A 144,179-nucleotide genomic window follows, 5' to 3' on the forward strand; every position below is an offset into this window, starting at 1 on the left:
GTTAGGATACAAAACAATAGTAAAAATACTTTCATACTCAATGAAACTTAAATGCACATACAGATATTTGTGGTTAAATTTCCTAGAACACATAATGCTCAATTATACAACTAAAACTTCTGTTTTGGTCTTTCTGGCACCTAGATATATTTCAGAGAAATGTTTAGTTTTGCACACAGATATTAATGACGATTACTAGAGGGCCTAAAAATTCAGATTATTTTGTTAATTTAAATTTGGCTTTCTTTAAATTCTATAATTCTATTTTATGATCCAGATAAATATGACTTTGAAAGGGAAAATGTGTATCTTAAAATAAAATATAACACCCATAAGTTCTTGGGTTTTGTTTTTTCATCTGCAGTCCTGCAAAACACATTCCATTTCCATCCACAAGTTAATTTTTTAAAGTTATCTTAAGAATTTTATCTGCATGAAATTTTCAGTAACTACAAAGTAACTGGAAATTTCTCTGAAGATATTATGATTAAATTACCAGCAAAAATCTTACATGCTTGGAGTTTCAAAATTATTTGGACAAGCAGCCAAAATATTCTTTGTCATCAAATCTGTGTTTACAAAGTACAGCTAGACACATTACTTTTCTTTTCTGTGCTTTACATTTCTTACTTTGAACAGAAAAATCAAGTGTACCTGTATCTATATGCATAGCTAATGAGGCCATATTGACTGGATTGACCCAGCATGGGAAGGAATAATATTCATCAAGAAAAATAGTTTCCTTTTTTCCCAGAATTTTGCTATTGTCTGCTAATTTTATCAAAATGTTCAAGCAATGTATATGCCAACGAAACCTGAGTTCTTAGAGTGGCTCAGGGTTTTTTTTCTACTTCTTTTTAAGATTTATTATTATCTTTTAGAGCAGTTTTAGGTTCATAGCAAAATTGAGCAAAAGATACAGAAATTTCCCATCTTACCTCCTGCTCACACATGCATAGCCTCCCCCATTATGAATATCTCTTACCAGAAGAAACATTTGTTACTATTGATGAATCTACATTGATACACCATAAACAAGTTGTTCCCTTTTTATGCATTAAGTTTTGATGACCTACTGTGTGCCTCATATTTAAATGGAATCTTGAAATTTTATGAAAACTACATTTGAGGGGCTCCTGGGTGGCTCAGTCTGTTAAACGTCCCACTCTGGATCTCAGCTCAGGTCTTGATCTCAGGGTCATGAATTCAAGATCCACATTGAGTTCCACACTGGGCATGGAGCCTACTTAAAATAACAACAACAACAAAAATAAAAAACAAAACAAAACCAAATACATGTGATAATTAAAAATATTTTTGATGCACAATTGGGTGAATAACATACTGAACATGCTTTCCTTTGGCTTTAACGTTAAATCATCATACAACTTCTGAGACACTATGTAGGCTTATTCGGTTTAAATTTATCAAAAATAATCTCTTTGGACAATATAGGCCTATTCTTTTGAGTTATTTCTGTTATTCATAAGGAGGGTTGTAGACTCATAGCTTCAATTGCCATCTTAACAGGAAATCTCCATCAGGTGTGCTAAACATTTATAATATTTTAAGGGAGTGTGAACACATTTGAAAATGTATGCAGAGCAACCAAGAGGTTGAGGAGTTTAGAGATTAGATTATATCTAATGATCAAAGGAACTGGGCATATTTCTTGTTGATAAAACTGCTTGCGAAGAAGGCATGCCTTGAAATAGCTGGAGGGCTGCCGTTTAAAGTGAAGATTAGACTTACTGTTTACAGCTCTAAAAGGCTGAATAAAGGGAATACACTGAGAAACAGATTTTGGTTTAAAACAATAACATTTGTAAAATTAGGATGATCCAAAAATTGGAAAAAATACTTTGTGAGATTGGTATGTATTTCCCTTTGTGGTATGAGAACATAATTGGCAAAATTTCTATTTTTAAAAAAAATATGTTAAGGTGTGTTTTATGGCCCAGAATGTGGTCTTTCTTGGTGACAGTTCCATGTGAGCTTGAGAAAAATTTATATTCTGGGTGGGTGCTGAGTGGCTCAGTTGGTTAAGCATCTGACTCTTGACTTTGGCTCAGTTCATGATCTCAGCGTTGTGAGATCAAGCGATGTTACCTGCTCCATGTTGGGCGTGGAGCCTGCTTAAGATTCTCCCTCTTCCTCTGGCCCTCTTTACCCCCCCTTTTCTCTCTCTCCCCCTCTAAGAGAGAGAGAGAGTGAAGAAGTTATATTCTTCCATTAATGGCTGGACTTGAGCAATTAGACCAAGTTGATTGATAGTGATGTTCAGATCATCTACATCTTTACTGATTTCCTGACTGCTTTATCTATCAACTACTAACAGAAGGATGTTGAAGCCTTCAACTGTAATAGTGGATTTGTCTATTGCTAATTTTAGTGCTATAAGTTTTTGAGTCATGTACTTTAATATTCAGTTATTAGATGCATGCATGTGTAAGACTGTTATGTCTTCTTGATGAGTCTTTGTCCTCTTTGTCATTATGTCATCCCTGTCTTTATCTTCCTTGTGTTGAAGTCAACTTTGTCTGAAATTAAAATGGTTACTCCAACTTTCTTTTGACTAGTGTTATCATGCGATATTTTTCTCCATCTGTTTACTTTTAACCTATTTAAAGTCAGTTTCTTGTAAGCAAGATACAGTTAAGTCTTAGTAATTAGACATAATGGTGATCATTTTTCAGTGTATACCAGTAGTGAATCATTATGTTTTACATCTGAAACTAACATAATGTTATATGTCAATAATATCTCAATTAAAAAAAGAAATATAAAAATAACCCACATGTAGTTGAGTATTGCCTTTTAATCCACTCTGACAATCTGTGTCTTTTAATTGGTATATATAGATCATTCACTTTTTCCAGTTTTATTGAGATATAATTGACATACATCATAATGTAAGTTTAAGATGTATAGCATGAGAGGTTTACATATATGGTGGAATTATTACAAGTTTAATTAACATCTATTATCTCATATAGATACAATAAAAAGAAAAGAAAAAAATTTCTCCTTGTGATGAGAACTCTTAGGATATTCTCTCTTAATAACTTTCCTGTGTATTACACAACAGTATTAACTATAGTCATAATCTAGTACATTATATCCTTAGTACTTATTTATTTTATAACTGAAAGTTTATATCTTTTGACCACCTTCCTCCAATTCCTTCTCCCCCAGCCTTCCACCTCCAGTTACTACAAATCTGATCTTTTTTTCTATGAGTTCAGTGTGTTTTGGTTTTATTTTGTTTCAGATTTCACATATACGTGAGATCATACAGTATTTGTCCTCTGTCTGACTTATTTCACTTAGCATAATGCCTTTAAGGTCCATTCATGTTGTTGCAAATGATAGGGTATTTTGTGTGTGTGTGTGTGTGTGTGTGTGCCTAAATGATATTCCATTATATACCACATCTTCTTTATCCATTCATCCATCTATGGGCACTTAGGTTGTTTCAATGTCTTGGCTATTGTAAGACAATAGAGGTGCTGGTATCTTTTTGAGTTAGTGTTTTTGTTTCCTTTGGATTTATTTCCAGAAGTGGAATTGATGGAATATATATTTAATTTTCTGGAGGTCATCCATAACTGTTCTCAATAAGTGGCTGGACCAGTTTACAGTCCTACCAACAGTGCACAAGAGTTCCCTTTTCTCCACATCTATGCCAGCTTTTGTTAGCACTTGTCTTTTTGATGATGGCCATTCTAACAGGTGTGAGGTGACATCTCATTGTAGTCTTAATTTGCATTTCCCTAATGTTAGTGATACTGAGTATCTTTCCACGTACTTTTTGGCCATTTGTATATCTTCTTTGGAAAAAAAATGTCTGTTCAGATTCTTTGCCTAGTTTTTAGTTGGATTACTTCTTCTTTTTTTTTTTTTTGGCTATTGGGTTGTATAAGTTCTTTGTATATTTTGGATATTAACCCTTGTCAGGCATATGGTTTGCAATTTTTTCCCCCATTTTGTAGGTTGTCTTTTCATTTTGTTGATGTTTCTGTTGCTGTGTAGAAGCTTTTTAGTTCAATGGAAGCCCAGATGTTTATTTTTTATTTTGTTGCTTATGCCAGACCATTCCCATTAAAATGATTATTGATATATTTGGATTAATATCTACCATGTTTGTAACTGTTTTTTCTTCATTGCTTTTTTCCCTTCATTTTACCCCTCTTCACTATTTTCCTGCTTTTTTAATTGAGCATTTTATATAATTCCATTTCATTTTATGATTTTTCATAGCATATAAATTATATCTCTTTTTACAGAATTCTTAATGGTGACCCTAGACTTTAATATATACATTTTAAAGTACTCTAGGTCAACTTTCAGACAATCCTTTACCACTTTTAGGTATTGCAGATTCCTTATGAAAATGAGTTTTCCTATTTCTTGTCTCCTATCCTTTGTGACATTTCTGTTCTTCATTTTATTTATCCATCTAATACATTGTTACCATTTTTATTTCAAACAATTATGCTTTTGATCAGTTAAGAATAAAAAATGAAAGATTTTATATTACCATCATTTATTCTTCTCTACTGTTCTTAATTTCTTTATGTAGTTCTAAGTTTCTATATCATATTCATTCTCCCTGAAGAATCTTTTAAAGCATTTCTTGCAAGACAATTCTGCTGGTTATGAATTCCTTCAGTTTTTCTTTGTAGGGAAAATGTTTTTTTTTTTTTTTTTCTTCTTCTGTTTTGAAGGATAATCCTGCTGGATATAGAATTTTAGGTTGATGGCTTATTTTCTTTCAACACTTTAAATATTTTGTTTTACTCTCTTCCTGTTTCTGTGGTTATGAGAATACCACTCTAATTCCTATCCTTCTTCCTCCATAGGTATGTTTTTTTTCTCCCATTGGCTTTTTTCAGGATTTTCTTTTTGTCTTTCTTAAATCTGAATATGATATGCTTAGGTGTGGCTTTTTAGGTATATATACCACTAGGTATTCTTTAGGCTTCCTGGACTTTTTATTTGGTGTTTGTCATTAACTTTGGAAAATTCTCAGTTTTTATTACTTGTTGTGACCAATTTTCAATGATAGCATTGGAGCCAAATTGGACATGGATTGTGATCTTGGTCATGGACTGTGATCCTGATTATCACACATATACACACACACATACACAGACACCCAAGAGGATATGAAAAACTTATTAGGCCCATAATGAGGCTTTCTGGAAAGAGCAGGGAATCTCCCAAGGATATGCTAAAATGCCCTTGAGAGAGTAGGCAGAGTTTGCCTTGAAGTTTTTATGGTGGTTAGGAGATAGGTCCAGGGTAAGAGTTCCTGTGCATGGTTTGAACTTCCTACCAGCTCCAAAAGAAGGAGCACCTAGGCTTGTCCAGATGTAGGAAAGAAGGGACAGACAGAGGAGTGAAGCTTAAAAGATGGCAGAAATCAAACATACAAAACTGAATTAGACTCTTCATTATAGTACTTTCAATATTTTTTTGTTCCATTATTTTTCAAGTATTGTGTATGTTCCATCTTTTGAAATTATCTAATTTGGATATTCTGTTCTGTTTTTTTCTCCCCATTCTTTTCTTCTCTTTGTATTTTAATTTCTACTGACCTGTCTTCAAGCTACTGACTCTTCAGACATATCAAGTCTGCTGCTGAGCCTATCAAAAGAATTCTTCATTTCTGTTACAGTGTTTTTGATTTCTAGCAATTATAAATTATTTGAATTTCCACCTCTCTGCTTATATTACCTTAGGTTCTTTCATGTTGTCTTCTTTTTTGGTTGGGACTCTTAACATATTAATCATGGTAATTCTAAATTCTTTGATAATTCCAACATCTGCATCATTCCCAGAATCTATTTCTGGTGATTGCTTTGTCTCTTAAGACTGTATTTTAACTTTTTTTTTTTGTCATTTCTTACAATTTTTTGTTGAAAGCCAGACATATTTAACTGGATGATAGGAACTGAGGTAAATAGACCTTTCATGTGGGGATTTATGTTACTCTGACTGGAATTAGACTGTTTAATATTTGCTGCAGTTACATGTGCTAGAGGTGTTGGATGTCTCAAGTATCTTTGTTTTTATCTCCTCTTTTAACCTTGGGCTTCCCTAAGCATTCTTCATCATGTGATTGAAGTTCCCTCATCTCTAATCCACTCTAATCCAGGATCCCTGAGAGTGTGATGGAAAGGTTTGGGGGAACAGGAACATTCTATAATCTTCAAATTATATTTCAGTGTTTTAGTATACCTGTATCTCAGGACTGTGCCTTTGACAAGTGTTTCTTTAGTGGTGTAGGATCTTTCACTGACCCCCACACACCCTTCCCTCACTTTAGCATTTCAAATTCATTTCTTTGAAGCCTCAGCCTCTGTTAACTATTTTTTCTTTTTCTTTCTCCCTTAGGTGAGACAAAAATACTAGAGGGGTAAGAGTGGGAGAATGCCTTTTTTTTTTTTTTTCACTTGGGAGAAGGCTCCAGCCAAGTCTTTTTCTTTGGAGAGTAGGCATTTATGATGAAGAAAATTTTGAGAATTTCACAATCATCATTCCTATTTTGTCATTACCAGAGCCACAGAGTCTTTCTCAAATATTCACCCTGTTGGGGTTCCTGGAGGTAAAACCAATGAAATTGTGGGATCTTTCCTAAGCCTATGGTTCCTAGGAGTTTTTCACTCTCAAGCTAGTCCACACTTGGCCTCCAGAAATTCATCAAAATTGTCAGTTAAGTGTTCTACTGGTTCATGGTTCTAGTGGTTTCTACTTGAGATGAGTCTATCTTGGCTGTGTCTCTCTGGATAAGCCTGTCTCTCCAGGTTCCAGGGTGACAGTTTGCCCTAAAACCTCATTTCTTGACAAGTCCAAGAAAAATCACTAATTTTTAGTTTGTCTAGCTTTTTTATTGTTGTTGCACAAACAGGAGTGATGACTCCCATGCTCTTTACAAATTGGAGCTAAAACCTGCTTCCTTTTTTTTTTAAACAATTGGGAAAATTTAAGGGACTTTTCAAAGTTTATATGTTCATGAATAGTATAGAGATGTCTTCTCATCTCAGAATATTTGTATCTGGTTTCTCTTTTGTCCCTAATTCCCTTCACCATTCCCTTCTTATTCTTAGGTCTCCTCTTAAAAGTTACCTCTTTAGTGATGCAGAGGAGATATGAGATGCTTTGAGCATAGACTCTGTAGTCAACCTGCATGCGTTTGAAAACTAGTTCCCTTACCTACTAGAGACTAACCTTTAGCAAGTCACTTATCCAGTCTCTGCCTTAGTTCCCTCTTGTGAAATGGAGATAAAAGTATACTCCTATCATGTTAATAAAGTGATTATTAGTAAGTTCTTAGAATAGTGTGTGGCACATAGTTAAGTGCTCTATAGGTGTTATGTATAATATTAAATAAGTGGTCTACAATGAGGATAACTTATTATATGTTTCTTTCAGTTACTCTATTTCAAATCTTCACTTTGAATAATTGGTGAATGATATCTTGATTTTGTAAATTCTCTAACAGTCTATAGAACCATTATATTGATGTCTAAAGCTACTTTTTATTCTGATCTTCACAATCCTCTGAGATAGATTGGGTAGACATTACCTTTCTCATTTTACAGGGACTTCATTGCTAAAATCCCACCAGTAAGTAAGTTGTGTTAGAACTTGAGCCTAAGCCTTCTGATTCTAAGTGTAATGTTTGTTCCATATCATGTACTATCTCAGTAGATTTTAATGAACTTTTAACCATAGTCAAGTTGTAGTATAATCAGTGTCCCATTTTCTTTGAGAAAAGATAGCAAAAATGAGCATTAAAAAATCTTTTCCTTTTCACCTGCAAATATTATATGCTCTATGCAAAACCATGGTTTAATGGTACTTTTGTTTTTCTTATTGCAATGCACCTTAAAAATCTCAATATTCGTAAAAATGATGGTAATTATACAGAGAATGTAATTATAACCAGTATTTCTGTTCATAATACCAATGAAAATCAGGTGAATATTCTGAAGGAAACTGAGTTACTATATGCTTGTCTCAATTCTCACTTCATTTTAAATTTGTAATGTTACATAGTCTCACTGAAGATTTTATAAGTTATTACATTAGAGTTAATGCATAGCTGTAGTGCACTGTAATTGCTTATTTTCCAGATCTATGTAATTATCAACAGTTTATAATATTCTACATTTTATATCTACTTTTGTTACCAAATGCTTTTCTCTGTATATTGTCATCATTCTACAAGTTAGCATCCAGCTATGGTAGATTTTCACTTTGATGAAGGAAGTAATTATTACATGGGATGAAGAACTTGTAAAATGACATAAGGAGCTATGAACCATTTATTTTACTTTATTTTTATAAACTTTTTAGTAAGTCTTTAATAAGTCTGTTTTTTTTTTTTTTTTTTTTTTTTTTTTACAATTTAAGCTGCTTTATATGTTTTAAGAGTAGTATACTGTGCTACTATTTAAATCGTTAATTGACTCTGGATAAGTCATTCATCCAGTGATTAGGCATTCTGAAATCCACTGTAATATTTCTGGCTTTTCCTAAATACAAGGCTGGGAAAAGAGGAAGTTTAACAGGGAAAATGCTCAGTTGTACCACCAGCTCTTCTGAAGAATACACACTGTTTTCTGGCAATATCTAATACATACATTTTACTTTACTGTACACAAATAGGAATTCTTCATAGCTTTGTAAACAGACAAACTGTTGTTCAGGTTTGCTGAACACAGTCCATGTTATTGGCCACATTTTTTTTTTTTATTTCCACTGACAAAACACTTACACATATTTTCATTTACAGTGCAGTTTTTTTTTTTTAACAGAAAATAACAACATAAAATCTCCCTATAAGATCTAGTGATTTTTTTTCAATTAATTGTTGAGAATAGTTATTGATTCTCTAAAGGGTGGCTGCATTCTCATACTTCATGAAATAGTGGATTCCAGAATGATTTCCCAGGGTTCTAAGACTGTTAGGAAGTATGTCAGGGCTATTGCAGGGGGCAAGGAGAGAACTGGAAGGGGGAGGTAACACATGGTGATTAGTTTTCTGCTCTCACCTCAACCTACATAGAGGTTATTTGTAATATTTTATTTCATCATTAGGGAAAAAGGATTCTTCTGCTAAAATAACACAGATTTGAAGGCCCCTACTTCTTTACAGGTGGTATTTTATACAACTATGTTTTTAAAGGATTGATGTTGGGGTATAACATGTCAGGAAACAACATTAAAAATAAATATGATGACTTAACTATAGAGTTTCAGAATTTTTAAAAGGGAATAAAATTTTGAGGAAAATGATAAGGCTGAGAATTCACGAAAGGAACAGATTATTTCATATATTTTATGTATGTGAGGATATAAGGACATTGGAATTTCTTTTTTTTTTTTAGATTTTATTTATTTATTTGAGAGAGAGAGAGAATGAGAGAGAGAGAACACATGAGAGGGGATAGGGTCAGAGGACGAAGCACACTCCCTGCCGAGCAGGGAGCCCGATGCGGGACTCGATCCCGGGACTCCAGGATCATGACCTGAGCCGAAGGCAGTCGCTTAACCAACTGAGCCACCCAGGCGCCCCAGGACATTGGAATTTCTATTCTGCAAAGCAGCCTGTGAACATCCAGTTAGTCACTCTTTTTTTTTTATTATGTTATGTTAATCACCATACATTACATCATTTGTTTTTGATGTAGTGTTCCATGATTTATTGTTTGCATATAACACCCAGTGCTCCATTCAGTACGTGCCCTCTTTAATACCCATCACCAGGCTAACCCATTCCCCCACCCCCCTCCCCTCTAAAACTCTCACTTTGTTTCTCAGAGTCCATAGTCTCTTGTGGTTCGACTCCCCTTCTGATTTCCCCCCCTTCATTCTTCCCCTCCTGTTATCTTCTTTTTTTTTTTTAACATATAATGTATTATTTGTTTCAGAGGTACAGATCTGTGATTCAACAGCCTTACACAATTCATAACACTCACCATAGCACATACCCTCCCCAATGTCTATCACCCAGCCACCCCATCCCTCCCACCCCCCACCACTCCAGCAACCCTCTGTTTGTTTCCTGAGATTAAGAATTCCTCATATCAGTGAGATCATTCTTTTTAAGAACTGTTGTTCAAGAGATACAGACACCTAGACAGCCATAAGTGTCCCCTCGATAGCTGAAAGACTGTTCGCTTCCAAATACTCACAAGAAAATACCAGATTTTCATCTTAAATTACTAAAACTTGGGGCAATCATTGAATTACAATAAGGTAAAGTAGAGAAATTCCAAAAAATAATTTTAGTTCAGTATTTGTACAGTCGTATAAAAAATGTTACTTGCCAGCAGATGAATTGTATTGCAGAAGTACAGCTAAGACATCCATACAAATCCAATGTAGATATTCTTTTTTTTTGCTTTCCCTTTTGCCCCAAAAATCCTTTTGTCATATTTCAACCTTTAACCTTAAACTTCATTTGACTGTGAGGCCTGCCAAATTTTCATCAAGACAGCAGCATATGGATACAAAGGGAAGTATAAATTATTATCATTAATAATCCATCCTGTTCTTCCCCCACCTCATTTAAACTAATGGACCATATGTTGCCATTTTCTTTTAACTGTATCCAAGAACATTTCAGAACAGAAGGGGAGAAGAGGTTGTAAAATATATGACCACAACCTCACATTTATTTTCCAATTAAGACAAGAAAAGTAATGATAACGGTGATACTTTTTTTATCTGTCTCCATGGAAATATTTCTTGACTAAAAATAGAGTAATCAAATTTTTGTTAGTTAAGGTTACAATGGAGAAAAATATTTTTGAAAATGTTTCAAGGATTTCTAAAATTTTAAAATGTTTCAAGGATGTTATAATGGATAAACATCAACAAAATTGTTAGTGTATTCTTCATAGCATACCTAAGGCTGATTTCTTTTTCTTTTACTACTCAAATTAATTGGCCATGTTTTCATTTGTTGGTGAAAAACTCAACATTTTTATATCCAATCAAAGGCATTATAGCACTGGATGAGAAGAAAATGCTGTCCAAAGAGTAGAGAAAATAAGAGTAAAGCAGTCATAGTAGTTGGATGTAAATTATTTTCAGGATGAAACAAGTAGTAGAAAGAAACTGAGATGTAGCTTACATAAAGTAGAATGGAGCTTGACATAGGGATTTTGAATATTATAAATCAGGCATGACTGGAGGATTGGGGGAAAACCCTATTGCAAAAGAATTTAGCAAATATAATAGGGAAGATGGTTGAAGCATAAAAACTAGGTTTAAGAAAACTACACAAGGGTAAGCAGGAAAAAGTGGTTCTTGGTATGGTGTAGTAGTGACCCAGTCTATCCATGAATTCAAGTCTTGCTCCTGGGCTAGGAGTTTGACATAACAGCTCTTTCTCAAAAGATGTTAAGAGCACAATTGGTGTTACTGTCATTGGAAAGGGGAAATCCCCAGACTTCAGCAATGCTATAAGATGATGCTGAAGCATAGTCATCAGATCTCTCAGCCTTAGGCTTTGAAGGGTTATTATGTGAGCTGGACTATCTGCAGAGTGATTAGGGGTGAGGCTAAAGAAAAGCTTTTTTCAATTGTTATTATGACCCAGGGTAAGTCAGGGTAGAAAGCATTTACATATTTTTCCTCATTGTATTTCTAATAAAAAGTATATGGAGAAAGCATGATGAACTCTAAAATTGCAGAAAATTGTATATTTGACTTAACTCATGCTTGATGACTCATTCAACTTGACTTCATAGTTTAAAAATTATCCAGTCCACATCAATTATATGCCAGGTACCAAGCCAGGCCACAACCATAAAGAAATAAAAAAGTGAGGTCCCTGTCCTCCAAAGTTTTTGTTACTGTTTGATAGGATTTTTTTGAGACTTTTCTTTTACTTTGGTCTCTAAAAAAGATGGACAGGACAAAAGAAAACCAAAAGGACAGGAGGGCAGAAGGAAAGAAGGAAAAAGTGTGGATTCCGTAACTTGCCATCTGGTCTCCCTATTTCTCCTTTTGCTACCCTTCTAATATTCTCCACAGAGAAGGGTCTTTGTGAAGTGTAGATTGTGTCACCTTGCCCCCCAAAAAACATTCAGATGACTTCTCATATGGCTTAAAGAATAAAAGCCTAGCTTCAGAGTTTGAACACTTTATCTCATGAATGTACATTCTAAACTTCAAATATGTTGATCTCTTTCTTCCCCTTTACCCTTCTTGCCTAGCACCTTTGCACTAGCTCTTGAGGTCTGGCACGTCTCCAGAGAGTGTTCTTATGACTTTCAAATATAAAGCAGCCCCTCAGTCACTTTCTAGAGGACTGCCATACATTATTGTCTTCATGTGAATTCTTACTACCAGTAGTCAGTTGCTCTACTTATTATTATGTTTCACTCATTCAAATGTAAGTTTTAAAGATTTATTTATTTATTTATTTATTTGACAGAGAGAGACACGGCGAGAGAGGGAACACAAGCAGGGGGAGAGGGAGAGGGAGAAGCAGACTCCCCGCTGAGCAGGGAGTCTGCTTCTCCCTCTACCTCTCCCTCTGCTCCTCCCCTCTGCTCATTCTCTTTCTCTCTCTCAAGTAAATAAATAAAAAGTTAAAAAAAACCTCATGAAAATCTACAAATAAAAGAGAACAAGCTCAGGTAAGAAATGCCAGAAAAAAACAACAATAACAACAACAACATCCAGTAGCATTCTTGAAAAGATTGTCCAAATACACATTCCAAGTCTCTGGAAAATAAATTAAAAAATAATTTTTTTAAAAAAAGAGTATAATGTGACCACAAAGAACTACATTAAATACTGAATCCATTAAGGGTAAAAAAAAAAAGTTAGGTAAATTTATTGGTTCATGTAAGTGAAAATTCCAGTGATAAGACAAACTTCAGACATGGTTGAATCTAGGTACACTAAGAATATTTTGAAAATTCTGTCACCCTATAGTTAGGTCCCCAGTCTGCTTCTGTTATATTGGTTTGATTCTCAGACAGGCTTTCTCCATGTGGTTGGCTACCATCACCTGAAGGCTTATCATCCTATAAGGCAGTAACCTTAGCAGAAAAAGTTTTTTCCCTAAAAATTCCAGGAAAAAAGTTCTTGAATTAGCTATTATTAAACTGTCTTGGGCCATGTGCTCATTCTTGACTTAAGTACTGTGGCATACTTTGACCAAACCCTTAGAGCTACATAAATGGGTGAGAACAATATCTAGAACAATATGCAATGAGAGTAGGAGAGGTTGCTCTTCAAAGAGAGCAGGAGATTGTCATCTGAGGAAAAAGATGGATTATAAGCTGGTGGAAAACCAAAAATATTCACAGCAAAATAAAAAAATGTTTTTGAATATACTCATTATACAAAAACAATACAATTATAATATTTGACTATACAAATAGGAAGCAGGAAGTGGAGAGGAAGGACAAAACCACCACACTTTATTTCAAAGAAAACACAATTTTTATCATTAATGTTAATCAGATTGATAGGAATTCAGAAATTGAAAAATTTTAAGTCATTGACAAATGCATTTATAAAATTAATGGCTATTTTCAAGCTAATGGTACATGATCTACATGGTATGTTAGATTCTACTAATTCTTAGCTGGTTGATGTTGATTTGATGATGCAGTACTTTTGTTTTATGTTGCTGTAATATTGGCATGAAAACAATATATCACCAAGCAATATAGGCAAGGAGGAATTTTTAATAATGCGATGGGGTATACAGATTCCATGACTTCTTTTCAGTAATGGAGTCTGATGCAGGTCATACTCAATATGAACACTTCAACCTCTGAAACACCATCTACTTCCCCAGAGTGCAGCTCAGAAAGAAATAACAGAGTATACCTAGAGGTGGGAAGATCTGCTAAACTTTCCCATTTTTGGAAAGCAGCTGTGGTGTGGGTTTCAGAGAGAGCTCAACATGGGAGAAGAGCAGGGATGGAACTCTATTAAAAAAAAATAAAAAAAATAATAATGTTACCAGAAAACTTTGTACTTGTAATAAGCAAAATAATTGTGAGCATTAGCATGAGCATTTTTATTTTTTTGCATTAGCATTAAATACCTTCTCATACAAAAGTTTTCTTTCAAGTATTAGATGACCTGCTAAATGCCATGGATTGAATTGTATATCCTCAAAGTGTATATGTTGAAGTCCTAATCCCTAGTACCTCAGGATATGACCTTATTTGAAAAAAAAGCCTCCTTAAAAAAACAAAACAAAACAAACAAAAAAGCAAAACAAAAAAAAGAAAAAGAAAAAATGCTCCTTAAAGAGGTAATCAAGTGAAAATGTCAGTAGGGTGAGCCCTAATCCAGTATGATTGGTATCCTCTTAAAAGGAAGAATTCTGGTGCACCTGGGTGGCTCAGTTGTTAAGCATCTGCCTTTGGCTCACCCAGGGGTCGAGCCCCTCATCGGACTCCCTGCTCAGTGGGAAGCCTGCTTCTCCCTCTTCCACTCCCCCTGCTTGTGTTCCTGCTCTCACTATCTCTCTCCCTGTCAAATAAATAAATAAAATCTTTAAAAAAAAATAAAAGGAGGAATTCTGTCAGAGAGATACTCATAGAGTGAAGAGTATGTGAAGAGACACAGAAAAGACAGTGTCTACAAGCCACTGAGCGGTCTGGAGCAGATCCTTTCCTCACAGCTCTCAGAAGGAACCAACCCTGGTAACATCTTGATTTGGGACTTCTAACCTCTAGAACTGTGAGACAATTAGCTTCTTTTGTATAAGCCGTCCAGTCTGTAGTACTTTGTTTTGGCAGCCCCAACAAACTAATACAGTCTGCGAATAGAGTAGAAAATGGAATAGCATAGACAAGAGAGAACAAATGAAGACAATGAAAGAAGGAAGTCTAGGTCAGAAGAGAAACATTTCCCTCAGTCACACCAGTTTTTTTTTCTTAAAAACAAAGTAGAAGTTGATATTGTATCTACATTATGAACTCTTGCATACAATCTGCAGTTTGTTGTGTTTGGTAATAGTCTAGAAAATCACACATAATTCACATTATGGAGGCTGAGTATTCAAAATAATCCATTTTATGATCTTTATAAATGTTGAGTTAAATCAGCATCTTTAATATGGATGAGTTGAAAATATATGTTCCTTGAGAAATAGGTCCCTAGCATTCTGTTCTGTTTGGGGGATACAAAGACAAATGCAGTCTGTGATATAATTTTGATGTTGCTACTAACATATATATATATATATATATATATGCCTAAATGAGCAAACTAGATTGATACCACTCTTTAAGGAACAGTGCATTGAAAGAGCTCACTTTTTACCAAGTGTACCCCACTTGTATATTTCCACTTTATGTCCTCTTTGAGTAACGGGCTAAGACTTAATCATGTGCACAAAAGGCAAATGTAAATGAACAGTTTTGCTTTTAGTCACAGCCTCTGCAACTTACAACATTTAATGTAAAAATGTATATAAAACAGAGATTCTAATTTATCAGTTTGAGTTTACTAGATAATTACCAATTCTTTTTTTTTTTTTGATAATTACCAATTCTTAATCAACAGCCTAAGGGTATAATTTAGTCAACAGCAATTGACTTTTACAGAGGGAGAACTACCATCAGAGTGTTTTTATTCTTTCATATATATGCTTTTTTTAGTGTAATAAGATAAGCAAACTTTTCCTAAAGGAAAAGTGATTTATTTTCTGAAACATTTCAATACTTTCTGTGATTCTCATTAATTTTACAGGGTTTGGTTTGGGTTTAAACATGGCATGCTGATTTGGATAAATATAAAAATCTCTATATCATTTATCTTTTGTTGTTGCATTTTTTTTGCTAAAAATTAATATTTTTTAGCCTCTAATTCTCAGGAGCTCGTTATTTCATCAAAATATCCGTTGTGCCAAATTAATTTTCATGTAATTTATTAGAGTAAGTACCTAACCAACCTGAAAAACTGTCAGTACATATGGTTATTCTTTATTTTACTAGGGAATAAATTCAAACCATCTTCTATATTTAGAAATTCTGAAAGAGGCAGCAAGCCATATTTATTTTACTTTCATCAGTTTATGAATTTGCAAATAGGTAAGAAACATGCTGATTATTTGAAAAAGTTCTTAACTGTACTATATATATCATGAAAAGCCAGGGTAAAATGTGTAAAACATTAACCAAGTTTTTAGGATTATCTGTTAATGAGGCCTCGTTAAGGAGTCTTCTTTCCTAAGATGTTTACATTTGTAAGTCATTATTTTTTTAATTAAACTAATTCAGGCACATCTGTGTCCAGCATGTGACCAAAAAATCCCTATTTGATACCTCAGCCATTGTACTGCTAATACTAAGGGAAAAATGTACATAGCACAATTTTTCCTCCCTGAAACAAAATATCAATTAGATAATCTGGAAAGTGTTACTGATGAGCTGGAGTCTGGCTTCTATACTTAGATTTGACATAAAGCATGCTTTGCCCTTTCACAGTGTTTTAATTTGAAAACTGTCAGGGAGTGTTTAACGGAACAAAAATCATTGTGTGAATGCTTAATTCTTTATCAAATTCAACTCACCTGCACCTACATCATTAGCATTGTTCTGCCACCATTTGGTTGGTTCATTACAGTTTGAAAGAGAATTCTAAAGTGTTCAGCTTATGGGAATAGGCTGCCATGTAAGTCAGGTTTATTTGAGAAAGGTTTTTCAGTACAGAAAAATAAGTGCAGAAAAATACATGAATTTTACCATCTAAGGTAAACAGGAATATAATGCTGCTTAATAGGTTGAAGTCTCAAATCATTTTTGTCATTTTTACTTTCAATTTTTCTTTTTCTGGTTTTGTTTCCATTTAAGGTGCATGTATGAGACATCAGAAGAAATCGTTGAAAGATTTATGAAATTTTGTATTATTCATTACATTCCATTATTTTATATTCAATTATATTATTTTTAATAATAATAAATAGCTTGAAAGATTATGCAGAGTTTTGTTGACTGTTTTTCTCTGCAATTCATTGATTTTTCACTGACTGAAATATTAGGTGGTATTTGGCAACATTTATAAATAGTTCTTTTCAATTGGCTTTTTTTCTAAGAAGCAATTTCTTCCATGTATTGTTGTTCTTCTTAATTCAGCTCTCATGGAATTGGAGGATAACTTGGGTTTTTAACATATCTTCATTATTATGTCTTTTTTTCCATATTAAAAAAGAAGTTTTTATTTATTTTTTCAATGTTTTTTTTAAATTTGATTTTAATTCCAGTTAGTTAACATACAGTGTTATATCAGTTTCAAATGTACAATATAGTGATTCAACACTTCCATGCAACACCCGGTGCTCATCTTGACAAGTGTACTCCTCAATCCCCATCACCTGTTTCATCTATCCTCCCCTCCCCTTCCCTCTGGTAACCATCAGTTTGTTCTCTATAGTTAAGAGTCTGTTGACTTGTCTGTCTCTCTCTCTCTTATTTTTTCCCTTTGCTTGTTTGTCTTTATTTTCCTTCTACAGAATTAAAAGCTAGAAATTGTGCTTTCAATTATTTATTTACTTTTTCAGTACATTATTTAAAAAATAAAACTGGCAAATATTTTGTTGCATTAATTTACGAAGTTTATACAAGACAGGTGCTGAATTTGGTATCTCCAGATTCCTTAATGATTAAGTATTTATTGGACCAAAATCATAAAATCAGACAAAATTGTTCTAGAGCCTTTCTATTGCTAAGTGTGTTCATAGAGTCATACTTTGAAGAATATTTGATCTTGTCATAAGTTTACATACATCTTGAAATAGAGTTGAAAGCAAAAGTTGTAAGGTTAGACTGCCTGGGTTCAAATCCAGACGCTAAAAATTACTAGCTCTGGAAACATGGGTAAAATTCCTAACCTTTATAATTCTCAGCTTTCTTACATGGAATATGGGGAAAAATAATAGTGTCAAACTCATAGTTCATTATGAGGAGAAATTTTGATCTATGCAAAATGACCAACAAGGTACCTAACAATTTGTGAACACTCAATAAATGTTGGGTATTTTTATACTTAAATTTCTTCAATGCTTTCTTTAAATTATGATTAAATTCATACCATCTTTTCCGATTGATTTAAAAGACATCATTTGTTGAGTTTCAAGAATTCACTGGTACTAAATATTTGTTACCTCCGACTCCCATTGCTGCATGCATTATTTTACCTAACAGAAGCAAGACATAGAGATGCTTTTCCATTCATAAGATGGTCATGCTGGGACTTTTTCTTTTTCCTTTTTTTAATTTTTGGGTAGCCTACAAGTTTTCTCAGTACATTTTGGAGGCTTTATTGGATGCATAGCCATACCATCATGAAAATACCAAATTAACCTTCGATAGAAATGAGAATTTTGGAAGAAAAATTCTATTGTAGAATATTTATTTAGTACAATAGCATTCTTTGTTAAAGGTTAGAGTATATGAATTGCTTTTTTTTCCAAGTTAAATATATGAAATTTTAGAGCTATAATTTTACTTTTCATTCGCATTTCCTTTCATGATGGTTTCATTATATTCATTCTCATGTTAAATACAAAAGTGTATTCAATTAGCAAGTACATTTGCATTATTATTTTTGTCATAGTGATTTTGGGTGTTCCACATTGGATGATATAAATTAAGGAATAAAGAAAACATTTTTTAAATTTTAAATTCAAGCAATCATTTCATTTTGTAAGGCATGTTTTACAAATTTTCTTCTATTATATTTCAGAAAAGAATGAGTTATAAGATCTGAACAATTTTATGCCATCTTTAAAAGAAATTTTAAATGTTAGAGAAATTAAATAGAACATAGGGGTACAAAGGATTCATGATATGACTACTTTTTGTTATCTAGGTGTTAAACATTCTTTGAAAATAATTATATTTATATATTTTGCTGGGGGAAAAGTTGTATATTTTGGCATATTTCCTTGAAATTTATAGGGAAGTCCTTTTCAAGGGGCTTGTGTACATCAACTGTCTCTCATTACTGTCCCAATTCAGTAATGACTTCAGTCTTAATGTCTGCTTCTGCTCTATTTAATACCTCAGTTTCTAACTAATCTTGAATGAGTGAGAGTTAAGCAAAATTGAAGGCAATTAGCTTTAATTGAGACAGATGGGTAATTTTATTTTGATAAAATTTATAATCCCTAATGTAGATATGTCCTTTATAAACATTTATAACATGTGCTACGCTGCCTCAAAAATACATATGTAAAATTGTTAGAAATCAAAAGGAAACTAATATTAAGCAAGTGCTGAAAATTTTTACATACCTTGATCCTTTGACAGTGCTCAACAGATCAAATATATAAGTACATGGAGAAAATTTGAATGTTATACTTAACAAGACTTAATTCATACATTAATAAGGTTGATTTTCTGTTCATCTCTCTTTTCTATGTAAGACCAAACTTTCTGGTACTGGTAATGGCAAGGAGAATAACTTTGGCAATATTTTATCTGGTTTGCTCAACTCCAGGCCAACTTATGTGGAAGATCAGAATAGTGAACTTTTGTCATTTTCAGTTTATAGTTTCTTCTCAGTAGTGATGTCAGTAAGTATAGCAGACAAGAATATGTAACTACATTTCTACCTGTAAAGATTTTACCAGAGTTACAGGAACTTATATCCATATATATATATATTTATGTTTATATATTTGTATATATGTGGGTATGTGTGACACTATATATGTAACATTGTATACATATGTTCATATGTTATGCATAAACATGTTATATATAATATAAAATCTTTAAAATATATAATATATATAACATATATGGCATATATAAACCATCTTGATTCATTTATAACATCCTGTATCTCATTTTTAAAAACAAGAATAAAAGAATAGTTCTTCAGTCAAACAATCTGTCTTAATCCAAAAGCCTACATCCCACTTAAGGTCACAGTAAAACATTGGAAGGACTTTCTTGACGAGACAGACAAACGTGCCGGCTATCACCATAGCAATTTAGCTGTGGCCTGCAAGTTATATGACATACAACGTGCATTTTATTCTTCAGCACATCATATAATCTGTTCTGACATAAGTCAAAAGGAGCCTTTTTTTTAAAGTAAACTGTATATCCAGGTAAAATATGCAGAAAATGCACAAATCCAGGTGTCCAGAATGCAATTTTCTTAGAGTATACTTGTGATGTCAGCACTTTGTTCAAGAAAAAAAAAATTCCCTAGTGCTCAGAAGTTTCCCTGGTTTTCCCTACTCACCCCAAAGTTTACACACTATCTTGACTTTTAATGCCAGATGTTATTTTGCCAAAAGCAGCTATTGATGAACTACACTTACTTATTAGATAAGGAGACTTAAGCTTTAGTCACAAAGCTGTTTCTTCATCAATTAAAGCCAATAAATTCTGCAAGCAGGAACTAGGTTTTAAAAGTTGAAAGCAATATTAAATATGCTAAATATTCTTGTGTAGTATTACTGAAAGTACTGACAATTCCTCAGAGGCCTCCTTTCCGATAAAAATCTCAGACCTGGGAATCTGGCCTCTGTGCCCTGTTGGAAACTTTATCCTCAACCTATTTTGACATTGGCCATTGGGAGCCTGAAATAAGGAACTCAGATGCTTAGCTCCAGATAGAGAAGATAGTTTTAAGGGGAACTGTGGGATCTGAATTGTAGCAGTGATTGTTGAAATCCTTTTTTTGTCTGGCTTTAGCCTTTCTAAACACAATAGTCACCTTCACTTTCTCCCAAGGAACATGAATAGCCCTGGATAGGAATTGGTAAATGAGCCATGGAGAATGAGGATGGAATCAAATTGAGTGAAATAATTTCAGCTGCTGGGAACTCTTAACAGGCATGTAAACAAGAAGGGGTTTGTTGTGTGAACGCTCTCACAGAGGTGCATGAACTCTTATCTCTTCACGCTGGCTGCATTTGGAGCGGTTCGTGTTTAACTTGAAACAGTCTCCCGATGGTTCAGTTCAATTTGAAACTGTGCTCAGCCCATTATTTTATTATTTTTAGCTCAGAACAAAAGAAAACATTTGAAATAACAGTCCTTTCAAGTGGTGGGTTGCATAGGACACTTCGTATCATTTTTCAAAGTATGTCTAAAGTATTTGGATATGTGGCTAAAGGGTTAGAGGGATTGAATGTGATGCATTTTATTTGAGTGTCAGCGGTAAAAAAAAAACAAGCAAAAAGTAAAGGAATCATGCCTAAAAATAATGCATGTGGCTCTTTCGTTAACAGTTCTGGATCTTCCCTTTGTTTTCTCTATCCCTGATCCCATATAATGGCATTGTCAGTGTATCCTTGCTTTGTGTTTGTTAGAAAAATACATGAAAATAGACCTTTGATCTTTGCCTTCCAAGTCTCACTTCCTAGGGTTATTTTTCATTCATCGCTATCATTTTCTAGACTTTTCAGTGCTTGTACCAAAGGACTGTTTCCCATTTTGAGAACCTGTGATGCTTAGGGCACTACTGTTTTATATATAGTTAACAGAAAAGCATTTTAGTTATGCCAACTATTGTAAGAGTAACAGCTTTAGAATAAATAAAAGACATAGAGAAGTCAGCTGTGTCTGTGATTAAAATGTTTGCAAATACATGTTAACAAGTTTGTATCAGTCAACATATGTATTGGAAAAAAAAAATTTCTGAAAGAAGTTCCTTTTTTTTTCTACAATTAACTAAACACATAAGGAATCATAAGAGAGTACTAATTTTAATACCCTGTCAACCAGAAGTTATATATTCCTTCAGAACCAATATACTATATTTAGTGATTTTTTTTTAAATTTTTTTATTCTTATGTTAATCCCCTTACATTACAACATTAGTTTTAGATGAAGTGTTCCATGATTCATTGTTTGTGCACAACACCCAGTGCTCCATGCAGAATGTGCCCTCCTAAATACCCACCACCAGGCTAACCCATCCTCCCACCCCCCTCCCCTCTAGAACCCTGTTTGTTTTTCAGAGTCCATCGTCTCTCATGGTTCGTCTACCCCTCCGATTTCCCCCGCTTCATTCTTCCCCTCCCGCTACCTTCTTCTTCTTCTTCTTCTTTTTTTTTTTTCTTAACATATATTGCATTATTTGTTTCAGAGGTACAGATCTGAGATTCAACAGTCTTGCACAATTCACAGCGCTTACCAGAGCACACACACTCCCCAGTGTCTATCACCCAGTCCCCCCATCCCTCCCACCCCACCCCCCACTCCAACAACACTCAGTTTGATTCCTGCGATTAAGAATTCTTCATATCAGTGAGATCATATGATACATGTCTTTCTCTGTTTGACTTATTTCACTCAACATAATACCCTCCAGTTCCATCCACGTCGTTGCAAATGGCAAGATCTCATTCCTTTTGATGGCTGCATAATATTCCATTGTATATATATACCACATCTTCTTTATCCATTCATCTGTCGATGGACATCTTGGCTCTTTCCACAGTTTGGCTATTGTGGACATTGCTGCTATAAACATCGGGGTGCACGTACCCCTTCGGATCCCTACTTTTGTATCTTTGGGGTAAATACCCAGTAGTGCAATTGCTGGATCATATGGTAGCTCTATTTTCAACTTTTTGAGGAACCTCCATACAGTTTTCCAGAGTGGCTGCACCAGTTTGCATTCCCACCAACAGTGTAGGAGGGTTCCCCTTTCTCCGCATCCCCGCCAACATCTGTCGTTTTCTGACTTGTTAATTTTAGCCATTCTGACTGGTGTGAGGTGATATCTCATTGAGGTTTTGATTTGGATTTCCCTGATGCCGAGCGATATTGAGCACTTTTTCATGTGTCTGTTGGCCATTTGGATGTCTTCTTTGGAAAAATGTCTGTTCATGTCTTCTGCCCATTTCTTAATTGGATTCTTTGTTCTTTGGGTGTTGAGTTTGATGAGTTCTTTATAGATTTTGGATACTAGCCCTTTATCTGATATGTCATTTGCAAATATCTTCTCCCATTCTGTCGGTTGTCTTTTGGTTTTGTTAACTGTTTCCTTTGCTTTGCAAAAGCTTTTTATCTTGATGAAGTCCCAATAGTTCATTTTTGCCCTTGCTTCCCTTGCCTTTGGCGATGTTTCTAGGAAGAAGTTGCTTCGGCTGAGGTCAAAGAGGTTGTTGCCTGTGTTCTCCTTTAGGATTTTGATGGACTCCTGTCTCACATTGAGGTCTTTCAACCATTTGGAGTCTATTTTTGTGTGTGGTGTAAGGAAATGGTCCAGTTTCATTCTTCTGCATGTGGCTATCCAATTTTCCCAACACCATTTGTTGAAGAGACTGTCTTTGTTCCATTGGACATTCTTTCCTGCTTTGTCGAAGATTAGTTGACCATAGAGTTGAGGGTCCATTTCTGGGCTCTCTATTCTGTTCCATTGATCTATGTGTCTGTTTTTGTGCCAGTACCATGCTGTCTTGATGATGACAGCTTTGTAATAGAGCTTGAAGTCCGGAATTGTGATGCCACCGGCTTTGCTTTTCTTTTTCAATATTCCTCTGGCTATGCGGGGTCTTTTCTGGTTCCATACAAATTTTAGGATTATTTGTTCCATTTCTTTGAAAAAAGTGGATGGTATTTTGATGGGGATTGCATTGAATGTGTAGATTGCTCTAGGTAGCATTGACATCTTCACAATATTTGTTCTTCCAATCCATGAGCATGGAACGTTTTTCCATTTCTTTGTGTCTTCCTCAATTTCTTTCATGAGTATTTTATAGTTTTCTGAGTACAGATCCTTTGTCTCTTTGGTTAGATTTATTCCTAGGTATCTTATGGTTTTGGGTGCAATTGTAAATGGGATCGACTCCTTAATTTCTCTTTCTTCTGTCTTGTTGTTGGTGTATAGGAATGCCACTGACTTCTGTGCATTGATTTTATATCCTGCCACTTTACTGAATTCCTGTATGAGTTCTAGCAGTTTTGGGGTGGAGTCTTTTGGGTTTTCCACATAAAGTATCATATCATCTGCAAAGAGTGAGAGTTTGACTTCTTCTTTGCCAATTTGGATGCCTTTGATTTCTTTTTGTTGTCTGATTGCTGTGGCTAGGACTTCCAATACTATGTTGACTAGCAGTGGTGATAGTGGACATCCCTGCCGCGTTCCTGACCTTAGGGGGAAAGCTCTCAGTTTTTCCCCATTGAGAATAATATTTGCTGTAGGTTTTTTATAGATGGCTTTTATGATATTGAGGTATGTACCCTCTATCCCTATACTCTGAAGAGTTTTGATCAAGAATATATTTAGTGATTTTTAAACATGATGGAATTTAGCCCCAGTTTTTCTTTGTTCTAGATGCAGACTTACTTTACTGTTGCAAACATCTGACAAAATTAAGTTTAATGATATCTTCAGTTTTCATTATCTCCACTCTGCCTAGGATTTTGCTAAATAAAGAAAGGAATAGGAAAAAAAAAAAAAAACAAATAGCCTTCGTCAAAGATATAAAACCAAGAAATACCATATGTCAATAAATTAATATAAACTGATAATAATATAAGTGAAGTGATCCTATTCTAGATTATTAATTTTGATTTTGAATATCATCCAGTTAGGGTTCATAACCAACAAGAGTATTCAAGGAGAAGTAGCCTGGGAACCACAGAGGATTCTAACTTTGAATGAAAGCATGGCTTTGGGTCTGTTTTTTTTGTGTGTAATTTTATCCTGCAATAGATGTCAAATAGTCATAATGAATCATTGTCACAACACCTCAGGAAGAAATATAAAAGGCAACTTTTTATCTACAGCTTCTAGGTGGGGAAAAAAAAAAAAAACTCAGTGAAATTTAGTAATTTATTTCTGGCCAGAAAAGGGAGCAAAACCATCTCTAAGCTTTCCATGTTCTTCTTTTTTTTTTTTTTTTTTATCAAAAACCATTCTCCCCTCCTCTCCAGACTGATTATGATAGAAACATGAATTACAAAGCCTGCACTGTTGCTATATGGTGAAGATGTATCAACTGGATAGTCTTTCCAAAAATAAAGAAAAAAGATAAGTCAATTAGTACAGATAAAATTAGGAACTAGTGGAAATGTTCCCTATTAGCTCCTATTTTAGAAGAGGGATGGGCCAACTACAGTCCTAGAGCCAAACCTCGTCTGCTGGCTGTTTTTGTAAATAAAGTTTTGTTGGAACACAGCCACCCATATTCATTTACGTATTTACTGAGGCTGCTTTCATGCTTCCACTGTAGCAGAGTTAAGGAGTTGCAATAAAGACCAGATGGCCTACAAAGCTTAAAATTATCTGGTGCTTTAGAGAAAAAGTTTCCAAACCCCTGTTTTAGAAAATAAATATCACACCACATCTTTGATTACATGAATCATGCTTAATCACTGTGACTGATTAATTCTATTTTTATTTCTTTTTTCAGTACCTAAATCATGTAAACTTTTAATAATAATGGGAATGATGTCTAGATTTATTCATCACCTAATATGTCCCAGATAATATACTAAAATGGGTATTGTTTTAAGCTGTTAAGTTTGTGGTAATTTGCTCCACAGCAATACAAAACTGATAGAACTGGCATTCCTATTTTGTTGATAAAGAACCTGAGGCACCAAGAGATTAACTAATTTTCCCAATGTGTCATAAGCTAGGAAGCAATAGATTCTGTGCTATAAATACTTTCTACTAGATCTACCTTACTCTAAACTATTGGAAGCTTTTTGGTGTCTCTTGGGAAAATCTCTTCCAGGGTTATTTCCTGTCCCATATGGCGGATCCATATTTCTAAGAGGCTATTCTTATTCTCACTCGCTGGACAGGATTATTAAAACAAGTAAAATGGAAAGGGAAATGTTGGAATGGATCAAAATATCATTATATTTTATGTTAGAAGAAACAAACATTGTTTTTAAAATATTGCACGTGGTCTGCCTTATTATAAGATCATTTCTTTGGAGCAGTTGGTTGAGCACATCATCGTTTTAAAGTGAGACATGTTATGCACAAAGCAAGCCAATCTTATCATTTTCTTATCATTAAGAAAGCAGAGAAATGTAGACCTGTGTTATTATGAATTTTCAAATATAGGAACAAAATAGAAAAATCAGAAATATAAAATATGACCATATAATAATCAGGAACAGCTTACCAGGATCCTGATTTTTTCTTTATGGAATTTATTAATATTAAGAATAAAATTAAGGTAAAGTGCATTATAAAGTTCAATCAGTTCTTGGGGTTGCCAATTTTCACTGCATTAGGAATGATGAAAATGTTTATATTTACTCTAGAGGTAACGGAGTTACTCAACAATTAATGGAGGAAAAACTATATATTTAAGATGTGACATGTCATGCCTGTCTAGTTATAACTGCTCTGTTATTCACCAAGGAAGTGTGTAAAGGAAGTTGGAGATTTTATCTAGGCAACATCTGATTACTGTAGGCTAATCAAAAGTTGATAGAACATTCTGGAGCATCTTCCTCAGTGTACTACACCTGTGTTTATAGAGAGCCACAAGACTATTCTTTCTATGGTGTATCAGAAGCAACACTTGGATGTTGTTCTTTTATGTTGTGAACGGGACTTTACTCAAAATTTCCTAAGCCTGAGAAATTGTAAACCAACTAATCATAGTGTGTGTTCAATATTTAAGGTTAATTCAAAATCTAAATTATGAGTTTGTAATTAGAGCCAAATGGTGACAATGCATCAAAAACCTAAAATAAAACTTTCCACCAACAGCTAGTTCTTTAAAGAATTATTATGCTTCCTCTGTGTGTGTGTGTATGTGTATACACATGATAGTATGACAGACTTTGAGTTTTTATTTAGAAACATTTTACTGAAATGGACAGAAGAATTTAGATTAAAGAGAAAAACTCAGACCAGATGACTTGGTTTGTTTTTCTGATCTAATTAATAATAAATTATATTTTTATTATAATAAATTCAGGTCCAGATTATGGGAAAGTATAAGATACTAGAAACTTAATGAATTTTGAAAGAACAATATTACAAAATATTTCATAAATCTTAACTATGTTTCAGGATACAATTAACATCTTCATTTTGACAGCTTTGAAAAACTAGTATTCGATATTTGGAGAAACTAATCATGAATGTCATAAAACAATATATTTATTGTGGAAGAAGTCCTTTATATAAAATAAATAGTATAGAGATGTTTTAAAGATACTACCAGGGTGTGATGGGTATTAAGGAGGGCACGTTCTGCATGGAGCACTGGGTGTTATGCACAAACAATGAATCATGGAACACTGCATCAAAAAACTAATGATGTAATGTATGGTGATTAACATAACAAGAAAAAAAAAAAGATACTACCAGGGTGGTTGAGTCAATTAGTTGGTTAAGTGTTGGACTCTTGATTTCAGCTCAGGTCATTATCTCAGGGTTGTGAGATTGAGCCCTAAGTCTGGCTCCACACTAGTGTAGAACCTTTAAGATTCTCTCTCTCCCTCCCCCTCTGCCCCCCCCCCCCCCCCCCCCCCCCTGCTAGCCCCAGGCTCTCCCTCTCTCTAAAAAAAAAGATAATTTTACTCCCTATTAGTTCTAATTATTGACCAGTGGCTGCATAAACTATTATGGAGTTGAGATTAGAGACTATAAGCCTATGTGGAGAAACTTAAAGAGTTATTTAGACAAAGACTTGTTTTTTTTTTATAAGAAATTTTCATTTAATTACTAAAAGTAAATAAAGACTATGTGAATAAGCTGAAAATGATTAATCATTTTTCTCTAGTCAGGAAGTTCCTAAATCAAAATATGTAATCTCTCTACAAGATACTGGATGTCTAGTTTATCTTTCTAGAATATTACTGAACACTATCCTAAACTGAATCAAAGTGCATACAGCAGAACTTCATGTGACTGAAATTATAAGCTTCCCTTAATTTATTTTTAGTTACTATTTTTATTATTGTACATTTTGCAGAAACTCATAAGTACCACTATAGATAGTGTTCATCTAATGTTCTTTATTTCACTAGAGAGATAAAGAGTGAGAAAGATATGGGATTTGGAATTAAACATGTCTAAATTTGATTCCTGTTATCACTTCATACTTGAGTGAATTACATAATCTTTACTTGGTTACTCATATTCAAAATAGGATTAATTGGGGGCACCTGACTGGCTCGGTCAGTGGAGCATGTGACTCTTGATCTTGGCGTTGTGAGTTCGAGCCTCATGTTGGGTGCAGATTACTTAAACAAATAACATCTTTTAAAAATGGGATTAATTGTAGCTAGTCCTCAGGACTGTTGGAAGGATTAGGGATGGTACCAGGAGTGAGTGGAGTGCCCAGAACTAGAAGAATTTCCACATATGGATGCTATGATTCACATTCTTGTGACATCATAACTCTTGATGATGAAATTCATCATTTTCTCACAGACTGAGAGATGTTTTCTAGGTTGTAGCATTTTTGTTTTTCCTAACATAATGTAAAAGTCCACCCTAGCTGTAATTTCTTTAGTCAAAAAATATCACTATTTGGGTATAATTTGGTACATCAGTGGTCATATGTTGAACTTGCCCAAAATGCTGCTACTCATTATTTTGATCATTCAGGCATTTTGAAACCTGTAGGCATTATTAAAATTATTAAATCCTCCATAAGGGGTGCCTGGGTAGCTCAGTTGGTTGAGCATCTGACCTTGGTTTCGGCTCAGGTCATGATCTCAGGGTCATGGGATTGGCCTCGAGTCAGGCTGCATGCTCATGGGGGAGTCTGCTTGGGTTCTCTCTCTCCTTCTCCCTCTGCCCCACCCCCCCCAAAAAATAAATCTTCAAAAAATTATTAAATCCTCCATGAAAATATTAGGTGGCCTTGTAATTAAACGTAAGTTTAGGAGTATTTTAAGATTAAAAGGTATTAAAACATTGAAATTTAAATTACTTCTTTTATATTTGACTCTGTTTTGCTTTGTAACAAAAATAACAAAGAAATATACGGTGTAGGGTAATAGGAACAGAGAGTACCACAACAATCTGGAAGAAATTTAATGCCGTAAAATAATATGTGAAATAGAATGTCAAATTTAACTGGTGTACAACAGTGAGCAAAACCAAAACCCTGCCTTCAGAATTAATATTCTAGTGCATATAATAAATCCTGCTTGGAATTCCTTAATCTATTTTTCAATGGAGGAATCATATTAGGGATTTGGAATTAATGACCGTGAACTTTGGTATTTTCTCAGTGGAGGCACCTGGGTGGCTCAGTCAGTTAAGCATCTGCCTTCTGCTCAGGTCATGATCCTGGAGTCCTGGGATTTAGTCCTACATCGGGCTCCCTGCTCAGTGGGGAGTCTGCTCATCCCTCTGCCCCTCACCCCACTCTCATGCTTTCTCTCACTCTCTCATAAATAAAATCTTTAAAAAAGCAAACAGCAAATTATAATATCATTTTTAGGATGATTAAATTTTAAAGCTTCCCCACCAGCAATGTGGCACTTTTATTCAAACTTTAGTCTTCTACTTTAAAACTACTTTGTTTCGTTGAAACTTTTAAATCTCTCCTTAATATCTCAGCACACACACACACACACACACCCTTATATAGACGTGCATATAAATATACATAAATATTACATGTTTTTATGTATAAATATATTTTAAAATACTTGTATATTCTTAGAAACTTTCAGATATACTCTATTTATTATTAGATTCGTATAATTACTGAAGAGGCTAAGTAAGACCAGATCTCCCATAAGCCTTTTGGCTCTCTCTACAATCTCCCCTAGCCAAGCCTGTTACACTGCTATTTATCATACTTTTGTTTATATTTATTTTTCCAATTCTTCAATCCTTTTGATAGGTTCCATAATTAAGCAATGCAAATTCATTTAGGTAAAAATAAATAAACAAGTTCTTATTCTGAGTTATAAACTTTCATTATACTGAGCTAAATTCAGTCACTAGAGTAATTTTTCAGAAAACTAGTAATGTGGTCTGACTTTCTATGCTCCTTTGTCTCTCATTTTAAAACTCATTTGCTTATTCATAAAATTTTCGTATTAAAGTTAGATTCTAATGATACAAGCCTAGTGGCCTGTTATGATTGTAGGATTTAGAAAATAACAACAATAAACTTCTTTCTTTAATCTTCAAGAACAGTTTTGTGTGACTCAAAACATTCAAATAGAGTTCTCCTTAGAATACCTGAAAATCGATTTCAAATTACTCAGCTACTTTTCTGTCATTAAGGCAGCTCTCTGAAAGAATGTGCTAATACAATTTAAAGTTGATTAAGTTAATTTTATAAGGATTAAGAAGAGGAAATGTTAGACTCTCAGGTTTGTTTTTCTGAAGACTTGATCTTGTTTCCAAAATCATATGTAGTAATTTGAATCTATTTTTGAATCTTCTTTTCTTCCTGTCATAAGTTATATACGTCCATTACAATAACAAAAGAATACCATAAAAAGCTTAAAAATGCACATACCTAAATAGAAAATAAAAGTCATCCTAAAACTAAGATCTAGAGATAAGTACTTTTGACTTTGTGATGTACATATTTTGAGTGTTTTTGTATTATTATAAAGCACATATTTTAAAAATTGGATTATATTTTAAAAACTTAATATAATATTTTAAAATACAAAAATGTACAATGAATGTAATTTCCTTTAGTGTAGTTGGTAATGGTTGCATGGTGTTTCACTACATGGATGTTTAGTAATGACTTTGCCTTCATGATGGAACATTGGGTTGCTTACAAGTTTTTGGTAATATAAACAATCCTGGGGAAAACATCACTGTAACTGTGTCTTTCTACAAACCATGATAATTTACTTAGGATAAATTCTAAGAAATGGAATTACTGAATCAAAGTTATACACATTTTTGAGGTCCCTATATGAATTGCTTGGGAATTTTTACCAATTTAGAATTCTGCCTAATATTTAACGTCCTGTTAGCATGAACCCTCATTAACATTGACTAGCTTTTAATTTTTATTATTTTGTTTTAGTATTTGTTAAGATGGAAATGACACATTATAACTCATTTTTAATTGTATTCCTTTGATTTTTTAGTAAGTTTAAACTTTCCCCCTACTTATTTCAGTCATTTTTATTTATTTTATGTAAAGTTCCTTTCATCTCCTTTGCTATTTTCCTTCTGTGGCATTAATAGTATTTTCTTAATTTGCAAAATCTCTTTGAAGAGTAAGGAAATAAATATATTATCTGTCATGATTTTTATATGTTTTTCCTTAAATTATGTCCATAATATACTTAAATTTATAAATAAAGTATATCATTTTTCATGTATAGTTTCTGCATTTCATGTTACCAACTTCCTCACAAGAAACCCATACAACAAAAATGATCCTGGTGTCTGGCAGATAGTAAAGCCTATTTAAGTATTAGCTCTTACAATGGTTCTCATTGTAATGATGGAGGAAATTGTGGCAGATTGGAATGAACTCAAGGTCACACATCTGAAACTGTGTACCTAAGTACAAACTCAAGCTGATAGCTTATTAATTATTAAGACTTACTTACAGTCTTACTTAAAACTCTTTATTCAAAGAATCCTAGTTCCCTTTAGTGGGAAATGGTACTTAAAAATCAAGATCCCCGTTCAAGAGGTCCATACTGTTAATGTTGTGTCATGGCTTTGAGGCTCTTCCAGGATCTTCCAGCTCTTTCTAAAGAGCTAGGACACACACACATTTTCTTCCTCATTTTCACATTGGTTGTCTGTATCTTCTTTCTTCCACAATGAGTCTTCTGGTTCCTGAGAATATCAATATGTTTACATATGTGCTCTACTCTGCATCACACACAAGGACGTTTTAGATTTAACTACATCCATACCACAACAATAAGCCAACTAAATACAGTTGACCCTTGAACAACACAGTTTGAAGTGTGTGGATCCACTCATACACAGGATTTTTTTTCAATATAGTTATAGTACTGTAAATGTATTTTCTCTTCCTAATGATTTTCCTAATAATATTTTCTTTCCTCTAGCTTACTTTATTGTCAGAGTATAGCATATAATACATGTAACCTACAAAGTATATGTTAATTGACTGTTGATGTTATTGGTAAGGCTTCCAGTTAACAGTAGGCCATTAGTAGTTAAGTGTTTGGGGGAGTCAGCAGTTACATGATTTTTGACTGTGCAGAGGACCAGTGTCCCAACCCCTCATGTTATTCAAGGGTCATGTGTAATTCCTTTGTGCTTATTTTTATCCTTAGACTATCTACCACTAAGTGTGTTCTGTCAGAGGACCGTGTCCAAGAGTTACTTGAGTTTATTCTATTTCTTATGTATGTTATTAATTTGAAGTGAAGATTGGTTTATTTGTTTTTGTTTGGATGCAACTGGAGTGACTATTTTATCCTTTATAATTTTATTTTTGAATATGTGAAATGCTAATATGGTTCAAAAGTCAAACCATATAAAAAGTTAAACTCAGTGAATTCTCACTCCCAGCACTATCCCATTATGACTTCCCACTCTCTCTGAGTAATGATTTTTTTATTATCTTAATTTAGTTTTCATAGTCTTCTTTCCACAAAAATAGCAAGTGCATACATTGCCTTCTGATCTCTTTTTCTTTCTTACAAAACAGTGAAGTATGAAGCATTATTTGCACTTTATATTTTTCACCTAGTATGTCTCAGAAACCATTCCATAGTGGTTTATAGAGATTCCACACATGTTTGTTTATGCTTCCATAGAAATACATTATGTTAGGTTGTTTTCAATATTTTGTTACATGAATAATAACTCAGTGAATAAGTTTGTTAGGTGATAATTTATATCTGTTGTCATATCTTCAGTTACACGCTGAAAGTGGGATTGTGCCACTTGGCCCTCTCACTAGCAATGTATGAGAAGGTCTCTCTCCCCACAGTTTTGCCAGCAGAGTGTGGCAACAGGCTTTTGAATTTTTATGCACTTCATAGGTAAAAAATGGTATCCTGTGGTAGTTTTAACTTGCATTTCTCTTAATAAGCGTGAAAATGAGCGTATTTTTACATGTTTAAAAATGTTTTGCATATCATTTTTTTCCATAACCTGATCATTAATTTGCCCTTTTTTTACTGAAGTATAATTGACATACAATATCATATTCATTTCAGGTGTACATCATAGTGATTTGATATTTTTGTACATTCCAAAAGGATCCCCATGTTAAGTCTAGTTACCCCGTCACCATCCAAAACTATTACAATGTAATTACTATATTCCCTATGTTGCACATTATGTCTTCATGAACTGTGTATTTTATAACTGGAAGTTTGTACTTTTTAGTTCTCTTCACCTATTTTGCCTGCTCTCTGACCAACAGTTTGTTTCCTGTATCTAGGAGTCTGTTTCTATTTTGGTTTGGTTTGGTTTTAGATTCCACATATAAGTGAAATAAAACAGTATTTGTCCTTCTCTGACTTATTTCACTTAGCATAATGCCCTCTAAGTCCATCCATATCTCTTCATGCTGTCACAAATGGCAAGATTTCTTTCTTTTTTGTGACTGAGTAATATCACATCTTCTTTACCCATTCATCTATCCATGGATACGTAGGTGATGCTTTCATATCTTGGCTATTGTAAACAATTCTGCAGTAAACATAGGGGTGCATATATCTCTTTGAATTGGTGTTTCATTTTCTTTGGATAAATATCTGTAGTGGAATTGGTCATTCTATTTTTAATTTTTTGAGGATCCTCCATACTGTTTTCCCAAGTGGCTGCACCAATTTACATTCCCATCAACAATGTTTGAGGGTCCCCTTCCCCACATTCTCACCAACACTTGTTATTTCTTGTTTTTGATAATAACCCTTCTTGCAGGTGTGAGGTTGTGTTTTTGATTTGCATTTCCCTGGTGATTAGTGATGTTGAACATCTTTTCATGTGTCTGTTGGCCATCCATAGGTCTTCTTTGGAAAAGTGTCTATTTAAGTCCTCTGCAAATTTTTTAATTGTTTTTTATATTAATTTGTGTAAGTTTTTTATATATTTTAGATTTTAAACACTTATCAGATGCATGATTTGCAAATATCTTCTTCCATTCAGTAGGTTATCTTTTTGTTTCATTGATGATTTCCTTCATGTGCAGAAGTTTAGTTTGATATAATCCCTTTTATTTATTTTAGCTTTTGTTGCTCTTGCCTGAGGAGACTGGTTGAAAAAAAAAATATTGTTAAGACTGATGTCAAAGAATTTACTGCCTGTGTTTTCTTCTGGGAGTTTTATGGCTTTAGTCTTACATTCAACTCTTTAATACATTTTGAATTTATTTTTATATATGGTATAAGACAGTGGCCTAGTTTCATTCTTTTACATGTAGCTGTCCAGTTTTTCCAGCACCATTTATTGAAGAGACTGTCTTTTCCCTATTGTATATTCTTATCTCCTTTGTCATAGAGTAATTGACCATATACATTTGGGTTTATTTCTGGACTCTCTATTCTCTATGTGTCTGTTTTCAGGCTTATAACATACTGTTTTGGTTATTATGGCTTTATAGTATAGTTTGAAGTCAGGGATACAATAGTTCCAACTTTGCTCTTTCTCAAGATTGCTTTAGCTATTTAGGTTTCTTGTTTTGTTTTGTTTGTTTGTGTGTGTGTGTGTGGTTCCATACAAATTTTATGATTCTGTGTTGTAGTTCTGTGGAAAATGCCATTGATATTTTGATGGAAGGTGGATTTAATCTGTAGATTACTTTGGGGAGTATGAACATTTTAATGATATCAATTCTTCCATTCCATGAGCATGGTATAGCTTTACAGTTTTTGTGTTGTCTTCAATTTCTTTCATTAATGTCTTATAGTTTTTAGTGTATGGGTCTTTCATCTCTTTTGTTATAGTCCTAACTATTTTATTCTTTTGATGCTACTGTAAATGGGATTGTTTCCTTGATTTCTCTTTCTGATAGTTCTTTATTAGTGTATAGAAATGCAACCAATTTCTGTATGTTAATTTTGTATCCTGCAACTTTACTGAGTTTATTTATTAGTTTTTTTTTTTAAGATTTTATTTACTTATTTGAAAGAGAGAGACACAGCAAGAGAGGGAACACAAGCAGGGGGAGAGGGAGAAGCAGGCTTCCTGTGGAGCAGGGGTCCCGATGCAGGGCTGGATCCCAGGACCTTGGGATCATGACCTGAGCTGAAGGCAGACACTTAATGACTGAGCCACCCAGGTGCTCATATTTATTAAATAGTTTCTAGTGGAGATTTTATGATTTTATATATATTATCATGTCATCTGTAAGTAGTGATAGTTTTATTTCTTTTTTTCTGATTAGGATGCCTTTTATTTCTTTTTCTTTTCTAATTGCTGTGGCTAGGAATTCCAATACTATGTTGAATAAAAGTGGCAAGGATGCACATCTTTGTTTTGTTCTAATCTTAGAGGAAAAGCTTTCAGTTTTTTACCTTTGAGTATAATGCAAGCTGTGGGTTTGTCACATATGGCCTTTATTATGTTGAGATATGTTCCTTCTATATCCACTTTGTTGAGAAATTTTATCATACATGCATGTTCAATTTTGTTAAATGCCCTTTCTTAATCTATTGAAATAATTGTATTATTTTTATCCTTTGTGCTGTTAATGTACATTGATTGATTTATGGATGTTGAACCATCCTTACATCCCTGGAATAAATCCCATGTGATTATGATGTATGATTCTCTTACTGTATTTCTGAATTTGATTTGATAATATTTTATTGAGGATTTTTGCATCTATGTTCATCAGGGATGTTGGCCTTTTTGTTGTTGTTATTTTGTTGTTTTTTGTTTTGTTTGGTGTCTTTGTCTGGTTTTGGTATTAGGGTAATGTTGGCCTTGTAAGATGAGTTTGGAAGTGTCCCTTCTTCCTCAATATTTTGAAATGATTTGAGAAGGATAGGTACCAACTCTTCTTTAAATGTTTTGTAAAATTCACCTATTAAGCTGTCTGGTTCTGGATTGTTTTTTGGGAAGTTTTTAAATTACCAATTCAATTTCATTACTTAATGATCAGTCTATTCAGATTTTCTATTTCTTTGTGATTCAGTCTTAGAAGGTCTTATTTTTCTAGCAATTTATCCATTTCTTCTGTTTTCCAATTTGTTGGCATAGTAGTAGTCCTCTCTTTTGATCCCTTGTATTTCTGTGGTGTCAGTTGTAACTACTTCTTTTTCATGTCTGATGTTATTTATTGGAGTCCTCTTTTGTTCTTGATGAGTCTCACTAGTTTTGTTGAACATTACTTTGTCCTCATAAATTGAGGATTTGGCCTTTTTATTTTCCAGCTTTTAAGAGTCCGTTATATATTAGTCCTTTATCTGTGATATATGTTACAAATACTTTTTTCTGTTTTTCAGTTTTCTTTTGACTTTGTTCATGGTATTTTTCCATATGATAGCTTTTCTTTTTCAATATAATTGAGTTTACCAATATTTTCTCTTATGGCATCTGGGTTTTGAGTCATAATTAGAAAGATTTTCCCAAAATAAGTTTATTAAAAAATGTGTTTTCTTCTAATAATTATATTAACAATGCTCCTTTAAAAGTGGAGCAAGCCCTATTAATAATACAGTTGACATTTCAAAGGTAACTCAGGACTGTCCCAGGAAAACAGGGACATATAGTTACTTGTTTATAGGTATTATCTCATTTTAAACTATAGAGCTAACACGTATATGATTTACCTTATTTTCTGACTTAACTTCAGGTTAAAGCTATAGCTGTTCTGCTTTCTCAATCTAAAATAGTTTATCATTTCCTTATAAAAGACAGTACTACACTAGTAGGCAAAAATTTGCTGTATTTTCAGATATTATTATACTGTAGGACAAATATGTATTAAGCATATTCTGCCCCTTAAAGCTTCACCGATTAAAGAAGAGGTGCAGCATGCATTTATTCTGCCTAAGGTTGACCTCTAGATCTTTATTTTTACTTAATCACTAACGATTATACTCTGTAAAAAGAAATGATTAATCATTTTTAAATTTCTAGATGGCAGAAATTCTATATCATTCTTGAAATTCTTCTATAATTGTTGTCATTGGTTAAAAAGAAGTAAACACAACCATCCATGTTAGAGCCAAATAAATTTCAGTGGGGGGAAGGAAATTAATCCCTACTGTAAGTTTAATTTGTACTGATGATTTTACCTATGTTATTTCGATTAATTCTTCAGAAAGCTTCATATAGTTTACATTACCATCCTCATTTAAGAAGGGCAGAAACAGGGGCCCAAAAGTTAACCAATCTACCTAAAGGCAGAAAGAAATAAAGTGAGTATATAAACTCAAGAATGCATCACTCCAAAGACCCTACTTTTCCACAATACTTTGTGGTTTCAAATGAGAAACAAATTGCTAAGTTTTCTTGGAATTTCTCAGAGTACAGTATTTTTACTTGTTTGACTATCATATGTTAACAATGTAGCTAGCTGTAAGCTCCCGTGACGCCCAAATTATCACTCTACTTCACACACAATTTAAAGATGAACCCCATGTTCCAGGGAAATGAAGCACAACAAATCACAGAAAATAAATTCCTATGCAGTCATGCTGATAATCCTCCCAGATCAGCTCTCAAGTGGGTGTTGGCTATCCCTGTGTGCAAGGATATATGCCTCCTTCATTTAGATTTTCCCCCCATTTTGTTGTCATCTTTACAAGAGATGTGTGTTCTTGGGACATGGAGTTTCTTTAAAGGTTTCTTTCAGGAGACCATTGAGGGATGGATTCGCTTCTTCTCAGGGTCTGAGAAATTAAAGGACATGCATAGCCTCAGGCCCTCATTTTGAAAGCACTATCCATTCCTTATAAAGTGACAAAAGAAGCAGCAAAGCCAACCTTTTATTTTCCCACCTTGGACTTCGATCTATTTAGTAATGCCATGACATTTCTATCAGGTTTCCTCCATAAGGCCCTTTCAGAACACAAATAAAAGAATGAATACAGGAGCTGAACTTTCTCCCATTCAACTTTCAGCTCTGTTAGCTTTCAATACCAGAAATGTATTTAAAACTGGATAAGGTTTGTTAACTCTTATATACCACTGTCACTCATCCAGATAGAAAAGAATAAAACTATATATGTGATAAGATTTGCAATTCAAATCAAACCATTTCACTTTGAAAATATAGAGTGTTGTGGTTTGAGGAAGACAGACAGGGAAGGCAAGAATAAAGTTTCAAATTTACCTTTGCTAATAATATTGTAGTTGATATTCACAAAACTAGATATATAAATTTGTAGATTCTTTAGCAAATATTATAATAAAGGTTTTCCAACCAGATTATACTTTATATTTAATTCTAACTATGCTTTAGCACATCAGTTTTTAGAAAAAAATAAGTATATCTTTGAACAAATTCAGATTTTCAAAACCATGAAAGCCAAAGAAAGCTACTTTAGAACGTCCCAAGATATTTGTATATTTTAAGTCAGATGTTATAGATCTCATCCATATTTCATATAACTTAGGAAATTCCTTGAAGAAGCAGACAAAGAGAACTGAATGGGAATAATTATAATCTTTTAATAAACAAAACACAACAAAACAAGACAAAGAACAAACTCTTTTCGTAACAGTTCAGCTAAATTTCACTGCCTGTCACTCAGATAGCATTATTTTAATAATTCCATAAGAAGCTTACTCCAGCGACTTCAACTTATTTTTCACTTGAAAAATAAACTCAACAGTTTTTTAAAATAACATTGTCATCAAAATGCATTGGATTAATTTAAATTGAACTTAAGAATTTTCTGAAATGAAAACATCATAATAAATGTTTCCAAGTTTTGTTCTTTGAGAAATGATTGTGTGATATATTACAGGTCTTTAGGGAAAAAATGTGGTAGCCAAGGAAATAATATGAATTCAGCATATGTCTACTGCATAAATGTACTTAGGCTAGTTTCAGTAGTGGAAAATAAGTTCCATCCCCCACCCTCATTCATTTATAGATGAATCAGATACAAGCAATAGGGAAAAGCTTTGGCAGTGTTAGGCTAAACCTCCTGAATACAAGAACTACCTACCTGACCCATATGGGTGGTCCATAAGCAGTCAGCTTTGTGCTGGTGACTTTTCCCAGCCCAAGTTGATTTGCCCAGCAGCGGAACACCTGAATCAAGCAGAGCCAATTAGAGGCTTTTGCCCATGGTTTGGCGTTTTGATTTGCAGAGCAATATCTGGGTTCTGATTTGTGGCTACGAAAAGAATATATGGGAAATTCTACAGCCAAGATCTCTAAAATGACTCTTATTCTCACCCTTTCTGAAGCTTAGTAGATGGGCTTATCTTTGGATTCTGTGAGGTTACTAAATATCCTTTTAATAATTTTCCTAATTACATTAACTCAAGTTTGTTTCTATTAACTCTGAGTGAAAGAATCTTAATAGAAAGTCTCCCTGTTTAAACTTTTCCTGACATACCTCTTTATTTTTAATACCAAAACTTTACAGAATCTGTATACCTCTCAATACAGTGTTTTGGGTGATGTTTATAGAGAAAAATATATATTCATTTCCAAATGATACACATTTTTAAAAATATTTATTTATTTACTTTAGAGAGTGAGTGAGTGAGCAGGGGCAGGGGCAGAGGGAGAGGGAGAGAATCTCAAGCAGACTCCCCGCTGAGTGTGGAGCTAGATGTGGGGCTGTCTCATGATCCTGAAATCGTGACCTGAGCTGAAATCAAGAGTCCTATGCCTAACCGACTGTACCACCCAGGTGCCCCTATGTTTTTAAGAAAATTGTGTGTAAGAAAAAATTCTAGAATTACCTTGTAAATTCACCTGATAGTCTATTAGAGTTATGTGTAGACATTTTGAGAAGCCTGTCCAATGTCAAAAATGGGAATGTGCATCTCAGATGTAGCTAGTACTGAGAGAGGTCATTACTCTATATGAAGCTGTCTTAATTGGTGTTCCAGAAGAAATGTTTTAAGTATTTACCATTCTAATGCAGAGCTACCTCATAGTGTTTTAGTTCCATTTCTGGAAACTGGTTGAAAGTTTTGCCTGATAAATGAGTTATACGTTTTTTTTGGTTAAAAGAAAAAGTGGAAAATATGATCCATCCCCCACCCCCTGCCTTTTTTTTTTTTTTTCCAGTCAGGAATTGCTTAGTAAACTTGAACAGGAAATTCCCTTCCCTAAAGTTGCCTGCAGATACTGGAAGTTTCAGTCTATTGGATGAAATGACACAAACACAAGGTTGAAAGTGATGTGCCCTACAAGAAAGGTAAAGAATAAAGCTATGACAATTCACAGGAACTAGAGGAAATGAGACCTGACATCATGTAAGAGATGTTTGTAAGCAACCGAAAAGGTCAAGAGTTGAGACTAAGATTTTGAAGCTATTTGAATAGAGATAATAAATAAATGATTGCCAAAAAAAAGATTTTGTTAGAGAAAAGATAGTGTTCTTTGATAATAATTTTTTAAAGTTTTTTTTTTTTTTATTTGAGAGAGGCGGTGGGTACAATGGGGGCGGGGAGCAGAGGGAGGATGAGCAGACTCTGCACTAAGCTCTGAGCCTGAGGCAGGGCTTGATCCCACACTCCTGAAATCAAAACCTGACCTGAAATCAAGAGTTGGACACTTAACTGACTGAGCCACCCAGGAGCTCTAAGATAATGTTCTTTGAGAAGCCTTTTGGGTATACTTAGTATTATGATGAGAGCAGGTCTTTGAAATTATATGCTAACACATGTATGATGTTTGGTTTTCTTAGGAAATGAACAAGACCTTTTATCAAATTCCCCTTCCAGTGCTCAGCTGGAAATTAAACTACAATTTTTAAAGAAACTTTTATGATTATTTTTTCAATTGTGCTTTCTATAAGAAATATGAAAAAGAAAGTTTAAGGCCATATAAGGAAGGAATTTGACAATATTTTCCAGAGATATTTGAGTCTAGACCACTTTCTTAGGGAAACCTATCAATGGAATGCTCACATAAGCAAAAAGATAATCATCACTGGGTTAAAACATAAGAGTCAACTCATTTTGAAAAGCGTAGAGATAAACATAAACCTCTAAACCACTTGAAGTAATTTCCATACCAGAATGACTAGATTGTAATCTGAGTGAAGAATTTTACCATATCTAAAGAAGGAATATAGCAAATAAAAAATCTAAAAGAGGAGGTTTATTTAGAAAGAGAACCTTGGAAAATGATTGCAGATATAAATATTGGTATGCCCCATCCCTTCTTAAACCTGTCCAGGAAGAAGCTAGCCTGATCAAGCCCAAGAACTAAATCCATTCCCAATGGTCTATGTCCATAACTGAAGGACCAAGGTATTAGGTTGTTTTAACCTGTTGCCATTTAGCATTTTAAATCATATACCAATCTTTCCTAGTCACATTTTACAATCACCAAACAGCATTTTGATTTTGATTTGTAGCATTTTGAAATAGGAAATATATACCCCCAATTCCTGCTAATATTTGGTATTTGACCCTAGTTCCTGACACAGAGCTCCAAAACCATTGTAATTTCCTGAGGGATAGGAGTGTCTGACACAGAGCTCCTAAATCCCTTTCAATTTCCTGGGTGATAGGAACATCTTTCGTTGTAATGAGGTGACTCTTGGCAGGCTCCTGGATATGGGCTGGTCACTAGAAAGACCAAGACTAGAAGCCTGGAACTTTCAGCCCTCCCCACTTACCCCGCTTCCACACCCCCTCCCCTCAGCCCAGAGGGCCGGGAAAATGAGTCAATCATGAGTCAATCATGTTGACATGACATGATAAAGCCTCCTTAAAATCCTAAATGTATGGTGTTTGGAGAGTCTGGGTTGGTGAATAAATTCACATGCTGGGAGGGTGGTGTATCCCAGCTCCAGGGGGACATAAGCTCCTGTGCTTGGGACCCTCCCAGAACTTGCCTTTTGTAGCTCTTTATCTGGCTATTCATCTGTGTCCTTTATCATATCCTTTATTATATAATAAGTCAGTAAATGTAAGTGTTTTCCTGAATTCTCTGAGCCTTTCTAGCAAGTTATCAAACATAAGGAGGGGCTCATGGGAACCATAATTTATAGCCAGTTGGTCAGAAGTACAGGTGACAACCTGGGATTTGTGACTGGAGTATGAAGTGGGGACAGTCTTATGGGACTAAGCCCTTCACTTGCAGAATCTGATGCTAACTCCAGGTAGATAGCGTCATCTGTACATAGCGTAGATCTGAATTGAATTTTAGGACACCAAGCTGGTATTAGAATTGGTCAGTGGAGGAAAAAAACAAATCAAACAAACAAGAAAAACAAACATACCTGGTCACAGAAGTGTTCTGAATGAGTAGTAGAGGAGAAACACGAGAGTTTTTCCTAATAAGCCTATAAGGAAAAAAATGGCTAACTAGAGGTTATAAGGGTCAAATTTTTCAGTAGTTATATTTATTCCTAAAAATCAATATAGGAGTAATTTGATTATCTATTTACCATCTTCCACCATTTCAGAGAATTATAAAAATGTAAAATTCTAAAAGATAAAAAAATTATTAGAGTCACATGGAAAGACAATATGGTCTGGAAAATAATACAGCCAAAAATATATCAATGAACAAAAATTCAACCACATGGCCCATATAGCTGACAGAAGTGAGAGTGTAACATCATGGCACAAGGATGAGATCAAAACAAAGAACAACGTACAATCATTTTAACATCACTCAAAAGAATAAACAAATTGGTTGTTTGGAAGATCTGTTTTTGTTTTGTTTTTCTGTTTCTAAGATCTGGAGTCAATTTCTCTCATGTATTATGATAAAGAGGAAACTCTCATGTGAGAGAACAGGTCTTTTTAACATCCCTAAAGTAGGTATTCTAGTGAGGGAGTTTATATGATGCTTTCTTCTGATACGACTCAATGTAGGTCCATAGAATAATGTTGATATAAAACACAATAAAATGAATCTATAAAGATTTCAAACAGTGTTCATATATGTTTTTCTTGGATGGTTTATTCTCATAAAAGTATAAAATTTGTATTTCTAGAAAAATGTATGGACTTCTATTCTCCATAATTGTAGTTTTTATCAACAAAACAGATGAAATTATAATCTCTGAAAATTACCTGGAGTGCATAAACACTCTGTTTTTAATTAAATGCACTTCATTTCTTTGGTAATGCAGAGTAAAGCTTCCTTTATGAAGACTGTAAAATCCTAATTTCAAAATTAGCTTCAGTGTGTTTAAGTTATTATGATTTACTCTTACGGTAGACACTACTAGTAATCATCAATATTTAGTTTCCTTTTCCTTTTTGGATATAAGTGAAGACTATACTTTCCAGTCCCTTTATAGTTAGGTGGGCAGTGTGACAAGTTTAGGCCGTTGAAATATGAACAAACATGGTATAAGGCACTTCTTGGATAAGGCAGTATAACCCCCTGTAGAGTTCTTAGGTTCCTCTCTTCCTTCCTCTACTGTAACAAAAGTGTTAATTTCATATTGAAATGGCAAAGCCACTATGATAGAGTCAAAACATCTTGGATCATAGTTACTCATAGCAGAGAGCTACTATGGAGAGTCTAGACCTATGGTGGATTATGTGTGAATGAAAATTTTTATTGTGTTAACCCCTAAAATTTGGGAGCTGTGTGTAACTGCAACAAAGTCTAGGTTTAGCTTGTCGGGACACTTGACTGCTTCTCTTTTAATTATTATTTTAAGTAGCAAGTAATGAATTGACATTCTGGTTTTGTTCTTTTTAAGTTTTACCATCACTAAACATTCATTTAGTGTTTATTATATGCCAGGCACTGAACTGAGGAGAAAAAGATAATTTCTGACTTTGGGTGATCACAACCACCTAAATAGAAAAAAAAAAGTATTTAAATGTAATTAAAATTCAATTTGGTAAGAGAAATGATAGAGTTATACAAAAACTCATTATGGGAATTCTGAGGAAGGATGACTAATTCTGAGGAAGTGAATGTGGTATCCCTTGCTATTTGAACTTGAAGTTGGCATTTTGTAGACTAGTAGATCCACATTGTATATATCCGCATACCCCAAACAAATATATATAAGATGCAATAGTGGGTAGTCTAAATTATAAGTTGTAAATTCACATAGAAGCACATTCTGTTTTTTAAATTTTCATAAAAAAAAATAAAAAGCCCACTAAAAGTTTCTGCTCCTAATTTCCATCTGCTGGTGAGGGAAGAGTTTTCTTACACCAAACAAGCATAGACACCAGCAGGGTGTCCTACAATTTGACTCAAATCTGACACTAATTACCTAAAAAGGAATCTGCCCCTTCCTCTACCAACTTCAGATGTTAATCCTAAATCCAGATTGTGACCTGTGCTTCTGACTAACTGGCTATAGACTGGAGGTTCCAATAACCCCTCTTTGGGTTCCATTAATTTGCTAAAATAGTTCACAGAACTCAGAGAAACATTTTACCCACTAGAATACCAATTTATTATAAAAAGATATAGCTCATGAACAGCCAGATAAAAAATACACAGGGAAAAGTATGGGAAAATGGTGTGGGGCATCCATATGCTCTCAGGGTGTGACACTTTCCTCAAATCACCACGTGTTCACCAACCCCTAAAGCTCTCCAAACCCCATCCTTTTGGGTTTTTATGGAGACTTCATTACACAGGCATGATTGATTAAATAATTGGCCACTGGAAACCCATTCAACCTCTAGCCCCTCTCTCCTCCCCAGAGGTCAAGGGGGTGGGATTGAAAGTTCCAACCTTCTAATCACATTGTTGGTTCTCCTGGCAACCAGCCCCATCCTTAGAGAGGGTCCAAAATTCACCTAATTAACATAACAAAAGACACCTTTCTTGCTCTCAACACTAAGGAAATTCCAAGGGTTTTAGGAGCTCTGTGCCCGGAACAATGGAAAAAGACCAAATACCTGTTTCACATTATCACAACCACTAAGCCTCCTTTATGGAGCTATTTGTGGCCATGCACTTAAGCTGTAATGAAAAGAAATGTTAACAAAATGATGTATGTAAATTCTGGATTATACTGTTAAAAGGAACTTGCTTGTCTACCATTTCTCATTCCAATAGCTTAGAATAAAGATACAGTGTTGGTAAACCATCTTTGACCATGACAATGAAGAAAATATCATAGGATATGTAGGAGTCAGAGATGGAATGTGCCTTTGTCCCTAGGTGGAGAAGGTTTTGTCCTCACCACTTGATCTGTTCACCATCTCAGATCCTTATGTAGGATAGCCCGTTCCTCTTCTTCCTTCTTGGGAGTGGGCTTACCCACAGAGAAAATATTCTTATTTGTCCTAATCAGTTAACTAGGGAAGACAGTGGTTTCCCAGCCTTGCTTATATAAGTAGGTATAAGCCTGAAGTTCAATATTTAGAAATACTTGCCCATGGGGTGCCTTGTGGCTCAGTCATTAAGCGTCTGCCTTCAGCTCAGGTCATGATCCCAGATTCCTGGATCAAGCTCCGCATCAGGCTCCCTGCTCAGCAGGAAGGCTGCTTGTCCCTCTCCCTCTGCCCCTGCTTGTGTTCCCTCTCTTGCTGTGTCTCTCTGTCAAAAAAATAAATAAAATCTTAAAAAAAAGAAAAAAAGAAATACTTGCCCACAGCAGGGAACCCCTCCCTCAAAAAACTAGGTTGTTCATGCATTTAATAAGTTTATATGTGGGTTCCCCCTCTCTGAAACTCCAGTTGCAACGTTTGTTAAGTGTGAACATCATTATCTATCTATGTCAAGAAATATTTTCATCTACACCATTTTCCTCCTCTGGAAAAGTGAAGGGTTCCTTTGAGAAAATAATCAAATGTGAATACATACAATGAAATTGTCAGTGAACGTACATATAATTTTTACTACATGTGAAACATGCAATATTCAACATATAGAAAATTATGCACCACACATGAAAGTCAGGGTTGTTGCTTAGCAAAACTGGAGGACAAAGATGACCCTGGCTGGTTGTAATGGAATTCTTTTTCCAGCCTATAGTGTCTGAAGTTACTTTTTTATGACCCCATTAATGTTGCTTTTTAATAAGAGTTGAAAGAAGGCTTATTCAGTTGATGCCTGTTTGCATTATAGAAACTGATTTGCATAAAAGGATATAATAGTGCTCCCCACTCCCAATATAAAAGCCATTATTCTATATTAGGAGAGACTTTTCAACTCAAATCTCCAACTAAAAGCACACATTTACATATACATCTCTTTCTATTTTCTTGTTTCACATTTCCCTTATTTCCCACAAGATAAGAATAATATTTTTCTAGGACTGATATGCTGTAGCTTCAGCTCTTTTATATAATACTAAGAATTTCATTTACTAAATATTTGGCTTAGAGTTTTCCAATCATTACCATTTTTAAATCAATAAAAGAATATAGCTACGTTTCCTTCTCAGGTGTTGCATTTGAAGATGTTTGTCCACAGAGAAATAATAGATGTTATAGTTATGGAAATGAGAGATGATGAGGAATAATACTTACTCTAATATAAATATGAAGTTTCTGATTATTCTACTCTTTAATGCCAGAGACATATTTTTAGGTAGTGCAAAAGAAAACACTATTTTTAATCCCTATGGAATAATGTTACCATATTTCCTTTCTACTGTAACATGAACAGATAACAAACATATGATTTTATAGTAATATATTATTTTTGTGTGAGGGTGTGCAATATAAAATGTTACTTATATATATTTAGCTGTCTACATTCTTTTCTGAAAGCAATTTATCCAGTGCTCGAAAGCATTTAATGAGCACTACTATTCCATAGACACTGATCTGTACCCTGAAGATGTAGCTTTGAACAAGAAAGTAGAATTCACATTTCTCCTGAAATTTATTTTCTGAGAGAATATGGGAAGCTAGCTAACTTGCTTCAGATAAGGAAAAGTGGTATAAATAAAATAAAACAGGGTACCAGAGCCAATAGATAGGTATGCTAGGTTAGATGGGTTTAGGAAATACTTTCTGAGGAAGAGATATTTGGGCTGAGACCTGAATGATGAAAGACAGGCAACTCTGAGAAAATCTCTGGGAAATGCCTTCCAGGCCCAGAGAACAGCAAGTGTAAACACTCTGAGGATAAACTTAACGCCTGTGAGGAAATCAAGGAAGGTCAATAGGTGCTGCATCTCAGCTGAAGTGGGGATGAGGTCAAATAAATAGGCATGAAGCAGACCAAGGAAGAGAGCTTATATACTATAGATTTTGGATTTTATTCAAAGAGTCTCTCAAAGTACAGCAGTGGTATGTCCTAAAGTATAGTCTTAAAGTTTCATTCTGGATACTGAGGAGAAATGTATACACATATGCCAGCAATAAAAACAAATAATGTGTATATGAGCATAGACTTGCACTGTGCTCAAGATAGAGTAACAGAGAGTGGTTTTACCCATAACTCTGAAACAATGAAAAAAACTAGACAAAATATATGAAACAATGGTTTTCAAGACATTGGACATGAGGTAATGAAGGTCAGTAATCCCTGAGAGATAATGTGGTAAGCCCTATAATTGCTCATGTTAAGTTTACAGTCTTGAGAGAGTTTCTAGGTTGCAATAAAGAGGGAAAGCAGGTGGGGCACAGTGGATTCCATTGGTTAAGGAGAGAGAACTGAGAGTTAGGGGGAGAACAAGCTCATTACAACTAGCAGGGCAGAGTACAGAAGAGAGCAAAACTGGACAGAGAAAACTCTGGAGGACTAAAGAGGATGCACTCAAGGATTCAGCAGAGACAAATCTGTGTATGCAAGAGAGGAAACCACTCAAGGCTATAGAACCACCTCTAAGGATTTGAAATAACAATAGCTAGCCCTCACGGGGAACTAAAAACAGTGCCTATTTTTTTGTCTGTTTCAAGTCTTTATTTAAATTCAAGTTAGTTAAGAGTGTAGTATTGGTTTCAGGAGTAAAGTTTAGTGATTCATCATTTACATAAAATACCCAGTGCTCATCACAACAAATGCCGTCCTTAATTCCCATCACCCGTTTAGCTCACCCCCCACCCACCTCCCTACCAGCAATCCTCAGTTTGTTTTCTATAGTTAAAAAAAAAAAAAAAAGAGAATAGTGCCTACTATCACAGTCAAACAGGAAAACGTCATTGTTCACATGGAGTAGAGTGCTCAGAAAGTGTTCTGTCATACAGTAATTTCCTAGGGCTGTAGCAACAAAATTCCACAGACTGCATGGTTTAAATAAGAGAAATGTATTGTCTTACAGATCTGGAAGTTAGAAGTCTGAAATCAAGGAGTTGGCAGAGTTGGTTCCTTCTGAGGGTTGTGAGGGAGAATCTGTGCCATATCACTTCCCTAACTTCTGTTGGCCCCGGGTGCTCCTTGACTCAGGGCAGCATAACTCCAATCCCTGCCAGTAATTTAGCATGGCCATCTTATTCCTGTGGTGTCTGAATCCAAACTTCCCTTTTTTATATTGGTATCAGTCATATTAGGACCTACAATAGTGACCTCATTTTCACTTGTTTAAATCTGCAAAGACCGCATTTCCCAATGATGTCACATTCTGAGGTACTGGGTATTGGAATTCAACATATCTTTTTTAGAAGGGATAAAATCAAACCTCAGTAAATGGAAATGATCAGCTTTAGAAGAAATGCTACTCTTATCCTACCTAAAAAAAATCTTAAAAGAAATGTCAGGAAGAATCAAACGGTTTCCAAGTAGCGTAACTGTGTCCCAGAACAAAACTCAAGAATATGTATAGGGAAATAAAAAAAAAATATATCTAGCATCAAACAAGGTTAAATTTACAATGTCTGACATCCAATGAAAATTATCAGGCATGAAAAAAAGGCAGGAAAATATGAAACACACCAAGGAGAAAAATTGAACATTTGAAACCAAAGCACAGCTGACACAGATATTAGAATTAATAGACAAGAATATTAAAATAGGCATTATAGGGTGCCTGGGTGGCTCAGTTGGTTAAGCGACTGCCTTCGGCTCAGGTCATGATCCTGGAGTCCTGGAATCGAGTCCCACGTCGGGCTCCCTGCTCAGCAGGGAGTCTGCTTCTCTCTCTGACCCTCCCCCCTCTCATGCTCTCTCTCTATCTCATTCTCTCTCTCAAATAAATAAATAAAATCTTTAAAAAAAATAGGTATTATAATTATTAGCACAAAAACCTAGAAGATTGAACATGCTAAGCAGAGTTGCAAGATACATATATATGTCTTATATATATATATCCTTATACATTTTATTCTTTAGAGATTTTTTTTAAGATTATTTACTTATTTGACAGAGATAGAGACAGTGAGAGGAAACACAAACAGGGGGAATGGGAGAGGGAGAAGTAGACTCCCCACTGAGCAGGGAGCCAGATGCGGGCTCCATCCCAGGACCCTGGGATCATAACCTGAGCCAAAGGCAGATAGATGCTTAACGACTGAGCCACCCCGGCGCCCCTATTCTCTAGAGATTGACTTCATTTATAGCATTTTGTTATTTTGTTTTTGGGCAGGAAGTACGTGTCTTTTAGCAATAGATTCTTGGTGCTGTCCTTAGTATGATCACAATGCTTTGTGTGTTCTCAGCACAGGGCTTCTGTTTGAGTAAATGTGTAGTGTTATTATTATATATTATGCATTATTATAATGAAGACATTTTGAGCAAAATGGATACTTGGTAAAACTATGTGGAGAAAGTTATGATGCCATTTACTGTCATCAGGTTCTAGATAGTAGATAAAACTTTATGATATATGAATATAAGAGATGATATAACTTCAATAATTCCACAGTAACTTCAGAGAAAATAATTCATCACATATTAATGTAATATATATTTGTTTTTCATATTATAAAATATTCATTTTAGAATATATGGAAAAGAAAGATATTTAAACACATAAATATAATTATATAAGTTGCACGTTTAGATTATTTTAATTTGATATTGTCCCATGAGAATTATTCATACCATTACCATTTAATTTTCTTTTTTTTAAAAAAAATTATTTATTTATTTATTTATTTATTTATTTATTTATTTACTTGAGAGAGACGCACGCAAGCAGGGCATGGGGAGGATCAGAGGGAGAGGACAAACAGATTCCATACTGGGTATGGAGCCTGGTGTGGGCTGTAACCCACGACCCTGAGATCATGACCTGAGAGGACATCAAGAGTCAGATGCCCAACTGACTGAGCCATCCAGGCACCCCCCCCATTAATTTTCTTTAAAAACATGTTTTCAAATGGTTATATAATATTTCATTATGTAATCTATACTAAAATGTAAGTATTTCTTTACTTTTGGATATCTTAGAATTTTGGAGAATGATTTCTCTTAAACAAGTACTTAGCTCTTAACAGAGCTATTGTGAGATCGTGCAAGGCACCAAATGTACAAATCTATCAGTATAAAACATGTTGAGAACTGTATATAACTATTGCGTATTTTGTAAGTATTGACAAATACCTTAGCAACATTTGTCTAGTTTATCTTGACAATGCATACTACAAAAAGTCCCACATATTAAAGATAATTTTAAATGTTCCTTAGATTAATTAATACAACTGTGTTTAACATCAGCTTCTAAAAGATAATGACCTGATCGTTATCAATAAAAAAACACTTGTAATGTTTGTTGCACATGGAAGAAAATAAAAACTAAGGCTTTTAACCTATAACAAAATCTGAGAGCTTGGGCTTAATTTCAGATATACCATTTCCATTTTATGATGAATTGTTGGGCCCATCGGACCACATGATTTGTCAGGGCAGGCTTTCCCTGTGTCAAGTATCCATCTCTACTAAGGAACAACAGCATGCCTGGAGCTGTTTCTCACAAGGTATATAGTTCTGTCCTATGGCCTTGCTGCAGATTCCCAGGGGCCTGCATTGTGATCTTCTTGTTTGCTATAGGTGCCATACTGCATCTTTGCCCACCACTCGGACCTCCACAAGATAGGGTCTGCTCAATTGCTTGGCCTAAGAGGCAGGGCTGTTTGCACTGTATCCTGGACCATCTCCAGAGCTTTGTACTACTTTGGGACCAGCTCAAATTTGGCAGCCTTCCATTTTACCTAGTATATGGGCTGGGGCAGTATTCCTAGGTATGTGATTTCATGATCCGAAGAAGCCTACTAGGCACTTTGCTTCCTTCTTTGTGCTAGGAGACGTAAGATGCAATAATTTGCCTCTTATTTTGGAGGAGATTTCTGGGCAGGCCCTGACTATTGCACTCTTAAATTTCACTAACGTGGCATACCTCTGAATCTTCTTCCTAGGTCTTAACATTCAATTCACGAAGCACATATGTCTTACCGAGGTCTCCAGTGTACTAGCCATATCTTGCTTGTTCGGCCCAGTTGGTTATGGTGTCATCAATGTAACTGATCAGTGGGATACCCTGGTGATATTCAGGTGGTTCAGATCTCTTTGTACTATTTAGTGATGGAGGGCAGAGCATTAACACAGCTCTGAGGAAGACTGTAAATGTGCGGTATTTGGCACAACAACAGCAATCAGAGATGTTCCTTGGCTAAGCCTGTAGTAGCCAAAAATCATTCTTAAGGATATATACAGTTTCTCCATGGACCAGACTGGCAAATTAAATGCAGTTATGATTGGGACCATCACCTCTTAATTCTTCACGTCATTAATAGTGTTGTTAATTTCTACCATCCCACCCCCTTCTCTATCCTGAGATGCAATATTCTTTTTTATTTACTATCTTGTTTGGGGGAGGGCAGTTTCATAGGTTTCCACTTGGCCTTACCTACTATGAGTATTCTTCCCTCTACGCTAAGGACGTGGGGAATTATTCTAATCACAAAGTAGAAGAATTCAAATTTTACACTTGGGTGTTGGAGAAAGGAACATTTGGTCAGTCCTATGTGTCCACTGTGACCTGGACTTTAGCCAAGACTCCATTTATTATAGGGTTCCAATAAGCTCCTACTTTATGCCATGATGATACCTTAATGTCTACTCAGACCCCAGTTCTCCTGCTGTTTCCATATTCCTCCTACTTCACTGTACAGTGACCTGGGTCATAGCTTCCCTTGAGAGAAGGACTGGGAAAATCATTACAATCTGTAATTGCTGCGAGGCTTTTTCTTCCAGGGGGGAGGCCACTTCTTTAGTCAATAGGTTCCAGATTTGAAAGCTGCCTCAGGGAAATGAACAAGAGCTCGTTACTTTTTATGGGGGCAATTGCCCCCATCCCTCTGCTCCTGCATTTTTGCCTTTTTTGGTTATAGAGGCTAAGCAGCACCCTTCTTGACAGCTCATCTGTTTTGTCCCTGGGGACGCTATGCTCTATTAACCATCTCCACAACTCCCTGAGGATAACACCCCTTTGGTGTCTCCACTGACCTTGCCTTGCAATTATTACAAGTGCAGCCTCCTGGCTTCTGGTGATTAAATAGTGCCACCTGGCTTCTGTTAGTGGGGGTATCATTCCCATGGAAGTTAATGAGCCCAGCTCTGTGGCAGTTGAGACTGTCTTCAGCCCCAGTCTGCAGAGGCGAGCTGCCAGTGAACTTCTTTAGGATCCTGAGCTTTGTCACTGGAATGAGGTGCATCGCACCCCTTACCAGAGCATGCCTAAGGCCCTTGGTGAATGGCACATCCTCGCATCCCTCCTACGGATGGGTCAGGTGGGTTTCCTTGCCTTTTACGTATATCCATTCTAGCATATCCACTGACCCCAGCCCCTTTATTCCTTTCTCTGCCATCTGTTACGTAACTCAGGCATTTCCACTTCATTGAGCACAGGCCTTGTTTTTTCCAAGACTCTGAAAACCACCCTAGTAGGGAGTTTGCTCCACCCCCTGGGGTCCTTTCCAGGGTGTTAAACTCTGTGTCCCCGGAACAGTGAGCCCAAGTGAATTCATTTTTGTCCAGGCTCACGTTCTAACCCCCTTAAGTAGCCATCCTCAAATTCCAAACCTAGGAGTGTTTTCTTGGCTCCTGCTTGTACAAACTAACAAATTCTTACAATTCTGGTTATACAGTCTGTTTCATCACTTAGGAGGCCCAGCCCCTCTCCAGACAGGTTAGGAAGAGATGTAGCACTGGAGGAAGCCAGAGAAGGTATTAGGAGAAGCTCCTGAGGGGTTCATCTGTTACATGGCAGGGGGTGGAGGTGTGGGAGGGTGACCTGTGACATCATTCAGCGTGGTAGAAATGCTAGCTCTTAACAAGAGAAGGGTGGGCCACCTCTGTAAACCTAGGGGGGTTTGAAGGGTCTGCAGAGCCAAAATCCCCAGGTGCATACATCCAAACCTCCCCATCTCATGTTGCAAGATCCCACATTTTCCCTAGCAAGGCTTTGACCTTTACATAACACTTTGGCTGAGTCTATTAGTCAGGGTTCTCTAGGGGAACAGAACCAGTAGGACCTATATCCCTATCTGTCTATATGTATAGAGAAATTTATTATGACAAATCGACTCATGCAATTATGAAACAGAGAAGTCCCACCATCTGCTGTCTGCAGGCTGGAGACACAGGAAAGCCGGTTAATTTATTTTGAGACCTAAGAACCAGGAGAGCCAATGATAATAGATTCCAGCCACAGGTATGAAGGCCTGCAAGCAGGATGCTGAGTGCAGGCGATCAAGGTCTCAGCTGAAGCAGTCAGGCAAGAAGGGCCGAAATACTCCTTCTTCCATCTTTTGTTCTGTTCAAGCCCTCAACAGATTGGATGATGCCCATCCACACTGGGAAGGCAATCTACTAATTCAAATGCTAATCTCTTTCAGAAACATCCTCGCAGACACACCCAGAAATAATGTGTAATCTGTGGCCAATCTAGTTGACACACAAAAGGAATCCTTCATAATTGCATGAGTCGATTTGTGACTATATCTGCATTCGTCACTTTTCATTGCTTACACTGTTAACAAACTACAGTCAATCACCATAAATGCTCAGGCCCCTAATTCCTCCTTTCCTCCATCCCCAGTCTATTCTCAACATAGAAGCCAGAGGGAATCTTGTAAAATTTGAGTCAGGTCATGTTCCTCTTCTGATCGAAGTTTCCCAGTGTCTTCTCATCTCAGTAGCCAAAATCTTAACAATATTCTATGAGGACTTACACGATGTGGTTGTCCATTACATCTCTGAACTCATCTCCTAGTATGCTTTTCCTCACTCCACTTGTGTTGCATTTTCTTCTTTGCATATTGTTGATTATGTGCGGCATCAACCAGCTGTTCCTTCTGTGTGGAATACAACCCCCCCACAAATCCACCTGGTTAATGAATGCCCTTACTCCCTTCAAATATTTGCTCAGATGTCACCTTTTCAAAAGGGTACACCCTGACACTCCATTTAGAATTGCAACACTACTATCCCCATTAGCTTGTTCCATCATTTTCCAATAAAATTTCTCATCCTCTAACATATGATATATTACTAATTGATTATGACTATTCTTTATTTGCTGCCTACTCTCCAGAGAATATAAGCTCTGCAGATGACATTTAATATGAAATGTGAATGCCAAGAAGAAAATACATTACAGGTACAACCACTAATGTTAAATCCTTAAGGAAAAATGGGCTAGATGTTTTTGAGGAACCAAAGAAGGTCAACACAATAGGAATTTAGTAGGACAAGTTTTGCTCAGGAGTGAGCGGGTTCCTGGGATGTGAGATGTTTTCAGTTTTAAGATGAATAGTCTTAGGCAAGCCTTGGTCTTGATCACTGTGATAGGCAGAATTCTAAGATATCCCCCAAGATTCTCACCCCATGGTGTACACACACCTTCTCTCAATTATCCAATCAAACACTAAAGTAGGTGCTGCTGTGAACTCCCTAATCAGCTGACTCTAAGAAAGGGGGATTCCTTAGATGGGCCTGACCTAATTAAATGGGCCCTTAAAAAGAATCTAGAATTATTTTAAGAAGCACAGGTTTTCCTATCAACCTGAAAGCAAGCAAGCAAAAGCAAGCAAGCAAGCAGCCATGTTATTTATGTACTGCCTATGCAGGAGTTGCATGGATAGGAGCTGAGAGTGGCTTCTAGCTGCTGAGAGCACTGCTATGTACCAGCCAGCAAGAAGTGGGGAATCAAGGCCTATGACCACAGAGTCTAAATTCTGCCTACAAATTAAATGAATTGGATGGAGGGCTCAAGCTCCAGATGAGAACACAGCCCCAGCTGACACCTTGCTTTCAGCTTTGTGGAGACCTGACCAGTGAGCTTAGTTATGCCATGCTGAGACCTCTGACCTACTGAATCTGTAAGGTAATAAACAGGTATTATTTTAAGTAGCTAATTTGTGATAACTTGTTACACTGTAGTAGAAAACTAATACAAGTGTCCTGAAGCAAGGAGGAGTTTTTAAGAGAAATTCAGAGGAAAGGCAGGCTCTAGGTCATTATAGCTTTTTTGTTTAGTTTCGTTTTTTAAGACACAGGAAGGAATTTGGATTTTATTCTCAGGGTTATGAGAAGATAAAAGATGATTTTAAAATGAGAAGTGCAAGATGAAATATTTTTCCTGGCATGCCCATGACCCCTGGATCCTTAAAAATACTCTGATGTGGCAGATCCTGAATCCTCATCTCTGTAATACATGTGCCTCAACAAAGCCCCTAGTAGTGGGTCATTGTGCTGCTCTGTCCAGGTAGTTCAGATCTCTTTGGACTATATTATGACACACCACTGCGGAGTTAATGCAGCCCTGGGGCAAAACTGTAAATGCATCCTTTTGTCTGTTTCATGTGATTATGAAGCTTTAGTTGAGACTCATTTACTGATAGTGTTATAGCAAAGAATACATTCACCAAATCAGTGGCTATATGCCATGTCCAGAAGACCGTATAATCACTCTAGAAAATATACTATACCTGGCAAGGTGGCTGCAATTGGCGCTATTACTTGGTTAAGTTTGTCATGGTCTATTTTAATTCTACAGTATCTTTCTAGTTTATGTAGGAAATAGACTGGTGAACTAGAGATGCGGAGGGACCTACACTCTGGAATTTTTTAAATCCTTAATGGGGACACAAATTTCCATCCCTTTCCTCCTCCTCCACGGCAATACTGTTTTTGATATAGTCTACTGGCTGAGGGTGGGGTTTGGGTGGTTTCAGATGCTGCCACTGGCTTTCAGGTGTCTGTTATTTGGTCCCAAGCTTTTTGTTATCTTCTTGTAAAGCATACTTTGAGTTTAGCCCAAATTAATTTTATTTTTCTTAATTTTACTATTTTCTCCATATGTTTCCAACAACTGACAAATTGTGCACTCCTTTTTTTTTTTTAATTTATTTGAGAGCGAGAGAGAATGAGAGACAGAGAGCACGAGAGGGAAGAGGGCAGAGGGAGAAGCAGACCCCATGCTGAGCAGGGAGCCCGATGCGGGACTCGATCCCGGGACTCCAGGATCATGACCCAAGCCGAAGGCAGTCGCTTAACCAACTGAGCCACCCAGGCGCCCTGTGCACTCCTTTTGACTGACATATTGTTCCGATTTACAAGTGAATCTTTAACAGCTTGAACCAATGCCTTGTGCCAGGGACTATCCTGTGCTTACCTATCACAGGTGATGGGTCTTTGGCGCCAGTTGGTGATGGCATCAAAATGATCGAGCTCTGAGACCCATCTGATTGCCTGCTTTCTTGGACCACTCTTATTATCAAATGTCACAGGTTGGGTCTGTAGGAATCAGACTCTGAGATGAAGTTAAATGTGCAGATATTTTCTAGGGTACGGTCCTAAGAATTAATACTCTGGGAAGGTAGGTAAAAGAAGGATTGGGCTGAGGAAGAAGATGAGCAATAACCAAGGTCTGACAGCTCCGCCCTACCCACTTGGAGCTCTGAAGACACAGGTGGCCCTTTAGAGTGTCCATCAGAGCAGCTATCATTGATTACTGCATGTTACCACCGAATAAGTCCTCAATAAGCAGAGGTTTGTTTGATCTTGACATCATTTTAATGCCTCAGCAGTTCAAATGGCTGGGTATTTTTACTCTTGCCTCCAGCAGTCATTGGATGTAGCTCTGGCAATGATATGACCTTGGAAAAGGCAGCTCTCTGTAGCTGAGACAATCCCTAAAAGGGCTGACAACTGAAGAATGTCTGCTGATCGCAGTCCCTGCAGCCAGGGCAACAAATTCTTCCATGAAATGGGATTTTGAAAGCATTTCTCCGTGTCCATCAAAACCACTGTCATTATCCTAGGTTGCCGATCGGTACTAACAGGGAAAACAAAAAACAAAAAACAAAAAACCCTATCTTCACATCAGTCATTTTAATGAGCGATCAGTATAAAACAAAGTAGGGTTGACTTGGTGATCTTCAGGTCTCAGCCCAACTGGTACAGGTCTGAGTCATGAGTAACCACACCTTGGTCATTACCACATGACCCAGCACATCTGATCCTGATGTGAGGTGTGGAGACGTGTGCAAGGGATGCTGTGTGGTTCTCTGGGTGACCTGTTATGTTCATGGCAGTTTCTGATGATAGGCCTGAGTCTCAGGGGCTAGGTAGCCCCTCACTTGAAGTCCTCGAGGATCAGAAGGCTCTGCCAAGTGCCTTCTACATAGAGAGCCCCACACTGCTCTCTCCTCGGTCAGACTTGGCCTGGGGTCCAGGAGGGTTGGGACGGGAGCCGGTGGTGTGCTTTTTTGCCTTCCTAGTGTGCTTCTGCTGATTCTTGACGAAACTTGTCTGGACTATGAAGCTGAGGCTGCACTTGGCACAGTGGAAGGGCCACTTCCTGGTGTGGAGCTGCAGGTGGTTGATCAGGTATTCCTTTCATCTGCAGCACTTCTCACAGTCAGGACATTGGAAGGGACACCCACCTGTATGCAGGGTGTGGAGGCTTTGGGAGCCAGCAGTGCACAAAGCTCTTCCTGCACTTCTGGACACCGGTGGTACCAGCCCCTCGCAAAGTGTGCCGGTGCCTGGCCAGACGCCACCACTCTGGGTGCAGTAGTGGGGGGACAGGGAAAGGGGAGAAGGCCCCAGGCCTCTGCTTGATAGCCTTGTGGCAAAGAGGCTGGCAGAAGGATTCACTGTCAAAGCTTTCCAAAACTGAGCAGCTGTGGGTGCGTGGGCGCCGCACAGGCGGGGGTGCCGTGACTGAGGTTGCTATAACTATATGGCAGCTGCAGCTAGGCTTTCTGCAGTTAGTGCCAGGAGGAGGGCCTCTTTAGGGCCGGGGGTTCACTCTGGTAGCTCAGCTGTGGAGCTTGTCCTGGGGAAGAGGCATGCAGGGAGGCAAGTGGCTATATAGCCCCTGCATTCATGCGCCTCATCGTTACCTAAGTGTCCTCTGACACAAAGTCTCACTACTCTCTACTCAGAAGTTCTTTTGCTTCTCATAAAGTATACACTTTGGGGGCTTGAGCTATTGCTCACACCACTACCAAGACCTTTTAGTATATTAATCCCTGCACTGGGTTCTCAATATTCTTGCACCTCTCTCTCCATAAAGAAAGGAAATAGCTTTCCCTCTAAAACCCAGGTCTTTCAAAGTGGGAGGGGCATAGAAAAGATGATCGGACATCATTAGGCTCAAGACTTACCACAGCCCTCTCAACACGTTGATTCTCAGAGTGCACAGGCTCCATTTTAGCACATATCTGTGTAGTTGGACGTGTGTTCTGTGTGTGTGCTTATGTGTGAGGGTTAAGCAGGTGTCCCATCCATAGCTCATTTTGACATCCTGGCCTCACCCTTCTATCATCTAAACCAAATCTGTCTGGCTTCTCTCACCAGCCCCCTGATGGAGATTTGGCTCCTATGTGGTCTGGTTTTGCAAACTGCTCTCCTCCCATCTCCCCAGTATGTTAATGCACCAATGTATTCTATCATGTTTGTTGCAGAGCTAAACCTCTACTTGTGGGTTCAGTGTTTATTATTTTTTTATTTTATTATGGCAGTTTGAAATCAAAGACTATGACCAGATACCTGAGTTATGTGTTCTCCAATATTTCATGGTAGTTATGAGTCCTAAAGATTTTCTGTCATGTAAGTAGGCTTGTTTGTCCAGAGCAAAAACAGGAACACTAGGGGGAACTATTATCTGATTTTGAAGATTAGGATGTTAAAACTCTATCCATATACCAGTCATAAAATGCATACAAGGCAAACTATTGTTAATAGAAAATACATTTGAAGATCTGTCATTTCACGATGATGTTGGTAAAACTTTTAACCAAATAAGATGAATGGAAGAGTCTCTGTTCTGTGCTTGGGTGTGATCTACTCTCTTCTTTCCTGTCCACTTACTATTTTTACACTGTGCTGGTTTGTACCAGAATGGGATATCTGATGGATCAGATGTTTTATACTAACTACAAAAGCTTATTTTCTCTGACAGTAACTACTTCAACATTAGATACAAAGATCAGAATTTTTCTCACCTGAGTTTGTTATTCTAATAATATTTGTTCCTAATTTGCTAATGCAGATATTTCTGATGGACTTCAAGAAGATCTATGGCCTATTTCTTCTTTGTAATTTCTCTTCCAGTATGAAGTGGAAAAGAGTTCTGGGCATGGAGAAAAAAACAAACACTCAAGTTGTAATTATAAATCTCTATGTAAACAAAAGGCTTTTTTCCCTTGTTATTAAGTAGATTTGAAAAATAAACCTAATACAATGGGATGCTCTACAATGATCAGAATAATCTACTATATATTAGTAGTTATTGAACTATAGGGAAGAATTCCCTGGAGTGTTTATATAAGACGTAGATTTTTTTTTTAAATCTATTTCTCAAGACTCCAATTTAGTAGGATTGGGTGGGATTCGAGAATTGGTGTTTTTATCAATTATGCTAGATAATTTTGATGCAAATGGTGAGCCCTTAGTTATGACAAAAAGCTTTTATGTTCATAAATTGGTTGATATTGTTAGAAGAAAGGAATCTTGGCAAACAACTGTATATAACATCATAATCTTAAAGATGATAAACTAGAATCTCAAAGCCTTTCACCTTGAAGTCACTGCCAGAACCCACCTTGTAACTAGCATGTCATCGAATAGATGCAAGGTTGGTTTGACAGAATTCAGATTCAAAAACATTACTGAATTCAGTAAATTTTACTATGATGCTTATGAAAAAGTTGAATCCTTCGCACTTTGATTACTGTGTGATTATATTGATATAAACATTTAAACATAGATTCTTAATTTTCTAAGATACTTCGATAGGGAGAAATATCATTACATGTATCCATAGAGCTTTGCATGTGAAAAAAAGCTTGTTGTATACATTCTTTAGCAAACCCTTGGAGATGTGAATAGAAGTGCCTTACTTGCAACATGAAAGCTTGAGATAATATATAGATGTAAGACTCCAACTACATTAACCCAAATCTACTTGAATTGTATATATCCTCTCCAGAGATTCTAAAGAATTTTTAAAAGATGAAAAGACAATTTATCCCTCTTTTCAAATTATATCCTGGTAGATACTGTGGTTTCTTTGGATAGACATTGAAATATAGTTTTAACATATGGCCCATATGCATTTCTAATTAAAATGTTCAATGTCGAATACTAAAGATTCTTCTTCCCATAAATTACTTTGCATTTTTCTTGGTTTTCCAAGCTGAGAATTTTTGGAAAATATCATTTGAGTATGTGCTTTCATTGGGGAATCATACTTTTGGCCCAAAGTTGTTCTTATTGATTTTAATTCTTGGCTTATACTACAAGTAGGAAAGTCTAATTTGCTCAGCAGTACTATTTATGAATCTGGGAGAAAAAAAAATGTAGGCAGTAAACCATGCTGGCATGATAGAGTAGGGAATGCAGTAAGCAGAATGAAATGAAGGAATGTAAAAAAGGCAAACTGGGCTATTTTAGAATTTAAAAAATCATGAAATTATGATTTAGTATTAGATCTGATTGTTGACTTACATATTACAATTTGACATAGAAAAAAGTCACTTAACATCCTTCTAATTTAGCTGTGAGTTCTCATCCTTTTATACCTTCTATCTTTTCAATCTGGCTACCTCTAAGGGAAACAAACCAACAAAATGCTTATAACTATAGAATTCTTTCAGAAAAGTAGCCTTTTCTTTCTGTTGTTTACAACAATTTGTATGGACATAAAAAATGCTGTGGTAACTTTGAATGTAATTTGTAATGCAAATTCTTGGTGATTTTTATAAAAATCTTTTGTTTTACTTAAGCAACTATAGCCCACTATAGTAAGAGAGGAATGGGAATTGAGAAAGGAGTGGCAAGGTTTAGGAATGCTGAGACGGATAATCTGAAGCATGAAAATGGGGGAATGAGGGCAGGCAGTCAGGAAGGGGCAATGGCCCAAAGATGGAATGAGAATTGTGTTTCATTCATTACTTACAGTAAAATTGAATTTGAAGTTTTAATTTTTTTAAAGTTTGTTAACATCCCCAAAGTCAAAAGCGTAACATTAAATTTTTCTTCTGCATTTGAGAATATAGGTGCCTGTCTTAGCTTTGAATTTTGGCAAACAGGAACTTGATTCCCTTTCCTCTTCACTTTGTCCTATCCTTTTCCAGGGGTCAGTTTAAATGTCACTTCCTTAATTCCTAAAGTAGGTAATGCCCCACTATATATACCCATCCTGCAATGTATTTTTGTGGCATAGTTTATCATACTTCCTTTAATTGCTTAATGACTGTTCTTTATACCTATATTGTAAGCTACAAGAAGGCACTTTACCAAACAAAGTAGGTGATCAATATTTGTTGCATTGTCTCTAGGGGGATGCTCCTCCCTCTTTTCTCACTGAGGATTTCTCTTTCCTACCTGGCCCACAATTTAAATATTACAATCTTACAATTCATTTGTTTGTTTGTTTTGTTTTTTGTTGTTCAGACCAACCTGTCCAAAAAATGTGTGCTACAAAGTCTTTTTTTTTTTTTTTTAAAGATTTATTAGAGAGCGCGTGCACACATATGTGAATGTGGGGAAGAGCAGCGGGCGAGAAGCTTCAAGCGGACTCCCCGTGAGCAGGGAGCCCAATGTGGGGCTCAATCCCAGGACCCTGAGATCATGACCTGAGCTGAAATCAAGAGTCAGACAGAGCCACCCAGGCGCCCCCAAAGGGAAAATCTTGGTGGCTTATTATAGGCTGTTAGAAAAAACGCTGTGATGCCAGGAAGGGATCCTTGCTTGTTGGAAGAGAGTACTCACTTATGAAAGACAAAGAAGTGGGAAGAGGAGGAACTGGAAGGACAAGAACTGGCCACATTCATAGGCCTAGGAAGGCTCAGTTGAAAAAAGAATCAAAGTATGCCGGTAAAAATGCAGTGGGGAGTCTTGTGCTCTCTTTAGAAAGAAAATAGTTCTTGTGATAATTGGTAACAAATTATATTTGTGACTATACCAGCAAATTGCAAGGAGAAGGAAAGCTTTCTGCCACCATCAAATACCAGAAAAGGCAAATCTCTTTCAAGTTTTACTCCTCATAATACGGACTATTTAGAAACTTGTCCTGGGCCTATTGCCGCTACAAGTTCAACCAGGCCTTTGCCTTTTCTTAATTTTTTTAAAAGATTTATTTATTTATTTATTTGAGACAGAATGAGAGAGAGAGAGAGCACATGAGAGGGGGGAGGGTCAGAGGGAGAAGCAGACTCCCTGCCGAGCAGGGAGCCCGATGCGGGACTCGATCCCGGGACTCCAGGATCATGACCTGAGCTGAAGGCAGTCCCTTAACCAACTGAGCCACCCAGGCGCCTGCCTTTTCTTAATTTTGACCCTGACTTGAATTTCTGTAATAATCTCTCATTCTTTTTTTTTTTTTTTCATTTCTACCATATTTACCCACTATGCTTATTTACTCCACACTTTCCTTTTAAATTTCTTGGAAAAAGTGACACAGATAATTTAATGTTAAATGTTTATATATTTGCTTTGAATTAAGTGCAAGTTTTTCCTTTTTCCTTTTGCTCATAATAGGTAAGATCCATGACCAAACCAAGTTTTGAAATTCTGTGTAATCTTTAAAGGAAGAGGAGTGTTGTATTTACAAGTATGAATATGTATATAAAATAAATGCCTTTGTTATTGCATTGGAGAAAAAGCTTATAAGGAACCAAAGTAGAGGCTATTAATCTTGCATACTGAAATCTGAGTGACAAAATGCCCTATTTTCTAAGGTGACAAAGTTTTCACCTTTATAACTCTACCTCTAATTATAATTTAAATGGAAAAATCAAACAAAATTCATCATAAAATAAAGATTGGTGGAACTGTGTCTTTATGTTAGCATTCTTTATAAAAACCATACCATTTGTTGACTTTTTCTTTGCATGTTACAGTGAGGAAAAAACTGCTTTGTAATATTTCCTTCATTTAACACAATTTTTAAAAAAATTGTGGTTATATTCCATGTCCATAATTCAGCACAATACTGAGGCTCAAAGAAAAAAAAAGAGGAAGGATAAATGGGTGTATTCAATGGCGGAAGATGTAATCTAGGTGTTTTTTGGTGGTTTTTTTTTTTTTTTTAGCTAAAAATTATTTTTGAAGTATGAAATTGCCTGTTGACCACTGATGAATTTTGACAGTGTTTCTATTTTACTCTATATGGAAGGAAACTTGCCACAGAAACATTACAAAACAAAACCCAAAACATTGGCTTCATACTATTCTCTGCACGGAACGGAATTAATGGTAGTGAAATAAGTATATTATCTTAACTGGAAAAACTGCTTTTCTCAATTTAACTCCAAATATCTCAGCGGTGTGCATATAACAACTTATATTTAAACTGGGTATGTGTGTGATTCTTTTCTCTGATAATGAAAACACAAAAACCCACATTATTTTGAAAGTCATTTTAAAAATTACCCCCAAATCTCTTCACCCGGCTAAATGTCTCTTTGCCTTTCACATCCCTTCAACAAACATCTTTGGAAAATCAGTTGGTTCCTTGGGCTTCACTTATGTCATATTTCATAAAAAAACGGTCTTAAACTAAATTATTATTAGATACCTTCCAGAGGTGTCTGAAGTTCTTGAAGACACAGCTGCAAATCATTCAAAACACCTTGTCAAGCAAACATTAAATAAACAACAAAAAAAAGTTAATTGTAGGTCCTTCCTTCCTTCTTTCCTTCCTTTCTAGCACTCTCTCATTGGCCAACTGAAGGGAAAAATCCTCACAATAACTTTAATTTTTAAAATTCTCATTACTGAATATGTGTGTTACTGTGTAATTTTGTCTGTTGCTTCCAGCCATGTTTAGGCCTTTTGCCATAGGCTATATGATTGTAAAATATTACAATTACGTTGCAGTTATACCTGCTTTCGTAAAAAAACAAAACAAAACTTCATTTCTCTCTTTCTTAGGTAATTTTAATTCCTATTAGTATTTGACCCATTTAAAAAAGTTTACAGCTGTAAAAGGAACTAATATCACGGAAATAAAAGAACTGTTTTATCATTAGTAGTAGTAGTGATAATAGTATTAGTAAACAAAAATAATAGCCAACATTTACTGAATACTGGTTATGTTTTAGGTACTATTATGTTAGACATTTTATATGGACACGTAGTTTTTTTCCTATCAGTGTAAAAAAGAAGTTTCAGGTTAGTACGGTTGAATGACTTATTCAAGATTATACAACTAAATTGCTTTAAAGCCCATGATCAACACCCCTATGCTAAAGAAACAAAACAGAAAATAAGTTTTCCACCAACCCCTTGACTGTAGACAACCTCTGCTCAATCGTCCAAAAGGAGCCTCTGGGCCTAAGGCCATCATTGTTGGTGCTGTGCCAATGGGAAGGCCACTGCAGTGATGTATTCAGTGCGCCCCCTAGAGGGAAGCATCCCTAGTCCAAAAATCGTCTGTACTCAATAGCCAAGTGGCCAAAGAGACCATCTTTATCATTATTTGGGGATAAATAATTCTCTTTTTAGGCCACTTGTTTTAAGTTCAGACAACCATTAGGATGGATAAGTGTTAAGTGGTTAGTAGTTATTAACACCTTTCAATTTCATGTTTATAGTATTTGTAATTAGCTACCATATATTGATCACTTATGCTTCAGATTCTAGGCTAAGCAATATGTTCATGAATGTGAGCCTGTGTTTTTGCATTTGTGTGTGCATGTGTCTGTGTGCATGTTTGTATTTTTCATTTCGTCTATAAAATAACCAGGTTATGAAGAAAAAAAATTGAGGTCCAGAGTTTGTAAGTAATATGGCAAAACTTCCTTGCCTGGCTGATGGCATGGTAGAAAGGAAATGTAATTTGGAGTTGGATAAAACTGAATTTTAATATTTCTCTGCCAATTTCTAGGTATGAAGTTGTAGAAGATACTTAGTGTCAGTTTCCACATTAGTAAAACTCAGTAATATACAACTGTTACGTTGTATAAAATTTAAATGAGAACATGTATATAAAACCACATAGTACATTGCCTACAGAGAGTAAACCATTTTCCCACATTGCCCGAGTCCAACTACTCTGCTGCCAAAAGGATGAGCAAATAGGTTTATCTTCTCAGTATACTGAGGAACTTTGTAGGATGAGCTTACAGGAGAGAGCGGAGAGAACGGTGGTGGTAATAAATTATTTCCCCAACAGTTAGTGCAGGGGCGCCTGTGTGGCTCGGTGGGTTAAGCGTCTGCCTTCGGCTCAGGTCGTAATCCCAGAGTCCTGGGATCGAGCCCCGCATCCGGCTCCCTGCTCTGCGGGGAGCCTGCTTCTCCCTCTCCCTCTGCCTGCCGCTTCCCCTGCTTATGTGCGCACGCTCTCTCTGTCAAATAAATAAAATCTTTCAAAACAACAACAAAAAAACAGTGTATGTGAAAAATGATCATTGTACTCATTTACAGGGGTGGGGGGAGAACGGCATTCCATAGGCAATACTGCACCCCTCCTATAGAGCGGCTGCTTGTGCCCCTTGCTTACTAACTTTATGCACAAAGGACACAAAGCCTGAAGATACCGCAGTTTGACTGCTCGCACTTCACACTCACTATGTATTTAGAACCCCTGAAGTCATCTGATCTGCTTCACCAAACGCATCAACATCAAGTAAAATGGGCTTGATAAATTCAGTGGTAATTTGAAAGCTGTGTCGAAAGCACCTCTTGCTGAAATGGAAATACTAATAAAACCGTGGACTCAGAAGGACTGCATTCTCCTCCTCCCCAAGTTTGCAGAGAAAATTGCCTCTCATTAGTTCCCATTCCCTGGTGGATTCAAGCCATTTTTACAACTGGGTTTAAACAAAGCGCCTCGGACTACCTGCCAAGGAGGAACAGGCACTGTGTTCACGGGGTGTGCTCATCACATGAGGTAATGGCACATCTGTTTGGACCGTCTGAGCTGAGACAGCAGATGCTGCTGCAAACTGGGTATTTGGAGAAACAACAAAAATAAAGCGACAGCTACTTTGAAACAATCCCCCTTCAGCACAGATTTGCGGGTTGCTGCCAAAGACTTGCAGCGAGCTGTCTGCACATCCCAACCATGATGGGGCAGCTCTGAGGCATCACAGATCTCCTTGGCTAGTTGGAAGGAGCAGTTGAAAAACTTTTTTTTTTTAATGTAACAGATTCCTCGCAACATTAGAGCATTCAAAATGATATTCTTAACTGGTGTAACTTCTGACAAATGGCAAACTTTGCTTTGTGGCTCTGTTCAACAAAAAAGGGTAATACAATCCAGGCTAATGTTGAAAATTGCCAGATATCATTCCACCTCTATCTAGTCTTCATGGACCTCACCTTTCTGGGCAGTTCATGTTCTATAGCTGGGTCATTTTAAAACACACAACCACCTATTTATCATTAGTTTTTAATCTGTTTCTCAGACTGTCCATTGAAGCAATCTGTTTTAGTGGTCAGACATTAAACTGGGCATTTGGGCTTATTTCTATTTAGTAGTTAGGTCAACTCAAATTGTGTATTTTAAGATAAGTTATTTAATGTAGATTTTTTGGGGAGCATTAGGGGAGATAGTCAAAATAGGCTTTCATTAATGAGGACTGTTTTTTGTGTCTATAAAGAAAAAAGTACTACCAGGCAGATGCTATGCATAGGGTAACTTTACAGCTGTGTGTGTTTGCCCTGGTAATCCCTATTTTTGCCACTTATCCTGGTATTCTATTTAGCTTGTCATTTTCCCTAGATTTTTCAATCTTAAAGTACTAATTTTATTAAAATAAGTTTGGATGAGTTTGTAATCCCCACATTGTTCTTTGAACTTCTGTTACAGTTTCAGCTGGTAATTTTGAGATGCATTGACAGTAAACAGAGTTCTTATTTTAACATAGTTAAACTTGGAAGTTGACCAGTCTCCCCCCACTGCCCCCATCCTCCCTCCACAGCCCTTTGTAGATACAAAGTAACTAAACTTCTCTTTCAAAGGAAACAGAATGTTTGCTGATAAAATGAAGTGCTCTCAGCTGTACATGGTTAGAGACAGCTATCTCTGATTCTCAGTGGTGGTAAGAGGTGTTTTGTTTTGTTTTGTTTTTGGTGACCTGTTTTTTATTTTATTAGGAAGGAAACAACCGAGGACCCCAGCCGCCTGCCAGGCACTCCTGCTGGGAAAATGACAGAAATCCAGTTATCACGTCCAATGCTGCTATGTAGAGTCCTTCCTCCTTAGACCACACACACACAAAAAAACGCCACTGTACTGCTTATTTTTAGCATCACCAAAAATGTGTCCACTATTGACAGCCAAGCAGGACTTGCTCTTACATAGTACTTCCACATACCTAAATACAGACAACCTGGAGTTCCTTGCTGCTGCAGGAGTCCCATAAAGTATGGAGAGGGAACATTTGCTACAAAAAAAATTATAATCAACAAGATGTGATGTTGGGTAGATAAAAGCAACTGAGGAGAAAAGGGCCCCTAGAACTAATTTCCCTTCCCCTTCACAACGATTGAGCCTAGGAAATTTGTCTAATATCTATAAAAATATGTGCATCTGTTGGTGGGTTGGAGGGAGGTAGGCAGTCCCAGAGAAGCCCCTCATCAATGGGTTGAAGAAAAGGGGATAAGACAGGTTGAGGTAGCTTGGGATTTGTGCTCTCGTAGGAAGACTGGAAACCAGACCATTAGCTGTCCTGGTAGCCTTTTAGTCAAGTGTGACCCAAGGTGAGAAAGTGAGAACCTGGATACCATCATGGTGCTTAATCCCTCACCAGCACAGGGTTGCTACGGTGAGGCCTTTGTGTTCATTAAAACGGCCCGTCGTCTTGAGGCTGGGATCACTGAAGAGCATGAGCAAGGGGGTAAGCGGTCCCATCCAGATGCCTGGGGAGTAAAAGCCAGCACATTCTAGTAATCAAGGATCCACGGTAAAGGGCCTGGGCTGCCAAGACACTCAGTATTTAACTTCTAAAGGAGATAGCATAAGGGCATTCCCTGAGAGCATGAGGATGTGCTATTGCCTAAGAAATCATGAAGGTGCCAGTGTGCTATAATCCTAGTGATGGGAAGTGTGGGAAATTGTAGGTTAAAGCATACAAGAAACATGTGTGATAAATGGGTGTCGAGCAGTTCTGTCAAACTTACAAAGAATACTTTGAGCATTTTTGCTATGGTCATATGGTTATATACTGTATAAGGCAAGCCTATAATTGTGTATATATATATGTATGTATGTATATAAATATATGTGTATGTGTCTGTGTGTGTATAAATATGGTAACTTTACAATTGGGTCTGCTCTGGTAATCCTTATTTTTGCTAATTATCCTGATACTTAATTTGTCATTTGTCCTAGATTTTTCAGTCTTTTTTTTTTTTTTTAAAGATTTTATTTATTTATTCGACAGAGGTAGTGAGAGCAGGAACACAAGCAGGGGGAGTGGGAGAGGTAGAAGCAGGCTTCCTGTGAGCAGGGAGCCTGACGCGGGGCTCGATCCCAGGCCTCTGGGATCATGACCTGGGCCGAAGGCAGCCGCTTAATGACTGAGTCACCCGGGCGCCCCTAGATTTTTCAGTCTTAACGAAGTATTAATTTGTATTAAAATAGGTTTGCTAACTACCATCTTGTTCTTTGAGCTTCTGTCATAGCTTCCACTGGTAGTATGTGAGATGCACAGGCAATAAATGGAGTTCTTATTTTAACATGCAGTTAAATATATGTAAGTTGACCAGTCCTCCCTGTCCCCCTACGCAATATATGTGTGTATGTATTACTTAGTTACATTTTTACTGTTGTAATAGATCCTTTCCACAGTAAGATGCTTAAAATCTAAATGCCTGTATAATGAAAAACTTAATGAAATTCAGTTTCTCAAGGAAGTTGATGATAGTTTCTATAACTTGACAAAGTATTTGTTGACATTAATCAACCAGTATAGGGGCTGCAGTGATAATGCAAAAACCAGGTTGCTTCCTAAGAGGCACAAGCCAGTACTTTAATTGTTGTAATTATTTAGAGAAGATCACAGCAACAATTCAATATGGCCTACTGCAGAGGGTTTGTTTGTTTATTTATTTTAAAGATTTTATTTATTTGAGGTAGAGAGAGAGGGAGCCAGAGAGCAGGGGCAGGGGAGCAGAGGGAGAGGGAGAAGCAGGCTCCCCGCTGAGCAAGGAGTCTGACGTGGGGCTCGATCCCAGGACTCTGGGATCATGACCTAAGCCAAAGGCAGGCCTTAACTGACTGAGCCACCCAGGTGCCCCCAGGGGGTGTATTTCAGTAGCATTTTGTCTGCATGACTTTTGATGTAGATCAAATGACAACTTTAAAAAAAATTTATTCATTTTGTATACAGAGGTTTTGTTTTTTGTTGTTTGTTTTTTGTTTTGTTTTTAGAAAGTGTGTGCATGCAGGAGGTTGGGGCGGGGGCAATGGGAGGGGTAGAGGGAGAGAGAGAATCCCAAGCAGGCTCCATGCCCAGCACAGAGCCCAAGGTAGGGCTCAATCTCACAACCCTGAGGTTATGACCTGAGCCGAAATCAAGAGTTGATCGCTTAATCAACTGAACCACCCAGGCACCCTTATTCAGAGTTGTTTTTTATGTGTGGATATACAGAAAATGATGCAACAGTTGTGAACTCCTTAACAGAAGAACTTGGAAAGTTTTAAATCTGCATCTTTAGATGCTTCCAATAGAAAATAAGATCAATTATTGAAACAATAATTAAAATTTTCCCATTGCAAATCATAGAATCAAACCTCTACTTTTAGAGGACCATTCTATTGACTGATATATGACATTATTACATGTGCTATTATAAATTCAATTAAGGATTTCACATTAGGGTAAATTACGTGTGTTTGCAGTGATAGTGCAAGTACGTAGATGGCAGAGCATGGCACGTGTAAGAAAATCATGTTCTTGCTAAATTGGAAAACATGGAATTGGTTTCAGTGAACGCATAATTCATAATTTTTTAAAACAAGTTGTAATATTCTACCAGTCAGAAAAAGGCTCTAGTTGTCAAAATGTATATATATTATATTAACATTAGGCAAAACAGGATTTTGGTAAGCATAGTTGTTTAAAAAAATGTGGAACAACAGGCACACTCATATATTGTTTGTGAAGTAGGAATGATTCCATCACATTGCATAAATTTGTTTGCAGTTTCTAATAACGTTAAACACAGTAATTCCACTCTATATATCTAAGAGAAGTAATGTTTCCTAACAGACTTGCAAAATAATATTTACAGCAGCTTTATTCTTAAAGGCTGAAACTGCAAACAACTTAAATGTCAGTCAACAAGAGAATGGGTAAAAAGAAAAATGTGATCCATCATACAAAAAAATTCCTTTCTGCAATTAAAAAAAGATGAGTGTATGATGTAACTAACAATATGAATGAATGTCACACACATAATCCTGAATGGAGGGAGCCAAACATATAAAATACATACAGACGGGGCGCCTGGGTGGCTCAGTCGTTAAGCGTCTGCCTTCCGCTCAGGTCATGATCCCAGGGTCCTGGGATCGAGCCCCGCATCCGGCTCCCTGCTCTGCGGGGAGCCTGCTTCTCCCTCTCCCACTCCCCCTGCCTGTGTTCCCTCTCTCGCTGTGTCTCTCTCTGTCAAATAAATAAATAAAATCTTAAAAAAAATTACATACAGACATAAAAGAGTATGACTCCCTTGTTATGAAGCTCAAGAATAGGTAGCACTAATCTATGGTGATATAAATAATTCCAGCAGAGTATCTGCCTTTGATTTAAAAGGTCAATTGACTAGGAACAGGCAAAGTGGGTGATGGGAATATTCTATATCTTGAGGAGGAGGGTACATATGGCATATACATATGTCAATATTGAGATGTACAATTGATTTTGGCACATTTTCCTGTATGCAAACTATTCCTCATAAAAGTAAAACATTAAATGTGCAGTAGATGTTAGTTATATTAAAATATATTTACATCATTTGATAAAAATGATTTCTTTTTTTTTTTAAGATTTTATTTATTTGACAGAGAGAGAGAACAAGTAAGCAGAGAGGCAGGCAGAGGGAGAGGGAGAAGCAGGCTCCCCGCCGAGCAGGGAGCCTGATGTGGGGCTCAATCCCAGGACCCTGGGATCGTGACCTGAGCCGAAGGCAGACGCTTACTCGACTGAGCCACCCAGGCGCCCTGTGGTTTTATTTTTTAGATTCCACATATAAGTGAAATCACATAGTATTTGTCTTTCTCTGCCTGACTTGTTTCACTTAGCATAATATCCTCTAGGTCCATCCATGTTGTTGCAAATGGCAAGAGCTCATCCTTTTCTGTGGGTAACAGTCCAGCATGTGTGTGTGTGTGTGTGTATGTGTGTACCACATCTTTTTTATCCATTATCAGCAGACACTTGGGTTGCTTTCATATTTTGGCTATTGTAAATAATGCTGCAGTAAACCTAGGGGTACATATATCTTTTTGAATTAGTGTTTTCATTTTCCTTGGGTAAATACCCAGTGGTGGAATTACTGGATCATATGGTAGATCTGTTTTTAATTTTTTTTAAAAGATTTTGTCAGAGAGAGAGAGAGCGCACAAGCAGGGGGGAGCAGCAGGCAGAGGGAGAAGCAGGCTCCCTGCTGAGCAAGGAGCCCGACATGGGACTTGATCCTAGGACCCTGGGATCACAACCTGAGCCGAAGGCAGACGCTTAACGACTGAGCCACCCAGGCGCCCCTACTTTTAATTTTTTGAGGAAACTCCATATTGTTGTCCACAGTGGCTGTACCAGTTTACACTCCCACCAACAGTGCATGAGAATTCCTTTTTCTCCACCTCCTTGCCAACACTTATTATTATTTCTTTTTTATTGTAGCCATTCTGACAGGTGTAAGGTGATATCTCATTGTGGTTTTGATTTGCATTTGCCTGATGATTAGTGATGTTGAGCATCTTTTCATGTGTCTCTTAGTTATCTGTGTGTCTTTGGAAAAATGTCTATTCGGGGATTCTGCCCATTTTTAATCAGAACATTTGATCTTTTTTTGGTGCTCTGTAAGTTCTTTATATTTTTTTATATTAACCCCTTATTGGATATATAATTTGCAAATGTCTTCTCCCATTCAGTAGATTGCCTTTTTATTTCCTGGGTTTTTTTTTTTTTTTTTTTTTGGTGGTTTCTTTCAGTGTGCAAAAGCTTTTTGTTTTGGTGTAGTCCTAATAGTTTATTTTTGCTTTTGTGTCCCTAACCTGAGGAGACATACCTAGAAAAATGTGCTAAGGCCCCTGTCAAATAAATCACTGCCTATGTTTCCTTCTGAGAGTTTTATGGTTTCATGCCTCACATTTAGGTCTTTAATCCATTTTGAGTTTATTTTTGTGTATGTGTAAGAAAGTGGTCCAGTTTCATTCTTTTGTGTGTAGCTGTCCAGTTTTCCCAGCACCACTTATTGAAGGAACTATCTTTTCTCCATTGTATATTCTTGCCTAGAAGTAAGATATTCTTCAAATACTAGTGACAGTATTAATGACAGGTGGCTAAGAAACTTATTAAAATACATAAATATATTAAAGGGATAACTATTTTTCTTATTTTGTATTAAAATAAAGAGTTTTTTAAAATCTTCCTTTAGTGTGCATAGATACATGCACCTTTAATTTGGAATTAGTTTTAAGATAGGACTGTTTTATAACACCAACAATGTAGTAAATGTCTTGTGAATCAATATTTCAAAAGCACATAATTTTAACTTTTTAAAAAATGTCTAATTTTACTCTTAAGAGTGTGCTGCTGTGGACAATAAATTATATAGTCACCTTGTTTTTGTATGTTATCATTTGAAATGGCTAGATTCCATGAGATAAATATAGATACTCTACTTGTGAGAAAAGTAATGCTCACAGGAGATAAATAACTTGCCAAAAGCTGCAAGGTATTTGTTGTCAGTTGGGATAAGGGTTGTGGGAGGTATTGACTCTAAAATCTTTCTACTAAACCTTGATCACTGTGTTTCCTTTAAACTGAATCCTTGCTTGATTGATTAATACATTTAACAAGAGGCATTTAAGGCCTACAAGATGCTATTCTCTAGCCTAGGCTGCAGAGTTACAAAGGTGCCAAAATGTAATTGTTTCCCAGGAGAAGCTCAGAGTCTAGTGAAGGAGACATAGAATAACTTACGAGATGAGGGTTTTGTGGTCCAGGTATGTATGGACAAAGATCATGGGTGCACATTAGAAGAACTGTCTAATCTTTCTGGCAAATAGGGTTTGGGAAAGAAATGATGTTTAAGTAATATATTTTTCATCTCCATATTATTATTTTTCTTTTTTACAGTGAGCTATAACATAGAAATTGAAGATTGCGTGAAATGTGTATGTACACTTAAAAAATAATTATAGAGAAAATACTTATCCAACTACCACTGAAGTTAAAAATATATGTTAAAAGAATCCCCAAAGTCTCTAGGCTCCCAACCCTTATATTGACTCTTGCAAAAATCATGTTGTTTTTTAAAATAGTTTTAGCATCTATGTATACATCACTAAAAATATGGCTTCCCTTTGCCTGTTTTTGAACATTTCCTAAATGGAATCGTATAGTAATATAGTGTCCTTTTGCTAGACATTGCCATGCCCTTTGGGATAGGCCTGGGAAAATACCCACAAGTTTCACCTTGCATCCCTGGAACAATCTGGAGGGCAACAAAGGAATTTCTTCTCACCACCTTCAGATGAAGATTGAAATGAGAGAAACACAGTATTACTATCAATTATCACCATTACCATCCATGAGGATTTGTTGGAACTATACCAGGCCCTAATGAAGAGACACCTTATAGTGTAGATAATATGCAGCCTTGGCTCAAAAGAGACAGTTGTGTCCTGTGGAAAAATTCACCATTTTAATTTCCAAAGGATTTACTTCTAGGTACAGCTCCTTAATGACATTAAGAGACACTGAATGCTAACTATGCATCAAGCAGTTTTAAGAGCTTTACATCTTATAACTATGTAAACCAGTGTGCAATTTCGAGATAAGAGAAGGTTTTCAGTTAGTTCATGAATTGGTTTTTTGGCAGAAAAGAGCAAACTGAGCATCTTGTCTCTTTTCATAGTGGATAGCAGAGCCTTTGTTACCACTCAGTGTTTAAAAGTCTGAAGGTACAGTGTGTAAGCACCTGGGAATTTACTGAAGAAATGCACAGTGGGAGACAGTTAACCAGGCCAAGCCAAATCAAAACAGAGTTAATGCCCTCAGTGCATGTGTTCAGGGTTCTCTATTAACTTTTCGTAGGTTAAGAATACACACACATACACACATACAGGCTTGACTGACCAGATGGAAAACTGGTATTTGTATGAGACATTTTTATCTGACATCTGACTGACTTCGTTAGAATTCATATAATTGCCTCACTCAGACTTAACGAGGGTATCCATCAACTCAGCTGATACCCTGTCTTTCTAAAAACACTGCAGAATTGTCTGATAGAAATTTTAATTTTAAAATGCCATTATGAAAATTTTTCTGGGGGGCTTGGAAAGACCCTAACTACAGTGGACAAAGTGCCATATGTGTTAAAAAACAACTTTGCTGGGACGCCTGGGTGGCTCAGATGGTTAAGCGTCTGCCTTCGGCTCAGGTCACGATCCCAGGGTCCTGGGATCAAGTCCCGCATCGGGCTCCCTGCTTCTTGGGAGCCTGCTTCTCCCTCTGCCACTGCCTCTCTCTATCTCTCTCTCTGACTCTCATGAATAAATAAATAAAACAAAACAAAACAAAACAAAAACAACTTTGCTAGAAATTAAGTATGTGTGAATCTAAAAGACAAGCAGAAGTATACTCAGCTTCTGAAGGAATGTTACGCATATCAGCCAAGAAGACAATAACGAGTATCGTATGTGTTGTTATTTAAATAATTACTGGCATTGGAGTTTCTCATATCTGCCTAGTTCACAGGGGAAAGGTAGGGTGTTGTAAAAGTCCTAAGATTAACCTAAAACGTGATTTTACAAATAATTTGTTCTTTTGAAGACTTACTTCAGCCAGCGCTGAAACAGGATATGGGATTATTCTGAAGACATGAAAGAATTCGTGAGATGCTCAACCAAAAATAAGAGAGCCTACACAGTTAACCATAATGTGCTTTCGTATGAGCACTACTTGGACACCAAAGTGGAGCAGGAATTCCATTCTCTTGGGAATAGAAAGTTCCTGTTACACAGCTGCCTCCTTTAGGACCTTGAGTTGGCCCGTGAAATCCCAACAACCGTTTTCATTTGTTTGTCACCGTGAGCCAGCTGAACGGAATTGTATCAAATAACGGGTGACCTAAAAATCCCCATGCAACTTTCAGAGAGTGCCCAAGAGAACAAAACCGTAGCTAAGAACTACAATATAATTCAATGTGGTTGTCTGCAGTGCTTTACCTTTCATGTCTGGGAGCCTTGTTAGTGTTTGGGAGCTCGCCTTTCTCCATCACTTGTCTTCATGTGCTTACTGTTTAATCAACTGATCGGTAAACATCAGGCCTTACGTGCATTTGTATGTTCTGGCAAAATGTGTTCTTTTTAAACTTCAAAGTGTTGCCGTTACTGTCAGCATGATGCATTGGTTCCTTGAGTGCTTATTTCTGACTCCTCAGCTCCACCCCAACTCAACACCCACTTTTTTTTTTTTTTGTAATTGTTACCATATACATTCAGCCCTATCCTATGTGTGTGTTTATCCTTTGAATGATAACTGCAGTCTTTGCAATCATCCTGTTAGCATATAGCAGTAATGAAATTACAAAACATCTGCAAAACAAAGTTTTCTATTTTATCATGTAAATCTTAAACCCTGGATAACGATGGCAATTTATATCGTACTTTCCTCTACCAAGCTGTTGCTTCCTTTCCTACTATTATTTATTCTTAGAAATGTTTTGCCCCAAAGTACAAAAATATATTATGATATTACCTCAGTGGCATACAGCCAACAAATTAACATACGTGCTGAAAACTACCTAAACAGGTGAGGGAAAGTGGTATGAATTTTGGAAGAGTCAAGAGCCATAACATTGGTTTGAGTTGTGATTCAAACATTTACCAGTGCCCACCTCATATGTCTTAAGGTTAAAATGGGATAATCAACTCATACACATCATAGTAAGTACTCTTAATTTTTATCACCCCAAGTTCTTTATGCACCTAGCCATGGAGGAAAGCCAGCTTTTAAACCAGCTGCACTTTAAAATTTGCATTTGAATTCCTTTAGTGAAGGTAACTAAAATGGATTCCAAGTGTACATATAAGCACAATGAGGCAAAAATATAAAGAGGCTGCCCGTTCTTTTTCCTTCACTTAGAGCAAGGTATTATTATTATTATTATTTTTTAAAGGTTATTTATTTATTTTGAGAGAGCGTGAATGAGAGAGAGAGAGAGAGAGAGAGAGAGAGTACATGAGTGGGGGAGGGTCAGAGGGAGAAGCAGACTCCCCGCCGAGCAGGGAGCCCGATGTGGGACTCGATCCCGGGACTCCAGGATCATGACCTGAGCTGAAGGCAGATGCTTAACCAACTGAGCCACCCAGGCGCCCAATACTTCATTCTTTTTATTTTATTATTTATTTATTTATTTATTTTTAAAGATTTTATTTATTTATTTGAGAGAGAGAATGAGATAGAGAGCATGAGGGGGGGGGGGGTCAGAGGGAGAAGCAGGCTCCCTGCTGAGCAGGGAGCCCGATGCGGGACTCGATCCCGGGACTCCAGGATCATGACCTGAGCCGAAGGCAGTCGCTTAACCAACTGAGCCACCCAGGTGCCCTAGAGCAAGGTGTTATTAACACAAATGCAAACCATTGTGTTATCACTTTTAGAAACCTATTGCCAAACTTTTTCCCCCATATTGAGCAAAGCCAATAAATAAAAAGTTCCTGGTTAGTAGATCTCAATATGTATGACAAAGATTGTCAAATTATGTGAACAAGTCCTAGTGCATTGGTATAACACCACCACAGGCATTGCTGCTTGAAAAGAACCTCTTATATTCACTGCTCAAGACTGGACTTGGAAAGGTGTTTGAAATGAAATGTATATGGAAGTAAAAGAAGTAAATTATCTTTGTTCATTTTTAATGCATGGGAAAACTAGATGAATATCTAAGTGATATGTTTGATTTCTTTATGTATGTATGTATGTATGTATGTATGTATGTATATATTTTTCACCATGCCCCATTCTGGAAAGGATTAAATCCCAATTGGAAAGTGACGGAAAATAATACATTAAAGATTTTTAAAAAAATTTTTAAAGATGGAAAAATAGGCGAATGATTAAATAGAGGCAAAGAGGGATGAAGCAAAAGGAAAATATCATGAAGTCAGGAGTAAGGCATGATGGTCACTGGCATCATCCAAAGAATAGTTTTGGCTCTTCCACAGGCACATGGTAAGATTGCATTTTCATACCTCCCCAAGGTTAGTTATGGACAGATGAATTAATTTGGTCAATGAAACGTGCATACAAGTAACATTTGTTGTTTGGGAGAAAGCTTTAAGAGTCACTGAGTATTTTTCCATTCTTTCTTTCCCTCTGTCATGGTGACCAACATTTGTGATGCTGAATGCACTGTGACTCTATTTCTAAAATGAAGATACCCAGTTGTAGACCTGCAGTGTGAGTAGAAAACAAACTTTTGCTCTTTTAAGCCACTGTGATTTGAGATTGTTACCATAGCAAAATCTAGCCTAACCTAATACATAGGATTCTATACAAAATCCATGGCATGAAATCCTTTTATGACTTAATAGAAATGGTTTTAAAAAAAATGGCTCTGTGTTTTCTACTCCACTTAGCAGCAGCAATTGGATCCTTGTGGTCATATGAGTGATAAGCAACCCAATTCCATAAATCTCATTCTCAGGATCTGCTTCTAGTAATAATTGTGGTAGGCTTGGTGGTCCCAGAAGCTGGCCGTGAGGTAAGAGTTTGAGTGAAAGACAGCTTTTTTTTTTTTTTTGGTAGTTTGTCCCAGAAGGCATTTGTAGAGGGGTGGGGGAAATGAGGTAGTTTAGGGATGAAATCCAATACTGTGAGCACTCAAACATCCATCCATCTGGGTCCTTCTGTTGAAACTGTACTGAGTGCAACTCAAAATTGTTCTTCCTGAGGATTGTAGAAGCTGAGGTATTCATCTACCAATTTCTTTCTGTAATTGGCTGAGAGTTGCTCTTGGGTATTGGCTCCTTGGCATTGTGAAGGCTAGCAAAGATTGGTTTTCAGAAAAAGCCCTCAGAATCACAAGTTCCTTACCTAGGAAGGTAAAGGTTTGGAGTATAGATTGATTGTAGATTCGATATGGGCCATGCACCAAAGTTAGTATATACTTCCAATAATATTTATTTCTAATATGTTGCTAGTTCTAAACCAACACTCTGAGAAATTATGTTGTAGCTATGGCTCTGTGATTCTGTTCTGTGTTTTTGTGCGTGATTGTCTAGAAGGTAAGTTATAATTCTTCAGCCCCACAGTCAAGACACCTCACAATCTGGACTCAATCTGTCAACCTAAAGTTATCTCCCATTTTTTGATATATATTTCTTATTCTAAATGATCTGTTATTTTACCATACCAGTTTCTTCATGGGTGTTAGTATCATTCCTTGCAGTGAATGAAATGGCCTGCCCATATTTATCAGCTTGCCTAAAGTCCATTGATTTTTTTTTTTAATGTCTTCCTTGAGTCTAACTTTCTCTACTGTGAATATTCAGACCCATAGTTGACCTCTCATTTTCTGAAATTTAAATTCTGGGTTATATATTTTACCCATTTGGGCACCTACTGGCAAATTAGAACTTTTGTAACCTTTTCTTTTAAAATGGATTATACGTGCATGGAAACCAAGGAGAGCATTTTATTTCTTTTGATTTTCTCCTAATGTCTTGCCTAGCTTTGTAGCCCAACAAGCACATAGTATGTTAGTAGAATAATAATTGAATGAATAAGTGATAGCATGATTTAGAGGTTTCTGAGGGCCACTAACTTTCCTACATTCATAAGCAGCTCCCTAATTTTTTGACTGAAATAGCCAGTTATAATTTTTCCTTTGATTAAAAAAAAAATACCAATTGTGTCTGTATATCACAATTACATAGGGAGCTTTAAAAAAAAAAACAAAAAAACTACTGCCAACTAAGCCTTGATCTACTGAATCAGGTTTGGAGGAATTTAGGACTCTGTAAAATGGGGATAATAACAGTACATATCAAAATATTACAAGTATACAGTTAATGGTGACTGCTATTTCAGTTTTAATTTTACAAATACCAAACTAAGTCTCCTGAACCTTTATACCATATCTTTGCATATGTTATTTAATACTGTAAGAATTGCTTTTCTTGATTTCTTTCATGGAGCTTTATGTTATGTCTTCTGTTAAACTTTCTTAATCCTAACCATCAACCTAATTTTATTTCCCCCAAAGAAAGTAAATTTCATCTTCCTTCCTGCCCATCTCATACTCTATATGCCTTTCCTCTAGTAATTCTCAATGTATTTTGCTGCATGGTGTCTGTTTCATCATCACAAGTCCCTCAAGTGCAGTAAGAAAGTTTTCTTTATTATCCATATTCATATACAATTCCTAGAATATAGGCACTAACAGGCTTATTAAATGCAAGTCTTAAATCTTTAAGGCCTCTCAGCTTCCTCACTCTTAGAAGATAAGAAGCTAGAAGACCCCAACATTAGCTCTCTTCCACTATCTTTTCTCTACCTTCAAATATTCATGCCTTACTCATTTTATTCTAACTGTTCATGCATTAAGGAAGAAAAGTTCAGATGATTCCAAATGAAATCATTTATTTTACTGGAGATTCCGTTCCTTCCTGGCAATTTTAGATTTTTGCCACATCAGAAATACCTAAAATATTTTTATTTTTTTCAGTGAATTCCTTCATATTTTTCCTTCCTCTGAACATTCCAAATATGATCATCTTTCACACACACACACACACACACACACTTTATAGACCATGGGCCTTGCCTTTCTTTCAAAGTTCTTTCCAAACTTTTTTCTACCCTCAAATTAACTAATATTCTTGATTACACTTACTGTGTTTATTCCATGTCCCCAGTTCTCATTAGATTGTAGCTATTTAACTTTACATTTAAATTATTTAAAATTATATGAAATTAAAAATTCAGCTTATCAGTCATGTAAAATGTTTTTCAAATGCTTAATAGCTAAATGTAGCCAGGGGCTACCATATTGGACAGTGCAGATAGAGAAGTCTCATCATCACAGAAAATTCTTAGAAAGCAAAGGGTAAGACCAATTTTCAAGTGACATTGCATGAATGAAAGATTTGCTCTTTTAGGTGAAATATGCATTTAATATTGAATACAGAACACATTGTTCTGGAATTAATAAGTCTCCAGAAACATATTTTCATGAATATGAAAACTTTCATATTACATCAAATTGATTTAAACAAAGAAGAATATTCATGTATGTGTTTCTGTATGTAGGATCACATTGTGGAAAATCTCATTGTAAAAATTCTAAAATGTATTATTAATCATTTATTTTTGAAATCTGAAAAGGGACAATTGTAGAAAACAAAACTGAAATAATTAAAGGTAGTGATAAAGAATGCTCACATAGTGGAATGTAAACTTAAGCAGTATAATTGTTTCTCAGAATGTTTCTAGAATTCTTGATTATTTGAAAAAAAAAAAAGTGCAAAGGGCTACGTAAAGAACAGGACTCAATTTCCCTTGCCAGATGATATAGATGTAGTAATGTTTTTTAAATAAAAGAAGGCTTTATATTTCTTAAAGAGTGAATTATAGTATTGAAAAGATTAGTCATTTGACAAATCTAAAGGTTATATTAATAAATTATGCACATTCTTCAATTAAGTTTGACACTGCATAAGACACATGTATAATTGATGTTCATTCGGATTAAAACAAAATGTAAGTATCAAACCTTAGAATACTGGGTATTCAGTCTCATCGGGCATTAAGTTCAAGTAAATCCCATTACTTTTTTTTTTTTTTTAAGATTTTATTTATTTGACAGAGAGAGATACAGCGAGAGAGGGAACACAAGCAGGGGGAGTGGGAGAGGGAGAAGCAGGCTTCCCGCCGAGCAGGGAGCCCGATGCGGGGCTCGATCCCAGGACCTTGGGATCATGACCTGAACCGAAGGCAGACGCTTAACGACTGGGCCACCCAGGCGCCCCAATCCCATTACTTTTTAATGCCCTTTTACAAAAGATTGCATTATATGGTTTTGTCAAATCATGTTCCTGTGTTTGAAAAAGCCTGTATCACATCTAGCCATCTATCATATCCAAGCCATATATGTACCCAAAATTTTGCCAGTATTAGTGGTAATGTAAATGAATGATTTGCTCTGTTTAACCCAAATCTAATTAATATGTTATATTAATAATTAATATTATATTGGCTATTTAATAATTTAAAATGTACTCCTTATGAAGTAGAAGTGTTAGTTGGGGTTTTGGTGGAATAAGAATGAGAGGAAAGTAGAGCTTCCACAAAATAGGTTAAAAAATACAATAGTTGGAAGACGGATCTCTTAAACTAATCAACTTCCTGAGAAAATATTGTTGTTGTTTTTTAATTCCTTATGTTATGGATGATTTACAAGGGAACTTTAAGTTCTAGAATAGGCTGTTCCATTCCCCAGCTTTTCACATTTCTGTCTCATGGTTTGGTGTGTGTGAATGTTTTCTAGTTGCAAAAATCAGAGGTCAACTCAAGCCAGCTTAAACAGACCAACAAAGAAATCTACCTTAAGGATGTTGAGTTTTTGTTTGTGAAGTTTTTAAATGAAATTCAAGTACAGAAGTGCAACTGGGCATTACTGACAGGAAGTAGAACTAGGAACAGGAACAAAACACCATGTGGAGTGTAAAATGTACACCCCCTGATTCTCATCTATGTCCTCTCTCTCATTGCTGCTTAATTTTCTCCCTGCAGATGTGTTTCCTCTATTACTTGATTCACATGGCAGAAAATGGCTGCTCCCAAATCCTAAGTTTTTAGATCTCCACCATTCAAGAGATCAGCCTGTTAAATATCCTACTAAAACCTTAAACTTACTGGTTATCTAATCTCTCATGGGTGATTCACCAATCCATCTTTAAGGACAGGAGATAGTCTTGCAGGGAGTTTGGACTCTCTACCCAAAGTGTGATGCAGTTTCATACTTAAATGCCTTTTCTTCATTTACTAGCCAGCCCTAACTGGTTATTGGAAAGCTGTAGCCTTCTTTATTTTTAAGTAAAGGAATGGCATATGGGCATCTGGCTGGGACATTTAAGTACCTAATATTTTGATCTTTAAGCACCTAATACAGGTCAAAGTGAGCCAGGGCATGCAAACTATCTGGCCCTATGCCCACTCTGAGATATACTTATAATTTGTTTGCACAGTCACTTGTGAAACTTGCCACAAGATACCTGAATACAGAAGAAGTTTGATTTACTAAAGGAAGGGGATGGGCTAATTCAGTTTACAGCTTCTGCTAAAGACTTTTCAAAAATTCCTGGGATGGATCCCCTGCCTTTGCCTTCCAGCTTCCTGTTCAGTGGGGAGTCTGCTTCTCTCTCTCCCTCTGCACCCACCCCCTGCTCATGCTCTCTATCTGTCAAATAAATAAATAAAATCTTTAAAAAAAGATTTTTCAGAAATTGTTCTTCCAATGTTCAGTCTTTATTCTTCCAAACATATTGGCTTGAGTTACATTTTGCTTCAGTTGTGTTTCATCTGTGCAAAAGAAAAACTGCTCATCAGTGATTAGACAAACTTGGTGGAATTTGGCTGAATTCCAAGCAGCCATTTTTAGGCCAATATGCAACAGCACATGCATATCACTCTGGGCTTCATTGGAGAACAGATCAGATTTCTCATTTGCTCATTAGCTTTCAGTGCAAACTATTTTGAAACTGGGCAAAGGTTTCTATTCCAAGCTATTTTTAATTAAAATATGTTTCTGTACCCCTTCTGTCTATTTAAATGTACCTTCTAACCTTTTACTACCTGAATCTGGAGAACAGGCCATAAAACATTAAGTATGAGAAAGCTGGGAAATGTAACACACTATAAATGCATGAAGGTAGGAGTTCAAAATGTGTGGACATAAAGATTTTATTTCTTTACATAAGGTTTAAATGAGTCTGTTGTATAAATCTTTGCTTTCAAAGTGGACTATCATTTTTAAGTAAGAAGAAAGGAATGATTGATTATTAAGAAGAAAACATTATACCTTAAAATAATTCAAAAGAATCAAAAGAAAGGGTACTCAGGCATAGCTTGAAACTCCCCATTTTTCCCCAAAGCACAATGCAAGTGTGGTAAATATTTTCAAAACTTATGCATGCATAATAAAATTATCTGAGAGGTATATGTCTTATATAAACTATTTTGTTAGGGACGTTTTGTATACCATTTTATGTTTTACGACCTGCATTAAGACATAATTTTTCTCTCCTGTAAGTCCTATGTTTTATTATCATCTTGTATTTGTAAATGAGGAACCTATGAATAGGAGAGGAGAAAATGACTTACAAGAGGCCACACAGACTGTGAGAATGTCTCCTGGCACCGAACTTATTTAACTTGATTAAACAGTGCCATGATGTTTTAAATGACAAAGGCTGCATTATTATTACTGTATGTGTATCTGAAAGAACTTTAAAATACTTTATGATGTTTTCATAAAACTTGCAGCGCTTCTAGTGATAGTAGTAGTATTGAGAAAACACTAACTGGTAGTGTATTAGAAAAACAGGATCATGTGCCACCTAAAATTCATGCTGGAACATGCACAGAACTTAAAACCAAGAAGCAAAAGCCCAATAAGCCAAAACCAAAACAAACAAAACAAATGTAAGCAGGTTAGAAAATTGATGCTAATTGCTGAGCCAGGTTTAACTGTGCATTCATTTGAATGAACATCTAAATAAAGCCTTTCAAAGGAAAGACTTAGTAAGTTTGAGATCACAGAACTATTTCAGGAAATTCAGGTGAAATGCATCTATACACATCTAGCACAGACAATAAAGTAGATAAGGAGAGATGAAAGAGGAATTTGCAATAAGAAGTAAATTATCCCCAAAGCTAGCTTTTTCTTCTGTACAATATATACAGTTTAGGATAGTAAAACATGTTTTTTTTAAATCAAATATAAAGAAGAATGTACTTACAATTAGATTTAGATTTTTCCCTCCGACTCTTGGGTAAGCCCATTGACTACACTAAAAAGAGGATTAACCACATCTTCTAGTGAAAATCTAGTGAAAAGCTCACAACAGTTTTCCAGATAATAGCCTATGATTGACCAGAGGAGCAGTAGTGGCCTGCCAGCTTTGTGAAATCTAAATATCTCCTTTGTCAAATTAGAAACAAATATCTGCTCGCAGATGTGTAAATCAAATGAGGTTTGTAAAATCATTTTATGAGCCGCAAAGCACTATACAAATTGCAGCTACTGTTTTTAGTTAACTGTGATATGGAGACATATTAGAAATTAAGTTTTTCTAGTGATCGCTTCAGAAATCTATCATTATAATCTCATGAATAAATGCAATGATTTTTAATTATTCACTCTGAGTCCACTAAGTATTCTTATTTTTGGTCTTTACAAGGTTTTAATTTTTGCAACTGCCAGTCTAAAAACTCTGCCACCAATAAAATTAAAATAAACAAATATATGCCATACAGTTTTTATAATTATGTTCATTTTAAATGTGTCTATGTCTGAGAAACTTGTGATTTTTTAAAAATTTAGCAAGCTATCACAAAAATCACTAGTGACAGTGCTTTCCCTAAAATAGCTTAACTTAGCTTAAACATTAGCTTTTTAATGGTTCCTCAACATTATCACTGTCTATACCGAACTCACTTATACATCTATTTCACCTTTTAGTTTTCACTATGTTTCCAAGGTTTACATACATTTTCATACAAGGTGGTTTTATTTGAATCTTCTTTGAAACAGTTAAACTCTGTAAATAAAATGAATCTTGAACACACACAATAAATGTCACATATGATTTTGTTGCTTAGAGAAAAACCAACTTGGGGAAATTTTCTAGTCATTGATGAAAGATACTAGTAGAATTTATAATATTAATAGCATTTACATTATACAGATTCTCCAAAACTCGGGTTTGACTCAAAATAGCTCTTTGTTTTCTGTCATAATTTCTTTCAAATTCATGACAGACTGGGTGAAAGGAGGAGGGTATATGGTCTAGAAAGCAACAGAGGCATTTTTAATATGACAGTACCTTTAAAGTACTGTCAAGTCACTGAGATAAAATGTAACTATATCAGGTTGTGGTCTTAAAATTCTAGATAAAGCAATAAATGAATATTTGAATGCAAGGTCTAAGTTTTTAATTTTAATCATTAAAAAAAAAATCTCCCACAGTTAATCAGAAAGTGCCTTGTCTATAGCAGGTGCTTAGTAAATGTGGGTGGGAGGAACTGGTTCTGCTCACCAATAACCAAACCAAATTTAGGATTATTAGCTAGCCCCACCGAACTGCCCACTAGATGGCAGTACCACACAGAGAAGAATTTGGAATTCGCTTGGTAGAAAAAGTGCATTTATACCCAAACCTGTTTGTTGTGTGGTTTTTTCTTTTTAACAACAAAAAACTTTAAGTATTTTGAAGTTAAAACCACTTCAGCTTTCAATTTTTTGTTGTAATTCGTCAGTTTTTATTTTGATTTTTAAGTAGTTTTGACCATTACAAAATTATAATCCCCCTGGAAAATAGTATATCTCTTGGGTTCAGGTCACTTGCATGAAATTATTGCATGTGGCAACACTTCCAGGGAGAGAGAAAGTGTGAGCAAAGCAAACACTGAAGGAACTTTCCTAGTTCGTCATGCTACGACTACTTGTAGTGTGGTGATTCTGGTTTAAAGGCAAGCATTCCGGAAATACATGAAGCACAGAGCATTATGCTTGCCATCAGTGATAACCAGTATCCATGACTGAAGGAAACACAGACAAGTGAGATTGAACAGAACATCGTAATTCACTTCTAGTATCCAATAAATCTTGATAAAAAGACTTTGATCCTTATATGTGACATTGTAGAAAAAGTGTATCATAGCTAAAGTTGAGGATCTGTTTAGGGATATAAGAAAGTTTTTCATGCCCCATTTTTATCATTCAAATTCAGCATTCTGAAAGCAAATAAATGAGAAAAGAATTACGCTTTTTTTGAATAAGGTAGATGTGATACTTAAATATGTTAATGGTTTAAATTTTTTTCTTATGTTTTCCGAAGATTAGTAACTGAGGCAATTTGTAAATTTATTCAAACTTACTTTAATTTTTTTTTTCCCACACTTGCTTTTGAGTGGGAAATACCAGGGGCTACAGTTAGAGGTTAATCACCAGCTAATGTTTGAGCCTAGTTGATTTGCCACCATTGCATATCAGTATAACTTTCTAATCCTTTGTGTTAGTTATCTATTGCCTCACAACAAATTACTCTATACAATGGAATATTATGCAGCCATCAAAATGAATGAAAGCTTGCCATTTGCAATGATGTGGATAGAACTGGAGGGTATTATGCTGAGCGAAATAAGTCAATCAGAGAAAGATATGTATCATATGACCTCACTGATATGAGGAATTCTTAATCTCAGGAAACAAACTGAGGGTTGCTGGAGTTGTGGGGGGTGGGAGGGATGGGGTGGCTGGGTGATAGACATTGGGGAGGGTATGTGCTATGGTGAGTGCTGTGAATTGTGTAAGACTGATGAATCACGGACCTGTACCTCTGAAACAAATATATGTTAAAAAAAAAAAAAAGGGAAGAATGAAGGGGAGGAAATCTGAGGGGGAGATGAACCATGAGAGATGATGGACTCTGAGAAACAAACTGAGGGGTTTAGAGGGGGGTGGGGTGGGTGGATGGGTTAGCCTGGTGAAGGGTATTAAAGAGGGCACGTACTGAATGGAGCACTGGGTGTTATACGCAAACAATGAATCATGGAACACTACATCAAAAACTAATGATGTAATGTATGGTGATTAACATAACATAATAAAAAAAAAAAAAGAAAAGCTCTTTCTCAAAAATTTACTGACCTAGAAAAAAAAAAACACTCTAAAACTGAGCTGAGTAAAACATCAAACTTGATTATTTCAAAATATCTATGGGTTAGGAAATAGCATGACTTAGCTGGCTGCCTCTGTCTCCGAGTCTTTCATGAAGCTGCAATCAAGGTGTCTTCAGGTGCTGTAGTCATTCATGTGGCTGTGGACAGTCCTCAGGTCCTTACTGGTTTATTGGCCTGAGACATCTGTGTGAACTTCTCCACAGGAGCATTTAAAGTATAACAATGTTCCCCGTGGATTGGATTCTAAGACATGGCTATAGTGATAGAAAGTGAGCAAGCAAGATAGATGTCCTGGTTGTTTTGTAACCCGATCTCAAAAGTGGCATCCCATCACTTTTGCCTTATTATATGCCTTCAAAGAGAATCACTAGGTCCAGCCCACACTTCAAAGACAGAGATTACATAAGGCATTAATCACCAGTAGGCCGAGATCATTGAGGACCATTTTAGAAGCTTTCTACTATTTACTGATTTTGCTACAACTGTCAGAATCATAAAGTGTGCATTTCTTCTAAAAAAAAATCCTTACAAATATCATGGTCAGTAATAGTGATGAAGACGAAAATAAAAAAAAAAGTTGGAAAATTAAACAGTGCAGTGCCAAATAATAAGGTGGTCATGATTTATGAGTTCACTATTAGGAAAAAGAAAAAATGTATATAAAATTATTTCAGTGAATATTATAGACAGCACAGCATTTGCTTATCATGAGAAATATTCATGGTTAGAGAAACTTGAAAATAGTTGATTTTGGATAAGATTAAACACTGAACATGTATTAATCACTTACAGGGACCAATTAAAATCCTTCCAAACTATCAACATGATCTGACTTATATTTTGCAAAATTTGTCATACCTTAAGGAAACATTTAGTGCCATTTCAGGGATTTTTGAAATTATTACAAATTAAAATAACAAATATTTAACTTTATTATTAATATTCAAATAGACATTTTTTGTAGACAGTATATTTCTTATTTAACAGTGTAAGATTTTGTTTAAAAGAGAAGGATTTCTTTTTAACATATCCAAAATAACACTTTTATCATTTATATATCTCCTCAAAGTATCTTTCTTAATTACCTTGTTAAATTGGAAAAGTGAATTTAAATTTTCAGGCCAATCTCTTCCATAAATTGCATATTATAATACAAGAAAGTATGACAATAAATATTTATAATTTAAAATTCAAGGATCTTGCTTTTAAAAGGCAAAATCCATATAAATTATACATGGATATATATTTTTCATCTCGGTACTGGGAAAGTAAACTTTAGAAAATTTCTTTCTACCACTCAGAGAAACAGAATATGTAACTTATAAAAAATATAGTACTTTTTGTCTCTGTAATATCAAAAACCTCTCATCTCAAAGTATAATACTGTAATATGTTTGAACATAATTTATATTGTTAAAATGAAAATAAGTTAACTATGGAAACACTGGTAATTTTGAAAAAAACTAAAATTTACCCAACACATTGAATACTTATTTCACTTATTTTCTATGCAAAGTCATTGGGAAGATTAAATGAGATCATTAATGATCGTCCTACCTCAATTTTACAAATAGGGAAACTGATGCACTCATGAAGTGGCTTTATCTGAGGTCACTCGGTAAGATTAAAAATTCGAGTCTTACCCAAAAAACTTGAGCTCTTTCATGGTTTTGTGAATGTGTCAAAAGTTCTTAACAAACATCATTTATGCTTTACAAATTTGAATTATGGTATTAGTTATTTAATTACAGTGAAAAAGTTATGTACAGAATAAAATGATCTAAATGGAGTTTGGATGCATAAAAACTCAGCTGCTTCCTCAAATTTTGTAAAGATTTGATCTGTAACTTCAAGGAAATCTTTAGCCTTTCTTTGAAAGATATACATATATACAAAGCAAACAATAGAATAAGGAACTGCTTTGGCCTATAGAAATTTTAAACATAAAAATCAGAATAGTTTAAGGAACCCCTCTGTATCTACCCAACTTCAACAACTATGGATATTATACCATTCTTGTTTCATTTATAGCCTTCTCCTCTCACTTGAATATGATTTTTATAGTTTTATTTTTTAAAGATTTTTTTACTTATTTGAGAGAGAGCACAAGAAGGGTAGGGGTAGAGGGTGAGAGACAAGCAAACTCCAGGCTGAGCGTGGAGACAAAGGAGGGGCTCTAGGTGGGGCTTCAGGTGGGGCTTGAGGCAGGGCACGGCAGGGCTTTATCCCAGATCCATGAGATCATGACCTGCGCCAAAGTCAGATGCTTAACCGACTGAGCCAACCAGGCGCCCCTTATTTTTATAGTTTTTAAGGTGATATGTATGTCCAATGCCATGTGACACATAGATCTGTGGAGACCTAGAACTTTTCCATTCTCTGGAAGTTTTCTTCATCTCCTTTCCCAGTCTGTTCCTTTCCCCTCTGCTTTCTAATTATTTCTCCCCACCCCCCAGAATATCTTTACTCATTCTAGCACTTCATATAAATGGATTTACAGAGAATGTGCTCTTTTGTATCTGGTTTCTTTCTCCTGGTATAATGTCTATGAATTTTATCAGTATCTTTTTTCCCTCTCTACTGCCATTTTATCCAGGTTTATGGACACATAATTGACATATAGCATTGTGTAAGCTTAAGGTGTACAATGCAATGATTTGATATACTTATATGTTGCAAAATGATTACCACAGTAAGGTCAGTTAACAACACATCCATCATCTCATGTAATTACCTTTTTTGTGTGTGATGAGAACTTATAATATCTACTCTTCTATCAATTTATCTACTCTTAATTTTCTTAAATGGAACTTTTAGCAGAACAGATGTTTTAACACTAATGAAGTCTAATTTATGATTTTTCTCTTTTATGACTGCTGCTTTCCTTAAGAAATAGTTGCCTAGTCCATATTTAAAGATATTCTATGTTTCCTTCTAGTTTTACAGTTTCAGCTTTTACATTTAGGTCTGATCCATCACAAGGTAATTTTTTTGCAAAGTGTGAGGTAAGGGACTTTCCTTTCCCCATTTTGAATTACTTTGATGTTTTGTTAAAAATTAATCATATCAGTGTGTTCAGAGTTTTGGACTCTGCATTCTGTTCCATAGGTCTTGTCTGTCTTTTTGCCAGTAGTACATTTTTTCTTTTTTACATAGCCTCCTAGAAAACATTAAAATCAGGTAGTATAATTTTATAATTTTATAATAATTTTCTTTAAAAAATTGTTTTGGTTATACTTGGCTATTTCTATTTTCATATCAATTATAGAACTTCTTTAATTTCTTTAAAAATTCTTCTTGGGTGGGCTCCTGGGTGGCTCAGTCAGTTAAGCATCTGACTCTCGATTTCAGCTCAGGTCATGATCTCAGGGTTGTGAGATGGAGCCCCATATTGGGCTCCATGCTGGGCATGGAGCCTGCTAAAAATTCCCTCCCTCCCTCTCTCTCTGACTGCCCCCCGCCAAAAAGAAAAATGCTTCTTGGAATTTACTATAGTTAATATGTGAGATAGATATTCAACCAATATTGAATCTTTCATTTATGTAACTTTTTAAACCTTATTTCTGACATCAGTGAACTTATGTATGTTCAAAATCATAATTTGTTAGGTGCTGTCGCATCTGTTAAACTTAAAGATACAAACAAGGCATATTGTGTGAATTTATTGTTAATATCTGAATATTTCAAATTTCATAATAGTTTTAGAGATAATTAAAATGAACATATCCTTTAGTCAAAGACAAGCTGCATATTATTCAACACATTTTGGAACTTCCTTTTATCAAACTTATATGTAATTTACAATGAGGATGGAAAAACAGCCATTATATATATAAAGGTCTGCTTGAGTACAATGAAGTCTTGAGTGTTTTCTTTACAATATATATGAATTTATAATCATAGTTTATAAAGAACGGAGTTCCTTTGATGATATCTGTTGAAACATTATCCAAACTGATATGGAAGTGATATATCTTTAAAATGGTTATTTCTTATATGATAACTACAGAAATTATGCTTCTGTTTTACATGAGAGATGATGCTGAAATTCATGTACATATAATAGAAGCTGATAGGATGATAGCAATATGGACAAACTTATCTTTAAACACAATTGTAAGTTTTAATAATTTTAACTTGAGCATACGGAACATATATATAAAATATTAGAAATACCTATATTTAATAAACATATCTCCTTCTAAGAACTTCAGAAAAAAATCGCCTCCAGAAGAACACAGACCTTCCATTCATAGGAGAGAGTCTATGAAATTGTTTTACCCCCATCAACCAAATGCTCAAGTTCAGGAGTTGAATGAGAAATCTTGTCTTCGTCTGTCTCTGCTTTTTCCTCTGCTTTCTCCATTAGCTGCTTATCCTGACTTCCCAAATTCTTAATGTTAAGAGGGTCCCATAGTTCAGTCCCTGGATTCTTATATGTGTTTTCACCCATTTCCCTGACTTTAAATACTATCTTTATGCTGATAACTCCCTGTTTCAATTTACTTATTTCATTTTATTTTATGTTACCGTATCTTACTGGTTAAGTTTACAGTATTCCTTGTGGCTTACCACAGTTTACTTTCAAACGGTATACTACCTCACGTATGGTGTAAGAAACAGCCATACCCTTCCATTTATCCTTTCCTGTCCTTTGTATTATTGTTGCCAGATGTTTTACACTTCATATGTTAAAAAATACACAATTGCTTCTTAATTTTACCGAACACTATACATTATCTTTACAGAGATTTAAACAAGTGTTAAGTCTTTTACAGGTACCCATATATTTGCCATTTCTAGCAGTCTTCTTTCCTTTGTATGAATCCAAGTTTACATGTGGTATTATATTCCATCTGATATTATATATCTAAATAACTTCTTTAACATCTCTCTTTAATACAGTCTACTGTACAGAGTTTCCTCAACTTTTTCTAGAAGTATTTAATCTTAATTTTTGCTCTTTGCTGAATATAGATTTTTAATTTGATAGTGTTTTCCTTTTAACTACTTTTTTCATTTATTCATTCTTTTATTCTTTCATTCAGTAAAAGTTTCCTTGAATACTGATACTGAACCAGCATTAGGAATAGAGAGATATGTATCCTTTCAATTATTTAAAGATATGACTATTTTTTTTTTCTGTCAAGAAGACTAATTTATTTTTTATTTTTTTATTATGTTAATCACCATACATTACATCATAAGTTTTTGATGTAGTGTTCCATGATTCATTGTTTGTGCATAACACCCAGTGCTCCATGCAGAACGTGCCCTCTTTAATACCCATCACCAGGCTAACCCATCCTCCCACCCCCCTCCCCTCTAGAACCCTCAGTTTGTTTTTCAGAGTCCATCGGCAAGAAGACTAATTTTTATCTCTGTTCTCTAATGTGTCTATTCTGTGGTGGCTTCACAGGCATCTGTATCATTGGTTCTCAGTGATTTGATTATGACATGCCTTAGAGTTGTTTTCATTAAGTGTGTGCTGTTTGGATTTTGTTGTGTCTTTTGAAACTGCAGGTTTAAATTTTTCTTCAAATTAGAAAAGTGTTGGTCTTCATTTCTTTAAATATTTTTCTGTTCTCTTGTTCTAGAAGTTCAGTTATAGGTATTAATTACATTACACTTGATACTGGCCCACAGGTCTCTGATATACTGTTTATGTTCTATTCAATCTTTTTATCCTCTCTGAGCATTATTTTGAATAGTTGCTATGACTATGTCTTTAAGTTCACTGCTCTTTCCTTCTGCAATGTCTAATCTGCTATTAATTACATTCAGTGTGTTTTTCACATGAGTTATTTTTCATCTCCATAAGTTTCATTGGGGCTTTCTAAGTATCTTTTATCATCATGTTCATAATTTATTCAATCTTCTTGATCATGTGGAACATATTTATAATAGCTATTGTAAGGTCATTATCTCCTATCTTCTTTGTCATTTTTGGTTTTGTTTTGATTGGTTGAGTTTTTTCCTCTGAGTTATGTTTCTTGCATGAATGATAATTTTTAGTTGCATGCTAAACATTGTAAATGTGGGATATTAGGTATTGGATTTTATTTATTTCTTGAAATGATTTTAGATTTTTTTTTTTTTCTGGAAGGCAGTTAAGTTACTTGAAATCAATTTGACCCTATTATAACTTGTCTCTTAGCTTCATTAAGATGAACCTAAAACACCCTTAGTCAGAGGCTAATGTACCCATGCTGTTAAGATGGTACCCTTCAGAGAACCCTTCTTCATGCCCCATGTATTGAAAGATATTTCTATTCTTTTTTTTTTAAGATTTTATTTTTTAAGTAATCTCCACACTCAACATGGGGCTTGAACTCATAACCCCAAGATCAAGAGTTGCATGCTCCATTGACTGAGCCAGCCAGGTGCCCCAAGATCTTTCTATTCTGATTGATAGCAAAATACATTATTATCTACCCTATCGAACTCCTAGAGTTATTCAGCTTATTTTCCAGTGGTTCTTTTCCCACCCTTGGGTAGTTTTCTCTTATGTATACGCAAATTAGTAATCTGCCAGTGTCTTGATCGGATTCCTCTGCAGATTTTTGGAACTCTTGCTGTCTCTTTGACTCCCTCTCCTGTCACAAAAATCCTTTTCCTTCACACCTCTGATCTTTCCTTCTTCTGATCAGTGAGACCACTGGGCCACATTTGGACTCTCCTTTCCCAGAAACTGCCTCCAAGAAATAAACTTAGGCTTCCTATTCCTTTGGATAGCTTTCTGTGTGAGAAACAATAGGATTCTTAAGATAATTCTCAATTTGGTTAGGCATAATATTCAAAAGAGGATCATAGATTATTCAGGAGTTATTAGCTATAGGCCATAGAAGGTAGATAAAAAAGAATATAGGTTAAAATTATTTTTGTAAAAGTTTTGCATGTGTGGTGATGCTAACAATCTCTTGATAGGAGTTTGGAATATACAAATGTGTGTACTGTCAAAACTCAGCAAATCTACAACTCAGATTTCTGCATTTATTGTTATATAAATTTTACATAAAGTGAAAAACACTATAAACAATATTAAATTACATTTAATAATATGCATACTAAAACATTTAGTGACTAGTTATAGATATCTGCAATTTAATTTGCCTCAAAAATAAGATTGATTGATGAATGGATAGACAGATGAAAAGGCATGTGATAAAACAAGTGTAGTAAAATGTTAATGACAGAACATAGGGGATGAATTTAAGGATGTTCCCTCTAAAATTCTTTTCACTTTCTTGTGTGTTAGAAATTTTTTCATAAGGAAATGTTAAATAAACTAATATACACCTACTTCTTGCACAGAAAAATATGGCAAAACAGAGTAAGAGATAAAATACCAGGAGCCAAGAAGGAAGGAACCAGACAAACAAAGATTTCCTGACATGTTTCTTTTATTTTAAAATATTTCACAGATCAATGAAGTGAAAATTAGCCAAGACCCAGGGGAAAATTTGTGGCTGTTTGTGGGTGTTTGCAGGAACTTATGAATACCCCTGAACATCTGCAAAAATATTTTCTATTGACTATATACCATTCACAGATATGTTTTCAATGGGTAAGATAGTTTGCAAAAACTAGTATGAACCAAGCTGTACGAAAGGAAATTCTTGGCACATCAGTGCTCTAGTCTCTTCCCAATACAATATGGTTAAATGATTCTACTTACTGTATTTCAAAATGTGTTGGTACAGTGCAATACATACTTTTCCTTCCGGGATTAAGCAATATAAAGAGATGGCTAAAAGAAATGAGTCATGCTTTGTCAGAAATAACAAATAAATGGTAAAACTTATCTTTTCATATTATTTTTATTTGACTGTCCCAGAAAATTTTAGATATAATAGTTTTATTTGTACGGAATCTTCTATAATTAGAGATGGTAGCGGTTAACAGTTCTGAAAAATTTACCTAATTGTGAGTTCTGGCTATATACTTACGAGCTATCTACTTACTGGCTATATACTTACTAGCTAGCAATCTTTTTATACCTTCAGTTGTCTTACCTATAAAAACATATATAGTAATAGTAGTAATCTCCTAGATTGTTTTGAGGATTAAGCATTTATAACAGAAACTGAGACATCGTGAGTGCTCAAGAAATGTTAGCTAGCATTATGAAACTTAGGCTTACAGCTGGAAAATCTTGATCAGATAAACTCTTCACATATTCAGAGATCACTGGGACCTGAAACAGACTCAAAATTCTAGTTCTGCTACCTGTTCTAACCACGGTAAGTATTGTAGTAAAATGAGACCCACAAGATCTTGAAGAATGAATAAATAAAAGCTAATTCAGTGTCAAGTTGCTTAAAGGGATCCCAAAGGAGTTCTAAAATACAGCTTCTTAAGATAATTCTGGGGCCCCCTCCATGACATTTTTGGCTAACTACTTTGGGATGGGGTTTGAATTTCACTATGTTCTTTATTACCTCTAGATTTCCTCGCTCTGAGGCCATCTAGGGAAGAATTATGTGGAAAACAATGAAATAATGTTCCAAAAGAGCAAATAACTAATGAGAAATAATGAGTGAATAAAAATTATTAGAGTTTATTTCAACATGAGTATTGTGGTGATTACATTTTCCTAATCTATATACTGCACTTTATGTTCTTAAAAATATGTCAACCTTGTAAGACCTTGATGCCTTATAGTAAAACAAAATGTTATTTAAACACAAGTATATCCCACCTGTTGAGATTTATTAATTATAAGTACAGTTTCTGAGGCAAAATTTTTGCTCTCGTGAAAAGTTCTCTTAATATTGCTCTCTTCTCTGGTGGATACTGTGCTCATAAAATACTGTTGCAATACTACATTGATTTGTGAGAACCAGTCCGTACCCATCTCATAAACATAGTCAGATGCCTTTGAGATTTCTTTGGAAAAAGATAATCAAAAGAAGATTGGAAATAATAAAATCTTGACTCATGGAATCATTGAAATTAAGCCCAGTGTTGGCCTAACACCATCTTTGATTTATCTGGGTCACAGATGCCTGGGTACAGTCTTTGTGCACTACTTCTTTTGGACTGGAAATTAAGACTCAATTCGGGTGGACACACGTTTTGAAGAGTTTTGATACAGAAATCTAATAGAACCTGTGTTTGGTGAGTGCTTTACTCATTTGTTAGTTACATTTATGCTATAACTTCCCACCCCCCCGCCCCCATATTGGGTTTGGCTTATCATTTTTGGATACTGAAGAAATATCTGTTTCAGTTATAAGAAACACATTTTTTTTTTTAAACTCAGCAGGGATTTCTATTTAAGAATGTTAAGTGCAATAGGAAAGAAAATGTCATCATGAGTTTTTGGGTACATTACTAATCATCTAATTGAATTTTAATGGGGAGAGGAAAAAGCCTAGGGGTTATAATGAAAACATATTTTTTCACTCATTTATATTTATCATTCAAATGAAGTCTAGTAATAATATGCAGCAAAAAGATTGAGTAATTCTTAGCTTCTGCAGAGATTAGAGCAGCCACAATTCTTATCCCACTATCCCTTTATGTCCATTACAATCCCAAGCAACCTCAGTGTTCAAATATATCTATTAAATCATTGTCGAAATGATATGAAAGTTTAGGCACACTACATCTTGCAAACACTAATTTTGAGGTCATTTTGCATGATAAAAGAACCTTTGATATCTTTTACTTATCATGGAAAAATTCTGAAATAAAACTACTTAGAACACAACAGTTTATATAATATGCACTCTTTCTAAGGCTAATAAAATAACAATATAATTCCTAACAATACATTGAGTTTACAGAAAAATAATTAGGTAATTTTTTGTCCCTATTATAAGCAAATATTATATTTTTAAGTGATACTTATTAAAATATCTCAAAGACAGTTACCTGTTGTAGGTTGTATTACAGTTTACTGTATATGCTCTGATACTCCTGGCAGGAGGAACCTTTTCCCCACCACACTGAGGTAAGACTCAGCCATTGATGCTTTGGCCAAAAATGGTAATTGGAGGTGATGCGTATCTTCTTAGTAGAAGCTTTTAGAGTCAACATGTAGTTCATCATGACTCTTCCCCTATGACATGAGGACTGGCTGTTTCAGAAGAAGCTGGTCTGGGTGTTAGGGTCCCTGAGTTAGGATAAAAAAAGAGAGCAATGTCTACCCAGTGATGTGAGCAAAGAAGAAACTTTTTACATTTTTGTAAGTGATTAGAATTTGACCTGTTTTTTTTTTTTTTTGGTTATCACAGTATCATTTAGCCTATTATGATTAATATACATAACTAATACACAAAATATGTTCAGCTATACCAAACACATCTGTATGATTTTATAATACAGTGATAGTTTTAAAATTATGAAATTACATAGGTTAGAAAATTGTATCAGTGAGGCCAAAGTCATGGAAAGTAAACTTAATGGACTAGTTGATTTTATGTAAGCGTGACAGAATCTCCTCTGTAGGACAATATACTTGTATTTTATGCCTAGATGGTCATAGAGCAAATTTTATGTACTGGTCACAAGATGACAAAATGAGAGTGTGTACTTATCTCTCTGAAAATTTTAAATCTACAACATAAATACAAACAAATACTTTGATATTGGTGGGCTAATCTCAGAAAAAGCTAGATGTAAAGTATCAGAAGAATTATACTATACTTTTAAAATAAATTAAGTGTAAATTCCATTTGAAAATCAAAAAAACATTTTTATAGCTTTGGAAATCTTTATATGTAAATATCAAATTAACTAAGAAGTATCTAAATCTCTGCAACCACTTTCTCCTCATGTGTTTTTAAAATTACATTAATACAATAAATGTTATTTTTGTCTTATCTACATATAATGGAAAATAATATCTATCTTCTGTGTTTACAAATATCAAAGTCTTGGTCTATATTCTACCATTAAAAGTCTAACCCTTATTATTACAAATAAAATATTGAATGTGGTAGGTTATATTATTAGCTAAAGATTTGAAAAGAACTATTTTTGAGAATTTGGTGAAAAACATTAGCCATATCTGAATTCCCTTATTGTACATAATTATAATGTTTGATACATACTAAGTTTGAAGGTAAGGTAGAAGATGTGGTGATGGATGATGGTATATGGGTAATAAATTGAACTATTTTAAAGCCTATAAATCACATTCATAAGCTATGCTTATTAAAGTAGACCCAAAGGTCACTCAGAGAAAATTAGATAGAATGAAAAGCCATGGAAACTTAGGGTTATGATATAATGGCTGGTAGATTTGTTATACAGGTCGGTATTCTCAGTGAGAAATATTTAAAAAGCTAATTTGTTTGAACCCAGTGATGATGAAAATATAAAAGGTCAAAACTTGTGAGGTACAGCTAATATAGTTAATACACACAAAAAAATGTATAACTTTAAATTGATGTATTAAAATGAGTTCAGGTTTAAAAGTCAGAAAATTGAGTATGTGTATGTGTGTATACACACACATGCACACATGCATATGATCTGTTTGAAGTTTTATTATGTATCATTCGTCTATCTATGTGCCTGTTTAAAGTTATTGGAAAACTACCAGGATAGTGAGGATTTGAAGTGCTATGATCTTGAATAAAAAGTGAGCCCTACCTTCAAACATTTGCTGATATGTGAAATTGAGAAGCTTAGTAGAAAGCTGCAGCTGAATGATTGATGATCCAAGTAGAACTTCTTGTTGGCTCATTGAACTTCAGGAACAAAAATTGAAATTTGGGTACCATGGAAGAGAAAGACGTGTGTTGATACTCCCCCCCCCGCCCAAGGCTACACCCTAGGAATAGGAGAGAAATGGAAATAGAAAAGAATTAACAAAATCTGAAGCCCACATCTGAATTAGCTCAGTTTTTCCTTGGATGAGGGTGGTATATCCTTAGTCTAACCAACATCCAGATACAAAATGAATCATTTTTAGAGGAAAATTCCATTACACTGAGCTTTAGATTATCTGTATAATTTTTTGTATGCAATGTCAACAAACAAATAATTACTATGTATGCCAGGAGATTAAAAAAAAGAAACCCTCAAACTCCAAATAAAACACAGTTGAAACAGAACCATAGGGGGTTATGAAATAAATTGTGCTAATCCTAAGTACAAGAAGTTACAGTTGTATCAGAAATAAAGGGGACAATACTAGCAATTATACTGCTATTAAAAAGACTAGAAGTAGGGGTGCCTGGGTGGCTCAGTTGTTACGCGTCTGCCTTCGGCTCAGGTCATGGTCCCAGGGTCCTGGGATCGAGCCCCGCATCAAGCCCCGCATCGGGCTCCCTGCTCAGCGGGAAGCCTGCTTCTCCCTCTCCCACTCCCCCTGCTTGTGTTCCCTCTCTCGCTGTGTCTCTCTCTGTCAAATAAATAAATAAAACCTTTTAAAAAAAAAGACTAGAAGCAGAAGAAATAGATCTCAATTTATTTTAGGTGGCCAACATAACCTTGGTACAAAAATTTGACAAGGATAGTACATAGAAATTAGCTTACAGATGAATCTCTCCCATAAAGTTAAATCTAAAAGTTCTAAATAAATCATAAATAAATCCAGCAATATGCGAAAATGTTAATATGTAACAAGTGAATTACAGAATAAGCTTAACATATGAAATCGATATCAATTACCAAATTAACAGAATATTGTATAACTATTTCAATAGATGCAGAGAAGCACTGGACACATTCAACGTATTTAAAAAAATAGCTTAAACTGGACATGGAACAGAACTTTATTAATCTGTTGAAGAATATCAATAAAATCCCATAGAAATTTCTTACAGTAAAATATTTTAAATATTTCTCTTGATATACTAGTGAGATTGCATGTCAAGTTTTACCACATCTGTTTGACATCTTACTGTGGTTTCTAGTTGGTACAATAAGAAAAATAAATTAAAGGTATAAGAATTTGAAGAAATAAAACGTATTAACAAAATACAGGATTGTATATTTATAAAATCTATAGTTAGCTACAGATAATCTATTAGAATTAGTAAATGAATGCTGCAAAATCATTAGATATAAATCCAAAATGCAAAAATATCAAATTTTTTATATGTGAACAACAGTTTAAAATTTAAAATCAATACCATTTATAGTAGCATCACAAAAATAAAATATGAATAAATCTTGATAATTTTCACATAAAAATTAGTCTGCAAAAGTTGTGTAAGACTGGTGTTTTTCCTTTCTTGGCTGTTATAATTCACTGTAAAGCTATGTGGACCTGTTGAATGCTTTGTGAAGTAGTATATAATTTCATAATCAGTGGATGTTAGATAATTCAGATTTATTTTTCTTCTTATGTCAGTTTTCTAGGGATTTTTAATTTTATGTAAGTGTTCAATGGCAGCCCAGAATCTTTCTGCTAATGATGGGAACCACTATTTGTGAATTGATTCAGTTTCTGAGGGTGTTGCTAAATGCTGTAATCCATTACAGCATGTGCTATTGCTTCCTGTGTACTGTCTTGCATTAATGCTGGGGCAGTTTCAGGGGCTTCCACTTGACCCTTCCCACCATAATGTCTCTTAATCCATAGGTCAGGGAACAATCTAATGCCTTCCCATTGGTAAGTATGTACAGCATAATTATGTACTTTGTGGACTACAGAAATGATTCTAGGACAAGTCCATGGACTAACTGGACTCACTGTGAAATAGACTTGAATCAAGACTGGCCTCCAAAGCCTCCATTGTAATTAGCGTACCATGTAGGTGTAACTCTAGTAATGGTATCAATTTGGACTCTATTATCAATTTTATATTCTCCTTTAACTGAGTCAAATAGCTTTACTTCCATTTGGGAAAGGATTGTGGCACTTTAGTCTTTTTTCTCAAAGGGAACTGGCATCATTTTCCTTTGAAGGGTTTAGGGTCTCAGAATGGTTCTAGATCCAGAGACTGGATGGGAGATTTCACTTTTACATCATTGCAGCTCATCTCAACTTTAACTCCTCAGATCTTGATCTCTGTCTGTTGTCTTTTATGCAAGGACAACATCTTTTTTGTTAGCTGCCTAACTCGCTCTCATCATCAGTCTAATTTATTTTCCATTGCCACAGATTCCTGTGGCTCTAGGCACTCTGGTTGTAACTTCATCTTTGCTTCCTAATATTTTAATTAGTCTACCCTTCTTCTGACAGATACTATGACGTGATGTCTACTATTCCTGAATCTTATCATCCCCATTAACACCATGAGTCCAGTTCAATGAAAATATTCCCTAGTGTCAATTCTAGTCTAGAAATGACAACAACCATTTAGACCAAAGATCCCAATGCCTTTCTTTCTCATTTTTAAAAAAGATTTATTTATTTTGAGAGAGTGTGTGCAAGCGGGGGGGGGGGAGGGTGGCAGAGGGGAAGCAGACTCCCAGACTCCCCGCTGAGTGGGGAGCCCGACATGGGGCTTGATCTCCCCACTGGGAGATCATGACCTGAGCCAAAACCAAGAGTTGGACATTAACCAACTGAGTCACCCAGGCAGCCCCCAAATGCCTTTCAATGTAATGAATTCGTTACAGCTATAGCAAAGTGAGCATCTTTGGATGCTACTTACTCCCAAGAAGCATAGTCATCAAACTGTTCATATCTTATATAATAGATTTAACATTCCTGTTTACTTGAGCTCAATCCTCTGCCAAGGCAAATTATTTCATCTGATTTTCTGTAAACCATTATCATGTCCAAGTTTCTAGGATTATCCCAGCAGCGTATGAGGATTGAATCATTGGGAAAACTCTTTTTTTTTTTTTTTTAAGATTTTATTTTATTTTAAAGATTTTTATTTATTTGAGAGAGAGAATGAGACAGAGAGAGAGAGAGAGCATGAGAAGGGGGGAGGATCAGAGGGAGAAGCAGACTCCCTGCCGAGCAGGGAGCCCGATGCGGGACTCGATCCCGGGACTCCAGGATCATGACCTGAGCTGAAGGCAGTCGCCTAACCAACTGAGCCACCCAGGTGCCCTTAAAGATTTTATTTTTAAGTAGTTTCTACACACAGTGTGGGGCTTGAACTCATATCCCTGAGATCAGGAGACACATGTTCTACCAATTAGCCAGCCAGGTGCCCAGGGGACATCCTTTTCTGTCCATATAATATTTCATCTTCTTTAGTGTAACATCCACAAACTCATTTCTAGTCATGTTTTTTTTCAGTTGTACAGGCACATATTATTGAGTTCCTATAATTCTATCAGTGAGAAAACTATATACTCCCAGAATAGAGACTGCATTTCCCCTTTTGTCTGTGCTGAGAACATTACCCTTAATTACTTTGGAGGCAATGAGGTTTGAATCTTAAGGAGAAAGTCACCTTGTAAAGCATTTGGCTTAGATGAAGTCACTGAATGGTCTCTGGGCAAGATCAAGCTGTCATCCTCCAGCGAGGGAGGAGGGATCGCCTGTGGTGGAATAGTAAAAGTAAATATAGGGGCTCAGAGCTCTGTTGTGTCCACACATACATATGAATTTTTTGGGTCTCAGGATTCTACCTCTTTCTTCTCAGGGCCCTGATTTTATCATAGAAGACTATTTAAGATTGTACATTCAGTTCCTTTTGTACTTTTGTCACCCTTAAGATTAAATCCTCTGCCAGATATTTAGCATCTGGATTTAGCATCCATTTTCTGAGTTGGTAGCTGTCTAACTTTGGCTGGTGGTCATTCTCTTTCTTCAGTGCTTCTGGCAGTTAGCAAAGCCAGCCAACTTCATAAAAACTTTATAATAAATGTGTGTCCATACTTTCAAATACTAAAATTATTGTGTGAATCAGTGCTTTTACTTTAAACTAAATTTCATCCCAATCTACCACAAGGTAAAATTAGTCTTAATAATTGTAGTATTTCAACATGACAGGAGCTATCACCATCCCACTTATTAGTTTGGGTTCTTTGTTGGTTTCTGCCCATTGAATAATGTATTTCTAGAATTCTATTACAAGCAACTGTTTTCTGTGTCTACTTCATTACTCAAAGCAGAGCCTAAAAAATAATTTGGATGCAAGTAGTATATCCGGAAGGTTATCCCAGAAAGCAGAAGTGAGAGGGGCAGGAGATTAAGAAAAGGAAGGAGGAAAAGATAATATAAGAGTTTATTATCAGTTATGTTCTGGTGGCAAGAGACCTCAATTCTACTGGGATTTCCTGAAGACTGTCCAGAATATCTCCCAGGAACTCACTAAATTGCAGAAGACATGAGCATTTATCCAGTGGCTCTAATATCCTATTGGTTGAGGCATTCCCCTGGGAACACTGATTCGCCCCATATGTGGACTGTGCTATCCATGATGATATATCCGTAGATACTGTGACTATAAATTCATGTAGATTTCCTTAATCCCCAAACTTGTGTTAAAATTTAAGTATGGTACAATATTAAAAATTAACTCACTGATAGTTCATTTGAAAGATAAGGTGAGTTTTCATTTGTTAAATTCAAATAAAATTAGTTATTTGATCTATAAACAAACAACATACTAAATATTCAGTTTTAGAATAATAATTAATATCAGTGGCCTAATAGCTAGATATTTTATAATTACTTTACCAGATTATTCCTGCCCTATCAGTATGTGGCAGGACTGGATTTTCTGTTCTCAATCTCCTTTGGTCTTTCTGGTTTTTTGAATGAACATGGACTTTAAAAAAAAACAAAGATTTTATTTATTTGAAAGAGAAAGAGCATGAGCGGGAGGGAGGGGCAGAGGGAGAGGGGGAAGCAGACTCCCTGCTGAGCAGGGAGCCTGATGCGGGGCTCAGTCCCAGGATCCGGAGATCATGACCTGAGCTGAAGGCAGACGCTTAACTGACTGAGCCAACCCAGGTCCCCCTGAACAGGGACTTTAATATAATAGAAGTACTTGTCCTTTGCTCTCCCTTGCGAAGACCTAAATATTGTGTTCTTTAACCCACTGTAATTTTCCACTACTGCCTTCCTAGAATGAAGCCTGTTTCAAGTCTGTCTGGACTTGAACTCTGCATAAGAAGGATACTGACCAAAGAGAGAACATATTTCTGTATATCAACTTGAGGCTTGGACCCTCTTCTGGTTCTGTGTGTGGTTGTGATGCACTTACGTTAAGATTGCCTTTTTTCCCCCCCATCCTGGGTAGGAACTTTACCTGTGTATCTTTTCAGAATTTGTATCACATAATGTATTTGAATGTTACCTTTCAGGATTTTGACATTAGTATAATTGTCTGGCATGCCTAAATCAACATTCATTGTAGAAACAAGCTAGATACCCTACATTATATCACCAAACTGTCACTGGAATGATTTCTAAGACTAGGAATTTGTCCAAGATAAACAGTTATGGTATAGGAATAACCTCTCATAAGGAGAAAAATACCATGGAGATGGATGTGCTAAACAGACTATTGCCCTTGAAGTGGTTGGATAAGGGAAAGTGAGCTAAAGTTAAAAATGCATATTTTAATCAGAGAGTTTGGACTATGCTGTACTATTTGAATTTATACGATGAGACCCACAGTAAATATCTAGCTCAATTTATCCAGGGACTGTTGTCTATGAAGAAAGGTTTTTCTGCACTGAATAATCTGGAATTTTAACATAAAGTTGGATTGCTTCAATTTTTGGGAAGTCTATGAGGAATATTCAAATTGATAGGATGATCTTTGCCAACATGAAAGTCAAATGCACCATCACAAGTTGTGATGATTTAATGGGACAAGTAGTCAACCTGTGCTGGATGTTAACATACTGTAGGGAAGGAAAACTTGTCCTTTCTTTTTTTCTAGGTTCTTTGGCTGGCCTCATAATTAAATTGACATAAGACAGATTAATAGGAGAAAAACTAAATTTTAATTTTGTATATAAAGGAGTTCATAGAAATCTGAGACTCAGAGAAGTGACCAAAGCAGGTAGCTTTTATATCTTTTAGACAATTTGTGAAGAATTAGAAAAATAAGTTTGGAATTTGGGAAGCAAATTAATGAAGAATAATACAGTACAGTCTTCTTGGTCCTAAATTTCCTATCTCTGGTGATAAGGATGCCTCTCCCCAACAGGTGCAGGAAGGGTACCCTTTACATGGTGAATTTATTTCCTGCTTTCAGAGGGACAAAGGAATGGCTCAGAGGTCCTTCTTGCACTGACTGTTTCTTAAGTAATTTTAATTCAAAATAACCAATATGCCAAAGTGGCATATTTTGGGGCAGCCTGCCCTGAACCCTATCACCCTACCAATACCAAGGACTCAAATCTTATTCAAGCATATGGAACCTGTGAGAGGGAAGGAAAAAGTTCAAACAATAAATTAAACACAGAAAAGAATTTTTCTTTTTTCCTCTTTTTTTTTTTTTTTTTAGAAAATAAGTTTTCAAAGATAATTGTCAGGATCAGAAAGATAATAGATGTTGAAAGAGTGTGCTAGATCTAAGAGGTTTTGTCCAGAATTATTTCACTAATTGAAATCAGTTTTGTCTATGTTTATGCTTCCCATAGGACGAAATCCAGCAAGCCCAGGGAGACTTTCCTTACTAATTAGGGACATAAAGGGCAGGATGCAGCACACTAAGGTAAGATAAATTAAAAGAGAAGCTACAGGGAAGCAGAAAAGTTTGAGTGGGATGTGGATTTTGAGAATGAGAAGTAGACTGAATTACACAATCCATGAACCTTTGGATATAATGCTATAGAGAACAATAAGAGCCAATGATATAAGGGAACATATTAAAGAACTTTTAATCAATGAAATTTTATCTTGGTGTCAGGATCCATTAACATTTCTACTTATATTGATATATAAGAAATTTGAAAAAAATTAAATGTAGGCTAGAGGACTTTATTAGTCAAAATCCTGACAGGAAACAAAAGGAGTATTTAGCCTCACTTAAAGAGGTTTGGGAAGGGCTAAGGGAACCACTAAGGGATGTTGAGATATCAAGGAAATAGCAACAGTGGAAAGCCATTACTACAACTAAGACTAAAGTAGTAATACAAGAAAACAGGGCTACCAGAGCCCATGAACCTCAAGCCACTGAAGGGAACCCTTATGACGTCTGTGACCTCCTGTTCTCTTATCTTCTGCCAAAACTTTCATTGGCTGAACCCCGCTTCAAGTCAGAGGGCAATGAAACTAAGTATTCTTTGAGTTCACACCTCCTTGTCATTTCAAGTCACAGGGCAGCAATTCCCCCCACTCGGAAAAAAAAAAAAAAGAAAAGAAAAAAAGAAAAAGCTAAAAGGAGTGGGGAATGAATCAGAGGAGAAAATGAAGAATAAGTATTTTGGTGAGATGGAACAAAAAGGATCAAGATTGGTGGAAATTCTGCTCCAAATACTAAGATCCTCAAATGCTTTCCTATTTCCTAATGTTAAGAGTCACAGTGGGGTCTATGGGAGAAGTATTATCAGATAAGGCTGACTAGAAAATAATCTTTTTTCTTTCTAGGTTTGACCTGTTGGAGAGAAAGAATGCCTCAGGGCATTCTTTTGAGCCCCACTTTCTTCTAGATACCGAGGGAGAGGGTATTTGGGGAATCTGATGTATTTTGAAATCTTGGTGTATTTAGAAAATAATCTAGAGAACTTTGGGGGGAAAAAACCCATTGTCTCCTTATGTTAACAGTTTGTCTTAAAGAAATAAGGTTGAAATCTTTGGTTGACGAGTGTTCTTTTGCACTTCTCTGATATTTCTGTAGAATATACAGAAATTTTGTTTCTTAACAGCAAGTAAAATCAAATTTAGAAATTTCTCCTAGCATTCTCCTTGGTCTACCAAATGTAGACAACTAAAGATCTTTTTGAGGTTTAGTATGTATTATAGTCATTCCATAAATCAAAGCTCTCACAATTTTGTTTTTGAGATGTCACTAGAATCTCAGTCTGGCTTTGTCAGGGGAATCCTTAGTAGGTCCACTGGGACTGTTGATATTGGAACTGGGAGAGAAGCAGGCTGAAATAATTATTAACACTAGGGAAACAAGTTCCCAAAGTATTCTGTGTCTCCCTCTGAGTTTCACTTCAAGGGTATGCTTGTGTGTGTTGGTATAATAAAAAACAAATAAAATATTTGGTCTTTTCACCCTGTTCCCAGCACAGAAGTCCTAAAATGCCTGGGAGCTTCTCAGTGATAAGTGCCTTTTGTATGCTAATGAGATGACTGGTGGCTTCAGGCTGGGGTTGTTCACCAAAGAGACCGAGGCTTAATTAGTGGATTAGCACTTTCAGCCTCACCCTCTGACCTCCAGGGAGGGGAAAGGGACTGGAATTGAGGTTAACAAACTATTGAGAATGATCTAATCAGTCATGGCCATATAATGGAACCTCCAGAAAAGCACTAAAGTTTAGGGTTCAAGGAGTTTCTGAGTTGGTGAACATATCAAGGGTGATATGCTTCGAGAGGACATAAAATTTCTGTACCGCTCCCTTCCTTCACGTATCTTGCCCCTATACATCTTTTCCATTTGGCTATTCCTGTGTTGAATCCTTTATAATTAATGAGTACATGTAAGTGAAGTGTTTTTCTGATTCGATGAGTCAGTCTAGTGAATTTGGAACTTGAGAAAGGGTTTGTGGGAACTCCTGATTTATAACTAGTTGGTCAGAAGTACAGATGTCTTTCCATTCTTCCTTACCACTTTTGACTGGTACCTGAAGTGGGGGTGGCCTTGCAGGACTGATCCTTTAACCTGTGGGGTCTGTGCGAATTCTGGGAGTTTATGTCAGAATTGAGTTGAATTGTTGGACACCCAGTTGGTGTCAGATAATCACACAATTTGGTGTTAGAAGTGGTGTCAGAAAAAAAAAAAAAAAGACATCAGCATATATATAAACAATTATTGAGATGTACACTTAAAATCAATGCACTTCACATATTTAATGTGTGTATATTGTACTTCAGCTAAGAATTTTTTTAAAAAAGCTTGGATCCCAGCTGGTGATTACCCTTGGGGTAGTTTTTGCAAATGTGTATGAACTTTTAAATTACTCACTGACACCAAGAGGAATCTTAGGATCCATGTAATTTTACTAGAACTCTGGGAAATATAGACTTATGGCCCTTATTATCAGAATTTATCTGAGAAATAAGCCATAGACCCTTTTAAAAAAAATGAGTTTTATCTTGAAGTAGACTCTTGATAGGTAAGCTCCTTGGTTGTACCTTCCTTATCATCTTCGCTGGTATTTTCCCTTCTTCATCTCTAAATGTTAGTGTCTCTGGGTTTTGACCCTGGTCTTTTATTCTCTGTTTACACACGTGATCTTAATGTGGGTAAAGCTTTACATCCTATCTATATGGTGATGATTCTCAAATTTATCTTATAATCCTGACCACTCCACTGAACTACATACTTATATATTCCCTATTCTACATCTCCATTTAGATGTCTAATAAATATTCAATACATCCTAAACAGAGCTCTGTATGACCAATTGATAAACCTATTATTCCCGTTTTATATTTTAGCAATAGTTGGCACCACCTGTTGCTCTGGAGAAAATCCTAGAAACCATTCTTTTTTCCTCTCATTTTATTGTAACCATATAAAATGCAAGTTCTATAACTATCTTCAAAATATGTTAATCTTCAAAAATGCCCACATTCATTATCTTTGATTCTTGTATGTCTGATGGCATTAGTCCAAGTCATTATCACTTCTCTTTTGGATTTCTAAGAAAACATGACTTTTCTGCCTCCAGTCTTGCCCTCCACGGGCAATTTTTCTCAAAGCAATAAAAATAGATTTTTAAAAACATACACTAAATACGACACTTCCTTGGTTTGCGCACTTGTAATTAGCAACTCACTCAGAATAAGATGGAGACTGACCAACGAATGAGATCTTCATGCCCCTCTCACTACAATTATCTCGTGACTTTTCAACCCAGTCACTACATTGTAGCTACAATTACCTTTCTACTCAGCTTACAAGTTTGTTCTCATTTCAGGATGTTGTTCTTCCTGCTCTTTGCTCATTATGCTTTATCGTTGTATCTTAACACTGTTCACATTCCATTTCATCCAGAATTTTGCTTAAATGTTCCCTTTACTGACCAACAATTGTGATAACTTCTCCTATCACTCTCTAACCTCCCCTGCACTTTTGCCCTTTTTTTAAAAAGATTTTATTTATTCATTTGAGAAAGAGAGAGAGCTTGCATGAGTGAGGGGAGGGGCAGAGGGAGAAGGAGGAACAGACTCCCTGCTGAGCTGGTAGCAGGACATGGGGCTTGATCCTAGGACCCCTGAGATCATGACCCAAGCTGAAGTCAGATGCTTAACTGACTGAGCTACCCAGGTGCCCCTCACTTCTGTTTTTTTATAACACATAACACAACTAGATATTTTTATTTTTTTATATTGTTTTCACTTTTCTGTTTGTATGGCAAGACTCTAAGCCTGAGAGGACAGGGATTTGTCCGAGTTTTCCAATGGATCTCTAGGAAATAAAAAAAAAAATGCTTACATGTAGAAACCCAATATATATGTTTGTGGAAGTAATCAATGAAGTTCAAGGAGAATGTACAGAATGATAAAAACTCCTCACATATATCCCTACAGAAACCAAAGGGAGGACTTTAAAGTCTCTTTAGTCATTAAGGTTTTAGTGTTAATTAGAGTTAAGAATCTGAAATGCTTTCTTGGCTGTTCCAACTTCCCCAATGCAGGCATTTCTAGTGAGGAGGTGTTAGACATGTTGGATAAAACATATACACACATACTGTCTTGAAGAAAGGAGACAATAAAAATGAGAGATTGAAGCTATCTTCAAAGCTGCACCCATAGCAGCCAAGAATTATATAACCCTATATTTATCCTTGCTCAACAAAGTGTGATGGAAAAATATTCTGATAGCCCAGCGTATTTGAACCTAATGCTACATGAGAGAGAGAGAAAGAAAATTCTTGATGAGAGTGAAGGTGAAGCTTTCTTCCAAAGCACAAGAGTTTACTATAAGAATGAAAGAAACTAGCTCTAATTCATGAGTTAAAATAAAATAAATAGCTAATGACTAAAGATAGGCTCTAAGAGCAGTTGACACTGGGATTTTTAAATCTTAGGCAAGGGAAAAGATACTTGAGCACAATGGGCTAAGTTTTCTTTAATGGGCCATGATAACTGGAGATGTCAATATAGAATGTGAGAATAGCAATATAGAATGTGATACATTGAGAAAATCTGCATGGCTTAACTAAGTGATCCATTGAGAAATGAATCAGAGTAACACACTTTCATAATACATATGCACTATTTTTTTTTTATTTTAGGGTGTTCAGAGGGAAGTAATGGTCTCTTACACCAAGCAGTCTGAACCCAGACAGTATACTAATAGAGATCATTTCCCGTTGTACATCCAGAACTCTTCCATCTGGATTCAGAGAGCTGCAATTATGGCATATGCAAATACAATGATACCTCACTTTATGGAGTCACCTCTCAGACACAATTCTAACCATGTGAAAGGGGGTTGAAAATCTTAGGCTTTGGGAAAGTTTTTTATTTGGCGGCTATGAAAATATCTGGAGTTGCAAAACCTATAACAATCATAATACTGGACAGATTTTAGATAGTATCTTGTGAAAAGAACCTGAGTACATGAATGTTAACTGGTAGAGCAGGACAGGGGAATCCATTGCTGAGAGGATGGCTCAGTCATGATGCAGTGGTCTTGGAGGGGGGTAACATGTCCAAAGGAACCCAGGAGCCTTTTAAGTGTCAGAACTGTCAGGATGAAGAGTGGAAATAATACATGAAACTTAAGAGAAAGGCATTAAAGTATTCGGAAAATATGTATGAAGAATAGTTGATGCAAATCTCTGCTTTCACTCTGCCCCTCAGACAGAAAAAGATAAAACAGAGAAACTAGAGTCTGTTTCTCTTGTTGTTTATTTTTTAGATTCCATATATAAGTGATATCATCATATTTGTCTTTATCTATCTGGTTTATTTCACCTAGCATAATACCCTCTAGATCCATCCATGTTGTTGTGAATGGCAAGATTTCATTGCTTTTATGGATAACATTCCATTGTGTTTATATACCACATCTTTTTTATCCATTCATCTATTGATGGACACTTAGGCTGCTTCCCTATCTTGGCTATTGTAAATAATGCTGCTATAAATGATAGAGGTGCTTCTATAAATGATTAGTGTTGTTGTTTTCTTCAGGTAAATACCCAGAGTTGGAATTACTGGATTACGTGGTACTTCTAGTTTTAGTTTTTTGAGGAAACTCCATACTGTTTTTCATATTATACATACCTACATAATTTCAATATACATTCTCACCAGTATTGTAAGAACTTTCTCTTCATTTCCTTACCAACACTTATTATTTCCTGTGTTCTTATTTTAGCCATTCTGATAGATGTGAGGCAATATCTCATTGTGGTTTTGATTTGCATTTCCCTAGTTAATGATGTTGAACTTCTTTTCATGTGTCTCTTGGCCATCTGCAGGTCTTCTTTGGAAAAATGTCTTTCAGGTCTTTTGCCCATTTTTTAATTGGATTATTTGTCTTTTTTGTTTGGTTTTTTTTTTTGATGTTGAGTTGTAAATATAAAGAACAAATTGGTGGTTACCAAGGGGAGGAATGTGGGATGGGTGAAATGAGTGAAGGGGATTAAGAGGTACAGACTTCCAGTTATAAAATAAATAAGTCATGGGCATGAAAAGTACAGTATAGGGTATATATTGAATAATATTGTAATATACTTATGTGGTGAGCATTTTGTATATAATTCTTGAGTCACTATGTTGTACACCTAAGACAAATTTAATATTATATGTCAACTATACCTCACTTAAAGATTTAAAACAATTCCCCTCCAAATAAAAGTGAAGCTAATCTAAAATAAATCGAGAGATGCTTCTTCATTTAAATTTAATGAATATTTTGGTGAAATTTAAGTGACTGTTTAATGGCCAAAGTAAAAGTTCAGTGTTCTCTTATTTGAGGTTCTGGCAAATTTGAGGGAAGGTTTTTATTTTTATTTTTTTTAAAGATTTTATTTATTTATTAGAGAGCTCAAGCAGGGGGGAGTGGCAGGCAGAGGGAGAGGGAGAAGCAGGCTCCCTGTGGAGCAAAGAGCCCGATGTGGGGCTCGATCCCAGGACCCCGAGGTCATGACCTGAGCCAAAGGCAGACGCTTAACCTACAGAGCCACCCAGGTGCCCCAGGGGAAGGTTTTTACACACTCACAGGAGTAGTGATGTCCACCAGCAAACAAATCATACCTACATACACATTTATTTTTATTGCTTTATTATTAAATATGAACAAACTAGGATAGCCATTCATTTTTTTTTTAAAAGATTTTATTTATTTATTTGAGAGAGAGAATGAGATAGAGATAGCATGAGAAGGGGGAGGGTGAGAGGGAGAAGCAGACTCCCTGCTGAACAGGGAATCCGATGCGGGACTCGATCCCGGGACTCCAGGATCATGACCTGAGCCGAAGGCAGTCGCTTAACCAACTGAGCCACCCAGGCGCCCCAGGATAGCCATTCATTTTAAGAAAACAGGAACATAAGAGAGAATGAGAGAGATAAATAATAGAAAAATATGGAGGAAGTAAGTATTTTAGGGAGAGAAGAGACTATTAAGATAACAGCAAAACAACAGACAAAAATTCTTACAAATAAAATCTTCCTGGCATGCCTGGTGGCTTATTGGTAAAGCATTTGCCTTAGGCTCAGGTCATGGGATTAAGCCCCATGATGGACTCCCTTCTCAGCAGATAGTCTACTTCTCCCTCTCCCTCTGGCCCTTCCCCCACTAGTGCTATCTTTCTCAAATAAATAAGTAGAATATTAAAAACAAAACGAAACCAAAATCTTCCCTAATTAGTCTCATTAATCTGGGATATTCTTCCTTTGGAAATATAGAATGTAATAATAAAAGATCAGAGAATAAGGCAAGTTTCATGGAAATTAAATGCATGAATGTTGCAATTAAAGAAAAGCCACAAACAATTTAAAAAATGAGAAATTTTGTTAGATCAAGTCAACAACTTTATGAAAAGTAGGGCAAAAAGATACAGTAAATATGAGAGAAAATATAAAACATGGATATGATTAATTCAAGAGGTCTGTTGGTTCACACCCCTCCAGGAGGTTCCCTGATATAATCTGAAATTGGCCTCTTTACTTAGAGGGCAAGGAGAGACCAAAGAAAGTGGCAGGCCACTCCAGGTTGGTAGGTGGCTGTTTCAGTGAGCAAAGAAACCTACATATGAGGCTTGTCTTAGGGGGCAGCAAGACAAATGGATCTCTGCACCCACCCTCCAAATCTTAAAAGTTAAATCTTAAAATCTTAGAAAGAGCCCTTAACTGGGTTCAATCTGGTATATGATGCAGGTGTTAACACCACACCATTATCTCAAGGCTGTGTCCATGGAGTGGTCCCTGGGAGTGGGGAAGGCAAGTGAAAACCACATCCCAGGCCTAGGTGAGGGGGTTCAGAGCCTCTGGGTGCCTGGATCCAGCTCACGGGTCAGTCAGTGGTCACATCTTTTTGATGACTTTCCCCAACAAGTCCAAAATTAGAATAGGAGGAGTTCCCAAAAGAATAAATAAAATGGAGAAGGGTGCCCCATTTTACATTCCCACCGTTAGTATGAAAGGGTTCCAAATTCTCCACAATGTCCCCTAAAGTTATCTTTAAAAAAATTAGTCTGACAGATATGAGGTGGTGATATCTCATTATGGTTTTGATATATACTTCCCTGATGATTAGCAATGTTTAGTACTTTTTCATATACCTGTTGGCCATTTGTATGTCTTCTTTGGAGAAATGTATATTCAAATCCTCTGCCCATTTAAAATCTGTTTTTTGTTTTCTTTTTTTTTTGCTATTAGGTTGCAGGAGTTCTTTTTGCTTTATTTTTTTTCTTTAAAAATAATTTATTAGTTTTGGCACAAAATACAGGGAAGCACAAGGGCACTGCCTGTGACCCCTTGGCTCTACTTCCCAGAATACACATCAGGAAATACCTTTATACAGCACCAGGCTTGGTCCCTAACATCCTCATACCCTAACAGCTGAAGAGTATAGCACCTAACCATGTGGGAAGTTTAAACATACCCTGTTCACAGTGCAGGGTTCCCCTCCAATCATGTTTCAGATCTCTTTTGCAAATAGGGAAACTCTACTAGTTGTTTCAACTGTATATTTCTTAGAACTCTCATGAATGAGTAGGTCACAAGCAATTAGGTCTCAAAGCTCTTAGAGCTATTTAAACGTTTTAGAAGGCCTTTCTTAAGAGCAGTTACTAAGGCCCTTTCTATGTTTCCAGCATTCTAAGCCCCAGGCAGCCTATGGGCACCTGGACAAGCAGCCCCTGGAAGTCCCCTATATCCTAGGGCAGGATGGAGGAAGTGTGATGTCTCCATCTTTTTTTTTTTTTTTTCAAGATTGCTATGGCTATCTAAGTCTTCTGTGGTGAAAATGCTGTTGGAATTTTGATAGGAATAGAATCAAATCTGTGGATTGCTTAGGGGAGTATGGCCATTTTAACAATATTAAGCCTTCCAATCCATGAACACAAGATGTCTTTCCATTTATTTGTGTCTTTAATTTTTTTCATCAAAGTAGTTTTCAGCATACAAGTCTTTTACCCTTTGCTTATGTTCATTCTTGAGTATTCTATTCTTTTTGATGCTATTATAGAGAGTATTATTTTCTTTCCTTTTTGAATAATTCATTGTGTATAGAAACACAAGTGATTTTCATACATAAGTTTGTATCCTGCAACTTTACTGAATTTGTTTATTTGTTATATGTTTTTTCGGTAGAGTCTTTAGAATTACATATAAATAAAATGATATCACCTCTAAGCAGATAATTTTACTTCTTCCTTTCCAGTTTGAATGCCTTCTATTTCTTTTTCTTGCCTCATTGTTCTAGCTTGGACTTACATCTGTACTTTTGAAATACTAGAAGCATCTTTATGTGTTATATAAAATTTCACTCTAGAAGATTTTTTAAAAAGAGTCTATATTAAATGACAATGCACTTTGAGTCAGGGGGAGAAAAAATTAAAAACCCAAAACTTCTTACAGTTTATTCAAAATAAAAATATATATAGATTATGAAAATACAGGTTTATCATTTCCATCATGTAAATGGATCCATTATGTGTTATATAAAATTTTTGGTCAAATGAACATGATTTGAAATGAAGAGTATCTTGAGATGAGTTTACAAGATATTTTTTTATTCTCCTCATTAATTAGTAATCAATTATGAATATTTCTTACATTTTCCATCTTTAAACACTTAAACAGTAGATTACTATGGAATGAAATTATATCGCACATGCCTGAGAATTATATAAATGAATGATGGTAACAACTAACAGGGTGGTTAGAGGTGTTCAGACTGAGTAAATGAATCATGAACACACTTACCTGATCATAGAACTTACACATGTCTCCTCTGAATCTTTTCATCTGCCTTCAAGTGATTCTTACATGGATGGAAATAACATTGACAATATTTGTTTTTAATTGTTAAAAAAATATATATATATTGAAAATGGAGAGCTGGGGCGGCTGGGTGGCTCAGTCGGTTAAGTGTCCACCTTCAGCTCAGGTCATGATCTCAGGGTCTTGGGATCGAGCCCCACATTGGGCTCCCTGCTCAGTGGGGAGCCTGCTTCTCCCTCTCCCTCTGCCTGCTGCTCCCCCTGCTTGTGCTCTCTCTGTCAAATAAATAAGTAAAATCTTAAAAAAAAAAAAAAAGGAGAGCTATTCCATGTTTATAGCCTGTGACTCCCGAACACTCTAGAAGAAGTGAAAAAAATCCAGTCACTGTAAAGATTCTAGAGAAACCATTTTCCTTTATCTATCAATGATGCTGCTAGTCTTCACATGTACATCACTGTGATTAACCTTATTAACATAGATTCTATTGTTCAGCATCTCGTCTTTTATTGGCTAAAGTATCTGAGGTATTATTTTAAACTTAATTGCGATCTATGAAAACCTTTGGTATTTATTCAGACTCCACACATCCTGTGAGATTGGGCTTCCACTGGGATGATCTGTGGCAGTTGCAGTGCCTCAGGTCTTATTCCGCCATTCTGTGTTCCACTCCTGATGCTTAGTGCATCCCAGACCATCCTCTCCCTGCCTCTCCATTGGGAATGCACTTATTCCCCCACCTACACCTGAAGTCATATAGTTCACCCTGCAGACTCCAATTACACCCTATTTATCTTCCTGGGAAACCCTGTACTCTGCCTACCTGGACCAGTCCCTACCCAGGCCCTCTGGATATCTCTCATGATATTCAAAAGAAAGAAAGAAAATCCAACACTAAGTCAGATGTGTTCATTAAACTTACCGCAGTAATCTCTTCACTGTGTGTGTGTGTGTGTATGATATATGTATCATATATATAATATATGTTTACTATATCATTTTTTAAAATTTTTATTTATTTGAGAGTGAGTGAGAGAGAGAGCGAGAAGAGCAGGGGGAGGGGCAGAGGGTGAGGGAGAAGCAGACTCCCCACAGAGCAGGGAGCCAGATGTGGGGCTCGATCCTGGGACTCCAAGATAATGACCTGAGCCGAAGGCAGACGCCTACCCCACTGAGCCACCCAGGCGCTCCTACTATATCATTTTTTAAATTTATTTTTTATTTTTATATCATCACTATTTTTAAAGTCCAGAGTTTATAATATGTGGGTCAGAGCTCTTCCCCGAAATCAAGTTTATAAATTCTCAATTGGCTTGTGAGGCCAATAGAGATACTTTTTGTCCGGTTTGATTTCTGAGTAGACTTCATTCAAGTTCTCAGTGGTCATCTGACCAAATGGAATTATGTTCTTCCTCTTGCCCAGCTCTTTCTCATACTCTTCGATCCTGGCCTTTCAGGGAGACAAAAACTTAGTACAACTTTTCATATCTTCTTTTTCTTCAGCATCTACCTGGACAGTATATTTATTCTCTGACACAGAAATTTCCAGGAAATTAAACTAAAAGACATACTTAAGAAAAAAAAAAAAAAAAGCAAAGATAGGACTCTGCTTCTAGATTTTCTTTGACCTTTCTTCAAACTAAAGAAGAAAAAGGAAGAAGCAGTTATGTAGGCTATAGTTTTACTGAAACTATAAAACCATTAATGATGTTTTTATCAAACTGAAAGAGATTACTCTTAACTCTTGAAAATGTTAGAAATAGCTTTTCTTTCTTCAAATTCCTCTTGGCAGCATATTTCAAGTTTGCTTTTGTTTGGTGTTTTTGTTACTTTTCACAAATACATAACTAATGAATAGGTTTTCGGTTAAGTTCTAGTGAATGTTAGCCACTTAGAACTCTTAGAAACTGCCAAAGCAACAGAGAGAGTTATTCAGGATGTGTTTTATGAAAAAGCCTGTTACTGTTATCATGAATATATAAAGGCTAGCACAAAACTTAAGTTTGGCTTTATAATATTAAAAAAAATGACTAGTACATGTTTATGCTGGTGGGAAGTATGATATAACAATTAAACCAAATATAATTTATGATTGTTACAATGGGATCTGGATAGTGAATTTTTGGTGACTTGGGTCATAATAATGAGCTGTATTTGTCCAGTAATTGTGCTCAGAAGCTTCAAGTACTTGCAGAAAAGATTTCACTCATCTTTATAATATCCTTTTCATCAGAAGATATTTGAGTGGAGATAGGAGGCAAGAATGCAAATTGCTTATTAAATCAGAAGAGGGGTGAGGAGAGTTACATATATTCCAAGTGACCCATCATTACAGTACAGCTGTGTCCCTGCGTGTAACATGTGCATGGGAACGGTTTGCCACATGCTTTAGAATTCTTCAGTAGATTGTACCAAGCATTAATATTGCCAAAGGCCCCAGGCATTGGCAAAAGCTCTCTCCATTTGTTATCCCATATGTGATATTATTTGTGTCTTGGTATGTTTAAAACTGGAAAATTTTGTTTATGGGCTTTTTAATGTGTGTGCATGATTTTAAACAAGTATTTTGCATTCTGGTACTTAGAACAGCCTGTAAATATCCAAATAGATATAAGAAGTGTGAAGTTTACAAAAAACATTCCAAATATTACAGCTACCTTTAAAAGAGAATCAAATTTACAAGCTTTAGGATGAAGAGCAGGACCCTTTCCCCTAATGGTTGTTTGTTAAAGGGCCTAGAAATGTTCATGTGTGACACAAGAATAGAAACATAACAAATTGACATTAGATACAGACTCCTTAAGAAGCACTGAAGAAGAGATTTATTCATTCATCCATTCCACAAATTTTCAGCTCCTACAAGGTACTGTGAAAATCAGTTATTCAATTTTCAGATATTATGTGCTCTAAGAAATAGAGCTAGTAAAACATTTTTTTCAACAATTAGATTAGGAAACATTAAAAATATTTGACAGGTTGAGGACTACTAGTCAGGTCTTCTGTAGGATGTTGTTCCGTGGGGATTTGTCTGACGTTTTTCTCATGATTAGACTGGAGTTACGGGTTTTGGGGGACAGTACAGAGGTACAGTGTCATTCTCAACACGTGTATCGAGAGTATATACTATCAGTATGATTTATCACTGTCTATGTTAACTATCATCACCTAGCTTGTGGTAGTGTTTGTTAAGTTTACCAAAGTAAGTTAGTCTTTTCATCTCCCTCCCTTTTCATGGTCCTTTTTGGGAAAAGCACTTTCTGAAGCAATAAGGAGTTATGTTCCTCCTACTTGAGGGCAGAATACCTATATAAATTATTAGGAAATTCTGTATAGGAGATTCATTTATTGTCCCTTATTTAGTCAGTCATTTTTTATATCATTATGGGCTCAGGGCAAGGAAATATAAATAAAGTATGGATTTTAGCTATTGATAATGTATCAGTATTGGTTCATTAATTATAACAAATATAACACACTAATATAAGATGTTAATATGAGGGGCAACTGGATAAATCTCTGTATTATCTTTGCAATAATTCCCAAATCTAAAACTGTTCTAAAATTTAAAATCTTATTAAATAAAAAAATACCTTCTTCAGAAAATAATATTAAAGCCTTCAGGAATTATCAAGGTCTGGAAATCAAAGTCATACAGTTTTAGTGGAAATGTGAATTGCCACAATCTGTCAGTAACTACCGAAATGTTAATATGCACATATTCTTTGGTACATCAGACTCATTTCTAGAAACCTATTCACTAGAAACAAAAGCAAAATGCAAGTGTGCCATTGCAGCATTTTTTGGTAATAGTCATAACAAAATATAAAAAACAAAATAACTTAAGACAGCCTGCCTAATTATTCAACAAGGAGTAATGGTTGAAGGAACTGTGATACTTGCTTAGAGTGTAGCCATTCTCTGCACAAATCCATTCTCTGGAAAATATAATGAAATAATATGTGTATATATCTTATTTTAAAATAACCAAAATAAAGAAGGTATTATATCCATATGGAATCCTACAAACTGAACTATTAACAGTAGTTACCTTAGAAAAGTAGAATTGGAGTGGGCATTATTAACATTTACATTAACATCTCTTTTTTGTTTTGTTTTGTTTTGATTTCTTTTGTAATATATAGCTTTTCTTTTTAGAAGCAAAGGATACCTTCATTTACATATACTTTATTGTTTTATACCAGTTATGCTATAATTTGTTAATATGCTCTTAGTCAAACTCAGTTTAAATTCTCACAATTTCATTAATTGGAAATTATAAAATAATTCTAGAGCCCCTACTTAAATTTAAGAGAATTAGATGTCATTTAGCTATTAACTTTTTCACTCATTCAATAGTTCTCTAATATGTGCCTCCTGTGCTCCTATGATTAATGCTTGCCTGGGATTGAAAGGTGAACAAAATATCATCCATACTTTCAAGGCTTGTGTAGTTGGGGAGATAGATGATTGATTAATCAATAGAGCAGTATAGTAAATGGTCAGCTTTACTTTTAAAGGGTTTGTAAGAAATATGTCATTCTTGCCAGAAGATTGAAAATGAGGTGGGATGCTACGACTGTAAGACACTTGGTTTAATAGAATCAAGTTTGGAGCTATGTGGAATGAAATAAATTTGTAAAGTTAAGAAAGGGTCACATCTCAGAAATCTTAATTGCTATATCTTGGATGGTCATCAAGTTTTATCTCAGTGCTTTTAAATGATAGTGGTTTTCTGTGGAAAGCGTTGAGAGGGATACTTAGGAGTATATCCTCAAAGGCACACACTTTGATAGGAGTGACAGGCTTTCCAGATATTTACCTGACATTCAGAGGTTTTTTAATATATTTCTGATTTTTATCCAGTACTGTTTAATAAGCAATTAGACTTTAATCATCACCTATATACTTAATTCAAGAGGATTATTTTCCTTCTTTAAGTGGTATAAAAGAAGTAATTAAAATAACTCTTATGAATAAGGTGGTGGGAATTTACAGGAATGTATGTATATTTGTTCACATGCTTTAAGAAGTTTTTTGATTGAGAACAGTTAACTAGATTTGGATAACTCACCTCAACAGTTTAAACCACAAATATTTTGAAAATAGGTTACAAAGGAGTAAAAACCGAAACAAATGAAAAAAAATATAACCTTCAAGTATAGTGATCAATCAGGCCTGTACTCATCAGAGAAATGACCATTAACCGTCCGTGTAACATGTAGCAATTTTGACCGTTCAGTATTCAGAATATATAATGAAAGCATGCCAAGGTATATTACTGCATTAATTCACAAGGATCATTTTATGGTTCTGGAATTAAACCAACTGTTTGGTGCCTAAAACATCTACATAGTGATGGCTAAGAATTAGACCCACTAATACATAATTAGGAAAAATCTGATGATAGTTGTAGATGGTGTATAGGATATTATGAAATGTAATATACAAATAGAAGATGTACAAGTATAAATTCTTATCTAGAAACCAACTAAGTAGGACATAAATTATCTGTGTCTCTAAACATGGGTAAAGGTGTTCATGCATACATTATTATGTGTGTGTACATAAACAGATGCAAACATTCTCTTTATGAGAGAGATGCAATTTTTGAAAAATATACCTGTGAGGCAGAGATTTAGTGGTCAATATGCATTAAGCCTCATACTCTTTTTTTTTTTTTTAAGATTTATTTATTTTAGAGAGAGAAAGCACAAGCAGAAGGAGGAGCAGAGGGAAAGGGAGAGAATTCTTTTTATTTAAAAAAAAAATTTTTTTAAGATTTTATTTTATTTATTCATGAGAGACAGAGAGAGAAGCAGAGGGAGAAGCAGGCTCCCAAGGAGCAGGGAGCCCGATGTGGGACTCGATCCCAGGACCCTGGGATCATGACCTGAGCCGAAGGCAGACGCTTAATCATCTGAGCCACCCAGGCGCCCAAGGGAGAGAATTCTTAAGCAGACTCCCCCCCACTGAGTGCGGAGCCCCGTGTAGGGCCCGATCCCAGGACCCTGACATCACAACCTGAACTGAAATCAAGAGTCGGATGCCAACCAACTGAGCCACACAGGCGCCCCAAGCCTCATACTCTTTTTTTTTTTTAAAGATTTTTTATTATTTATTTATTTGACAGAGAGAGACACAGTGAGAGAGGGAACACAAGTAGGGGGAGTGGGAAAGGGAGAAGCAGACCTCCCGTGGAGCAGGGAGCCCGATGCGGGGCTCGATCCCAGGACCTTGGGATTATGACCTGAGCCGAAGGCAGACACTCAACGACTGAGCCACCCAGGCGCCCCCCAAGCCTCATACTCTTAAGCAAGAATGTAAGATACAACAAATGATAACCCATGGCACTGTAAGACCCCCAAGTCCAAAGGACTAACTGGACTGTGTTTACTCAAATAGGAGAGGAGGTAATTGTGATTTTATATATTTTAATAAAAATAAGTTATAAATGATTAATCTAAAAACCGAATTCCTTCAAAAATTACATAATCCAAGTCCTTTGATTTTTTAATTGTAGACTATTAAAAAGTCATTAAAATATTAACACATTTTTTCTGTTACAGAAAACAACTAGATTAATAGTCTAATCTAATATTGTTAGAAACAAAAATTTTTACATTCATAGTAATAAGCCAATTGTCCAGCTAGCCAAATATTTAATAATGTAATAAAAATAGAGTTAATTTATATTGTATTCCCTAAAAGCAAAAGTACATATGAAAATTGAATAAAGAAGGAAAAATCAATGGTTACCAAGTGTTAGTTCACAAGATGTTAATATTTGTTATTACATGTGAACAATGCATTTATATTAATAGATTTTTACAATGTTTATTAATATACATTAAAAATATAAACTACATAAAAATTACACATATAATCATCACATGATGATTTACTGGAGACATTATCAAATCTTCATGAATAAAACCAGGCAAATAGAAACAGTGTTTTGTATATTCACATCAGTGTGTCTCTTTCAAGTATTAAATGACATGAGCTAATGATTTGAATAACATCCCAAAATAAAAGTCATGTAATTTTGTGTTCTTGAGCTATTTTTCCCATGAATTTGCTGATTTTCTCACAAAAACATCTGAATTAGTGATCGTTTTAGAGAGAGATGATAGATGAATAGGTAAGTAGGTAGGTAGGTAGGTAGATAGATAGATAGATAATCTTGGGTATATAATTGTTTTATTCCCAGACTTTATACAAAGTTTTCCTTTATCTGAGTGTCATAAAATTTCTATGCATTTAGGTTTCTCCAATTACAATATTGGAGATCACACTAGCAGATTAATGTCTCTTTTTAGAGAAATCCCTCTAGAGACCTTTCCAAATCCATCTACCCTTATTCTCAAAGAGGCTTAAGGCAACAGCCATTCAGGATCATTTTTCACTAGGAGGAAGAGTCCAACAGCAACTGAGATTTAGAGACCTACCTGACTAGATCTCAAGGTTATTCCTATGTGGTAGCTTTTGTGCTTTGGTTTCCTATCATGAGCAGTCCATGGTTTTTCCTTGTTGATGAATGTTTTCATTACATCTTGCCTTGTACATTGGCATTTGCCATCTTATATTTTAGTGTATTTAATCATTGATATTCTGCCCAGATTTTTATGCTTCATTGTTGCCTTGGGATTGCCATGCTACATAGCCCAGTGCTACTCTATTGATTGTCTCAGTGATAAGAATGCACCCTTGGCTCATGTGCTTTCTCTCTCTCATTCTCTCTGTCTCAAATAAATAAATAAAATCTTTAAAAAAAAAAAAAAAAGAATGCACCCTTGGCAACCTAACATAACCTTAAGGCATTTTGTGGACAAATTAGTTAAGCGATTATTGTTTATTGTTTTTGTTATGTTTGCTTCTTTCAATCCTATAGAATGGAATAATGCTGCTTAGATTTATATCTAAATTTTAATTTATGAAGTCTGCCATTAAGTTATTCAGAGCAGTCCCTGAATATCTTTGGATATTTTCCATTTAAAAAAAAATCAACGAATGTTTTGAGAAAGAATAGTTCGTTATGGTACATAATGTGTGTGTTTTTTTTTTTTTAAATATTTAGTCATAGTAAAAATGCACATTGTTGGAAGAAGAGTGGGTAAAATAACATGAAAAGTGGAAGAACTCTAGAAAATTGAGGGTTTTTTTTTATGTTGGCAGACATGAAAGCAGAATTGTCAGGAAAATGAAGTGAAATTAGAATTTAGGACAATGATGCAATGCTAATTAGTGAGTTTTATAGGCATAGATAGAAAGAAATGGGAAAGAGGACAGGATACCCGTAATTGTGCTTTGTTTAACTTAGCCATTTGGTTCGCCAGAGCTTTTACAACCAACTCTTTTATAGCTATGATATCTTTATGCAGCTGTCCTTTCCTTTTTTTGGACTTGGTTGCTTTTGTACACATTTCAAATGTTTTTGATCAAATGTATACACAGCCCAATGTGTTTTCCCTGAAAGCACTGCCCCTTGACTAAGGAGAGCCTTAAATTAACTTTCACCAACAATAAAGGTAAGGGAAGAGGGGTGGGAGGATGATAGGAGGCAGAATGCTGGCTATGTCTTTTAACAGTTTAAAAGAGATTTGAAGGGAGATGACATGACCATTGAAAGCCTGTTGGCTGCTCAAAGAAAGTGCCTCTGCATAGTGGAAAGATTAGTAAAATACCAAAGATTCATGTGTAGCATTGGTTATAATCGCTACTCCTTTTTTTCCCCAGTTGGATGAAGTAAAAAGTGAAGTTCCTGCACAAATTCAGTGCCCTTGTCTCCTTCAATGCTGTCAGTGACCTGCACAGATAGGATTTCACATTCATACATACAGACAGGCTGGTCTCCCCTGTTATCCTAGTGTTTCATGGTTATGATCTAAGACCTTCTGCTTCTCCCACAACATAAACCTTTCTTCTTTGGGAAAAAAAATAATAATAATAAAAGGGGCTGAGCTAGTGGGGATAGAATATATTACTTCATTCTATTCGAGGCCTTCTGATGACTCAAGATTAACTAGACCACTGAATAATCTCATTTAGTTAAACAGGCATGCAGCTCAAATTGGATCATTCTGTTTTGTTCAGCACAGGACGAAATAGGAACAAAACACATTGAAAGAAAGTACAAGTAGTATTAATTGAAACAGTCATTGTTAAAAACAATCTCAACAGGATAATCTAACAATTTTTGTTAAACTTGGGACTCTAGTATTAAGAAGAAAGGAATTTTATTGGTGAATTTGAATTTTCTGTATCATCCCTGTGGGTGATATTATATTCATATGTGATAAAACTTTATAAGATAATCATAATGTTTATATTTGATAATTGCATATTTGCACAACATAGCAAAGGGAAAGAATAATATGGTCAATTAATCTTCAACAAAGCAGATGAGAATATCCAATGGGAAAAAGACAGACTCTTCAGCAAATGGTGTTGGGAAAACTAGTCAGCCACATGCAAAAGAATGAAACTGGACCACTTTCTTACACCATACACAAAAGTAAACTGAAAATGGATTAAAGACCTAAATGTGAGGCCTTGAACCATAAAAATCTCAGAAGAGAGCATAGGCAATAACTTCTCTGACGTTGGCCATAGCAACTTTTTTCTAGATATGTCTCCCGAGGCAAAGGAAATAGAAGCAAAAATAAACTATTGGGACTTCATCAAAATAAAAACCTTCTGCACAGCAAAGGAAACAGTCAACAAAACTAAAAGGCAACCTACAGAATAGGAGAAGATGTTTATAAATGATTTATCTGATAAAGGGTCAGTATCCAAAATATATGAAGAACCTATAACTCAACACCCAAAAAACAAATAATCCAATTTAAAAACGGGCAGAAGACTAATAGACATTTCTACAAAGAAGACATCCAGATGGCTAACAAACACATGAAAAGATGCTCAACATCACTCATCATCGGGAAAATGCAAATCAAAATCACAATGAGGTATCACCTCACACTTTTCAGAAGGGCTAAAATCAAAAACACAAGAACCAAGAAGTGTTAGCAAGGGTGTAGAGAAAAAGGAACCATTTTGCACTGTTAGTGGGAATGCAAAGTGGTGCAGCCACTGTGGAAAACAGTATGGAGGTTCCTCAAAAGTTAAAAATAGAACTTCCCTATGGTCCAGTAATCATACTACTGGGTATTTACCCCCCCAAAATACAAAAACACTAATTCAAAGGGATACATGTACTCCTTGTTTTTGGCAGCATTATTTATAATAGCCAAATTTTGGAATCAGCACTAGTGTCCATTGATAGATAAATGACTAAAGAAGATATTGTGTAACACACACACAATGGAATATTATTCAGCCATAAAAAAGATTGAAATCTTGCCTTTTGCAACAACATGGATGCAGCTAAATGAAATGAGTCAGAGAAAGTCAAATACCATATGATTTCCTCATATGTGGAATTTAAGAAACAAAACACATGAACAAAGGAAAAAAAAAGAGACAAACTAAGAAACAGACTCTTAACTATAGAGAAGAAACCGATTGTTACCACAGAGGAGGTGGGTGAAGGATGGGTGAAAGAGGTGATGGGGATTAAGGAGTGCACTTGTGATGAGCACTGGTGATGTATGGAATTGTTAGAATCACTATATTGTATACCTGAAATTAATATAACATTGCATGTTAACTGTACTAGAATTTTAAAGAAAAGAATAATAAAGGCAGTATAAGAAAGCAGCCATTTTTTATGTTTACAAAAGGTACATCATCAGGCTATTCTTTGAAAATACTGCTTTTTGTGCTAGGGGACTTTATGCTAACAATTTGTAGGTAAAATCTGTAGCCAGCTACTCAGGAGCTAGTTTACGGATATAGGGTGGGATATAAGAATGTTATAAAGGAAAAAAATTCACCTTTTTTTAAAATTTAATTTTATTGTGTTATGTTAGTCACCATACAGTACATCATTAGTTTTTGATGTAATGTTCCATGATTCATTGTGTATAACACCCAGTGCTCCATTCAATACATGCCCTCTTTAATACCCATCACCAGGCTAACCCATCCCCCCACCCCCCTGCCCTCTAGAACTCTCACTTTGTTTCTCAGAGTCCATAGTCTCTCATGGGTCGTCTCCCCCTCTGATTTCCCCCCCTTCATTTTTCCCTTCCTTCTCCTGATGTCCTTCATGCTATTCTTTATGTTCCACAAATAAGTTAAACCATTTGATAATTGACTTTCTCTGCTTGACTTATTTCACTTAGCATAATCTCCTCCAGTCCCATCCATGCTGATGTAAAAGTTGGGTATTCATCCTTTCTGATGGCTGAGTAGTATTCCATTGTATATACGGACCACATCTTCTTTATCCATTCATCTGTTGAAGATTCACCTTCTTATTAGAAAAAACATATCCTTAGGCCTTTGGAAGAGGAATTAACCCATATTTCTCTAAATGGATATATATTTAAAATAAATTTAACATTTTAGAAATATCATTAAGAAGAATTATAATTCATCAAGGTTTACTATTCTACCTCTAACTTGAACATTTAATTAAAAAAATGTTTTGTGTCCTTTTTGTCTACATGTATTTATGTCTGTCTCTATATCATCTATTGATCTATCATCTATCTATATCATCTATCTACCCTTCTACCCATCCATCCCTCCCCCATCTACCTACCTACTTACCTACCAATTACATGTATTAATCTACCTCCCATTTATCTATGGACCTATTTAGACAAATACCTATTAGCCCATCTATTAATTTATTTTGGACTTGTGATAGAGTGTTTGATTAATCATAGTCCCAGGTTCTTAGAACACTGTTATTAGAAATTTGTGCAAGTCCCCTCCTTTATTTCCCCCTTCCTTCAGCCTATTCTTTCTTCCTCCTTTCCTTCTTTTCCTTCTCTTTTAATGCTTTCTCTACTTACACTCCTCTCCTACCATAAGTAGGAGATAATTTGATTTCAGTTCTGATAATTTGAGTAATTTATTTGCATATGCTTCTGTTTATGGGCATATACATTTAATTTACATAAATGCTATTATGTTATAAACACAATCTATTTCTTTTCCACCCAGCACCATGTTTTAAAGATCTACTTATGTTTCTGTGTTTAGATCTAGTTTTATTTTCTAACTGTTGCACAGTATTACAGAGTGTTCATGCAGCACATTTTATTGCCCATTCCTCCCAATGATGAACACCTGGATTTCATTCAAGTTACTTGTATTAAAAACAACACTGGGATGAACACTTACGTATATTTTCTCATACTTGTGCAAGAATTGCTCTGGAACATACATTCAGGATATGGCTTTATCTAGATTGTAGCATAACCCTACATTGAATTTAACTTAGAATTGTCCTGTTACTCTTCAGAATGGCTGGGCCAATTTAAACTCCTACAAGTAATTCATGAGATTTTTTTCATATCTCCATTTCCTTAGACACTTGAATTATCTAGTGTTCTAATATTTTTCCACTATAACAATTATAAATTATTATGTCTTCATCTTAGTGGCCTTCTTTTGAGTCTTCTCTTTTGTGAAATGCTTGTTCACATCCTTTGCACATTTTTTCCTTATTTTGATTTGCTGTATTTTTGTGGATTAGCAGAAGTTCTTTGTATATTTTAGATATTAGACCTTTGTTGGTTTTAGATATTGCAGGTATCTTCTGTGAATAATAAACAACAGGTTTATTCTATAATATAAACAATAGTGTTGTCCATCATGTCTTATTGTTGACACACAGCCATCATCAGATGCTGTTTTAATTCATGACCTTTTCATCTCATTTATTTCCTACCATGATACCTTTGATTTTGGGGGAGTGTACCTTTTTTGCATGCAATGGAAGTCAATCAGAGAAAGACATGTATTATGTAATCTCACTGATATGAGGAATTCTTAATTTCAGGAAACAAACTGAGAGTTGCTGGAGTGGTGGGGGGTGGGATGAATGGGGTGGCTGGGTGATAGACATTGAGGAGGGTATGTGCTATGGTGAGTGCTGTGAATTGTGTAAGACTGTTGAATCACAGACCTGTACCTCTGAAACGAATAATATATGTTAAAAAAAAAAAAAAAAAGAAGAAGATAGCAGGAAGGGAAAAATGAAGGGGGGAAAGCTGGAGGGGGAGATGAACCATGAGAGACTATGGACTCTGAGAAACAAACTGAAGGTTCTAGAGGGGAGGGGGGTGGGGGAATGGGTTAGCCTGGTGATGGGTATTAAAGAGGGCACGTACTGCATGGAGCACTGGGTGTTATACGCAAACAATGAATCATGGAACACTACATAAAAAACTAATGATGTAATGTATGGTGATTAACATGACATAATTAAATAAAATAAAAAAATCTATAAAAAAAAAGAAATCCAGTTTTAGTTTCTCTATATAGTGAGCCAGTTTTCATACATCATCAACTAAATACCCAGCCATTAGTTCATTAATCCATGTCTTACTTAAAATCCATGACTTTCTTTTTTTTTCAAGAAAAAATGAAAGCTAGTAGGTAATAAAGTGACATTTATAAAGTTATGAAAGAAAAAAAAATATATGTATATGATCAACCCAGAATTCTATGCCCAGCGAAAATACCTTTTAGAAATAGAGGGGTGTGGGGAAAGATATTTTCAGACAGACACTGAGGGAGTTTATTGCTAGGGACATACTTTATAAGAAAAATTTAAAATTTCTTTGGGCCCTTGCACTACATGTAAAGCAGTGTAAATATTATTTGAAGGTTGACTTTAATTAATTAAATATTTATATTGTAAGGCCTAAGACAACCACTAAAATTTCCTAAAAGAATGATAAGTCCATAGAGGTGATAAAATAGAATAATAAATATTACTCAATTAAGCCAAAAGAAAAAAAAATTAAAATAAGCAAAAAAAGAATGGATGGAACAAATAGGAAACAGCTATATTGATGATCAGTATTAGCCAAATATATCAAAATGATATTAAATGTTAATGGCCTACACATACAAATTAAAAGGCAGAGATTGTCAGATTGTGTTAAAATGAGAGCTCAAACTATATGATGTACATATAAAACTATTTTCAAATATGAAGGGATAGATAGGATAAAAGTTAAAAGGATAGCAAAAACTAAACATGCAAACTCCAGCCAAAACAAAACTAGAATACCTATATTAGTATCAGATAAAATATAATTCAGAACATGGAATAAAAATAAGGATAGAGTCACTGTATAATAATAAAGGAGTCAATTTTTCCAAGACATGACAATTGTGATTTGCACCTAACACCAGAACTTCAAAATATATCAAAAGGAAAGATAGAACTGAAAAAAAGTTGAAATATGTACAGTTACAGAAGATTTGACACTCCAGTGCCATTAGCTGATAGAAAAAATACATAGAAAATTAGTAAGCATGTAGAAGACTTGAATAACACTATCAGTCAATTGGCCTAATTAAGATTTATAGAATACTACACACCCAACAAAACAGAAAGCACCCTATTCTCAAATGCATGTTGAACTTTCACCAAGATAGGATGTAATCTGGTCCATAAAACAAATCTTAAAAAAAAAAAAGAAAAAAAAAAGGATACAAAATATGTTTATAGCAGAAAACTGAATTTGATTAGAAATCAGTAACAGAAATATTCTAAAAATTGCTGGATATTTGGAGATTAAAAAACACACCTCTAAATACATAGATCAAATAGGAAGATTCAAGGAAATTTAAATAATGAAAATAAAATTTCAACATGAAAATTTAGAAGAATGAAAATAAAAATTTAACATATGAAAATTTGGGAGATGCAGTTAAAGTAATAGACCAGTAATTTAAGCTTCCACTTTTAAGAACAGCTTTGCTTAATTTACAGATATATGGGATTCTCTAATTTTTTTTTTATTGTTTTCTAGTTGCATTTCAGGGATGTTAGCATATCCTCTGTGATTTAAGTATAATTAATTTTTTTGAGAATTGCATTATGAGTCAGCATGTATTAAATTATATATCTATATGCATTGGAAAGAAACATACTTTTAATTTATTTGATTAACTAGGTCAAGTATAGTTATCATGCTATTTATTCTGTATAATCACTGCTTTATTGCCTGCTTATTCTACCATTTAATAAATAGCTTATTAAATATCCATGATTACATATTTAGCTTTTCTTCTTTGACCCTATTTTGGGGCAAAGCATTTGTCCCTCTCAAGTTCAAAATTAGACATTTTAATGTGGATTCTCACAATTTTTCTTATCAGTTCCTCAAATTGATGCTTCTTCATGCTTTTGAATTATTGACATTTCTCTGTGATAGATTTTGAGGAGGGAGGCATCAACTCAAGCTAGTTCTTGTCAGAGACTAGAAGCCAAATCCATGGGTTTAGTTTTACACATTTCCCAAGAACTCATAATTAATTAGTTATAGTTACATATAATTATATACACATATATGTGTATGTATTTATGTATGTGCACACAGAAGTATTGACATTGAGTTTTATGTGTATAACATACTATCCTGGCTTATGTTATTTTGCATACAACAATGTGACTTTTTAACCTTTATTTGGTGTCCTGCTGAATGTTTTTATAGGAAAACTAGCAAAAAATAGGACTGAATTTTCAAAGACTATTACTTGAACTTGTGATTGGCTCAATGCCTTTCCATAAGTAGATGTTTCCTTGAATTGTGAAGCAATAATTGGACACTGGAGAGCTATTATTTGAGGGGCCTCTAAGTAAATTTTGTTTTAATGCAAAGCCAAAGTGGAGTGCTGGTAAAGGGTATCTGGAAATACGGCTCAGTGTATGTAGTGGTTTTGTATGGAAAACACATTTCCTTTGCACTAGGGCATAGCATCTAAAAAGTTGGCAATCTGTATAATCCTTGATACTTCTGGATAATGTCATAATCAGAGATAAAGGAACATAAGTGCATTAACATCTCCAAAGCAGTGCACTGTTTCTTGCCTTTTTAAGTGTATTTTTCTGACATTTTATTGTATAAGATTTTATTGCAATTTAAAACCCATGTTTAGGAGGAATCATTTAGGGAATATATTACCAGTTGTGGACTTTTTGAGAAACTTTTTGAAACAAAGTTACTAACTAACTGGTTTAGAATTGAGAATTTTATATGTTGTGACTACTTCCCCTTTCCTAGCAAAATAGATTGGAAATACATCAGGATGATATCTGAAGAATGATGCTGAGGTCAGTGCACTGTGGTGTGTCCTTTCTGGATGCCTGATGGTAAGTTTTAGGGATCTGAAGATCTGAAAAAGTTGCAAAAATAAAAGTGATAAGAGAGAAAGTGCCTTGGAAATGTTTCAACAAGAACTTGTCAGGATGCGGTCTAAAGATGGAACACAGGGATAAAAAATACACAAGACCTGCATAGGGTATTTTTTTAAATGTAAATATGTATGCATTCCGTGGTGTTTTTTTTTGGGGGGGGGCATGATTTCTTGGTTGATAGTGAATTCCAAAATGTTTTGAAAGGATTATCACTTATCTTGTTTTTACATGTTTATTATATATATATATTTCCCAGAAACATATCTTTAAAATTTTCCTTACAGTGCTCATTCCAACACATGAGCACTGGGTGTTACATGCAACTAATGAATCATTGAACATTATAACAAAAACTTATGATGTACTAAATGCTGGCTAACTGAACATAATAAAAAAAATTTCCTCACAAAAAAATAGTTGGTACTTTTTAATGTGCTTTATGTGTTTTACTTGAAAAACTTTACCCCATTGTATTTTGGGCAGATAGGGATTGAAATCCTGTCTTATATGCCTTAAAGACTGAGATTGATAAAAAGCATCTGGGCAGTTATACTACTTTATTTTCTCTTATCTTCTTTTCTTTCCTACTTGTCTTACCTCCAGGATGTTCAAGTTAAATGCATGCTCCTGAGGTTTCTTTTATGCTCAATTTTTACAAAACATTAATTTTTTTTCTCCTTTAGACTTGTGTGTCACTAGCAAATAGTAACAGATCCATTTTTAACATTGTTATTTCAATATGGATCTTTTTTTGTGTGTGTGAAGATTTTATTTATTTATTGGAGAGACAGAGTGAGAGAGAGCATGAGCTGGGGGAGAGGCAGTTGGAGAGGGAGAGGCAGACTCCCCAGTAGCAGAGAGCCCAATGTGGGGCTTGATCCCAGGACCCTGGGATCATGACCTGAGCCAAAGGCAGACGCTTAACTGACTGAGCAACCCAGGCACCCCATCAATACGGATCTTTTGAAAAAGTGGGTATTGTCATTGGTCAGGACAGCTTTGGTAAATTAGTGGAAACTCTCTTTTATTCATTGATATTGAGATGTATGTTTTTCACTTATCACTTGGAGCCTTTTTGTTTAAATCTAGACTCTCCAAAAGGGGCAAAGGGGTTACATGCTTAATAAATATGACAAATATGCATATTTCAGATCATAAAACAAATGTTTTTGTATAAACTTTCTCACTCGAGATATCTGACACAAATTTCTTCAGTTTCTGCTACACTAGAAATAAACCTCCCAAATTATGACCAACTGCCCAGTACCTGGGACCATGTTATGTGTAGTGTGGTTCTTTAGAGATTAGTGTAAAGCCTCTCTCTTTTTCATACATGTTGGGAATTATAGAAAAATTGGTACTTTTTCCTTTGTAACTTTATATTTATTATTTTTAAAGATTTTATTTACTTATTTGCCAGAGAGGGAGAGCAAGAGTGAACAAGCAGGGGGAGCGGCAGACAGAGGGAGAAGCAGACTCCCTGCTGAACAGGGATCCCAATGCAGGACTTGATCCCAGGACCCTGGGATCATGACCTGAGACAAAGGCAGACACTTAGCCGACTGAGCCACCCAGGCTCCCTGTTATTCTTTTTCAAGACTCCTTTGACTGGGTCTTGTGGTTCCATACAAGTTTTAGTATTATTTGTTCTAGTTCTGTGAAAAATGTTGTTGGTATTTTGATAGGGATTGCATTAAATCTGTAGATTGCTTTTGGCATTATGAACATTTTAACAATATTTGTTCTTCCAATCCATGAGCATGGACTATCTTTCCATTTGTTTGTGTCTTCTTCAATTTCTTTCATCAGTGTTTTGTAGTTTTCAGCATACAGATCTTTTGGTTAAGTTTATTCCTAAGTATTTATTATTTTAGTGCAATTATAAATGGGATTATTTTCATAATTTCTCTTTCTGCTCCTTCATTATTAGAGTATAGAAATGCAAGCCAATTTCTGTCTATTGGTTTTGTATCTTGTGACTTTACTGAATTCATTTATTCTAGTAGTTTTTTGATGCAGTCTTTAGGGTTTTTTATATATAGTATTATGTCATCTGCAAATAGTGGGCTTTACTTCTTTATCAATTTGGATGATTTTATTTCCTTTTGTTGTCTGATTGCTATGGCTAGGACTTCCATTACTATGCTGAATAAAAGTGGTGAGAATGGACATCTTTATCCTGTGCTGATCTTAGAGGAAAAGCTCTCATTTTCCCCCCATTGAGGATGATGTTAGCTTTGGGTTTTCATATATGGTCTTTATTATGTTCATGTATGTTCCCTCTAAACCTACTTTGTTGAAGGTTTTTATCATGAATGGATGCTGTATTTCATCATTTTTTTTTCATCTATGGAGGTATCATATGGTTTTTATCCATTCTCTTATTAATATGATGTATCATGTTGGTTGACTTGTGAATATTGAACCAACTTTTCATACCTGGAATAAATCCCCCTTCATCACAGTGAATAATTTTTTTAATGTATTATTGGATTCAGCTTGCTAGTATTTTGTAGAGGACTTGTGCATATATATTTATTAGAGATATTGACCTGTACTCTCTCTCTCTCTCATAGCATCTTTATCTGGTTTTAGTATCAGGGTAATAATGCTGACCTTGTAGAATGCATTTGGAAGTTTTCCTTCCTCTTATATTTTTTGTAATTGTTTGAGAAGAATAGATATTAACTCTTCTTTAAATGTTTGGTAGAATTCACCTGTGAAGCTATCAGGTCCTGGACCTTTGTTTATTGGGAGTTTTTTGATTACTGATTTAACTTCTTTGCTGTTAATTGATCTATTCAAAATTTCTATTTCTTCCTGATTCAGTCTTGGGATGTTATATGTTTCTAGGAATGTATCCATTTCTTCTAGGTTATCTAATTTGTTGGTATGTAATTCTTCATGATATTCTCTCATAATCTTTGTGTTTCTGTGGTGTCAGTTGTTATTTTTCTTCCTTAATTTCTGATTTTATTTATTTAAGCCCTCTCTCTTCTTTTTTTGATGAGTCTGGTTAAAGGTTGATCAATTTTGTTTATCTTTTCAAAGAACCAGCTCTTGGTTTCATTAATTTGTTCTGTTGTTTTTTAGTCTCTATTACATTTATTTTTGCTCTAATTTTCATTTTCTTTTCTTTTTTCTTTTTTTATTCTTATGTTAATCCCCATACATTACATCATTAGTTTTAGATGTAGTGTTCCATGATTTATTGTTTGTGCATAACACCCAGTGCTCCATGCAGAACGTGCCCTCCTCAATACCCATCACCAGGCTAACCCATCCTCCCACCCCCCTCCCCTCTAGAACCCTCAGTTTGTTTTACAGAGTCCATCGTCTCTTATGGTTTGTCTACCCCTCGGATTTCCCCACCTTCATTCTTCCCCTCCTGCTACCTTCTTCTTCTTCTTTTTTTTTTTCTTAACATATATTGCATTATTTGTTTCAGAGGTACAGTTCTGAGATTCAATAGTCTTGCACAATTCACAGTGCTTACCAGAGCACATACCCTCCCCAGTGTCTATCACCCAGTCACCCCATCCCTCCCACCCCACCCCCACTCCAGCAACCCTCAGTTTGTTTCCTGTGATTAAGAATTCCTCATATCAGTGAGGTCATATGATACATGCCTTTCTCTGTTTGACTTATTTCGCTCAACATAATACCCTCCAGTTCCATCCACGTCGTTCCAAATGGCAAGATCTCATTCCTTTTGATGGCTGCATAATATTCCATTGTATATATATATACCACATCTTCTTTATCCTTTCATCTGTCGATGGACATCTTGGCTCTTTCCACAGTTTGGCTATTGTGGACATTGCTGCTATAAACATCAGGGTGCACGTACCCTTTCGATCCCTACTTTTGTATCTTTGGGGTAAATACCCAGTAGTGCAATTGCTGGGTCGTATGGTAGCTCTATTTTCAACTTTTTGAGGAACCTCCATACTGTTTTCCAGAGTGGCTGCACCAGCTTGCATTCCTGCCAACAGTGTAGGAGGGTTCCCCTTTCTCCGCATCCCTGCCAACATCTATCGTTTCCTGACTTATTAATTTTAGCCATTCTGACTGGTGTGAGGTGGTATCTCATTGAGGTTTTGATTTGGATTTCCCTGATGCTGAGCGATATTGAGCACTTTTTCATGTGTCTGTTGGCCATTTGGATGTCTTCTTTGGAAAAATGTCTGTTCATGTCTTCTGCCCATTTCTTGATTGGATTCTTTGTTCTTTGGGTGTTGAGTTTGATGAGTTCTTTATAGATTTTGGATACTAGCCCTTTATCTGATATGTCATTTGCAAATATCTTCTCCCATTCTGTCGGTTGTCTTTTGGTTTTGTTGACTGTTTCCTTTGCTTTGCAAAAGCTTTTTATTTTGATGAAGTCCCAATAGTTAATTTTTGCCCTTGCTTCCCTTGCCTTTGGCGATGTGTCTAGGAAGAAGTTGCTTCAGCTGAGGTCAAAGAGGTTGCTGCCTGTTTTATCCTCTAGGACTTTGATGGACTCCTGTCTCACATTGAGGTCTTTCAACCATTTGGAGTCTATTTTTCTGTGTGGTGTAAGGAAATAGTCCAGTTTCATTCTTCTGCATGTGGCTATCCAATTTTCCCAACACCATTTGTTAAAGAGACTGTCTTTTTTCCATTGGACATTCTTTCCTGCTTTGTCAAAGATGAGTTGACCATAGAGTTGAGGGTCCATTTCTGGGCTCTCTATTCTGTTCCATTGATCTATGTGTCTGTTTTTGTGCCAGTTCCATACTGTCTTGATGATGACAGCTTTGTGATAGAGCTTGAAGTCCGGAATCGTGATGCCACCAGCTTTGCTTTTCTTTTTCAACATTCCTCTGGTTATTCGGGGTCTTTTCTGGTTCCATACAAATTAGTTTTAGATGTAGTGTTCCATGATTTATTGTTTGTGCATAACACCCAGTGCTCCATGCAGAACGTGCCCTCCTCAATACCCATCACCAGGCTAACCCATCCTCCCACCCCCCTCCCCTCTAGAACCCTCAGTTTGTTTTACAGAGTCCATCGTCTCTTATGGTTTGTCTACCCCTCGGATTTCCCCACCTTTGTTCCATTTCTTTGAAAAAAGTGGATGGTATTTTGATAGGGATTGCACTGAATGTGTAGATTGCTCTAGGTAGCATTGACATCTTCACAATATTTGTTCTTCCAATCCATGAGCATGGAACATTTTTCCATTTCTTTGTGTCTTCCTCAATTTCTTTCATGAGTATTTTATAGTTTTCTAAGTACAGATCCTTTGTCTTTTTGGTTAGATTTATTCCTAGGTATCTTATGGTTTTGGGTGTGATTGTAAATGGGATTGACTCCTTAATTTCTCTTTCTTCTGTCTTGTTGTTGGTGTATAGGAATGCCACTGACTTCTGTGCATTGATTTAATATCCTGCCACTTTACTGAATTCCTGTATGAGTTCTAGCAGTTTTGGGGTGGAGTCTTTGGGGTTTTTCACATAAAGTATCATATCATCTGCAAAGAGTGAGAGTTTGACTTCTTCTTTGCCAATTTGGATGCCTTTTAATTCTTTTTGTTGTCTGATTGCTGTGGCTAGGACTTCCAATACTATGTTGAATAGCAGTGGTGATAGTGGACATCCCTGCCGCGTTCCTGACCTTAGGGGGAAAGCTCTCAGTTTTTCCCCATTGAGAATGATATTCATTGTAGGCTTTCATAGATGGCTTTTATGATATTGAGGTATGTACCCTCTACGCCTATACTCTGAAGAGTTTTGATCAAGAAAGGATGTTGTACTTTGTCAAAAGCTTTTTCTGCATCTATTGAGAGGATCATATGATTCTTGTTCTTTCTTTTGTTAATGTATTGTATCACCTTGATTGATTTGCAGATGTTGAACCAACCTTGCAGCCCAGGAATAAATCCCACTTGGTCGTGGTGAATAATCCTTTTAATGTACTGTTGGATCCTATTGGCTAGTATTTTGGTGAGCATTTTTGCATCCATGTTCATCAGGGATATTGGTCTGTAATTCTCCTTTTTGATGGGGTCTTTGTCTGGTTTTGGGATCAAGGTAATGCTGGCCTCATAAAATGAGTTTGGAAGTTTTCCTTCCATTTCTATTTTTTGGAACAGTTTCAGAAGAATAGGTATTAATTCTTCTTGAAATGTTTGGTAGAATTCCCCTGGAAGCCATCTGGTCCTGGGCTTTTGTTTGTTGGGAGATTTTTGATGACTGCTTCAATTTCCTTAGTGGTTAGAGGTCTGTTCAGGTTTTCTATTTCTTCCTGGTTCAGTTTTGGTAGCTGATACATCTCTAGGAATGCATCCATTTCTTCCAGGTTATCTAATTTGCTGGCATAGAGTTGCTCATAATATGTTCTTATAATTGTTTGTATTTCTTTGGTGTTAGTTGTGATCTCTCCTGTTTCATTCATGATTTTGTTGATTTGGGTCATTTCTCTTTTCTTTTTGATAAGTCTGGCCAGGGGTTTATCAATCTTGTTAATTCTTTCAAAGAACCAGCTCCTAGTTTCGTTGATCTGTTCTACTGTTCTTTTGGTTTCTATTTCATTGATTTCTGCTCTGATCTTTATTATTTCTCTTCTCCTGCTGGGTTTAGGCTTTATTTGCTGTTCTTTCTCCAGCTCCTTTAGGTGTAGGGTTAGGTTGTGTACTTGAGACCTTTCTTGTTTCTTGAGAAGGGCTTGTATTGCTATATACTTTCCTCTTAGGACTGCTTTTGCTGCATTCCAAAGATTTTGAATAGTTATGTTTTCATTTTCATTGGTTTCCATGTATTTTTTTAATTCTTCTTCAATTTCCTGGTTGACCCATTCATTCTTCAGTAGGATGCTCTTTAGCCTCCATGTATTTGAGTTCTTTCCGACGTTCCTCTTGTGATTGAGTTCTAGTTTCAAAGCATTGTGGTCTGAAAATAGGCAGGGAATGATCCCAATCTTTTGGTACCAGTTGAGACCTGATTTATGACCTAGGATGTGATCTATTCTGGAGAACGTTCCATGGGAACTAGAGAAGAATGTGTATTCCGTTGCTTTGGGATGGAATGTTCTGAATATGTCTGTGAAGTCCATTTGGTCCAGTGTGTCATTTAAAGTCTTTATTTTCTTGTTAATCTTTTGCTTAGACGATCTGTCCATTTCAATGAGGGGGGTGTTAAAGTCCCCCACTATTATTGTATTGATGTCAATGTGTTTCTTTGCTTTTGTTATTACTTGCCTTATATAATTGGCTGCTCCCATGTTAGGGGCATAGATATTTACAATTGTTAGATCTTCTTGTTGGATAGACCCTTTAAGTAGGATATAATGTCCTTCCTCATCTCTTATTACAGTCTTTGGTTTAAAATCTAATTTGTCTGATATAAGGATTGCCACCCCAGCTTTCTTTTGGTGTCCATTAGCATGGTAAATGGTTTTCCACCCCCTCACTTTCAATCTGGGGGTGTCTTTGGTTCTAAAATGAGTCTCTTGCAGACAGCATATCGATGGGTCTTGTTTTTTAATCCAGTCTGTTAGCCTGTGTCTTTTGATTGGGGCAGTTAGCCCATTTACATTCAGGGTAACTATTGAAAGATATGAATTTAGTGCCATTGTATTGCCTGTAAGGTGACTGTTACTGTATATTGTCTGTTTTCCTTTCTGGTCTATGTTGCTTTTAGGGTCTCTCTTTGCTTAGAGGACCCCTTTCAAGATTTCCTGTAGGGCTGGTTTTGTGTTTGCAAATTCCATTAGTTTTTGTTTGTCCTGGAAGCTTTTTATCTCTCCTTCAATTTTCAATGACAGCCTAGCTGGAAATAGTATTCTTGGCTGCATATTTTTCTCTTTTAGTGCTCTGAATATATCCTGCCAGTCCTTTCTGGCCTGCCAGGTCTCTGTGGATAGGTCTGTTGCCAATCTAATGTTTCTACCCTTTTAGGTTACATATCTCTTCTCCCGAGCTGCTTTCAGGATTTTCTCTTTGTCTATGAGACTCGTAAGTTTTACTATTAGATGTTGGGGTGTTGACCTATTTTTATTGATTTTGAGAGGGGTTCTCTGTGCTTCCTGGATTTTGATGCCTGTTTCCTTCCCCAAATTAGGGAAGTTCTCTGCTATAATTTGCTCCATTATACCTTCTGCCCCTCTCTCTCTTTCTTCTTCTTCTGGGATCCCAATTATTCTAATGTTGTTCGTCTTATGGTATCGCTTATTTCTCGAATTCTGCCCTTGTGATCCAGTAGTTGTTTATCTCTCTTTTTCTCAGCTTCTTTATTTTCCATCATTTGGTCTTCTATATCACTGATTCTTTCTTCTGCCTCATTTATCCTAGCGGTTAGTGCCCCCATATTTGATTGCACCTCATTAATAGCCTTTTTGATTTCTACTTGGTTAGATTTTAGTTCTTTTACTTCTCCAGAAGGGTTTCTCTAATAACTTCCATGCTTTTCTCAAGCCCAGCTAGTATCTTTAAAGTGATGATTCTGAACTCTAGATCTGACATTGTACTAATGTCCGTATTGAGTAGGTCCCTGGCAGTCGGTACTACCTCTTGTTCTTTTTGTTGAGGTGATTTTTTCCGTCTTGTCATTTTGTGCAGAGAATAGATTAATGAGAGAACAATATGCTAGCAGAGTAACAACGTCCCCAGAAAATATACTCTAAACAAATCAGAAAAGACCTGAAGCAGTGGGAAAAGAAAGGGAAAGAGAGAAAAAAGAAAAAGAAAAAAAAGAAAAAGATAAAGATAAAAACAAACAAAAACCAACAAAACAAAACAGTAACAACAAAAAAAAAACCAGAATGTGATCAAATATGATCAGGCTGGTATATAGATCAGTGCCACACACTACATTTTGGGTGTATTTTGGTCTGTTAGAAGAAAGTGCCTCCCAAAATTTTAAAGAAAGAAAAACTTATATATGTACCAAAATAAGGGTTGATATGATGAAGGGATGGAATATGACTATAAAGATGGAAATTATAAAAAATTTTATAAAAGGAATTGATAAGAAGTTGTGTGAAAAAAGAAAGAAGAGGATTTAAAAAAAAGAAAAAAGAAAAAAAAAAGGGAGAGAATGTGATCAGGCAGGGGAGTAGAAAAAACCATATACTAGAGATTTAGGGTATATTTTGATCTGTTAGAAGAAACTATCTCAAAATTTTAAAGAGAGAAGTACTTATATATATATGCCAAAAATACGGGTAACTACTATGAAGGGATAGAATATGACTCCAAAAATGAAAAATAATTTTTTTTTTTAAAAAAGGGATTGATAAGATGCTGGTTGAAAAAGGGAAAAAGAAAAATTCAAAAAAAAGAAAAAAAGATAGTTAAAAAAAACAACAACTTTGTAAGACTAAAGAATCATGGTAAAAAAGCCATGAATTCTATGTGCAGTAGTCCCCTAGCGCTGGAGTTCTGCCGTTCTCATTGATCGGTAAACTTGGTCTTGGCGGGCTGTTCTCGCTGATCTTCTGGGGAGGGGCCTGTTGCCGTGGTTTCCAAATGTCTCTGCCGGAGGCGGAATAGCCCCGCCCTTGCCCCCTCCCGGCTAAGTAATCTGCTCAGGTTTGCTCTCCGGGGCTTTTGTTCCCTGCGAGCTTTCCGTACAGCTCTGGAGGCGGAGAGTGAAAATGGCGGCCTCCCAATCTCCGCCCCGGAGGAGCCGAGAACTCGGGGCCCCGCTCCTCAGTGAGCCCCCAGAGAAAAGCTGTCAGTCACTCCCGTCTCCCCAGTCTCTGGCCGCACTCCGTGCTCACCCGGCCTGTGACCGTGCGTTTCTATCTCTGGCACCTGACCCCGGGTGGAGTCTCCAAACCCAGCAGATCCCTGCGGTGCACTCCCGCGCGGCTCCTCCCGGGGGAGGAAGGTGAGTCTCCCCGGATCTGCCGCTTGTTGGGTCCCTGCTGGAGGAGCAGGGGCCCGACTGTGCTGCGGATCACGGTTTATGGCCACCCCGAGCTGAGAGCCCGCGCCTGGGCCCCGCCTCTGCAGCCGGCTTCCCTGCTCCGAAACCTGGGAGCTCTGCCACACTCAGGCACCCCCAGTCTTTCTGTGACCCCAACGGTCCTGAGACCACACTGCCCCGGAGGGTTCCAGCCCCCGCTTAGCCACCAGAGTGACGTCCCTCAGCGGAGCAGACTTTTAAAAGTTCCGATTTTGTGCTCCGCTGCTCTATCACTTGCCAGAATTGACCGACGGAGGCCCCTCCCCCGCCGTCTATCCTCCTGAATATCGCCTCGGATTCACTTCTCCGCACGTCCTACCTTCCAGAAAGTGGTCGCTTTTCTGATGAGAGAGTTGTTGCTCTTCTTTTCTTCGATCTCCTGTTGAGTTTGTAGGTGTTCAGAATGGTTTGATCCCTATCCAGCTGAATTCCTGAGAGGAGACGAAATCCAGGTCTCCTACTCCTCCGCCATCTTGCTCCGCCCCCCTATTTTTGCTCTAATTTTTACTATTTCCTTTCATCTGCTGGTTTTGGGCTTCTTTTTTCTTCTTTTTCAAAGACTTCTTGAAGTAGGCCTGTATTGCTATAATCTTTCCTCTTAGTACAGTTTTTGCTGCATCCCCAAAATTTTGGACCATTATGTTTTCATTTTCATTTGTCTTCATGTATTTTTTTTTATTATCTCTTTGATTTCTTGGTTGACTCATTCATTGTTTGGTAGCATGTTATTTAATATCCATGTATTTGTGCTCTTTCCAGATTTTTTCTTGTGGTTGATTTCTAGTTTCCTGGTGTTATGTTTGGAAAAGATGCATGATATGTCTTCAGTCTTTTTAATTTGTTGAGACTTGTTCTGTGGCCTAGCATGTGATTTCTTCTGGAGAATTTTCCATGTACACTTGAAAAGAATGTGTATTCTGCTGTTTTTGGGTGGAATGTTTTGAATGTCTGTTAGTTGCCCAATGTGTCATTCAAAACCACTGTTTCCTTGTTGATTTTCTGTCTGGATGACTTATCCATTGATGTAAGTAGGTGTTAAAGTCCTCTACTATTATTGTGTTACTGTCATCTTCTTTTGTTTGTTATTAGCTGCTTTATGTATTTCGGTGCTCCCATGTGGGGTTCACAAGTACTTCTAATTGTTATGTTTTCTTGTTGGATTCTTCTCTTTATCATTATGTAATGTCCTTCATTGTCTCTTGTTATATTCCTTGTTTTAAAGTTTATTTTTTCTAATATAAATATTGCTATCCCAGTTTTCTTTTCACTTCCATTTATACAATAAATATTTTTTCATTCCTTTACTTTCAGTCTGCATGTGTCTTTAGGTCTGAAATGGGTCTTGGGTAGGCAGCATATGGATGGATCTTGCTTTTCTTCATCTATTCAGTCACCCTATGTCTTTTATTGGAAAATTTAGTCAATTTACATTCAAGGTAATTATTTATAGGCATGTACTTACTGCCATTTTGTTACTTGTTTTACAGTTGTTTTTAGTTATTCTCCATTTTTTCTCTTGCTCTCTTACCTTGTGGTTTAATGGCTATCTTTAGTCATATGCTTGATTCCTTTCTCTTTAGTTTTTGTGTGTCTAATACAGGTTTTTCATTTGTGGTTATCAGTAGGCTCATATATAACATTTTATGCATATAGCAGTCTATATTAAGTTTATATTAAGTCACATAAGTTTGAACACATTCTAAAAGCACTAAATTTTTACTACTCCCACCACATTTTATGTATACAATATCATACTTTACATCCTTTTATTTTGTGAATCCCTAGACTGATTTTTATAGATATAATTGATTTTATTGCTTTTGTGCTTTAACCTCTGTACCAGTTTTACAATTGGCTAGTCTACTGCTTTTATTATGTTTGTATTTACCTGTGAATTTTTTTTCCTTTCATAATTTTCTTACTCCTGATTATGGCCTTTACTTTTCATTCAAAGAATTTAATGTTTCTTGTGATGCTAGTTTAGAGGTGACAAACTCCTTTAACTTTTGTTTGTCTGAGAAACTCTTTATCTTTCCTTCTATTCTGAATGATGGTCTCAGTGGATAGAATATTCTTGCTTGTAGGTTTTTTCCTTTCA

Source organism: Mirounga leonina, unplaced genomic scaffold, assembly GCF_011800145.1.
Source record: "Mirounga leonina isolate KUSES-001 unplaced genomic scaffold, KU_Mleo_1.0 Mir_176, whole genome shotgun sequence".
NCBI classification, from domain to species: Eukaryota; Metazoa; Chordata; class Mammalia; order Carnivora; family Phocidae; genus Mirounga; species Mirounga leonina.